The sequence below is a fragment of the Bidens hawaiensis genome, unplaced genomic scaffold, assembly GCF_021521415.1.
Source record: "Bidens hawaiensis isolate Kalapana, Puna unplaced genomic scaffold, B.hawaiensis_p1.1 tig00000820_1, whole genome shotgun sequence".
Taxonomy (NCBI): Eukaryota; Viridiplantae; Streptophyta; class Magnoliopsida; order Asterales; family Asteraceae; genus Bidens; species Bidens hawaiensis.
Genome location: NW_027491048.1, coordinates 4,905,173 through 5,037,281, shown reverse-complemented (window position 1 = coordinate 5,037,281; position 132,109 = coordinate 4,905,173). Strand labels below are relative to the sequence as shown.

At 36.0% G+C, this 132,109-nt stretch overlaps 8 protein-coding genes and 3 pseudogenes across 8 annotated transcripts; 6 read left to right on the top strand and 5 right to left on the bottom strand.

The window, feature by feature from the left end:
- Positions 1–15,196: 15,196 nt before the first annotated feature.
- Positions 15,197–15,700, top strand: LOC143540756 (uncharacterized). The gene has a single exon (XM_077033736.1). It carries the CDS (start codon positions 15,214–15,216, stop codon positions 15,682–15,684), a length of 471 nt encoding a protein of 156 aa, XP_076889851.1. The 5' UTR covers positions 15,197–15,213; the 3' UTR covers positions 15,685–15,700.
- Positions 15,701–16,030: 330 nt separating this feature from the next.
- LOC143542920 (phospholipase D gamma 1-like) lies at positions 16,031–23,850 on the bottom strand. The gene is made up of 10 exons (XM_077035381.1): positions 22,543–23,850; positions 21,289–21,405; positions 21,005–21,199; positions 20,228–20,476; positions 20,076–20,144; positions 18,112–18,259; positions 17,881–18,029; positions 17,614–17,793; positions 17,325–17,522; positions 16,031–16,410 (listed from the first exon to the last, which is right to left on the bottom strand). Exons 1-10 carry the CDS (start codon positions 23,458–23,460, stop codon positions 16,117–16,119), a joined length of 2,517 nt encoding a protein of 838 aa, XP_076891496.1. The 5' UTR covers positions 23,461–23,850; the 3' UTR covers positions 16,031–16,116.
- Positions 23,851–29,168: 5,318 nt separating this feature from the next.
- Positions 29,169–31,327, top strand: LOC143542905 (UDP-sulfoquinovose synthase, chloroplastic-like). Its single transcript, XM_077035379.1, has 3 exons — positions 29,169–29,355; positions 29,624–30,681; positions 30,766–31,327. Exons 2-3 carry the CDS (start codon positions 29,650–29,652, stop codon positions 31,165–31,167), a joined length of 1,434 nt encoding a protein of 477 aa, XP_076891494.1. The 5' UTR covers positions 29,169–29,355; positions 29,624–29,649; the 3' UTR covers positions 31,168–31,327.
- Positions 31,328–61,788: 30,461 nt separating this feature from the next.
- On the top strand, positions 61,789–62,175 carry LOC143541685 (glutaredoxin-C6 pseudogene; annotated as a pseudogene).
- Positions 62,176–68,297: 6,122 nt separating this feature from the next.
- LOC143540745 (uncharacterized) lies at positions 68,298–69,193 on the top strand. The gene has a single exon (XM_077033728.1). The coding sequence runs from the start codon at positions 68,340–68,342 to the stop codon at positions 69,009–69,011; it is 672 nt and encodes a 223-aa protein (XP_076889843.1). The 5' UTR covers positions 68,298–68,339; the 3' UTR covers positions 69,012–69,193.
- Positions 69,194–82,485: 13,292 nt separating this feature from the next.
- On the top strand, positions 82,486–83,661 carry LOC143541652 (uncharacterized). The gene has a single exon (XM_077034420.1). The coding sequence runs from the start codon at positions 82,486–82,488 to the stop codon at positions 83,659–83,661; it is 1,176 nt and encodes a 391-aa protein (XP_076890535.1).
- Positions 83,662–86,652: 2,991 nt separating this feature from the next.
- Positions 86,653–87,674, bottom strand: LOC143541642 (CASP-like protein 1E2 pseudogene; annotated as a pseudogene).
- A 1,475-nt stretch (positions 87,675–89,149) lies between these two features.
- On the bottom strand, positions 89,150–90,575 carry LOC143540736 (divinyl chlorophyllide a 8-vinyl-reductase, chloroplastic pseudogene; annotated as a pseudogene).
- A 3,324-nt stretch (positions 90,576–93,899) lies between these two features.
- Positions 93,900–97,477, bottom strand: LOC143540726 (UDP-glucuronic acid decarboxylase 4-like). The gene is made up of 8 exons (XM_077033713.1): positions 97,176–97,477; positions 96,088–96,386; positions 95,666–95,813; positions 95,448–95,527; positions 95,006–95,089; positions 94,807–94,881; positions 94,631–94,723; positions 93,900–94,130 (listed from the first exon to the last, which is right to left on the bottom strand). The coding sequence occupies exons 1-8, from the start codon at positions 97,459–97,461 to the stop codon at positions 93,900–93,902; spliced, it is 1,296 nt and encodes a 431-aa protein (XP_076889828.1). The 5' UTR covers positions 97,462–97,477.
- A 1,349-nt stretch (positions 97,478–98,826) lies between these two features.
- Positions 98,827–100,835, top strand: LOC143540715 (NADH dehydrogenase [ubiquinone] iron-sulfur protein 5-B-like). Its single transcript, XM_077033703.1, has 2 exons — positions 98,827–98,997; positions 100,549–100,835. Exons 1-2 carry the CDS (start codon positions 98,848–98,850, stop codon positions 100,648–100,650), a joined length of 252 nt encoding a protein of 83 aa, XP_076889818.1. The 5' UTR covers positions 98,827–98,847; the 3' UTR covers positions 100,651–100,835.
- Positions 100,836–103,145: 2,310 nt separating this feature from the next.
- LOC143540706 (translationally-controlled tumor protein homolog) lies at positions 103,146–104,860 on the bottom strand. The gene is made up of 5 exons (XM_077033695.1): positions 104,723–104,860; positions 103,943–104,016; positions 103,711–103,839; positions 103,466–103,623; positions 103,146–103,375 (listed from the first exon to the last, which is right to left on the bottom strand). The coding sequence occupies exons 1-5, from the start codon at positions 104,748–104,750 to the stop codon at positions 103,258–103,260; spliced, it is 507 nt and encodes a 168-aa protein (XP_076889810.1). The 5' UTR covers positions 104,751–104,860; the 3' UTR covers positions 103,146–103,257.
- Positions 104,861–132,109: the final 27,249 nt, after the last annotated feature.

Here is a 132,109-nt window from a genome sequence, read left to right as displayed (position 1 = left end):
CCAACCTATATGTTTGGCGTGTGGCCGTTTGGGTCATTATCATGTTCCCCCCTTTATGTTTGGCGCGTGGCCGTTTGGGTCATTATCATGCCCCCCCCCCCCCCTTTATGTTTGGCGCATGGCCGTTTTGATCGGAACGTGTTCGACGCGGTGGACCGGAGCATGTCCGTTTAGATCGGAACGTGCCCGACGCGGTGGACCGGAGCATGTACAACGCGGTGGAACCGGAATATATCCGGCGCGCGTTAAATAAGTATCATTTAATTAACGCCAATTTAGATTGCCAACAATGGAGTATCGTTTTTATTAATATCGCGGCTTCCTGCCTGCCTTTATATAAAATGAAATCGGTTTACGTATAACACTTCGCAGCTACGCTGTGTTATAAACAGGCGTGCCATCGAGTTTGTTCAACGCATACACGTTGTACGTCTCGTTGCGAATGTCGTAATCTCCTTGTCAATCTTAACTTTGGCGTTATGGGCGGGTCGTGTCCGTTTTGAGCGGATCTTGCCCGTCCTTAAATTTGGTGGGCAGCCGCATATTTATGCATTAATATATGTTAACTGTTTAATGCAAATTTTATATACTTAACTTTTATTTTGTTCGTCTGCAGGTACGTGGTGGCTTAAATCGATGTGGGAATTATTAATATAACGGCTTCCTTTCCTTTCCTTTCCAAACTTATACATTTATATATATTCCGTTGCAACTAAATATCCAAATGTAATTAATAATAATATCCAATAAGAATAAAATAGGAGGCTAATTAATTAAGTCTTAACTAATTAAGAATTAATATATATCTAAATATCCAAATATGAAGAAGAAATCTGTATACCTCTATTTTTATTTATTTATTTTTTAACGGTCAATGAATACTTTAAATAATCTACTAGTTACATTCACTGCATCGGGATACAATCGTCTTTTGAAACGTGTATACCTTTTCTCTGAATATATAGCTTGTTAATTTAGCTTACATCTCCATCTTCGTACATTAGTTTCGACTCATTCGGCCATATATTGCCGCCTATATATACAACGGCAAGCTTTAAACAACCAAAATCAAGACCCTAATTAAATTGTTACAAATTAAGAAATTAAAGTCCGCAAATAACAATCATAGCCTTTTTTTTAAATAATTCCGTTCAACATTTTTTCTTCTCTTCTTTCTTTTCCTTGATGCTTGATAACCATGTTTAACTTTTCGATCCACAAAACAACCAATGTATTTTCAATCTACAAAAGAGCCAATGTATAGATGTCAAATAAATCAATGGTCAAGTCACGCTTTTTATTATATTCAAGGTACTCATTCATATCATTAGCGGTGATCAAACGGGTGGTCTTACCCGCTAAAACCAACCCAGACCCGATTAATGGAAAGATTAGAACCGAGAACCGACCATAATGCTTATAATAATAATAAAGTGGTCTATGGGTGCAAACGCGGCGAGCTACTCGCGAATTGTTCGAGATCGGCTCGTGAAAAAGCTTGATCGATCCGAGCATAAACGAAGCCCGAGCTTCAGTTGTCGACCTCGAGCCTATCATTATTATAATTTTCATAATAAATATATTATTAACAAATAAATATAATGTTATGTTATATAAATTATAATTGAAATATATATATATATAATTATAAATACGTAAAAAGTTAATTATATATATCATATAATTTAGAAGTTTTGTGTCACAAAAGGTTTTTTTTGAATATTATATTAGTGGTGTTTTGTTTTTATGTAAATTATTTTGATGATTAATCAATTATAATATCTTGGTGTGTTAGTTGATGTTAAATTTGTTAAGACTTGGCATTGATAAATTAGGAAACAAGTTACTCAAGTTCAAGAGCAACATTTAACATTTGTTGATGTTTATTTTTGTACTCCTTTCTATGAATAGAATTTTTTTTTTGTTTCTTCTTTTTTTTAAATATTTTATTTGTGTTTTTTATTTAAATATGTTAATATAAATAAGAGTTTTGGTGTCATAGTATCCCACTGGGCCACTTGGCGGAAGACATTTTTTTGTTACGAATTTGTTCAGGTTCGTAACGTATGTGACAGAAACCGATCAAATTCATGTAAACTCACCACGTTTTGTTTTAGCTACAGTAAGTAGCGATCGTAACCAAAACCGACCGAATGCCTAGTTTTTGAGTTCCAGTACCGTAACACACTAACACGAATATGCGTAGACTCACCACCTTATGCCCGGGATCAACAACGGCCGGGTTTTACCGACACTTGAGTTTTGCCAACCGACTCCACCTTATTGTTCCACCTAAATTTTTAGAATTTTTTTATTTATATTTGGTTTTAGTTCCAGTATAATAACGTATGTAATTGAAACCGAATGAATTCGCGTTGATTTACCGCGTCAATGCTTAGGTCCGACAATGCTTGAATTTACCACTGCACGGGTTCTACCAATCTGCCCGGCGCAACGCGCCGGGTAAAACTCTAGTTAATAATAAATAGAAAACGAGCTAAGCTCAAACTTTAGAAATAAAGATCGAAACAAGGCGAGCTAGAGCTTAGTTGTCATTCAAAATGATTATGAATGTAGAAGTATATTTTAAACTAGTTTAAAAATGATTAATAAAATCCTAAAGAAACAATGAGTTTATCATTCTTACCTCTAGAAATTCATGTGATTGATAGTGTTAATTTCATTCAATAAGAATCCTTGCTAGCTATGCTCTACAAGTGCAACACAATACAAGATCGAGTAAAGAACAAACCAACATGCAAAAATACACATCTATTCAATTCATGTTTTGAAATTAATCAAATTATCAAATTGTAAAGTGGCTACCATAATCAAAATGTATTTGACATGTTGAACCTCAAACATAAACGAAAGAGATTTTGATCCAATTCCAACTCCCAACCTCAAATTGTGAGAGCAAACAAAACACAATACATCTAAAGCCCAATAACTAAAACTTGAAACATTTTATCGAACACCTGATGTGTTGAAACCATAACAAAACATTTTATGAAACACCTGATGTGCATAAGTCAAAACAACTTCCAATTGAATGCCTATTTGTTTGGGCTAATTCGTTATCAAGGAATAATTGCAAGACCTTACATGATTAATCCTACAAGAATGCAAAAAATAGTATCCTTACACGTTTCTTCCTGCCAATTCGTCGGCTACGTGAGGAAACCGTAGTCGGTTTTTAAACGTGATTTGGGAGAGATGAAACTAATGGTTTTAGGTAGTGATGTAAACAAGCCAAGTTGCTCGGAAGCTACTTGAGCTTAGACCGATAAAATATTCAAAACAAACCGAGATTTTCTGAACTCGAGCCCGAGCTTAAAATAAAACTCGTTTAGTTATCGAGCCCACGCTCTAGCTTTGTTGAACTTGGTCTTGGCTTATTTACAAACCTAGTTTTATGACAAGTTGCGTGGTGAGAAATACTAAAAAAAAGTCGAAGTTAATAAAAAATACTCACTAAAAAAAGGGAAAGGCACATGGTAAATGATCAAAATCGATGTAAAAAAGTCGTAAAGATGTGAAAAAAAAACACAAAATATGTTTACATAAATAATAAATAAATATTTAAAAATAGGTTTATTGGATTTTAATAATCCATATTTATTTTATAGTCACTAGTAGTCTCAAATTTTAAAAAGTTGGTCTCCAATGGTTCCCGTTAAAAAGGAATTAACGACGTTATATTTTTATTTGAATTTCAAACTAATGTTTTATGGTTTTATCAGAATGTGGATACAAGTCAATTGGTGTAAAACATAGATTGAATACCCGAATTGAATCATTGTTTCGTCTTTTTGGAACGCCGTTTCGAACTAAGTTTTACATTAGTCGACTCGTATTCTCGTTCCGTTCAAAAAGTTTAAAACATTAGCTTGAAATTAGGAAAAAATATAACAATGTTAAGTCCTTTTTAAAGGGACCATTGGGGGCCAAATTTTTTTAATTTGGGACCGCTGGTGGCGATAAATTGAATAGAGATTATTATCATACAGATAGTGATTATTAAATCCAATAAAACTTAAAAATATTGATAATTATAATTAGTTTTAATTAATGAGAATTACAGTGGATAGTTTACGATGATATTCCTTTTACTACATGTGATTATAAATCACAAAATCGTCTATAAGGAGTCTTAATGGCTTGAACATCCCCAATGATTAACCGTTTATTAATACGTGTGACCTTGATTAAACACTAATAAATACCACTATCTTCGACTATGATTCACCATGACTGAATAAGGGTTTATTTGAATTGTATATGTTCAACATAATGTAGCATATTGTGGGTCATATTGAATGTAAGGAGTCATTATAAGTACTTCATAATGGTTCAAGGGGCTTTATGGGTCATATACGAATATACGATCATGATTGTATATGTATCACTATGTGTAATCCATAAGTTGCCACTAGTAGCCAATATTCGACCTACACCTGGTTCGTGGGACACCTCGTCAAGACAGGTTATTATCCGCACAACCTTAGACACTAATTAAATCGAAAACATTCATGTTAAGCTTAAGAGAAATCTGCATTTTGTCTCCCTAGTATATGGACCAATTCGACAGGTTTGATACTGAAAATGATTTTACGAACTTTGGACCATCGTGAAATTTCGACGGGTCAATCCGTCAGTTGACCGTGAGTTGACTGACAAAAAACGGTGAAATTACCCTTTTACCCCTGAGTCTATAATTAAACCTAAAACTAAATATCCAAATTTCGTGTATTGGGTGGGGTTCGAACCCCCGACCCCCGATTTAACAACAAACAACACAAACCAGTTGAACTGAGATACCATTCAATAAAATTACACAATATGTAATATATATTAAGCACTTGAAATAGTTTCTTGTATATACAGAATGTGCTGTATATGTATGTTGTATATATGTTATGTATATATGCTGCATATATATATTGTGTATATATACTATGTATATATATATACATATTGTATATATATGTGTATATATACTGTGTATATTGTATGTATGTATGCTGTATATATATATACTCTGTATATATATATTGTATGTATGTTGTATATATTGTGTATATATATGTATAGATACTGTGTATATTGTATGTATGTATGTTGTATATATTGTGTATATATATGTAAACTTTTTTAATAACGACGAAACGGGTCGTTTTTTAACAAACTTTTGGTTTAAAAACGACGAAACGGGTCGTTTTTTAACAAACTTTTGGTTTAAAACGACTAAACGGCCCATTTTTTAACAAACTTTTGATTCAAAACGACGAAACGGGTCGTTTTTTAGTAAACTTTTCGTCCGAATACGAAGAAACGGCTCGTTTTTTAGTGTAATTTTGGTTCAAAAACGACGAAACGGGTCGTTTTTTAACAAACTTTTGGTTTAAAAACAACGAAACGGCTCGTTTTTTAACAAACTTTTGGTTTAAAAACGAAGAAACGGCCCGTCTTTTAACAAACTTTTGGTTCAAAAACGACGAAACGGGTCGTTTTTTAGTAAACTTTTCGTCCGAATACGACGAAACGGCTCGTTTTTTAGTGTAATTTTGGTTCAAAAACGACGAAACAGGTCGTTTTTTAACAAACTTTTGGTTTAAAAACGACGAAACGGCTCGTTTTTTAACAAACTTTTGGTTCAAAAACGACGAAACGGATCGTTTTTTAGTAAACTTTTGGTTTAAAAACGACGAAACGGGTCGTTTTTAACAAACTTTTGGTTTAAAAACGACGAAACGGCCCGTTTTTTAACAAACTTTTGGTTTAAAAACGACGAAACGGGTCGTTTTTTAGTAAACTTTTCGTCCAAATACGACGAAACAGCTCGTTTTTTAGTGTAATTTTAGCTCGGAAACGACGAAACGGGCCGTTTTTTAGTAAACTTTTCATCCGAACCCAACCACCCGAACCCAACCATCCGAACCCAACCACCCGAACTCAACCCGAACACAATTAACACAAACATTTTTTTATATATATAACACGAACACAAAATACATATATCAAAACACCCGAATTATAAACTTCGGGATTTCACATACATAACATACCTAATAATTAAATTAATTATTCACCCGAAATATAAGCTTCAGGATTTTATAAGGGTAGCATCAGGAGACGCGACCCAAAATTCCACGTACGGTGGAAGTTAATTTGGTTGTGGCCGGCTAAGTCGACCACAAACCAACCCGTGATCTCTCGGATACGAAACTAAATCCGGAGATTGAGTTCGATTGGGACTCCAAAAAGAGCCCTATTGAAGTTCACGTTCAATATTAAAACCATCTTGTGGTGAGCCGGAGACGGGGAGCGGGTGCCGGAGACGGGGAGCCGGAGACGGTAGGAGCCGGAGACGGTGGGAGCCGGAGACGGTGGGATCCGGAGACGGTGGGATCCGGAGACGGTGGGATCCGGAGATGGTGGTGAGCCGGAGACGGTGGGCTACGGGTCTTGGAGGAAGATGTGAAGTGTTGTGTTGAGGATGGAAGATGGCGATGGGGAGTTGGTATATATATATGAAGAAGAAGGAGTGTTGAGGAAGAAGGAGAAGTTGATGTGGGTAAGGAAGAAGATGTGGGTAAGGAAGAAAGGAAAAGAAGGGGAAGGTGGGTAGTGGGTAATCTTACGGTGGAAGCAGGGGAAGAAAAAAATACCCGGTGGTCGGACTGCCATTTTTAGCGTCAACCTGGTTTTCCAAGCTTTCAAAAAAGATTAAAAACAGAATGACACATTTTTATCGCCAAATTTTCATTTGTAAAAAGACCAAAACACCCTCCATCTTAACAACCTTTAACGAAAATATTTAACGGTTGGGTACAGACTGACCCGCCCAAATATCATAATGGTCCAAAGTTCGCAAAATCATTTTCAGTGTCAAACCTGTCGAATTGGTCCATATACCAGGGAAACAAAATGCAGATTTCTCTAAGCTTAATTATGAGTAATTAAGTTATCATGTGCATCTAAAGTTCTCATTGTTCTTATATACATCTTGTATCATTAATCAATGGAGGATTACCAGGTTACACATCAATCAGTCCAAATCACACACACAAACGCTAGCGACGATGACGACGTCAGCAACAATAACAACAACATCAATAAGATGAATATCATAAAAGTATTAAACAAAAGCTTAAACCATCCAAACCCCATTATTATTATTATTATTATTATTATTATTATTATTATTATTATTATGTCATTGTGCCTTGAACCTAACAAACTAAAAAGAATTGTATCTCTTAACCGATTATCAACAAAGCAAAACAATGTTTGTAATACTTATTAAAAGATTGAGTTATAAACTTATAATCCGTAAAAGTGTAAACCTAGAGGCTAGAGCTAATGATTGTGGCCAATATATCAATAAGTCACGCCTCCTTCGCCCTCCTTCTCAGGTTCCGAATCTGACCCGAAACACTCCTCGAGCACTTTCGGTAAATCAAACACCACGAACCAGTGCCCGGTTTAAAAACCAAAGCAAGGATTAAAGTGTTATAGTTGTTGAACCAAGCATCACGAAGTGGAGACTAGCACGAGCTCAAGTTCTTCTTCCTTTCATTCTAGACGTCATCTTTCCTTTTTTTTTCTTTTTTTAAAGCCAATCTATCTATCTATAATATATATAAAAGAAAACATAAAAATCATACGTGTCGCGATGTGGTCGCTCCCCCTTTTCTTGGAGTCACCAGATTTGCTTGATTTTTAAGAAGAGGTTTCTCATGCATTTGACCCGAATTCACGGGTATGAGTCTTATCAAACCCAGATATTTCTTAAACGGGGTATAACATCTCATTAAATTAAAAACTAATCTCACCAAATATTTGATATAAAAATCCTATAAAGTATGGATATACTAAAAATTAATATTATGATTTATTTAAAAAAAAGATATATATAATTTATAATTAATAAACCGATTTTATAGTTAAAAAATAAACGGGTCTTGGGTCTCATCAAACTCATATAGCTTTTAAACCGGGTTATAACATCTCATTTATTTGTGAAACAATTTATCATCAAACCATAAATATATTATTAACTTTCATACAATAAAAAAATTCAAAAAATAAATAAATATTAAAAACAAATAATATAAAACAACCCCGTAATACGGGGGATAAAAACTAGTATTATATAAAACATAAATAATAAAGGGTGGAGAGGTAAGACTATAAATTTAGAATAATAATGTTGTAGAAAACTAGAAATGATTCCTTGTTTTAGAGAAGCTGACCTTAGCTGCCCCGTATACATACATATAAAGGTTAGAGGTGCACAAAATAATACCCAACTCGATTTTGACTTTTGCTGACTAAACACTGAACCGGTTCCGGTTCCCAAAAATATTCGGTTTGCAGTTGCACACCTATATAATTGTCATAAAGGCCCACATAATATAGGTTGTGGGCTCACAAACTAAAAATGCAACACAAACATATCAAGGTTACAGGTTGTTTCTTCTAGCTTAGCTTGTTTAATTAAATTAGTCATATAATTCATTTACATAAACAAGCTAGGCCACTAATCTTCATGTTAAATATTTAAATAAAAAATATATTGTCAGATTAATCTGACAATCCATTTACATCCTGTTAAACAACCTTAACATCATATCTCCACCAATTTTGTTATTTGTGTATATGCAATATTTTGTCCAATTTTGTGTTTTGGTTGAGTAACATTGAACTTATTTATATCTATACTATATATAAAGCATGACTGAGGGACCTCTTAAATTTTTAGAGGTACCAAACTCAATGCTTTATGTACAAAACACAATGCATCAAAAATATAAAAATTAAGGGTAATTAAGTCTTTTCATTTCTTTAAAATATACTTATAACTTTGGTCCTTCAACTTCACTACCTTTTTTGTAAATTTAGATAATAATTACACATATGCCCCCTAATTCAAAACCAACTACATCTCGACTTTTTAACGGCCATATCTTTTCACACGTTAATATTTTTCTTAAAATAACTACATCATAAAAACGAGTATTTTATTCTCTTTAATTTGAGAATAGTATTGCTATAGTTTTTTTGTTTTAAAAAGTTAACATGTTACGCGATTACCTGTGTAGAACTGGTAACAGGTCGAGTGGGGTGAGCTTGGGTCATTTGTAAAAGTGGATTAGGGTCAGAAAAATCGATACAAGAAAAATGGTTAATTTGGTTCGGGTTCGAGTAGATAGGGGCCAGGTCAGACCGATGTCGGGTCGGAACGAGTTTAGGGCCAGAACGGGTTGGTTTACAAAAGTGATTTATTTAAAATTACTGTGTATTTCGGGTTTGCTTCTTGATTTTCGTCACCGGTTACGCAGATGTCCTTTTTTAGATGTACTGGGGCCGATAAACCCGTGTTCAGCACCACGTAACGCACATAACCAAATCTTGGTAAGCGCTCAACATAGCGCCCTGCACCGACAATCGTTATGAATTACACGCGTGGTGTTGGTTAAACATGTTTTAATGTTAGCAACGTGCATTCCGGGCCGGTTACGCATGTTCAATCTTCGATTACATGCAACTGGCTTTGCACGAGTTACGTATCAAATTTCGGGTTACGTGCACACTGTTATCAAATGACGTATGTACTGACACATACTATACGTTCAATGTCGAGTTACGTGCACACCCCGCTGCATTGCGCGAACACTCAGCTAGTGTTTATATATGTATGTATGTATGGGGTTGTCTTGGTTACACAGAAAATAAGTTTGTAAGTTCACAATTTGTTACAATGATTTAAAATATACGTAAAGTTATTATAATCTTTTGTGACCAAATGTTGTGCAATTAATATTTTCTGACCAATATGTCCAATAAAGGTCTTTTATATGTAACATTAAAAGACTAAACCCAATATTCATTACTAAATATGAAATCCATATACGTGTTGAACTTAGCAATACAAAACTAAATCATGTATAAAAAGAAATGTTAAGTAATTAATATAATTACAAACGTTCGTTGTATACAAAAAAATGTATCTTCACAATTGTAAGGAAAAGATCATCACACATTTCATGATATAGAGGTAGGGTGACAAAAAGACCCAAATACCCATAAGTAATGCCTGCGGGTCAATCAAAAGTCCCTCATAAGACACCTGCGGGACATATAAACCATCTGTATAGTCATCCGAGGAAGAAACACCCCACAAGGCATGCGGAAGCATCCTGACACCCTCAAAAGTTGTTCGCAGGACAGAACACCCGTCCGCGTAAACAGCTACGAGGTAATGCCCCGGGACAGCTGTCAGTGTGTAACAACGCTTTAGAAGATTTACCAAGATGCTCTCTTAAGTAATACGTGATGTATCAGCCAATTATTGAAGGACACTTGTCTAGGTTGTTATAACCGTGCACATGGCCAGGGTTGATCGTCCTATCATAAGAGGACACGTGTCCAGGTTGTTATACATGCACATGCAACGTATGAGCTAGACTAGTAAAAGGAGGACACGTGTTCAGACGGTTATGAAGGCATCTTCTAAAAGGACAGTTGGCCCAATCACTTCCCCACACCCTTCGGCTATAAATACCCTCTCAATCATCATGAGGTATTCATTCGCCATCACTGTACTCTCTCAATTTACTTAAGTACTTTATCTCTTCATAAGAACGGTACTTATTCTCACGCCGGAGGGTGGTTACGGGAAGACCCCCCCCCCCCCCTCTTGTCCTTCCCGTAACGAGCTCACGGTGTTCTGTTTTGCAGGATTCACGTCACTGGACTTTAGGAATTGTATTCATATCGTGTTGACAGTAACCGTATCCTACCTTGTGGACTCGTTGGATTTATGACCCATTAGTGGGGAATAGATCCGTGTTTCTTCACATGAGCTCCTTGCTTAACATAAACATGAGAAAAAGAATTAAAACGGTTAATGAAGTAAACCTTTCTTTTATGATTAATTGTATATGTTATTGCGAAGCAACCAGACCTTACATTCTATAAGAGAGTGTTGTATAATATGAATTACTGGGCAAATCTCCCTTGGCGGTAGAAGTCAAGCAATCTACTGCCGAATGAGTAATTGCCCTATAATACATTTATACATTGAAAGACCTTCGTTGGTAGTTTATTGACAATACGTATTCTTTGAAAACTATTTATAGACCAAGACATCAATGTAAATATTCTTATGCAAATAGGATATCCTTCACATATTTATCATTGTACGACACTTACGAATATTACAAGTGAAGATTTGCCACAAGATTAATTAATGACAATCGATGTCAACATCGGGTGCACGGAAACCAACTTCAAGACCAAATTTTGACCGACCTTTTGTTTTTCAAAGAGACAATGAAGCGTAGAGGTAAGATGCGCATTGATACTACATTGCCTTGGCTCAAGAATTGGATCAAACAAAATGAGATAAAAGCATATATTCTTACACTTTAACGGGTGTCATAAAGATGAGGAAAATTGACAAAGTGTCTTCACAATGGCTTCATGTGAAAAAGAGTACTCATATTCTGTTTCAGATATGAAATTTTAACGCAATAACTTGTAACTGATATGAATAATTCACGTAGATGTAAAAAGATCATTATCAGTGACACCCACCAACAAACGTCTATCATTTGTCTTGAGGTAAATGGAGTTAACTTGAAAAGCATCTAAAAAGGTTGAAATCTTGATCTAGTAAGACTCCATGGTCCTAACAAGAATTGTATGTTGGCATATCCAACATAAAAGCCCACACTATTTATTATTAAATATATTATTATTCGTATGTTAACTTTTTGATATATATCATTTACAATAATTCACAAGACAGCAATCAAACACATGGGTCCAGTTCGATCAGGTACACCAATTAACTTCTAGTTCTAAGATGTAACGAGTTGAAAGCAAGTAAAGCTTAATACATATATAAAATTTGGATTATTGTGGGTTAACAACGTTTAAAACTAACTATTTATCTTGATAAAAAGTTTGAACAGTGTAATTTAACTGAAAAAACATTTTACTATCCCGCACATACCACGTAAGGTAATTAACACCCCCTCCATCATTTTTTAACATATGATTTAACTAAAAATCATATTTTTAAAAAAAATTTATCTCTCATTTAGTAAATCTTATCACATCTCATCCGACTCAGAAACACTTATTTTATTATATACTCACAATAATTTGATGGAGGATGGATAGTACTTTTTCATATTTGAAAAACTACCGTAGCAACTTTTATAGTTTAACACTTATACAAATGAAATGGTGAAAAGAACGGAGTGTTTTTTTAGAAAAGAGTTAAGTGTCATTTTGGTACCTGTGGTTTGTCTAATTACGCAACTTTAGTACCGATTTTGAATTTTTTGCAAATGGCTACCTGACGTTTCTAAAACTTGCAATTTTAGTACTTTTTTTAACCCCGTCTAGTTTATCCGTTAAGTTAAGTTAAGATTACCTTTGTAATTTCATTATTTTCTCTTTTTTTTCTTTTTTCTTTTCTCTTTTCATTCCCTGCGTTCTACACCATCTTCTTCCCCCTTTTCTCTTTTAAAACCCATTTTCGCAAATCCAAGCAAACCCTAAATCCTCAAAGCATCCAATGAACTTGTTTGCAAGTCACTCAGCATTTTATTTAAATAATCTGACCTCGTCATCAAGCTATCCAAATATCTACAAACCCTTACCCTAACTGTTTCAGAAGCCTCCAAAAATCCTCAACTCCTTACGCATAAATCGCACTCCATTTCATGGTTACTGATTGCTTATCACCGTTAGCAGCAACAAAAACCCTAAATTATTACCTAATTTGTTCTTGAGGTTGCAGATTGCGAGTACACCTAAGATGTTATTGGTGGCCGCAGGCCTGGTCGTTGGTTAGTAGCGGTGGTCCGGCAGTGGCTATGGTAGTGGTGGACGAATTGCAAGAGAAAGGAGGGGTTCCGGTGGTGGGCGACTGTGAATTTGACCATAGATGTGGTGGTGGGGGTTCCAAAATTAGATTTTCAAAGGGGTGGTTGTGGATTTAAATGGAGATGTAGTGTTATCTCGTCGAAAATGGTGACCGGAGCAAAAGAGAAGAGATAGGGAGGGGGTGGTGGTGGATGAGAGAAAAAGATGTGAGAAGGAAGAAGATGGGGTAGAACACGGGGAGAGAAAAAGAAAAAGAAAGAGAAAATATAAAATAATATAAAATTACAAATATACCTCTGATTTAACGGATAAAATAGACGGGGTTAATAAAGTACTAAAATTGCAAGTTTTAGAAACGTCAGGTAGCCATTTGCAAAAAATTCAAAATCAGTACTAAAGTTGCGTAATTAGACAAACCATAGGTACTAAAATGACACTTAACTCTTTAGAAAAAAATTATTTTAAAATCGGGGTTGATTCACCGATCCAAGTTCAACAGGAACCCACGCAATTCTTCTTCAACAAGACAAGAGCCGATATAACTATTATGGGTGAAGAATAGGAAGAAAGTGGTCCATCTAGATAGAGAGGCGTGGTGTTATACCTCGATGATTGGTTACTTGCTAGTCTCTTTTTGATTTGTGTTAATAAATTTTTTTGTTAAAAAAAACACGTATCACATGGTATATTATACCCTATGAATAGACATTGTAAAACAAATACTCCATCCGTCCTTTTGAAAGTATCCACATTTCCTTTTTAGTTTGTCCCACTACAAATGTCCACTTCCAAACTTTATTAATTAATTTACAAATTTACCCTTAAAATGCAATCATTCAAAGTTTCTTAAATTTTGTCTTTTTTATATATGTTAAGGGCGTTATAGTTATTTGTTAAGAAAAAAATGCAATCAATCAAACTTCTTAAATTATGTGTTTTTCAAACCATGACAGTTGTAGAAGGACGGGGGAGTAATATAAAGATTTACTTTCAAGAACAAACACACATCACATAATGCAATCTTTTAATATAAACAAGTTGGGTGACGAAGAGGGTGGTGGTAAAACACGTCGTCAGCAAACGGCGGCCACAGGGGCTAAGTTTAATGAGCGGCGTTAGTTCTTGCAGTGGCGACAATTGCATTCGACAACAACCGTTAGTGTGCCGGTTTAACTTGGAGAAGAAGGACGAGGACTAATCGGTGAAAATTGGAGGCTTTATAGGCCAATCAAAGGGTGTGTAACAAAAGGATTAACATCCCATTCAATATGTAACTTTGTTGCATGTGATTTCTTAAAGAAGGAGATTAATGTTAGGGGTTAATATTATCATGACTTAAAATTTCAAACTTAATAATATTATCCATTGATATTTTCAAACGAAACATATTTTCATTTTGTTGATATTCATTTAAATAAAAATATAAGTATTATAATAATAATATTTAAAAAAACAATTCGAATATCCGATATTTTTCAAAATCACTTTCTGAATTTGAATCCAGGGATCTATCATATGTTTTTTGAAAGTACGTATACATATTTGGATTTTTTTTAAAATTACTTTTGTTATCATAAATAAAATAATAATAAATTATTTTTTTATCCTATTTTAACTTAGAAGCACAACTTTCACTTCAGTTTTGATGTAAATTGCAATTTTAGATAGAAAGTTCATCCATGTTAACATAGTTATTTTATATATAATTTACTATTAAACGATTACAATAAAGTGGCAGGCAAACGGGTAACAAGCTGCATCGCAACCCCCTTTTAAATAGCAAAACCAATCCTACTAAAAACGAAGCTTTGGGACATAGGAGCTGAAGAGGTTTCGTGTACGACACGCTGAACGCTACTAAAAAAATTCACAGCCTCTGGGGCCAGAAAACCAAATGTATCAAAGGCAAATGATAGAAAGACATGTTGATTATCTAAACAAGCTTTCTCGTGTTTAACAATTTTGCCTGATTCAGCCTTCAACGCAGCCTGACCCACAACAAACCCACGGTCCCTGAGCCCAACAAGAGAAGACACTCCTGTAAGATCCACACAGACGTATTTCCCTCCTGCCCACCCGAACATAAGGATATCAGCTGGTCGTAAAGTAGACATCATTTCAAGAGAATCCATGTTTGTTAGATATAAAAATTGGTAAATTTATTTATCATGGAAACAAAAACTCAATTTCCATATTTATATTTGATTATTACATGTCACACACTCCAACCGTTCATCACATATCCTTGTTCACAAACCAACCACCTTAATTATTATTATTATTATTATCTCTTTCTTTTCCACAAACATGTTACTCCGATCACCTTGTTCCACACCCTACATCTCCCAATGCCTTCCTCACAACTACTCCCGCCGCCGTGTCGCCGTCATATCCATGGCAAAGCAATCTGACACCACCGGACTTACTCCTGAAACACTCGCTATAGCCGGCGGCTTAATCTCCACACCGGTAATCGCATGGTCTCTGTACACCCTCAAGACCACCGGCTGCGGCCTTCCGCCAGGGCCCGGTGGATCCATTGGAGCATTGGAAGGGGTTAGTTACCTGGTGGTGCTCGGGATTGTCGGCTGGTCTTTGTACACTAAGTCCAAAACCGGATCGGGTTTGCCAAATGGGCCGTTTGGGTTGTTGGGTGCGGTGGAAGGGCTGTCGTACTTGGCCTTGGTGGGGATCTTCGTGGTCTTTGGGTTGCAGTTTTATCAGCAGGGCTTTATTCCTGGCCCGGTGCCGGTTCCCGGAGACCAGTGCTTCGGTTGACATGATTATCTTTTGTTTGTTTTATGCGAGGTATTAAACGTTGAAACACAGCCATGTGACGACGGGATATTTTTAAATCATCAATAAAGTTTCAATAATCGTAAAGACGAACTAAAAAAAATATGAAAACAAAGTTTAAGAAAATCGTTTAATCGACAAATAAAAAATGCAAAGCCAACTTTTGTCCAACTTTAGTGTTTAAAAATAATATAGTTTGTTAAATATTTTAATTAGTTGAAAAAAGAAGTAGAACAAAGAAAACAAAAACCATTATTTTAGTTTATGAATTTATGGCTATAAATTTAATAATTATAATAGTTAATAAAGTATTAAAAAATTAAATAGTATCAAACATGATTTTTCTACAGAGCAATCATGGGTTACAAATAACAAAACATAAAAAATGTGGGTTTTTCAAATTTAAAATTTAAATCAAATGGTGAGGTTTTCTTGAATGGCCACAAAAGTGCCCACAATGTTGCCACCCATATCTGGGAAATTTGGGCAGCCAGGAAGAGGCTTCACCTGACCGGTTCGGTCAACTTCAACCGGATACTTGAGAAGGTGAGCCTTCATGTCGGTCACTTCATCGGCTGCATACTGGTTCCAGTTTTGTTCACTCAGTGATCTGACCCGTCTCAGACACTCGAGGCTCTCGGGTACCTCAAAACTGCTTTCAAGTCCTCCAATATGCTCGGCCCATAGGGACATCCTGTACCCGAATATCTGGAAAAAAGTTATGTTTTTATGAGAATGAAATTAGTAGTGACAATTTCCACACGTGTACTAATGAACGATTCGGTTCGCTGATTAGGCTATGGTTTTATCTCCGAGTAAAATAAAAAAATAAAAAGAGCTATAATGCAAACTGGGGCTGCTAAATGGGTCGTGTTTGCAGGTTGGAGGATCAAACACAAACACGACACACGTATTCGCGTGTTGATATGTACACGACTCATTTAACTAAAACATAAAATAAATAATTTAACTCGTTTAACTTTAAAACTCTAAAATTACATATGATTTTTATCTTTTTGAAGCAATTATGTTTAAGCTATGGCACTTTGTTTTTGTAAAATGTAAAGTTTGGCAAAAAAATCGCTCAAATAGTTTAATGTATTATATAACACATTTTAAAAAACTAAAAAACAAACAAATGGGTTAAACATGTCAACCCACAAACCGGTTGGGCTGACACGTACACGACACATTTAGCTTAGCATGTTCGTGGGTTTGACCCAAAACTATATACCCATTTTGGCCAAAAACATGCTGAATGCCGAAAATGCCCTAAAAGTCTTGCAAATGCAATATATCTTTGGTGACATGTCAGCATGTTATAATTAAAACTTTTAATTTTAACTAAAAATTTGAGGGCATTTTCGTCATCCGGCATGTATTTGGTCAAAATTGGTATAAATGGAACACGAAACATATTTGGGTGGCCATCATAATAAAAAAAACTGAATACTTGGATGACCTCCACATACTTTATCACTAACCAACATATTTTTTCTAGTCACACTAGATGCTGCAATCATGTTTTCAAGTCAACACAACATGACTTGTTTAACCTGTTACCCAACCCGCCCGAATTGTCTATTTTGGCCTCTAATTAAGATAAGAGAAACCAACAATACCTGACCGTGTGGACTACGATGCCTGTGAGCCCATGTATGATACGGCTGATATGCACCCATTGCGATTTCAGTGTCTCTAGAACCTTCTAATGAACGCTGGTTGATATTTGCAGATCCCATTATTACAAACTCGTCATCCACTATCATTCCTTTCGAGTGTACATATATCATAAACCGTCGATTCTTCTTACTAAGCATCTTTGTAAAAGAAAAAACAAGTGTGTTAGTTATACAAAATCAAGAAAACAGTAATACATAAAACAAATGGTGAAAACATAATATATCTTACTTGAGGGGCATTTGCAGCATTAGACCCTTGTTCATCTGAAGTTGGTTCCGCACCATGAGACGACTCACGAGTTCCAAGACAAAAGAAAACCAAATAATCTTGAGGCTCGTACACGTTTTCAAGCCCAACCTCTTGTAACGCCTTGTAAATCACTTCATACATCATTTGCATTGTCTTATTCTGTCCAAAATTATCATTTTGTTAATTATTAAATTTGCATTTTAATAAATACGAGTCTCAAAATGACGGTTATAAAACTTAAATTACCTGCCAAAACAGAATCCTTTGAGTTGCAATACTTGTAGGACTACCCTCGGGCCACATTGGAATCACAATATACGCAGCAAACCTCTCATTCTCTCTTATTTTATTTGCAATTTTTAAAGCAATTTCCATTGGTATTAAATTGTTTGCACCTGCAGTAGCACATTCATTTTTGCTTCATATATGCATATATAGTTTAAGTATGGTTAATAATAAATTGATTATATTTCTTACCCAAAGTTTTGTGGTTACTCCAATTAAACGAAGAACCGAGGAAATATTGATTTTCAATATATATGAAATGTTGAGCCGCACGAATTGCCTTCACATACGCGGTATGTATGCTCATGTCTATTAGCACATTCTTCCCGCATACCAAATTCTGTTGCATTATAGAAAAATGTTAATACGGGTCCTGCTGAAAAACTAAAGGTGGCAAAGTTGACTTATGTATTTAAGATTTGACTTATGTATTTAAGATTTGCTTGAAAGAAAAATGTCAAGCAGGCTGAAAGTCAACCAAAGTGTACTTTTAATGCATAAAATTTTTAAAAAGTAAAAAAATAATATTATTGTATTAATATATTTTGTAATCATATATGGTACCCAAAGTGTACTTTTTCTTATTCAACATTTCGTTAAGGGATAATTCCCATAATGATCCAAAACAAGAGAGAGAAAAAAAATGATCATAAATGGGTCCACATTCCCAAACTAACCACCCATGAAATATGTACTGACCAGACGCTTTGGGAAAATAAACGACTGGATTTTTAATCCAATCAAAATGTGACATGTGTAAAGGATCTGACACACCAGACAAGATTTTTAAAAATCTCGTCTGTTCCGACCATATTTTAAAGTTAACTAACTTTTTAAAAATAGTTTATCCAGACGGTTTTTTTATGTTTCTTGTCTGGTCCGTTTAAATTATTATTAATCCTAACTTCTTCATCTTCATCTTCTTCATGTGTCATCTTCATCTTCACATCTTCATCTTCTTCTTCATCTTCATCTTCTCCGGCACCCTCAACCTCACCACCGTCTGACACCACCTCACCGCCACCCGCTGCCGCCGCATCACCACCGCCAACCGCCAATTCCCCACCTTCGGCAGCCATTTTTATGGTGTTTGTTTCAGGTAGGATATCTTTAACCATTTTTATTGTTATTGTTATTATGGTGTTTGTTTCAGGTAGGATATCTTTATAAGTTTTTTGGTTGGCGGTGGTGATGCGGTGAGGTGGTGTTAGAAGGTGGGGAACTGGTGGTTGGCGGTGGTGATGCGGCGGCGGGGGGTGGCGGTGAGGTGGTGTCGGGTGGCAGTGAGGTGGTGTTAGACGGTGATGAGGTTGTGGGGTGCCGGAGAAGATGAAGATGAAGAAGAAGATGATGATGATGAAGATGAAGATGAAGAACATGAAGAAGATAAAGAAGATGAAAATAATAATAATTTGAACGGACCAAACAAGAAACATAAAAAAACCGTCTGGATAGACTGTTTTTTAAAAAGTGAGTTAACTTTAAAATATGGTCGGAACAGACGAGATTTTTAAAAATCACGTCTGGTGTGTCAGATCCTTTACACATGTCACATTTTGATTGGATTAAAAATCCAGTCGTTTATTTTTCCAAAGCGTCTGGTCAGTACAGATTTCATGGGTTAGTTTGGGAATGTGGACCCATTTAGGATCATTTATTTTTCTCTCTCTTGTTTTGGATCATTTTGGGAATTATCCCTTTCGTTAAACATGTAATTTGCCTTTTCTATAATACTTAGTCTCTTCAAAAAATTCTAATTATGTAGTTTTGTTTATTTATTTTTGTAGGTTACGTTCCAATGTAACTTTTATTGAAAACCGAGTTGTATTCAAAATAAAGTATTGTTTGGTCTCTCAAATATAAAAGAGTTCATTTATTTTGAATACAATTCGGTTTTCAATAATATGTACACGGGAACATAGACAATACAACTGAACAAAACAGTGAATTCAGTTTTATTATTTTTTACATAGATATTAAAAAAAGTTACTTTTACAAATATAAAAGTCGCACATCCCCACGGGAAATTAGCTTAAAGTCGTTTCCGCCCCTGCGACTTACCTAGTTTTATAAACAGGCTTATAAATTACCTATAAATCTATAAATACATTTAAAAACTCATCTTTCCAGCTCAAAAAAGTTCATAATTGCCATACCTTGTTTGTGGCCTCCTTCGGGTCTTTGGGAAAACCTTTAACAGAATTGGAGTCAATCGAGCGAAACACCTACACATTGTTCAAAGAATTAATAAAATAAAAAATTTAATTAAACGTTATAACTTTTTAAAAATGTTTAACTACAAACACACCTGAACATGCCAACCCTCGGGATCTTGTTCACTTGTACAGTGAGCATCATCTATTCCTATAATTTCGGTAATCCTTTCTATTATGAGCAACGAATCATCAACCGTTTTCTTCATTTTATGAATTCCTTGTGGCTTTGAAGCCCTCCGCCATCTTTCTTCAAAGTTTTTAAGCACATCGTATGCAGCGGGACCCTCGATTCGACTATGCAAATCATGCCATGGTTGTCTAGGACAACCAGTGGTGGGCCCCTGTAACCGAGTAAGATGTAAGTGAAACTAAATGAATGTAAACGAACACAAACGGAGCATGTTCGTGTTCGTTCATTTAACTTTAACCTAACAATCGTTCTGAAAAGAACAGCGAAGCGAACATGGTTTTATTTGTTCGTTCGTTAAGAAAACGTATTCGTGTTCACTAATGTTCGTTCGTTAACAGTATAAACGAACGCACATAACTGAACATTGATGAACAAACATAACTGAGCTAAAACTAGTTAAAAGTAATGTGAAAAACAACGTGTTGGGCCACATAAAAGAACATAAACAAACGAATTTAAATGAAAGAACGTAAGCGAACATTGATTAACAAATGCGAAATGTGTTCATGTTTGTTCGATTACAAAATGAACAAAACTTTTTGTTCATGTTCGTTCAATTATTAAATAAACGAACTTCCCACTTAACGGTTCATGACCTGTTCACTGATAGTTTAGTTCATTTACAGACCTAAAACTAATTACAAGTTATCCACATATACTAACTGTATGAAGTGCTTACTGTGTAATTAGGTTGGTGATAATCATCTCTATGCAAAGTTTGTAATGTGCTAAAAATGGGATGTGACGGAGTATCATAACGGCCCACGCATAAATCAAGGCCTCCAACAAACGCCATTATCCGTCTTCTGTAATTACCCGCATCGGCGTCCACTATAACCGTTTTCTGATGATGTGTATAGATCTTTTCAGCCTCCTGCAACCCAAATTCATTCACTTGATTAAAACACAATATATTAAAGATAAATGGCATGTCTTCTTTTATATAAATTATTGACATCAGACCCTATTCTTTGCCCAACTATGCCCTTTTCCAGCAGAGCGAGGGCATAGTAGTACTTTCACAGAAGAATGCTTGAAAAAATGTCGAGTTTCTTCATCGCTGGTGTGCATGACTCCTTCCTGCATTAGTTCAACAAATTATGCAATTTACTATACGGAATGCAAAAGTAATCAACAAAAGAGGAATAATTTCAAACATATTCTTCTTAAAGTTCAAAACTTTATAAATAGAACAATTTAGTTACTTAATAGATGGAATGCATATATGACCAAACATGGCAGTATGACAAAAAAAGAATTATTTCATATATATTTTTCTAAAAGTTCAAAACTTAACATATCCCGTTAAATTTCATAATATCATTTTTGCATGTTTACAACACTAAAAGTAGCATATCTATCCATCTCATAATAATAACCTTAATAAACCAGTTAATAGACGGAATGCAAGAGTGATCAAATATGCAAGTATGACAAAAATAAATAAATCCATAAAAAAAAATTTGAAAGATAAATATTCTTCTAAAATTTCAAAACTTTATATATATCCCGTTAAATTTCATAACACCATTTTTGCGTATTTACAGCACTAAATGTAGCATATCTATCAATTTTAAGATAAATAAAATAAACTGGTTACTCGATTGATGGAATGCAAAATATCCCATTAAACTTTATATATATCCCATTAAATTTCATAATAATTTCATATATATACTAGTAAAAGTTCAAAACTTTATACATGTCCCGTCAATCTCGTAAACTCACTTGTGTTTTTGCAGCACAAAATGTAGCATATCTATCCATATTATGATAAAAAAAAATAAACCAGTTGCTTAATAGATGGAATGCAAACGTGACCAAAATATGCAACTATGCAATTATGAGAAAAAGGAATAATTTCATATATATCCTCCTAAAAGTTCAAAACTTTATACATATCCCGTTAGATTTCATAATATCATTTTTGCGTTTTTACAACACTAAAAGTAGTATATCTATCCATTTTACAATAAAAGTAGCAAATCTTACATTTTATAATAAAAGTAGCATATTTATCCATTTTATAATAAATAAAATAAATCAGTTACTTGTAAAAGTATGTACCTTAAACAAACGATTAAAAGAACAATGTTATTACTTTAATAATCTCAACAGAATGTTATAAAGTACCTAATATCTTAGTTCTCTGAAAGGATATATGCGAAATTTAAACCTTTTTTGGATAAAATTTAAATATAAATATACGACACTTACTATTGTTCTTCCCAAAATGTTACTAGAAGTAGGATCATCCCATACAAGAAGAAGCACTCTTACACCTTCTGAAGATTTAGCTTTCAAAAGATCACCTAAATAACTATCTTTTGCACCGTCGCCATTACGAACAAGCTGAACACTATGAAACACAGACCAACCTGTAATATAAATCAACCGTCTCGCCTGCTTTATAGCTTCACAGATATCATGCCAACAGTCTCCATTTTCATACTTCAATCCACCATCAAGATGCATACTTGGAAGGTGCCCCTCATCCACATGAGCATCTTGATAAAGTGTCACTTTACCCCCTCTCCTAAGCGGAAAATAAGTACCCGACACACCATTAAAGTTATGATCGAGTGGGACTTTAGCCACTGGTGTGTACTGAATCGATAAAGTTAACACCGCATCACGCTTACACGGTTTGCCACTTTCGTCTAAAAGCGGGAAAGTACCTTCAACAAGTGACCCGGAAGCCAACTGCTCAACCGGCACGCCAACCGCCCCCATGATTTGTGAACCGACAACATCACTATCTTTTACAACAAACTGCACCTCAGCAGAATAATGTGCAACAGGCACATAAAAATGCTGCATCCAAACAGGGTTTTCACTATTACTTATAACAAAGGTTCTTGCAATCACAGCATTCGCAATCGAAACCGTCACATAAGGATCACTTGTATCCTTTACAGGCTCCTCTGTCTTGTTCTTCCCAATACCCATTCTACCAAACACTTGACCTAATTTGTTGTGAAACATTTCCATGTTTGGTAGGTTTTTCGCCTCTTTCACCCAAATATCCAAACTCCCATGTAGTAACAGCAGTTTGAGAGACGAGTTCGAGGTCTTGAATGGAAGAATTAGCATACTTTGTCCATGTTGTGATCCATCATACCCCACTTGATCCATTGCAAAACAAGATCAAAGAACCCTGTCAAAATGGGTTAGAATCAAGTTTTTAAAAATCTTGACTTCATTGAGACATTTTATCAAACAGTTGGTGGGCAGTCAGATTAAAATCTTACAAAATAATAGCACCAGGAAAACAGAATCAAAAAACCCCTGATCAATATGAATACCCAATTCAATTCAGAACACAAGATTGTTTAAAATCAAGTGTTTAAAAATCTTGACTTCATTGAGACATTTTATCAAACAGTTGGTGGGCAGCTTACAAAACGGAACCTTTGAAGGGAAATGGAAATGGTGGTGAAGCATGCAACTTGGTTGCTTGCATTTACTGCTTATTGAAGACTGATTCATGTTACAGAGTCTTTCTGGGTCAGCAGAATTTAAAAATAAAAAGATATTTTGAAATTAAGCAAGTGGCTGAGAACAACGTGTATGACCGGATAACAAGACGGAAGTTGATATTTAGGCGGGCTTGATATGCGTCAAGTAGACTAAAATAGGTCGTTATGTGTTAGTGGAGAATTTTATACCGATAGACTATATTAGTTTTTAATAATCTCAATTATTACATTTTTTATCATTGTCGATCCAACTTTTTAATACGTTTGTTATCACTATAGTTGCCAGAAAACTCAACATTTTCGTCAAAACCTCTTTGAATCATTAGATAGGACCTTTTGAAACATTTTTCAAGTTTAAACCTCAATTATTGAAGTTGCTAGAAAAACGTGGTCGGTTGTAATACTCCTTTTGTAGGTGGAGGCCATCGGTGGTGGTGTTCAGATACTGTTGGTCACCGGTGGTCAACGATGGTGTTCAAGTGGCGATGGTGGTGTTCAGGTGGTGGTCAGCAATGGTGGTGGTGGTGTTCAGGTTGAGTTTTCCGGCAAAAAAATGTTTTTCGGACAGCCGGTGACTAACTGAGTTACACTTTCATTAGTTGTAGATTGTATGAGGCAAACATGTTAAAAGGTAAGACTGCCACCAGCTATTCATTAGATGGGAGCAACAACAACCAAAATGTGATAGTTTGAATTATTTAAAAACAATTCACCAAAATATATAAATGAAGAAAATACAACATGATGAAACCATATTTAGTTTTCAAATCCAAAATAATTAAAATTTTATGTTTTTTAAGTTTTATAAATTAACTCAGCAAATCTCAACCAACACATATCACATGGCAACAGTTTGTTCAAAAATTTCACACTTGATTGGAACAAATGGGTTTCGCTAAAGGCATACCTATTCGGATGATAGACGCAAATGAGCAATATAGCAGCATCAGATGCGTTATTTGAATAAAGGGTCCTCAATGAGACAAATTGGTGCCCGTTATGTGAAGATTCTTAGAGTCGATGAACCACATCCTTTTATCATATTATGCAACCCCAGTCATTTGACAATTCGTTAGTAGTTGGTGTGACATTTCCCGATCTATGCTTTCAAGGTGAAGGACTTGCTCATGTTACATCTTAATGTAAAGAACAAAAGGCAAACGAAAAGCAATACAACCGAACAATGGTAGAGGTGTAAAAAAAAGGGATATTGGTTTCAAATACTCTCAACTTTGATCCATTGGTAGATAGCACTCCCAACTTACGAAATGTTCTCCAACACTCCCAACTTTTAACATATTTTCTTCTGACACTTCCAGAGTAACGAGACACTAACTACGTTAGTGTTTGGGGTAAAAAATGTCATTTTTTAAAGTTCAAGGGATAAAATTAAAATTTTGTTTATTATATGTTTCACCATTCATCTCAAACTAACCAGCACCCTCCTTCCTTTACGACCACCACCGCCACTGACATCCACCAGCCACCACTTCCACTTACAACCATTAATCACCATATAGGAAATACTCCGATCGATCTCACCTCATCGATTTTTCCGGTTCATCAACATCAACCCATATACAACATTATTCCTTATTTTTTTCCTTGAAACCCACCTGCACCTCATCTCAAATTAGCAAATAAACGACATCAATTTACGAATCATTGTACCTCAAACAAGAAAAGGGGATTACAAATTGCAGATCGTTCGGTCAATTACAAATTACAAAGGTTAGAGTTTTAGGCGGGGTTGGGTAATAGACTGCTGTCAGTCGTTGCTTCCATGGTCGCAGTCGCCGGAGGTGTTTTGTATATTTCTAATCTGTTTCAAGGTCCTCCCTTGATGTTTGAAACGGAACTTGTGACCTTCATTGTCGTCTAATGAATTGTCGGGTATGACGGCGGTGATGTGGTGGACCCTAGTCGTCGCCACCCTCTTCTTCGCCTACATCCACCCTTGCTGTTGTACTTGTACAAATCACCACCGTCCAAACCTTGTGTTGTTATAGGATTTCGTTGAGGAACAGAGATGCAATATCAGGCCGTCGCAGATTGTCACCGAAAAATATGGTAGACCGCCTCTTTATCTCTCATCGACTTTCTCTCTCTATGATTGAAATCTCTCTCTCTCCCTTTCTCTCTCTAGTATGTTATATGGTTATTAGATTTAAGTTTAAACAAATTAAATTTCTATTTCACCCCTCAATTATTTTAATGACATTTTTTGTCCAAAACACTAACAAGGTTAGTGTTTCGTCAGACGGGGAGTGGTGCAGGAAAATAGGATGAAAGTTGGGAGTGGTAGGCAACAAATCGAAAGTTGGAAGTGTTATCTACCAATAGGTCAAAATTGAGAGTATTAAAAACCAATATCCCTAAAAAAAAAACTAGTTAGGAACTGGTTAACAGAAACCGAACCGGACCGGTTCACATCTAAAACCGGTTTCTGTCGAACCGGTTCTCAAACGGATCCGAACTGTCAGTTCATATATCAGTTCGGCCATTTCACAATCAAACTGGTTTTACAACCATTTTTCCCCTAAAACCAGTTATAAAGCGAACCGGTTTGGATCAGTTCGACTTGTTCTACGTTGAAACCGGTTTCTAAACCGAATTGGTTTGGGTCAATCCAATTTTGATCATGCAAAACCCAACCGGTTCAGTTTGAGAAAAAAACCGGTTTCATACCCCTCTAATTTGAGGTGGCAATAAGAGTGGGTTGGGTTGGATTTGGGTGATGGGTCAGGATGGGTATGGGTCAGGATGGATAAGGGGTCAGGATGGATTTTTAAAATAGAGGGTTATGATGGATATGGGTCAAGATGGGTAAAATTAACCCATCTTGACCCAAGTGAAGGTTGACATACAAAGGATTTAAAAGCCCCTCAAAAAATATTCAAAAAAACTATTAAAAAAAATAATAACTCAAAATATAAATAAAAAACGCAAAATGTGAAATAACTAAAATGTTTCGCCCATCATCCTCGTTCATAAAAAAAAACGTTTTGTACCGATTCAGGTTCGAGTTTTTCGGGGTTTTTTCGGTTCGGTTTTGTTTTTTCATTTCGGTCGGTTTCAATGATTTCGGTTTCGATTTATCGGTTTTTTTTGTTTCAGTGTTGTTTTGTTTTAGTCAGTTTTTCGGTTTCATTTCGTTTTTTTGTTTCGTTTCAATTCATTTGTTTTATTTTGGTCGACTACGTTTCAGTTTTTTTGTTTCGTTTTGGTAAGCTTTTTGATTGCATTTCGTTTTTTTTGTTTCGTTTTGGTCAGTTTTTCGGTATCATATCGGTTTTTTTGTATCGTTTTGGTCGTTTTTCTATTTCGGTTCAGTTATTTTGTTTCGTTTGATCGGTTCGGTGTTTTGATTCGTTTTGGTCCGGTTTTTAAATTGCATTTACTTTTTTTATGTTTCCTTTTGGTCAGTTTTTCAGTTTCAGTTCGGTTTTTTTTGTTTCGTTTCGGTCGTTTTTCTATTTCGTTTCGATTTTTTTGTTTTGCTTTGGTCAGTTCAGTGTTTTTGTTTTGTTTTGGTCAGGTTTCAGTTGCATTTCGCTTTTTTTTTGTTTTATTTTGGTCGTTTTTTATTTCGGTTAGTTTCGTTTTGTTTTTTTTTTATTTTGTTTCGGTCGATTCAGTGTTTTTGTTTTATATTGATTTCAGCTTTTCAGTTGCATTTCGTTTTTTTTTGTTCCGTTTCGTTTTGGTCAGCTTTTCGGTTTCATATCGGTTTTTTGTTTCTTTTTGGTCGTTTTTCTATTTCATTTCAGTTTCATTTCGGTTTTTTTTGTTTCGTTTTGGTCGGTTTGGTGTTTTTGTTTTGTTCTGGTCCGCTTTTCTGTTGCATTCCGCTTTTTTGTTTCGTTTTGGTCAACTTTTCGTTTTCATATCGGTTTTTTGTTTCGTTTTGGTCGTTTTTCTTTTTCTATTCAGTTTTGTTTCTGTTTGGTCGATTCGGTGTTTTGTTTAGTTTTGGTTAGCTTTTCGGTTGCATTTCGCTTTTTTTTTTGTTTCGTTTTGGTCAGTTTTTCGGTTGCATTCCCGTTTTTTTGTTTCGCTTTGGTCGTTTTTCTATTTCGGTTCAGTTTCGTTTTAGTCGGTTCGAAGTTATTGTTTCGTTTTTATCGTTTTTTGGGTTTCGGATGAGTTTTGTTTCGCACGTGATAGTTTGGGCATTTTGAAATAGATAAATTTTGGATAACTTGGATATTTTGTTTTGACCCATTTTAACCTATAAATGAAACTCACTTGTATATTTCCAACCCATCCTGACTCACATGAAGAATTTTTTTGATCCATCCTAACCCATTAACTTTTAAAGTTTATCCGTCTTGACCCAAAACAACCCTTTTGGGTTGGGTTTGCCACCCTTACCTCTAATAATAACCAATTAACTAGAGCCCATGTTTTAATTCTTCTGTTAATTTCAAGCCCAAAGCAAATTTGTTCTCTTATAGCGAGTAATTTAACCAGATTCATGCAATTGGATTTCAAGATATTTTAACATCCATTTCCACATCATATGTTTTGATTTTGTTATGATTTTTTACTTGACGCCAACAAGATATAAAAACGATAAAAGGTAATATATTTTATATTTACAACAATACTAACGCATTATGATTTTATAAATAATTTGTTATAAAATTGTGTTGTTGCCATGTTGTCTCGTTTAAATTATCATTTTTTTCATATTTCTTTACTTTTAAAAGTTGTTAGGATTTTTAATTTCTATAATATGTTGGTCTTTTCAAGTAAATAATGTACTTAGAAGCCAATAATAATTTATTTGACGTTTGTCCTTATTTTTTTCTCTCTCTAAACCCTAGCTAGAATTACAAATTAAGGATGTAAGAGAGTGTAAAGAGAATAAAATATCTGATTTGCATGAGGTCATATATACAAGATATTTTTACATGTCATTAACAAGTATAGTAGACCCTATGCCCTCACGCCATAAATTCATAATTGTTTTGATGGTCATCTTACATGAACTCCATACCTTTTGTCACCAAGGAAAGCAACATTGATAGATTCGTCATCCTCCAGATCCTTCTAGTTCGGACCTAGCGGGTTATATCCATCTCACACGGGTTAAATTAGTACCATATGTAAACCAATCCGAGTCATATATCTCTACATCTCTTTGTAATTGATTAAAAATTAAAACTATTTATGTTTTCCACCAACTAATTGTTCACGATCCGAGTATAATATTTTGGTTACCCCACTCTTCAACAAAAACAAAACAACTTGGTAACCAAACTCGTTTAAAAAAAACATTCATACCCGTTAATTCGTTAAAACATTCAGAAACTTAACACCAAAATTCCTATAAAACAAAGTTGAAGGATCATTCTTGAATCTTTACAAAAACAGGCAAGCATTGGGTAGAGAGGAATATCCGTTAATAATCCTCTACTCGATGCTCAATTTTTGAGCTATTACTAATCCGAACCAAACCAGAACAAGATAACAGAGTAACCAAATCCAAATTCAACCACTAATTGCCACAAATTCGTTGCTAATTTCATCACTAATCACTCAGCAGGTATATTTAACTCCTTAAGATATGTATATATATTGTTCGCTTTTATTATTATTCAATTTAAGTCTGTAATCTGCAATTAATAACGATCCTTTATGTTTATGTACAATTCACATAATTAGTTCTGTTAATTTCGTCGTATTTGTTTCGATTTGTTGAAGATGATTTAATTTCGTAACAATTTATGCTTCGTACTTGTTGAATTTAGGGTTTAGTTTAATTTTAGGGCTTTTTAACTATAAGTGTAATTTATAAGTTATAACATTTGTAGGTACTGATACAGCATTTGATGTGAAAATGGCACATTTAATATCCGCCTCTTGCCCGTTAAACATCTCGTCTTGTTCGAACGCCGGCCCTAAATCATTGACAAAATGTTTATCTTCGTTACCGACTTCACTCACTTTACAAACATCCGTTAAACCGATAAAAACGCGAAAAAACGCACACACACATAAACTGTTGTCGGTTCGTGCAACCACTCTTCAACAACCGACAGCCAAAACAGGCTCGGGCGCTGACCAAACCTCGGGTCAAGAATCAAGACCGACCCGTGTGATGGTCATTGGCGGTGATGGGTATTGCGGCTGGGCGACTTCGCTTCACTTATCGAACAAAAACTATGAAGTTGCAATTGTTGATAACCTTGTTCGTCGCCACTTTGACCACCAGCTCGGTCTCGACTCGCTCACGCCGATATCGTCAATCCACGACCGTATCCGACGGTGGAGATCGCTCACGCAAAAAGACATAGATCTTTACATCGGTGACGTTTGTGACTTTGAGTTTTTGTCGGAAGCGTTCACGTCTTTCAAACCTGACGCGGTGGTCCATTTTGGCGAGCAAAGGTCTGCTCCGTACTCCATGATTGACCGGTCAAGAGCTGTATACACTCAACAGAACAATGTACTAGGTACGCTTAATGTTTTATTCGCTATAAAGGAGTTTAGCGAAGACTGTCATTTGGTGAAACTTGGTACAATGGGCGAATACGGGACACCGAATATAGACATTGAAGAAGGGTATATAACCATTACTCATAATGGAAGAACCGACACGTTACCTTACCCGAAACAAGCTAGCTCGTTTTACCATTTGAGTAAAGTGCACGATTCGAATAATATCGCGTTTACTTGTAAAGCGTGGGGGATTAGAGCTACTGATTTGAACCAAGGTGTGGTGTATGGTGTGAGGACTGACGAGACTGAAATGCATGAAGAACTATATAACAGATTTGATTATGATGGCGTTTTTGGAACCGCGTTGAATCGGTTTTGTGTTCAAGCAGCGGTTGGTCATCCGCTTACTGTTTATGGCAAAGGAGGCCAGGTTAGTTTTCTCGAATAAAAGCTTCTGAAATCTTACAAAAGCTATATTATAGTATTATACATTGTAATTATATTGTTATTACAGACTAGAGGATACCTGGATATAAGAGACACGGTCCAATGTGTGGAGCTAGCGATTGCAAATCCAGCAAACCGTGGTGAGTTCCGGGTGTTTAATCAGTTTACAGAGCAGTTTTCTGTGAACCAGCTCGCATCACTTGTTACTAAAGCCGGTGAAAAGCTTGGAATCGAGGTGCAAACGATATCTGTGCCAAACCCGAGAGTTGAAGCAGAGGAACATTATTACAATGCCAAACATACCAAACTCATTGAGTTGGGACTCGAACCGCACCTGCTTTCGGACTCGCTTCTTGACTCACTGCTCAACGTTGCAATTCAGTTTAAGGACCGTGTGGATACTAAGCAGATCATGCCTAGTGTTTCTTGGAGAAAGATTGGTGCGAAGCCGAAGACTGTCTCTGCTTAGATATGTAATAGTGAAGTATGGTTTACTTGGTGAGCTAAATTTGTGTTATGGGATACTTTGGTAATGACTATGAGTCTACGATCTAGAAGAAGATTTAAAAGACTATAATGCAACATAAGTTGAAGTGTTTTTTGTTTAAGAAATATAAACATAACATATATACTTGTTAATATGTTATGTTAAAATATCAAATATAATACCCGTTCAAAAATTATTATAATAGTTTTTAAACTTTATTTATTTATACTATTGTTGCAAGTATATCACTATTAATTAGCATCCCATGATCATTATCAGGTTATGAACAATGATATTGCTAATATTATATTATTAATTATATTGTCTAGTGTACCTGATTTATTCTAATAAGAACTTCCCCCAACCAGTACTTAAATCACATGCCGGCTATCCAATCAAGACCCAATAAGTAGATGTTAAATTAGCAGTAGAAAGGAATTGGGAAATTGCGTCGTTATGCATGGGTTGTGAGGACTAAGGGCTATCAGCCACTTGGATAGTTCGATGTGCTAATCTTGCCACTTGGATAGTTCGATGTGCTAATCTGCGACCCATTTTTCAGGAAATTTTTTCATAAATGGTACTTTTATAAAAGTTGTTTTAAAAATGCTATGGTTACGAAAGATGGTTACAAAAATGATGTAACCGTGGTTTGAAACCACGATTTATGAATTTTCTATGAATGTGTCAGACGGGTATTTCAAAAAGTAATAATTTTGATTAAATAAGGCAAACCGTGGTTTCAAACTACGGATTGCATAAAAAAATAAAACCTAATGTCACTTCCAATTATGTGGTGGTTTTGCTATCAAGCCGTGGTTTGAAACCACGGTTTGATCTTGTTTTCAATGTTGATAACTATATGTTAACACGTTTTTTTTCCAGTCAATCCATGATTTCAAGCTTATTTTTCTTTTTTTTTCTTCAATATTTAGGATGTTCAAGCTTATTTTGTTTTCTCTTCTTTGAGATGACATTTAACTATTTTTAACTATTAGTCACTTGTAATTTTTTCTTCGAAATATTTTAGTCACTTGCATTACATACTCATATTTTCTATACCATCCATTCATGAACTATATTTTTAATTTGAAAGAATCTTTTGGATTTTAATTAGTAGTTATTAATACATGCAATATAATTGTATACATATATTGAGTTTGATATTCTCATCAAACCCTTCATAAAAATTACCAGCTTTGTATATACCAGTGTTGTGATATTAGAAAATGAATTCACGAGTATAACCCGGTCAAGTAATTCCGATTTGCTACTTTTAGGTGAAAATCATCAAGCCAAACATTTGTTCTATAATAACTGTTTTATTTAAGAACTCCTGATAGTTTGGCGTGACGATCAGAGATTCTGAAAATGCATTAGACGTAAACCTATATAGTAGAGCGTCATGCACCACATATGATAAAAAAAAGTGGAGTGTTACTCATATTAATCAACATTTAAAAAAAACTAATTAAAAAGATCAAACCATGGTTTCAAACCACGACTTGACTTACAAAACCACAACATTAACACGAAAAGTGGTATCAGGTTACTACTTTAATACAATCCTTAGTTTGAAACCACGACTTGTCTTATTTTAATCAAAAGTATTATTTTATGAAATTCCCTTCTGACACATTCTAAGAAAAATATCCAAACCGTGGTTTCAAACCACGGTTACACCATTTATGAAAAATTTCCATTTTTCAGCCACATGGATAGTTCAATGTGCCCATTTATCCGTTTTGCAAGTTCATCATCGTGATTTGGATTGGATCTCGATGAAGTCATCAATGAGAAGTTTGTTGGATAAGTTCGTTGAGTTTTCTAAGGATAGGGTTCACACAATGATTGAGATTAGTTCGAAGACAGCTATGTCACATTTATATTGTTCGAAGACAAATATTTAGAACGAGCTTAAGCTTCTACTTTTTTTTTAGAATTGTTCTATTGATGCTAAACGGGTCACTTGTTAGCAGGTTAAACCAAATATCGTGCCAAGAATACAAACTCGAAAACAAAATTTAGCAGTTTGACACAAATACGATTCATTTAACCCAAACATTCATATCAAATAACAGAATAGATTGCGGCTTTATCATGTCATGCCACAATTAATAGTTAATATAAACCGGACCAACCCGATTAAAAAGAACCAAAAATCTCAAATCTCATTTACTTCCATCTCCTCTAGCGTAGCATTTTATTGCACACTAATAAATTCTAACTAAGTTTTTAACTTTTCACTAAACCTACGAATAAACATCCGGCGTGACGTTGTCAGGGTCAGACGAAGACGAAGACGCGAATCTGCCTTTTCTTCACGATACCAACTGATTGATCTTAGAGCTGACGACATAATTTCCGAAAAGCCTGTTTTAAACAAGAAACGATCAAAACTAAAATAAAATAAAAACGATCAAAACACACCTCCGGAGACTGTTTGTTTGCTATGCTGAATATCGTGAATGGTGGCTGAGATTTTCCAGTAGACGGGACGACCAACGTAGAAGATGAATAACAAGAGCAAAACCGCAAGGATCACTCGGAATGTAACCTTGGAAATCAAAGACGCCATTGTTGTATGTGTATAGTAAATGATGGATGATATATAGGAGTTTATATACGTGTTGTGGTATGCTTTGTATTAGTTTTGTATTGTAATTATACTTCCGATTTATTATATTTAGGATAATGATAAATATATTTAAATTCTTTGGAGTAGTGAATCCTGATTAACATAGGACGTTTTGATTAGTTATAAGTTATAATAGTTTTGCTTTAAACAACCTTTGTAGGTGTTTGGATATCATCTAGTTATTATGTTCTAATACAATTGTAATTTGGATTATAACTTATCCAAACAAATTATTTCAAAATCTCAATAAACAACTTTAATTAATGAAAATCTCAAACACTGCTAATTACTGGTCTTAAGGAGGTGTTTAGGATTACTTTTGAAGACTTTGTAACTTTTGGAAAATTATATGGTTTTTGGTAGCTTGAAGACAAACAACTATGCCACATTTATATATTTTCCATCAAGTCTTTTATTGCCCCATATTCAAGTAATTAAGTGGCAGTTTTTAATGCATATTTGATTAGTGATAAAAGTGGATCATCATTAGTTCATTTGATTAGAAAACAATGGTTTTTCAGAAAAGTATTTTGACTACAAAACTATCGGCCGAGACAAATTTCACGGAAACTTTATCTTTAAGTTGACACGTGTCAGTCTGTGATACGTCAACCAAATCTCACATCACGAATCCCAATCTCACGTGGGATATAGATTTCGAATGACTATTTTAGAAATGTAAAAAGTTTTGGACTATTTTGAGAATTTCTCTCCTCAATAAGACTATTTTGGGAATTTGCCCTATTATATAACTTGATTAAAAATGTACTTGGTGTTTTTGAGTTTTCCATCCACATTCCACGGCCAAGGATTCCTTTTGGTGGTTATAACTTTTGGTTATTCATTTGAAGGAATCTCACCAAACATTTCATATTAAACCAAATTAACTATTGTGTATTTTTTTTTGGAAAAGAAAAGGTATAAATATCTTAAATATATATAAACGAAACTTTTAAAACATCTTTAGTTACTCTCTACATTCCCTCAAGTTACTAGAAAGCTTTATTTGTAAATGACGGTTTCTCATGCATTTGATCCGAATTCACGAGTTTAAGTCTCACCAACCCATTTCCCTTAAACGGGTTATAACATTTCATTAAATTAAAAACTAAGGTAAAGTTAAAATACAAAGGACAACAAAAATGAGAAGGGTGAGAATAAATCCAGTCCATTGATCTTAGATTTGAATGGCTCAGATTAATTCAATAAATAAAAATTGATGAAAATGGCATTAAGGTAATAACTCATATTTGTTGACTTTCTCTCTCCACATGCAAGGCACATGCCAATTCCCCCATCATTTTAAAATGTCCATAACTTTTTCATACGACATTAATTTTTTTTAAAAAATTCACCATAATAATAAGCGTATTATTATCTTTAATATGATTATCATATTGTTATATAAAAATAAAAAAAAATTAATGGGTTTTTAATTGTGTTTTTTTGTTGTTCATTGTGTCATTGTGTAATATGTTGTTTCCATTGTGTTTTACATGTCAAGTCATTGTGTTATATATATTCACCATTGTATGTTACATTTTAGGCCATTGTGTCTTACGTTTTAGGTCACTGTTTTATACGTATTTACTATTGTGTTTTACGTTTCAAGTTATTGTGTAGCATGTATTAATGGCGAAAAAAGACACAATGGTGTGCGAAAAGACACAGTGGCGAAAAAAGACACAATGGTGTGCGAAAAGACACAAAAACGAAAAAAGATACAATGATAAGCGAAAAGACACAATGGTGTGCGAAAAGACATAATGAAGAAAAAAGACACAATGACGAAAAAAGACACAATGATAAGCGAAAAGACACAATGGTGTGCGAAAAGACACAATGACGAAAAAATACACAATGATAAGTGAAAAGACACAATTGTGTGCGAAAAGACACAATGACGAAAAAAGACACAATTATAAGCGAAAAGACACAATGACGAAAAAAGATACAATTATAAGCGAAAAGACACAATTGTGTGCGAAAAGACACAATGACGAAAAAAGACACAATTATAAGCGAAAAGAAACAATGGTAAGCGAAAAGACACAATGACGAAAAAAGACACAATGATAAGCGAAAAGACACAATGGTGTGCGAAATGACACAATGACGAAAAATGATACAATGATAAGCGAAAAAACACAATGGTGTGCGAAAAGACACAATGGTGTGCGAAAAAGACACAATTATAGGCGAAAAGACACAATGGTGGAAAAGACACAATAACGAAAAAAGACACAATGATAAGCAAAAAGACACAATGGTGTGTGAAAAGACACAATGACGAAAAAACACACAATGATAAGCGAAAAGACACAATGGTGTGCGAAAAAAACACAATGATAAGCGAAAAAGACACAATAGTGTGCGAAAAGACACAATGACGAAAAAACACAATGATAAGCGAAAAAGACACAATAGTGTGCGAAAAAACACAATGACGTGAATTTTGTTTTAAATTTTATATAACAAAAATCATACTCATATTAAAGATAAAAAAACGCTTGTTATTATGATGATTTTTTTTTAAAAAAAATATCATACGAAAAAGTTATAAACATTCTAAAATGATAGTGGTATTAACATGTGCCTTGCATGTGAAGAGAGAAAATGTGTACAATTACCTCTATACCCTTTTTCTTTTGGTTCCCACTTGACACATGTCAATTATTTATGGTTTCTCACACTTCTCATTTTTGTTACCCTTTGTAGAATAACTTGACCCTTAAAAACTAATATTACCAAATATTTGATATGAAAATTCTATAAAATAGGGATATACTAAAACTTAATATTCGATTAAAAAATATTATTTATAATTAAAAAACATTTATAGTAAAAAAGATAAGCGAGCCATGAATCTCACCAAACCTAGATAACTTTTAAAACAGATTATAATATATTATTAATTTGTGTTAATCACCAAACCCTAAGTAAATTATTATCTTTCTAACAATAAATAAAATTAAAATCCAAAAACATATATAAATATATATATATATATTTTATTGTTGGATCTTTCCTATTTCAAATATTATAAACGTATAATGTAAGAAAATCTTCGTTTAGTATAAAATAAAGATATATGAATTGTCATTTTTTCAATCAAAAATGTTAACAACATTTTTCTTTCTTTAAGCAATAAATAATTAAATAAAAGGGTGGTTGATGTCGACCAAGAGAAGAGCCTTGTGCACCAAACAATCCCATTAAGGAACTTGGATCCATTTTTCTTTTATTAATATTTCTTCAATGCGCTTTAAAGATTCATTATGAGATTCCTTTGATCATGACCACCTCGTCTTTATATCTTTGCATTATTGCATTATTATTTTTCTTTTTGAATTCTTATTTTATGAATTAAATGTATAAATTTAAGAACAGTCGCTTATGAACATAACCCAAGTATATAATAATAATTTAAAAGGCTACAAACAAAAATCCTAATGAAATCAAGCCCTAACATTAATCAAAATGAAACTCAACAACCTTAAACTCAAACTTATTTTTGTTCATAATCAATAGTGTATAAAAGACGACGGGGGTTACATGCATTGATGACGCATAAAGCTATGTTCAAACGGGGGTTATGTTGGTGGTGGTGAAAGAGCGGTGGTGTGGTTCATGTGAAGGCTTGACAACCATGAATCCACGACACCAGACAAAAAAGAAAATAAAGTAGTTTGGTGATTTTAGGCTTACTTTTTTTCAATCTATGAATATAGTGTGATGATTCTAGGTATTGTGTTAGTCTGAATTATTGTTCTTGAATGTAACTAGCTAGTGGATCGGCCACTTCATATAGTGGAGTCATTAGTTAATTAAAAAGATTATTATTGTCTTGGTACCTTAATTAATAATAATAAAGGAAGATCATACAATATCATCATGTGTTACACTTCCACTTATCATTTTCGTTACATCAATCTAGTAACATAATATTAGACGGCAAGAGTCCTTCAACTTTCCAAAAATTCACACGTCAAAAACACTTTAAAGTGACTTGGTGTAAAATTCACTAGATCCGTCTTGTCAAAAAGTTCAAATCTTGAAAACACACAAAATGCTTCAAGTTCACCTAGTTTCTTCACACGTTGTCTGTTATTTCTTGCTTTACAACTCTTGGAAGATCTTTAGATCTCGTAGGTAGATTCAAGACTTCACAACATTTTTGCAAGTGCCCAATGTAACCGCATTATAATTGTCCCATTTGGCCGGAAAGAACTATCATCAGCTTACGGATTTAAAACGTTTCATGATAGGGAATGTATCTACCTCCTTACAAAGAAGGTTTAGTTTGCCTCTCCAACCGATGTGGAATATTACAATCTCCATAATCGAGTTACGAGGATGATAAAAATTTACGAATTCATTATATAAATAAACACCATGAGAAAATGATATATACATCTAGTAGCATGTAACCTTGTGTTAGACTCACTCTCTTTTCAACTATTATTATATATCAACCGTACATTATATACCAAATGCTATTATAGGACTATCATAGAAGCGGCTTATTAAAAGTAGAATATTATTTAACTAAGCCTAACATTAATAAATCTCACAGAAGTGTAGATGATGTCATGATTGAGGAAAAGGAAAAGGTGAAAAGCAAAAGAGAGAAAATAAAAAGGAGAATTTGACAAGAGGTGTGGTTTGAAGGCTTCCCCTCATATTGGCATCTCCCATCACATCGTATTTTCTTCATTTAGAAAACAACACGCAACTGCCTTTAACTTATTTAACTACATAATTAAAAAAAAACACTTTTGAACTCTATTTCTTAATGGTAGTATGGATCGCTAACCCACTCGATAATCTCTATTGCACCTACAGGTGAAACCGAAACCCGTCATAGATGAGAAAACTCTATGGCCTCACCTGGACCCTCAAATTTTTTTCTCGCATGTGAATATGAGCCCAAGATGTCTCCTTTTTACGAATAAAGTCTTTGCAATTTTGCATGTCTCCTCTCAACCACTTTAAATGAGAGATTATTCGCCTTGAATCATGATTACAGTGTAAATTACAGGTTATTGAACTATCTAGTTTTATATTGTATATTTGTATTCAACATAGTTGTAAAGCCAAGTTTATGAAACTATATCATCGTTTATTCTTTCTTTCTTTTTGCATTATTCTACAATATTAGAACGTTCCTGTTAGTAATATTTGCGATAAATAAATTTATGGAAATCGTTTACGTTTAACTCAAATATGAATCATATATAGTTAGCATATTTTTGAGTCATACTGATTATGATTATGGTCTCAGAGTTCATAAACATGTGATGTGATAACCAGACAGGAACATGAGAATTAGTCGATACAACCTTCCAACAATTATTCTGAAAGCAAGGAACCAGGGCGATGTAATATGATGTTTAATTTGTCCAATTATCTCCATGATATTAAACATCCTTTTACATATAATCTACTAGCAAATATATCAAACAAATTATGTAATCTTGTGTCGTATTAAACAATATTGCATGTATAGTAGAATAAAATTATATCTTGTGCAATATGGATCGTATGCCACCCATATGGTTTGTATAACTTATTGTGCAATACGAGCCATATGGGTCAGGCGACATGACATGATGTGACAAGGGCGGTGGTGTGTAGGATGTGTAAGAGGCTTTACAAATTGCGTTTGTTGACAAGTGGGTTAGGCTGAGGGGTGTGGGGAGCTTTAATGGGGGCTCCAACCAATAATATTATGACGTGTGGCAGAGAGAGAAACTGGATAAGGGGGTGTTGGAGCCCCCGTTGGAGCCCCTGGCCCTGGTGTGGAGGGGCTCCAGCGAATTTTTTTTTATTTTTTTATAAATATATTCAAACAACGTATTATTAAAAAAACTCATAAATTATTAAAAAAAACATACATTAATAAAAAAAAAAACACATTAATATCTAAAAATAAAATAAAAATTAAAGTAATAAAAAAAACGTTATTCTTATTCTTCGGCTTGGTCTTCTTCGATCAACCTCTTTTGGATACGTTCCTTTTGCTTTTCCATTAGCATTTGATCGACCAGATTTAAGTTACTGAAGTCTCTAGTAAGAAAGTCCAAATCTCTCATTCGACTTTTTTCCTTTTTTTCATAAGAGACCACCTCCATGGTTTTGTTGAATTTATTGAGGGATTCAACAAGATTGGCGATGTTTACGGCTTCCCCCTCAGCCGGTTTTTTCCCCTTGGCGTCCCTTCCCAATGGCCGCCTCCTCGGCGGTGAAGACGTTTCCTCCTCCGCAATGTTTGGGTCGAATCCAACGCGGCAATCCGACCCGGTTGAAGTGCTATACGCTCCAGACGAACTAGTTTTAGTCCGTTTCGGCCCTACTTCCGCATCAACGTCCGGCGCCACCAGCTCAACCCACTTGGAACACCTTTTCAACCTATCCCACAACTTTAAATCGTCCCACGTCTTCACCATCCAATACCTTCGCAAACACTCCTGCTTCCACTCTTTGACCGTGAAATTGTAAACCGCCAAATCATCACTGCCACTTGGTCTCATACGAACGCTGTTCCTGTTGAAAAGATTAGTAAACAAGCCGACAAATTTTCTGATTTCGGACCACGCTCTGTACTCCCAACGAGCATGTAGAACGTCTCCCTAACCTTTGTCCAAAAAATCTTGCTCTTTTAGTAGTCGGCTGCAAAATGAATAAATAAATTAGATTTCCATTTAACTTTTTTATTTAACTTTTTTATTAAAAATCATTTTTAAAAACGTTAAAACAATTACCGCAACGCCGATCCTCAGAAATGACTATCCAAGCCCGACACAAGGCTTTCTTCTCATCCGATGACCACGGAGTGGCTTTCCGTTTCGTCCTCGGAGTCGAAGCCGGTCCCGACCCGTCCGTTGCAAATTGTTTTTTCCGGTGGACGCGTCTTTTTGGTCCCGTAGCTTCACCGTGTGATTCTTGTGTCTCCGGAACAACAAAGTTAGGAGACGGTTGTGTGTTGGATGGTTAAAAGCCGGATGATTCTTGCGGCTCCGAATAAAACATCGGTTGGTGCGGTGACGACCATAAATCATCGTCAATATAATCTGAATCAAGGTTTGGGTACCAATTTCCAGCCATTTTTTTAAAAAAAGTTGAGAAGATGAATTGATTTTGGGTGAAGGTTTGAAATTGTGGTATAAAAATGGGTGAAATGGAGTATTATATAGGAATTTTTTTTTTTTAATTTAATAAGAGCCCAACGGCTCTTTTTCTAAAACCAAGACAAGCTTTTCTCTCTCTTCTCCCGCTAACAGGCTCACGCCTGCATGGTTTTTCGTGTTAGCGCCCCGTTAGCGCCCCGGTGGTGTGGTGTTAGCGCCTGGGGGCGCGAGCGGAGGGACTCTAGCGCCCCCGTTGAAGCCCCACACCCCTCAGCCTTAGTGTCTACTTTTGGAGTGGTGTACCTATAATATCACCCTTATGACAAAGTTTAATGATTATTAACATGTCGTGTAGAATGCGATGATTACAACCATGAACTAAAAGAAATATATGTGTTTCATATTTGTAATATATACAAATAATGAAAAGTATTTTCTCTATGTCCAAGTGATTTGTCAAAAGAAATACGTTTGGGTCTAATTTTAAAATTTTGTACATTTGATATTTGTAGTTTTGTTCATCATCTTCTTTGGTTCTAATTTAAAGTAGTCGGATTCCCGAATCGTTGGTCATCTTCTTAGTTAATTCTATGGTATAACGAAGGTTTCTGATTCCATTGACTATCGGGTTACATTGGCTTTGAATCTGGTTCTAAGGTCTTCTTATTCGAAGGTTTACACCGATAAGTCAGTTTGTGTGGGATAGGTGATTTGTTGGTTTCAAAGGTTGTTGGAAAACTAAGATGCCTTTAAGAGAACCACAATGGCTCGAAACTTGCACACAAAGTCTCTAGAGATACAAAAGACACATATGGTGTTTTAAATGTGGACAAGGATGCTAATTTGCTTGGGTTTGAAGTCACCGAAAAATTGTATGAAAACTAATAGAGTAAAGAGCAATTGGGTTATGTTGTAGTATTGTTGATGGAAGGTGGGAAACCCTCAAACAAAGGTCTTAAACATGAAAATTTTTAAAATTTATACATTACTAGTTTTTATCCCCGTATTACAGTGTTGTTTTATATTATTTGTTTTTAATATTTATTTATTTATTTTTTTTTTATTTTTTTATTGTATGAAAGTTAATAATATACTTATGGTTTGATGATAAATTGTTTCACAAATAAATGAGATGCTATAACCCGGTTTAAAAGCTATATGGGTTTGATGAGACCCAAGACTCGTTTATTTTTTTACTATAAAATTGGTTTATTAATTATAAATAATATATATCTTTTTTGTAAATAGATAATATTAATTTTTAGTATATCTCTACTTTATAGGATTTTTATATCAAATATTTGGTGAGATTATTTTTTAATTTAATGAGATGTTATAACCTGTTTAAAAAATATAAGGGTTTGATGAGACCCATACCCGTGAATTCGGGTCAAATGCATGAGAAGTCTCCATTTAAAAATTAAGCCAATCTGGTGACTCCAAGAAAAGGGGGAGCGAACACATCGCGACACGTAGGATTTTTGAGTCTTCTTTAATATATATTATAGATAGATATGTTTTATTCAAGCATGAGTTGGACAAAGGATAATATGGAATATGGAATTGTTCACGTTTCTATGAAATATGGAATTGTTCACGTTCAGCTCTTTAAGGAATGTGTGATCGAACCATATTACAATTATCACCAAGACACGGGAGTTCTTTTGAGTTAGTTTGATCACACTCGGAATCAATTTTTTGCATGAAACTTGTGGTTGAATAAGATTATGACATCGGTGAATCTTAGGATCATAGGTGTAGTTCTAGATTCCAAAATATGCCCATTTTGTCACTTAAGGGGACAAAGAGGCTAACCATCTCTTGTTGGTGTGCACATTCGCTAAACAAATATGAACTTATGTCTCTTATTGGTGCGGATGGGATATACACGTCTGTTCGACAAATGGTGTTGGATTTGGAAACATCTCTATATTCTCATAAACAAAATAAACTCTTATTGGCTTTGGTTTACTCTAAACTTTTGTTTGTCAATAAAGAGAAACGACATGGTTTCTAGTAAACTCAAACCTTCACTCTTTAGGTGATCGGAGAGAACGAACCTAACCTTGATATGTTGATTATGCATATATTGAAAGTGTGAAAGTCTCATGGTCTACTTGGAATTGGTTGTTTGTATGGGTTCATAAAGTTTTTGTATTGTTCATAAATTGTTCATTGTGTTTTGTCTATGTTCCTATTGTTGTTACTCTCTCTTTGTATTTTTCAACCGCCCACTAGATACATGTGTGTTGTGTGTATATTTTTATATATTGTTAATTAAATGTGGTTGTTTTAAAAAAGTAAAAAACTATAATTTACCTTTTTATACTTTTGTAGTTAGTTTAGAATGATTCATGTAATGTATATTAGATACGTGAATATTTGGTTGTAAATCTATTTCTACTCGCCAGAACCTCAATGTTCCAATCAAATCACAAATAATAATACTTTCATGATACGGTGTCACTTATCATTGATTTAAAAAATTATTAATAAAACAATTCTAATGATAGTATTGGCAACTAGTAGTATAATTTGTATTTTTCTAACTCAACCTGCTTAAAATATTTATGATATATTCTATGCATGTCATCATTACTTTGTTTGATAGGATGATCACAAAATTTTTATTTAAGTTTTCTTCTAAGGGTTCCTGGTTTGATTTATGATTTATTTACGACTTCGAAATATAGGTTGCACTGTTGTAAGGGGTCAAACTCGGGTACCAAGGATAACAAGTGTTATAACAATTTAAAAAAAAAAAACATTGTTGTTATTGTGACATATGCCTTTCAAAAAAAAAATAAAAAAATCTTATGCATCATTTTTAATGGCAAGGCTTATCATTTATATAGAAAGAGAATAAAGCTTGGCCCGACCCAACAAGAACCAGAAGATGAGACTGACATAATACAACCAAATAAAAAAGAAGAAGAAAGCGCGACAAAATATGACATTAAGAAGCAACACCCAATTTAAAACTTGCCCATAACCTCCACTCCTCGATAGAGATCTTAGAGCGAGTTGAGAGCGAAAGGTATGTCAACTCTTTGATGTCGCCTAAAAGTCTAAAACTTCGTTGAAAAAGGTAACCCCAAATTCCATAACCTTGCTGTTGAATAGCTTGTTGCATTAAGCCACAATCTCCACAAGGTAGCATAAAAGATAGACAAAATCAATTTCCTTTTCACCTTACTCGGGTTCCAATCTTAACCATATTTGATAAGCAACTTAATGTCAATAAAATTAAACGGAATAGGGATTTTGATCAACTTGCAAACCTCTTCCTAAATAGCCACAATGCGAATGGACAATTTACCAAGGTATAACCCGCATCCTCAATATCATAAGCGCATATCGGAGAAGGCGTATCTGAAAAATTCATGCCTCTAAAAGAAAGAAGTAATGTGGTTAGAACTCGACCATTGATTGCTCTCCAAATAAAAATGTTTACCTTGGACGGGAACCAAGAGCTCCATTCAAATGAGAGGGCGAGATACACGTTCCCCTTTAAGCGATCCAAACCTTAATGAGCGGGCTTCACTTCAAACCCAACAACCGTCCCATCCTTCCAACCCCACCCATCTTCTTAATGAGACAGATTTGTGGGCTAAGGTCACCTAAAACTGCCGAGCTTGGGTCCCTTTCTTAGCTGAGGACGGCTCCCGTCTCAACCGCCTATTTGGTTGTATTTTTTCTTATTTCGAGAAGAAGATGCAAATATACAACACATTTTGTTTTAAGTACTTCTTTTAGAAATATGTAACACTATTAACTTTTAAGTTTTAAGTGTTGTTTGCATAGTAATAATATTGAGCCTTCTTACAAGCCTTCTAGTTTTCTCTTCAACCTTCTTAAAAGTCACTTGACCAACGTAAGTTACGCTTATTTTTGGCAGCATTGGTTAATAGAGTAATTTTAAGATCTTTTACCGATAATGGTTTGTCATGGTCACAAAAAAACTACTTATTATGATACATTGTTATCATGTTATGATCATTTGACACCTATGCTTTCAAATTTAACGTCTTCGGTTGTTATGTTTTTCTTTTACTAGATATGTTTATTACGTAAAAAGTAAAATATTGTAATGTTAAAATAAAAGTATACTACAACTATATAATAAACAACTTATTAAACCTGTATAAAAATTATACGATTAACATGATAAAACTAATATACCTTTTTATCTTATGCTAAAATATCCATCAAACCAGTTCTAATATCTTAAAGTACTTAACTTTTTAGATATACACAAATGTGTGAGATTTTTTATAAAATTTACACCATGGTAGAAGTTAGACATGAAGATATTCAATGTATGTAAAAAAATTACAAGCTCACATAACTTGTTTGACAAGATAAGGTTGTTCGAAGTTTTATTTAAAGTACTGCATTTATGACACGATCTTTCAGGATAACTAAAGACTTTATACAATAATAATATAATTCAATTAATTAAATTAGAAAACACATTCTTATCTAAACAATAAAGGTAAATTACAAATATTCATATGAAGGGGTAAGTGGATATTCTGATTTTCTTATATATGGTGGGTTTGTTTCTGGTAGTGGATTGGAAATGTTTGGGTGAGTAATGAATGTTAAATAAAAAAAGGTTAATAAGTTGGATATGGCTCGATGATAGAGCACTCACTATAGTAGTGAGAGGTAGGAGATCGTTCAAACCTCATTATCACTAATTTATATAGGAGATATGAGGGATGACCCTGCCTTGCCAGCGTTCGAGTCCTGATCTCACTTGGTTTTACCGGCTACTCGCTGTCGTGCCGTTTGACGGGCGTGAGGGTCGGGACTTACGCGGAGAATCCCTCAATAGGTGGACCGTTAGGGAGTAGGGACTACGTCCATCCGGACTCGTGACCGGCTCGGGCTACCTTTAGCCAATGAGAGTCATGTATGGAATACTCAGCGTTACTTAATTGGTCGTTCCAAAAAAAAAAAGGTTAGATTTTTCTTATTTTCATGCTTATGAAAAGCTACAAATTTACTCACTCGGCACTGTTTTTTTTCCCTTGGATGGAGTATAATTTTTATAAAAATACGTATAATATGATTTGTTTGTCTGATGGAATGGAAGGAGAAAACATGGGAGACGTAAGCAGAGATAGAGTGCTGTTGCTTTCGCTTTCATCTGCGGGAGTGTGACGTTAGCAAGGGGCTTACTGTTGCTGGCGTTTCCACGTTAGGGGTCAAGATGACGTCATCTAACATTACTAACTGGGTCCCACCATTACCATGTGATTCTGACCCCACCCCCAACATTAACGGTATCACGCGCCCGCCCTTCAACGCTCGATCTCCTTCTAAAACACCATGACGTCACCGTCCTAATACCATGGCCCCAAATACACATTTCTAAAGTTACAATTATTTCTTCAAATTATTATTTATTCTTAGTGACAACAAACATATGCATATAGAAAATCATTTGTTGACATTTCGTATGGCGTGCATGTGAGGCTTCTAGGTTATAGTTGCATTCCTTTAGTTATAAATAAAATCATTTTTGCGTTAACAAAGAATTAAATAGGGTGCTAAATGTTGAGTGCTTAAGGTCTGTTTGGTGTGGATAATAGAATGAATGAAAAAATGAAATAGATGAGGGAATGAATTAAATCATTATTAATCTATTGTTATGTTTGGTTATCAAATAAGTCACTAGGTTGTGTTGTTTGATTGACCTGAAAAGATGTAGAAATGAATTACAAATGACAGAATTACATATGCCTCGGAATTAAAAAAAAAAACTAAAATAAAAAAGATGGTAATGGTGGTGCTGGCAACGGTGGTGATGGCGGGCGGTTGTCATGGCGAAGCTCGTGACATTGGTGGTGATGGTGCATGGTGGCGGTGGCTAGTAGCAGTGGAGGTGGTCAAGTTGCAGTGACGATGGTGGTGGCAGTGGTGGTGATTGTTGTGGTCAGGTGGTGATGCTCAAATGATGGTGGAGGTGATAACCATTTGCTGGTGCTTATGTGGTGGTGTCTAAAGCAGGGTGAAAAGGGGAATGAAATACGAAAGCACAAGGTGCGAAAAGCAGTGTTTTGATGGAATTAGGTTTTATGTGTGATCGTTGATTTTGTTTCATTGACCAACCATATACCACTTTTATAACCACCTTACAATGGTCCATTCTATTCCACTTGTTTGTATGTACCAGTTAACACTATCTTAGTCTATTTAACAACATAAGGAGTAATTATAGGATATCGTGTTGGTCGTTTATTGGTAAAGACAAAGACTTAAAAACATCAAAATTGAGGGTTCAACTGTTCAAGTCCTACAAATATCATAACTTCACCGTTTAAAAAGAAATTTAATTATAGGATGTTTTTAACACATTACATTGGTGTCTTAAGTTCGTATATGTTGTCAACACCATGTGTGTTGTAAAACAGACGTATCAATCTATTTAAATTCATATGTTGGCACATGTTATGTTCTTAAGCTTTCGTACACTTTGTTGGAAAATTTGTTACGTGTGCATTAGTAGGTTGTTATGACACAACAAATGCACACTAATAGATATTGATGAATGAGATATCGATGTGTGATTGTGTGTATTTGAAAGAAAATACTATAGTGGTGTATCCCACATTGGTGGGATGAAAAACTTGTGCCTTGTTTTTCCTCTATAAATAGAGAGGTAAACTAAGTTGCAACACACACCAAACCTTACACACAACACAAGCATTGTTGCAAGGTTTTTCCAACTTCTTCTTCTTCTTCTTCTACATTTCTGGTTTCTTTTATTCGAACCTTTTTCAGGTTTACGGTTAACTCCGGCAGTACTACTGCTCCGGCTGTTGTACCCTGGGAAACAACGAGTTCTCTTGGGAGACTCGAAATATTGTTTTAAGGGCCCCGTGTTCAACACGATCCTCAGCCAAATCGTTTATTTTTTTTCCGTATTGTATTTGGTTTATTTCTTTGATTCCGTATTGTATTTTAGATTCTTGTATTGTATTGTATGAGTAATAAAACTGTTTGTTAATTTTTTGTTTGTTTACTCAATTCATGAATTCGGTTCCTACAATATTAAAACAATATTTTTAAAAGCGTTTCGTGAAAACTTTGTTTAAATTTTCAGAAACTATTCTATTTTTATCCAAACCAATTTTGTTTCAAAATAGTATATGTTTTAAAAACAGTTTTTTCTTTTCTGTTTTGGTCTCAGAATCAAGAATTTGTTCTTCAAAGTTGGACTTAGACAGATTCGTTCTTGGTTTAACATTCTGAAATCAGAAAAGGCTCCTTTTTGGGCTGTTTTTGGCTATCTAGCATGAGATAGCTTGTCGTGAAAACTTTGGTTAAATTTTCAGAAACTATTCTATTTTGATCCAAACCAGTTTTGTTAATAGTATATGTTTTAAAAACAGTTTTTCTTTTCTGTTTTGGTCTCAGAATCAAGAATTGGATCTTCAAAGTTGGACTTAGACAGATTCGTTCTTGGTTTAGCATTCTGAAATCAGAAAAGGCTCCTTTTTTGGGCTGGTTTTGTTATCTCGCACGAGATAAAGCTATCTCGCACGGGATAAATTTATCTGGCAAATTACAGAATTTTCTGAATTTTTTTCTAAGTTACTAACTTGGTCTGTTTTCTGTTGCAAGAATGACATGACCAACCCCAAACACTTCTAATGCTATCCCTGCTGTCCATTTGACCACCCCAGCCAATGTGGGAGCGACCACAATGGCTAACCATGCTGAAAAACCCGAAAAGTTCACGGGTGTCCACTTTAAGAGGTGGCAGCAGAAAATGTTTTTCTACTTGATAACCTTGAACTTAGCACAGTTCTTGGAGAAAACAGCCCCCATACCCACTGTCCAAGATGATGCCCAAAGTGTGAGTGCTTTGGACGCTTGGAAACATTCTGAATTTATATGTCGCAATTACGTGCTCAATGGTTTGGCGGATCCATTGTATAACGTCTATTGTGGGATAAAGACTGCCAAATAACTATGGGAGTCTTTAGACAAGAAGTATAAAACCGAAGATGCGGGAACAAAGAAATTTGTTGTGGCCCGTTTTTTGGACTTTAAAATGGTTGACTCCAAGACTGTGATCACCCAAGTCCAAGAACTACAAGTTATACTTCATGAAATTCATGTCGAGGGTATGACACTTAGTGAAACGTTCCAAGTTGCAGCCATAATTGAAAAGTTGCCTCCTAGTTGGGTTGAGTTTAAGAATTATCTTAAGCACAAACGAAAGGAGATGACTATTGATGAATTAATTGTACGTCTTCGAATTGAGGAAGACAATAAAACTGCTCAAAAATCAGCTCGTGTGGAGCCAATGGCTAAGGCTAACATGGTTGAACTTGGACAATATTATGGGGTGGCATAAGGGTAAGGGTAAAATGAATAAGGGAAAGGGAAATGTGAACCTTGGACCGAAGAAGGAGGTTGTGAAAAGAAACCTCAATCTTCAAACTTCCAAGGTGTTTGTTACAATTGTAATGAGAATGGCCATCGTGCGAACCAATGCAATAAGCCTAAGCGTTAGCGTGCGTATATGGTGGATGAAAATGGTGAACCGTTGGTGGCAATGATCACCGAGCTCTCGGCAATGATTGAAGAAATCAATCTTGTGGGGGACAAACCGCAAAGATGGTTCATTGATACGGGTGCGACCCGTCATGTGTGTGGTGACAAGACCCTCTTTAGCACCTTTGAGGAGGCTGCTAGTGATGCTAAGTTGTTTATGGGGAATCAAGCAACGGCCGACATCAAGGGTGAAGTGTAAGGCCCCGTCACCGGTAACCCTACTTTCGTGTTGGATTTACTCATAAACACAGTTCTAAATATCAGAGTTAATTAAAAACTTTACGCGGAATATAAAACTTTCATAAAACATTACATATCAATTCATAATCATGTCTTAAAACATTCCTCTTGTCTTTCAAAATCAAAACATAACTTATAAAAGCATATCAGATCTTCAGATGCCAGGCTTTAGTCTTCTGCCATGTGTCCTCCACTCAAGCCAGCTGTCTCATCCTACTCACCTGCGTGCATACTAAAAGTCAGCTACGCTGAGTGAGTTCTAGTTAATCATACAATACCATACAATACCTTATTACATACATACGTACTTAACCTCATAACTTTCTTTCATACACACATAAGTACTCATATCTTCATTCTTACTTACATACTTTCTTTCTTACTTACATACTTTCTTTACATTCATAATCATACGTTTTAAAGAGCCTTTCGCCCTATAACCTCACAGATATTATAAGGGTCTGGTCCCTAACATCACAGATATTATAAGGGTCTGGTCCCTAACATCACAGATATTATGAGGGTCTGGTCCCTATCCTCACAGATATTGTAAGGGTCTGGTCCCTAACATCACAGATATTATAAGGGTCTGGTCCCTAGCATCACAGATATTATAAGGGTCTGGTCCCTAACATCACAGATATTATGAGGGTCTGGTCCCTAACATCACAGATATTATAAGGGTCTGGTCCCTAACATCACAGATATTATAAGGGTCTGGTCCCTTGGTTTTCGAATATTAGTAGGGTTCGATTCCCTCTTCGTTACCATACAACCATACATCATACCTCGAGTATTATTAGGGCTCGATACCCTTTTCGTAACCATACAACCGTCATTTCCTTCTTTTATTAACTTTATTACGTTCATACACATAAACATACATATCATACTTACCATATTTATAACGTTACAACCTGACAGTACGTGCAATATCCGAAGATCGTTCACGCCCCGACAAGTATTCATTTGAAATATTCATACATCTACGATATATAATATTCGTACCTTTATTTTTAACCTGACGGTACGCGCAATATCCGAAGATCGTTCGCGTACCGACAAACAATCATTCAAATCTATCACACATATCACATATGACATACACTTATCACTTAGGATAAATGTATTAACAACACATCGAGTATGCACACAGCCCCGAAAACATAACAAGGAATGGGGCTAGAAACTCACCTGAATTCTGCTTCTTTCTCTGGTAGCTGTAAATCCCCTCTTTAACTGAGCTCGGCTAACTGTACAAGTTACACGTATCAATACTCGCCTGACCTAATCTGGTGGCCTAGTATTAGCTTACTTTAACTTATCGCTTTATAATTTATTTTCTAATCAAACTTGGCTTTAGGCGAAGTTAACCCTCGGGAGAACTTAGCTTCAGGCGAAGTTAAACCTTAGGCGAACTTGGCTTCAGGCGAAGTTAAACCTTAGGCGAACTTGGCTTCAGGCGAAGTTAAACCTTAGGCGAACTTGGCTTCAGGCGAAGTTATCCTTAGGCGAACTTGGCTTCAGTCGAAGTTATCCTTAGGCGAACTTGGCCGTAGGCGAAGTTATCCTTAGGCGAACTTGGCTTGAAGGCGAAATTACGCTTGAAGGCGAAGTTCATCAGGCGAACTTAATCTTGCAGGCGAAGTTATCGCGCTGCAGATCTGTTTGCCCATAACTCCTTCGTTTCTTAGCCAAATAACTCGATTTTGGTACCCACGGAATCGTATGATCGGCGCCTACAAATCCCAACCATCAAATCGGCCTAAAATCGACGTTTTAGGGGTCCAATTTGGGCAGTTTGGGTTTCGGGTCCGGTTAACCCATCCAATCCTAACCATTTTCAGTAATATTAGCTTTGGAGGATATGTTCTTACCTTACCAACTCAGATCTATCAACAAAATCTCGGGTCTCGGCTTCGAATCTTGATCGGTTAGAATGTGTGTTTTGAGTGTGCGAAGAAAGAAGGTGGAAATGAAAGATTGGGTTTGGGATGGGATATTTATATCCCTCTAAGCCCACGGACCCGAGGCCCATTCTCATTTAACCCATCTCAATTAATCCAACACTAGCCCGACTCATGCCAACTCCTACTCTATTATTTATTTCCTAATAACCCGGGTAAACTTTCTCTCTAATATTAAGTAATATAATTAATATTACCTGGAAATTTCGGGATGTTACAAGTCTTCCCTCCTTAAAGAGGTTTCGTCCCCGAAACCTAACTTATTCCCCATAAAAGGAAAACTTCTTATATTTACACGCTTTATTGAATCGCCTTCGCTTTCTGAGTTACCCTTCTTACTTCCGGCTTTGCAGTCATCGAATGGTGGTCATGTGTATTAGCTATTTAAGGTAACTTGTCCATGAGGCCCTCGATGTACCAAGTCTCGTTTCGATCTTTAAGAGGCTTTGTCTTATATCATATTAATGCTAAAGCCTAAGTCGACACTCTATCACAACACGTCAATTTATCATGACTAACATGCATTCAGACAATTCGTACCATAATTAATAAACACCAGTCTAAATTTCAACATAAAACAACACGCATCGAGTCATCAATAAGTTACACATAGATTTAATACTTATGGCTAGCATCTAGCCTTCTTGAATGTCTTCTCTAAGCATACGGAGGAATCTATTAAACCTCAAGCACTCTTTTCTCCTTCATGTCCTCCCTTTGGCTTCTTGCAATCCCTTGCTAGGTGCCCACGTCCTCCACAGTTGTGACACCTATGGTAATCATCACATTCCCAAGAGGAATGTCCTGCTCTTCCACACCTGTAGCAAACACCTAATCCCTTTCTGCACTCTCCGGGGTGTCTCTTCTCACATTTTTCACAAGCAGTGAACCCCTCTCGCCTTGCCTTCTTTTTGCGTGGATCCATCTCATTGGCTTCCTCTGGTTCTGGGGTTGGGTTCTTTTTCTTCTTTTCCCCCACCGTTCTTGCTCCCCCACAATCCCTAGCTAAGTGACCCGACTTACCACACTTATAACATTTCTGGTCCTCGGTGCAATCACGAGTTATGTGTCCCTTCTTCCCACATCGGTAGCACTGATTTGGACCAGCCTTGCATTCTCCTAGGTGCATCTTCCCGCACACTTTGCATGTTTCCCTTCTCGCGACCTTTGGTATCTTCTTCCCCGCATACTCCACGACATCTACAGATCCTTTGGTTCCTTTCGCTCCTCCCTTTTCATCATCACCCTTCTTTCCGTCTCCTCCTGCCTTCTCAGTGGCCCTTGCATGGTTTTCGGCAGACTTGTCAGTACGAAATTTCTTCTCTGCAGCAGCTACAGCGTAAGAAATGGCAAATTGAGTAACAGGATCCAGCTGATACCCTTCATTGCTGCTTGGTCCTTGCAAAGTTTCACTTTTATCCTTTTTTGTGGTAGTAACTAGTTCTTCAGAAGGTTCTCGGACAACGCGTATTCCAAGAGGACGTCCAGTGTGACCTCCCTTACCAACAAACCTTTTTGCTCCAGCCATTAGTATTCTAAAAGGGAAAACACAAACATCCTCACTCAAGGAACTATTTAGTACAAGGATAGCAAGGCTAACAGGTAATAACAGTGGCCAGCTGTGACTAGCTGATCACGTTGCTTTCCGTGTCCTATACACTTCCCTTTATGAGTCTATTTGTGCTGGTTCTACTTAAGCAGTTAGTCAAATCAAACAATCAATTATTCCTATCCCTATCGCTCACATATATTTTCTTTCTCATTAACATATATCATTTAATCATACAATTTACCTTTACTGATCTTGCTTGAGCGACACATGGCATTCTTGAACTGACATCTTCTTTCCTTTCTTACTTAAATCCCATTTTCTGTTCGAGTCTAAGCATGTAGGATGCTTAAATCTCTCGAACTTATGCTCTGATACCAACTTGTAAGGCCCCGTCACCGGTAACCCTACTTTCGTGTTGGATTTACTCATAAACACAGTTCTAAATATCAGAGTTAATTAAAAACTTTACGCGGAATATAAAACTTTCATAAAACATTACATATCAATTCATAATCATGTCTTAAAACATTCCTCTTGTCTTTCAAAATCAAAACATAACTTATAAAAGCATATCAGATCTTCAGATGCCAGGCTTTAGTCTTCTGCCATGTGTCCTCCACTCAAGCCAGCTGTCTCATCCTACTCACCTGCGTGCATACTAAAAGTCAGCTACGCTGAGTGAGTTCTAGTTAATCATACAATACCATACAATACCTTATTACATACATACGTACTTAACCTCATAACTTTCTTTCATACACACATAAGTACTCATATCTTCATTCTTACTTACATACTTTCTTTCTTACTTACATACTTTCTTTACATTCATAATCATACGTTTTAAAGAGCCTTTCGCCCTATAACCTCACAGATATTATAAGGGTCTGGTCCCTAACATCACAGATATTATAAGGGTCTGGTTCCTAACATCACAGATATTATGAGGGTCTGGTCCCTATCCTCACAGATATTGTAAGGGTCTGGTCCCTAACATCACAGATATTATAAGGGTCTGGTCCCTAGCATCACAGATATTATAAGGGTCTGGTCCCTAACATCACAGATATTATGAGGGTCTGGTCCCTAACATCACAGATATTATAAGGGTCTGGTCCCTAACATCACAGATATTATAAGGGTCTGGTCCCTTGGTTTTTAATATTAGTAGGGTTCGATTCCCTCTTCGTTACCATACAACCATACATCATACCTCGAGTATTATTAGGGCTCGGTACCCTTTTCGTAACCATACAACCATACAACCGTCATTTCCTTCTTTTATTAACTTTATTACGTTCATACACATAAACATACATATCATACTTACCATATTTATAACGTTACAACCTGACAGTACGTGCAATATCCGAAGATCGTTCACGCCCCGACAAGTATTCATTTGAAATATTCATACATCTACGATATATAATATTCGTACCTTTATTTTTAACCTGACGGTACGCGCAATATCCGAAGATCGTTCGCGTACCGACAAACAATCATTCAAATCTATCACACATATCACATATGACATACACTTATCACTTAGGATAAATGTATTAACAACACATCGAGTATGCACACAGCCCCGAAAACATAACAAGGAATGGGGCTAGAAACTCACCTGAATTCTGCTTCTTTCTCTGGTAGCTGTAAATCCCCTCTTTAACTGAGCTCGGCTAACTGTACAAGTTACACGTATCAATACTCGCCTGACCTAATCTGGTGGCCTAGTATTAGCTTACTTTAACTTATCGCTTTATAATTTATTTTCTAATCAAACTTGGCTTTAGGCGAAGTTAACCCTCGGGCGAACTTAGCTTCAGGCGAAGTTAAACCTTAGGCGAACTTGGCTTCAGGCGAAGTTAAACCTTAGGCGAACTTGGCTTCAGGCGAAGTTAAACCTTAGGCGAACTTGGCTTCAGGCGAAGTTATCCTTAGGCGAACTTGGCTTCAGGCGAAGTTATCCTTAGGCGAACTTGGCCGTAGGCGAAGTTATCCTTAGGCGAACTTGGCTTGAAGGCGAAGTTACGCTTGAAGGCGAAGTTCATCAGGCGAACTTAATCTTGCAGGCGAAGTTATCGCGCTGCAGATCTGTTTGCCCATAACTCCTTCGTTTCTTAGCCAAATAACTCGATTTTGGTACCCACGGAATCGTATGATCGGCGCCTACAAATCCCAACCATCAAATCGGCCTAAAATCGACGTTTTAGGGGTCCGATTTGGGCGGTTTGGGTTTCGGGTCCGGTTAACCCATCCAATCCTAACCATTTTCAGTAATATTAGATTTGGAGGATATGTTCTTACCTTACCAACTCAGATCTATCAACAAAATCTCGGGTCTCGGCTTCGAATCTTGATCGGTTAGAATGTGTGTTTTGAGTGTGCGAAGAAAGAAGGTGGAAATGAAAGATTGGGTTTGGGATGGGATATTTATATCCCTCTAAGCCCACGGACCCGAGGCCCATTCTCATTTAACCCATCTCAATTAATCCAACACTAGCCCGACTCATACCAACTCCTACTCTATTATTTATTTCCTAATAACCCGGGTAAACTTTCTCTCTAATATTAAGTAATATAATTAATATTACCTGGAAATTTCGGGATGTTACATGAAGGGAATGTGATCTTGAAGATGACTTCGGAAAAAGATCTTACTTTGAGCAACACTTTGTATGTGCCCGAAATTCATAAGAATTTGGTTTCGGGTTGGTTGCTTAATAAGTTTGGTTTTCGTTTAGTGTTTGAGTCAGACAAGTTTGTCTTGACTAAGCTTGGAATGTATGTTGGTAAGGGCTATGCCCTCAATGGTATGTTTAAACTTGATGTAACCGTGATTGGAAATGAAATGAATAGGGCATCTACTTCTGCTTATATTATTGAGTCTTTAAATTCAAATGTTTGGCATGGTAAATTAGGACATGTAAATTTCAATCCACTTCGTCGTTTAATTAAATTAAAAAGCATACCAACATTCCACATTGATACAAACTCGAAATGCGAATCATGTGTTGAATCCAAACTTACAAGATCATCCTTCAAATCGGTTGAAAGAATAACCGAAATACTTGATTTAATTCACACCGATGTGTGCAATTTAAAAATGTGCCCAACAAGAGGGGAAACAAATATTTCATCACGTTTATTGATGATTGCTCAAAATATTGCTATGTATATTTACTTAAAAGTAAAGATGAAGCAATAGAAAATTTTATCTTGTTTAAAAATGAAGTTGAGTTACAACTTAACAAAAAAATTAAACGTGTGAGAAGCGATCGAGGAGATGAATACATTTCACCATGCGGATTTATGCGCACAAAGTGACATAATACATAAATTAACCCCTCCTTATTCTCCACAATCAAATGGCATGGCGGAACGAAAGAACCGTACATTGAAAGAGATGATGAATGCCATGTTGGTTAGTTCTGGGGTGAGCCATGACATGTGGGGGGATGCCATTTTAACGGCAAATTATCTTTTAAATAAGATACCTCTCAAGAATAGGGACGAGACTCCTTATAAGTTATGGAATGGAAGAGAACCTTCGTACAAATACATGAAAGTGTGGGGGTGCCTAGCTAAAGTCACCGTACCACCTCCTAAAGCTCTTAGGATTGGTCCCAAAACTGTTGATTGCATTTTCATTGGATATGCTCAAAATAGTAATGCACATCGGTTTTTGGTACATGAATCCCAAAATCCAAATGTACACGTAAACACTTTCATGGAGGCGAGCCCCAATACTGTCTCGTATTTTGAGCACGTGTTTCCTAAGTTAGGACACACACATGAGGCCTCATCATCACGAGCGAATGATGTAGGTGCAAGCTCGTCAACACAAAATGACGACTTGGTTCATGAAGGAACACATGAACGGCCCGAGACTGAGGATGGTGATTTAAGACGAAGCAAAAGACAAAAGGTTGCAAAATCCTTTGGTCCTGACTTCGTAAGCTTTATGGTTGAAGGTGAACTTAATACCTACTATGAAGCGGTGACCTCACCTGAAGGACCTCAATGGAAAGAAGCAATCAAGAATGAAATTGATTCGATCTTACAAAATCATACTTGGGAATTGGTAGATCTTCCAGTTGGTTGCAAACCACTTGAATATCGTTGGATATTCAAAAAGAAGATGAAAGCCGATGGAAGTATTGATAAATACAAGGCGAGGCTAGTGATCAAAGGTTTTAGACAAAAGGAAGGTCTAGACTATTTTGATACTTACTCACCTGTAACACGTATAACCTCTATAAGGTTGGTACTTGCAATCGCGTCTTTACGAAGTTTGGAAGTGCACCAAATGGATATAAAAACGGCTTTTCTAAATTGTGATTTGGAAGAAGAGATATACATGGAGCAACCTGAGGGTTTCTCCGCCCCTGGTCAAAAGGGCAAAGTATGCAAACTCATCAAGTCTTTGTATGGCTTGAAGCAAGCTCCAAACAATGACACCAAAAGTTTGACCAAGTCATGATTAGCAATGGTTTCAAAATTAATGAGTGTGATAAATGTGTTTATGTTAAAAACACAAATGAAGGTTATGTTATTTTATGCCTTTATGTAGATGACATGCTTATCATTGGGAGTAATGATAAAGTGGTTCAATCTACAAAAGACATGTTAAAGGCACGATTTGACATGAAAGACATGGGTTTAGTTGATACTATTCTTGGAATAAAAATCATTAAAACCAAAGAAGGTCTTACTTTGAGTCAAGCACACTATGTCGACAAGATTCTTGAAAAATTCAACAAGGAAGACAAGCGAGTGGCTCGTTCTCCTGTTGACACTACTCTACATCTATGTAAAAATAGAGCTGAGCCGGTTGCTCAATTAGAGTATTCAAGAATCATTGGAAGTCTAATGTATCTCATGACATGTACGAGACCCGATTTAGCATACGCGGTGAGTAGGCTAAGTAGATATGCTAGCAATCCAAGTGTTCAACATTGGAAAGCTATTATAAGGGTGCTTAGATACATAAGATACACAAGAGACTATGGTTTGCATTATACCAGCCATCCAGCTGTGATCGAAGGGTATACTGATGCGAACTGGATTTCGGATATGAAAGGTTCCAAATCAACAAGTGGGTACGTGTTCCTACTTGGTGGGGCAGCAATATCTTGGAAATCATCCAAACAAACTGTAATTGCTAGATCCACAATGGAGTTTGAATTTATTGCCTTAGACAAATCTGGGGAAGAGGCAGAATGGTTACGTCAATTCGTGGAAGACATTCCACAATGGCCAAAGCCGTTGTCGACAATTTGCATACACTGTGACAGTGAGTCTGCAATTGGTAGATCTCAACGTTCAATGTATAATGGCAAATCAAGGCATATGAGACGTAGACATAACACGATACGGCAACTACTGTCAACGGGTGTTATCACGATTGACCATGTGAGGTCAGAAGATAACATTGCAGACCCGTTAACAAAAGGCTTAAGCACGGATAAATTTTATAAGTTGTCGAGAGGAATGGGACTAAAGCCCGCGATAAAGGAAGTATGAGGGAAACCTAACTTAGAAGACTGGAGATCCCAAGAGCTAAGTTCAATAGGCAAACTTAATCATATGACCATGCAGTCACTGTGGGGGAGTACCCCAAAACCAAAGGGAGTCTTGAACTTCCTAGTCCTTTCTCCTAGGGGAGTACCCTAAAACCAGTGACATTTGGGAGAGGTTAAGCATATTAAGGTTAAGTGAAATAACCATGATGCTTTTAATGATTATTGGGAATCACCTATGTTAGAGAGAAGTGTGGTCGCTTCGAATGGAATTGTGGGGAGGCGCAATTTCCTTGAGCTCTCGCAGAACCAGGACCGTGATCCATGACCATAACGGACACAAGAATGAGGGGTTGACCAAACCAGGGAGAGTATTGTGTGAAGGCATATTGTCGTCTACACAAATGGGGGTATGTTCAAAGTCATCGCGACTACAAACCGCTAGGAGGCTAAGTATGCTTCACAACGGAAGGTTCAAAGGGTAACACCTACCTATCCGGCAATACTCAACTGCTGAAACTTACTTCGAAGAATCGATTTCCATTCATATGAGGGATTGTTGGAAAATTTGTTACGTGTGCATTAGTAGGTTGTTATGACACAACAAATGCACACTAATAGACATTGATGAATGAGATATCGATGTGTGATTGAGTGTATTTGAAAGAAAATACTATAGTGGTGTATCCCATATTGGTGGGATGAAAAACTTGTGCCTTGTTTTTCCTCTATAAATAGAGAGGTAAACTAAGTTGCAACACACTCCAAACCTTACACACAACACAAGCATTGTTGCAAGGTTTTTCCAACTTCTTATTCTTCTACATTTCTGTTTTCTTTTATTCGAACCTTTTCAGGTTTACGGTTAATTCCGGCAGTACTACTGCTCCGGCTGTTGTACCCTGGGAAACAACGAGTTCTCTTGGGAGACTCGAAATATTGTTTTAAGGGCCCCGTGTTCAACACGATCCTCAGCCAAACCGTTTATATTTTTTTCCGTATTGTATTTGGTTTATTTCTTTGATTCCGTATTGTATTTCATATGTTGGCACATGTTATGTTCTTAAGCTTTCGTACACTTTTTATAAAATGAACTAGAAATTTATAATAATTATATAATACATTGATTTATTATGGAAATTGGATTTTAATAGTTCAAGCTATTAACCATTTGTCAAAAAATATTCTTCAAACTATTTAATCAATTACATTCATAACGTTTACTTTTATTGTTAAGGACAATACAACTTTGAAAGAAAAATAACATAAGGAATCCCTAAATTTCATTTATGTCATTTCATAATTGTTTATAACTCTTTGATTGAGAATTTGAGATAAAAATAAGTTGATTGTTCATTTGGGGTGTACGAATTAAGTTCCTCTTTTGTTAATATTGTCTTTGTTTACAAAGTGAAACTTTTGACCATTACTAGTCGCATTGTTATTATCAATTATTATAGACATAATATGATACTTTAAATTATTAAAATCCAATTAGTCTATATATTAAAAGAAGACTATGCTATTACAAAAATAGAACAAGGTTATTTAAATAATTTTACTTTAATCAAAACATGAATCAAACATATTTATTTGAATTGAAAGCCAAATAAATTATAAGTAAAAAACTATACTCTAGGCTGGGAAAAACTGAAACACATGTATGAACAAAAACTGCAACATCAAAGCCAAATATATATATATATATATATATATATATATATATACTTTTATGAACTTGAAAAAAAACACAGAACCTTAAATCAGAAAGATACAACATCAAAAACTAAACACCAAGAACTTGAATGAATATATAAGGGTCAGGCTAAACGTGTTCCCCTGGTTGATTGTCATACCCCCCTTGGAAAACTAACTTTCATATTACCCCTTAAAATTATATAATTACCAAATTAGCACAAAAATAAGAATTTTATATTATTTTTTTACAAGTTGCGTTTTTTTTATGATTCGAGTTTAGGGTTTAGGGCCTAGGATTCGGGTTTAGGGTTTAGGTTTTTGCTTTTTTTTTGGGTAAATGGGCATTCTCGAAAAATATATAAGGTTTTCGGGTTTAGGGTTTCGGGTTTAGGGTTTAGGGTTTTAGGTTTTCGAGTTTTTGGTTTATTTTGTAAAGATGAAGAGGTAAAATAAAGATGTTATAAATATATATATACTATTAAAATTAAAAAATAGATATTATAAATATTTACAATATTAATACTAAAAAAATAAATTAATAGTAATACTTAATAGTTTTTAATTTGATATATGTAGTGGAGATTATTATGTGAAAAAATGTTGTAGGGACTAATATGTATATAAATAATGTTAAGAGGTAATAGTAATTTATCTAATAAGTTAAGGGGGTGTATATTTAGTAAAAATTGTGTAAAGGGAGGGTACGTTTAGCAGCACTCATATATAATTTTGGGGTTTTACCGTAAAAGTTATATCGAGTCATTTTTATTGTGGCGTAATGGTATAAAGCTTTGGTTTCTTAATTGATGCTCATATTTGATCCTCACACACAACATTTTTGGAAGGGCAAGGTTGGCGCAATGAAGTAAAACCGAGATCTTTGTGATCTCCGGTTTGATCTTGAGTGTGTCTGGGTTTACCACCAATGAGTTTTCTCCAGAATTAGAGATAACTTAGAGGCGCTTAAAAGTTCCGTATAACTAATTTAAACAAGTTATCTTTTTGGCTTCAGGTCACTCTATACAAAGTATATAGAGAGTTTATCATTCGATAAAGTAAAGTCAAATGAACATAAGAAATCTCGGAGCGTGTGAAACAAACAGCCCAGATAGAAAGTAGGCCAAAGCATATGGTCTCTGTACGTTTACTTTTTATGATGTAATGAAAATGAATCACCTCACACCTTCATTTATTCATTTATAACCAACACCTCTCTTCTCTTCTCTTCTCTTCTCATTCACCACAACCACACACACTCTCTCAAACCCTAACCCTTCCGATGCAAGGCGTCCACGGCTACCGTCTCGAACTCACCACCACCACCAACTCACCTCTCGCCATCGACATCTCCGAGTCCACCGAAATGAGAATCCAACGCCTGATTACCGAGAATCCGGTCATCATATTCAGCCGATCCGCCTGCTGTATGTGCCACGTCATGAAACGACTGCTGACGTCACTCGGCGTTCATCCTACTGTTATTGAACTGGAAGAGGACGAGATCGGAGCACTGGCCGAGTCGCAGCACGACGACGGTGGAGAGACGGTGGCTCCGGCGGTGTTCGTCGGCGGAGAACGGATCGGAGGACTGGAGAGTCTCGTCGGACTTCACTTGAGTGGTCACCTGGTTCCAAAGCTTGTGGAAGTTGGTGTGCTCGTGTTGTAATCACAGGGGTAGTTTCGTAATTTCATGTTTTATATAGCTGTGAACTTTTTTTTAGTTTTAGTTTTATTTTTATTTTTAATTCTCATTTTCTAATTGTAAAAAAGATGTAAAAAAAATGCAAGATTAAGTTGGATTATCATTATCTGTGGTACAATTATGTATGCAGAAAGTACATGTTATGAAATATTGAAAAATACATATGAGCTTACCAGGGTTCGAAGCCTGATCTGGCTCCTCGTTGTCGTGTCATTTGACGGGCGTGGGGGTCGGGTTTTATCCGGTGAATCCCTCAATAGGTGGACCGCTAACTAGTGGCCGGCTTGGGCTACCTTTAGCCAATGGGGGCCGTGTACGGAGTACCCGGCGTTACTTAGTTGGTCGTTAAAAAAAAAAAGAATCAGCGATGAAATCTAAGTGTAAAGTGTAAATGCGACTTTTAGGTGAAGGATACTTGTGTCAAGTTAAACAAAATAACCTTTATGAACACATGTAAAGGTTACAGTGCATAGTTTTAACATTGACTTGAATAGCACGTATACACTGTTAGTAAAAACTTTAATTAACAGTGTGACGTACATTAATACATAGTACAGACTCCTAGTGAAAATAGTAGTATGATATACACGTGCATCTCGTCTGAAATAGTGTGTCGTTGATGGTCTCTTTATGGTTAAACGTTGTAGAGTTACGTATGGGACGTCACCGCCATCCACATTGGCCATCACACCTAACGCCCACCCCTTCACCGCTTCCAGCGTTAAACCTTTATTACAAACCCCCCCCCCCCCCCCCCCCCTCCTCTTTTACTGGCCTCAAATCAACCCATTAATCCACTGACATGGTGTTTAATACCCCTTAGCTTGCAAAAGTGATGCCACGTCGACGGTTTATCGCTCACAACTCTTGGCCTTACTAGTATTCTCACAGTAATTTATATATTTGATGTTATAATTTTCACCATGCTTAAAAAAAAAAAAATCAAAACCCGGCTTCTCTTTTGCAATAAAGCTCATGGACAACAATTTTTTGTTAATGAGATTGTTGTTCTTTTTTAAACAAGTCTCGTCTATATGTGTAAGTCATAGCCTCTGTCTCCCTCATATTACTACAAATAGGTCAGCAAGCGAATCGAACAAACACAAATACAGTATGTTCATGTTTGTTCGATTAAATTTAACCCAACAAACGATCAAACACGAACCATTAACCCAACAGGTTTTCATGTCCTTGTTCGTTAAGAAAATGCATGTGTTCAAAAATAGTGTAAACGACCGGTTCACGAATATAAACGAACAAACATAACTAAACATAAATAAACGGATAAAACTGAGCAAGCACCAATTGGCTAAACTATTTGTTAAAAATAAAACTAATTTGTAATGACAATTACAAAACTAAGAATGCATTCTGATGGTCTTAAAAGTTGTATGTATGTACATTGGCGAACTTAAACAAATACAAACTAGTAAACCTAAATGAATGTAATCGAATGGATATAAATGAAAGAACTAAACGAACCTTCAAGAACACAAATGATCGAAGGTGACACGTGTTTATGTTCTTTGATTAGTTTCTAAACGAATAAAAAATAGTCTTCATCTTTGTTCGTATGGTATATAAACAAATTTTCACCCAAAGACTTCACTAACAATTCACTAGAAGTTTGGTTTATTTACAAACCTAAATATAAACTGGTTGTACATAACTAGATAAGAATTAGAGATGTATAAGTTAAGAGCTTTTATGACAAACTAAAAAAGAATGATAACTTTTATAAAATTTAGAAAATCAAATTTCACTCTCGTCCTCCAAAATATGAGCCCCATTATATGTAGTTTTTCACAAAAATTTCTTTTAGCATATAAATTCCACATTTACCTTGTCTTCTCTTGCAAACATGGTTGTACTAAAACAAACTTTGCTTTAGACTAAATAATTTGACGGGCTACATTTTTTCACTCTCATCTCTTTGTTACACTTTTTGGGTGCTAGAATCCACGGATCAAGTAGGAGGAACTGAAATAGAACGAAAGTGATTCACAAGTCTGCACATAGGACACCGCAACCAACATTTGGCTAGAGAATAAGTATTTTTGTCGAAGCACTAAGAATGAGCAATTAAAGTCTAGTATAAGATGTAGGTTTCTAAGAACTGAATGTGATTATCTATCGAAAAGAACTGTTTATATACCTCCTTTTATCATGATTCCGCAGATGCAATAAATGTTGCTCCTCATATTATCTAACCGTCGGTAGCTTTAGGTATACATCATAGCTTATCATCCAAATGTTACAACGAATGTCTGTTGATAATCGTTTTATCCATTTGTCCAACATTTATTTTGCAAGATCTTCTTTCTGGCAATATTTTTTGCATTCAATGCCCTAACAAGTAATCTTTGTGAATACCTTTCCTGAGAGTTCACTTTCTTGTTCTTCTTTCCACAGCGTTCTTCTTTCTTAGAGTATCTTGATCTTTCTCTTAGCACAATTTATAACAAACCACAAATAAAAGATAAAAGAGATAAGTGAAGGAAATTCCATCCCACATTGGTGGAGGAAAGAAATGGAGAATGTACCACCATAATATAAATAGGTTTGTAAGTTCTTGTCCCACATCGTTAGATTAACAAACTAGTGAGCTCTTTATAAAAAAGAAAATTTATATGTTAATGTTCTTATAAGACATATCACACCTAGTGGTCCTGGCGAAGGGTGCGACGCACCCGAACGCGCACGGGCGACGGGCCACCTTAGTATTTTTGTCCCCCATCGTGATACGCGACAAGTTTGGGTTAGCCTCATCGCGTACCACGATGACATGTAACCTTATCCAAATATATGGCGGCGTAGCGATACGCGATGAGCTATGATATAGCTACCCATCGTGATACGCGACAGGTTTGGGTTAGCCTAATCGCGTACCACGATGACATGTAACCTTATCCAAATATATGGCGGCGTAGCGATACGCGATGAGCTATGATATAGCTACCCATCGCCTACCGTGACGTGGAGGTTACGCAGACGAGACACGTGGCAGACCTAGGGCTGACTCGACATAGCTACAAGATTTTTCGCGATACGCGACGGCTTTCTATTTATGGCCGATGGGGTCCGAAACTTACTATAAATAGAAAGGAAATGGGACATTCACAAATCGCTCAAAATTTCTTTCCCTTTCTGAATTTACACACACATATATTAATATATATATATTAAGAGTATAATACCGAGTTGTCGTAACGATATCCTATCCGATCGAAAGAAATATACACGAATCCGAAAGCTCTGCCTGTTAAGGTATGACATTGTGCCATCGTGTAAAGTTTCTACTCTCGTGATTATCATTATGATTATTGGTTTTATACTAATCTAGTTATAATACTACATTGTGTTTATCCTAGGTGCTTAATACTAGGAGGTGTTCTTTAATTGTAAACTTGCAAGGTGAGACATTCGAGTTTTTATACCACTTACATTTGTGTGAGACAACTGTTTTTCCGACACTGTTATGATGATTTCAAAACCTATAAAACTCATGGCGGATGGTCTAAATGTTTTCAAATATATATTTAAAAGTATTTTAAATACATTACAGTGATTAAGTCTATGTATTGTGGGGTTTGGTTACTACTGGTATTGTGGGGTTTTGTATACAAGGCATGCCTACTGGGCTATTACACGTTACTTATTGGACAAGTGTTAGCCAATAAGTAATATGACCACAGTCATAGATACGGTCGAGTGACAAGTACCTTTCGGTAATTTGTAAGCAGACAGATGTAAAACATCTTAATGCTGTAACTGTAAAATGTGTCATTTACAAATGAATGTACTCACCAGTATTTCTTGCTGATCAAATATTTTAAACATGTTTCAGATGACTTATTAGAGACAAAGGAATGATGCATGCGGGCTTCCAACTTAAATAAGTGGCTTGTCACCAGAATAAAGAAACTTGTTTTTGTAAATTAGGGTTTAACCCTATAAAACTTATGTTTGTATCAAAAGGGATTAAATTCCCGGTTTATCATAATAATAATCATGGTGTTTTTATAACTATGATCATTTTTCATAACTACGGTTCTGATGAAATTTTCTGCTGCAAAATAATTTAATAAACACCGATACCACCAATCAATGTTCACGACTCCCCTCCAGAGGTATAGAGGTCGGGGGCTGTGACACAATTCCTTTCCTCTCGGAGAAATTCTCAGTTACTGTGTGCTATCATGGTGAGGTTTTGCCATAGTTTCCAAGCTTTTCTCCATGTATTTCTTTATCTTTCTCCTTATTAGTTTACTAGTTTACTAATTTATTTATTTCTTCAATCTAAAAAATAGTGATTACATTAAAATAGAAGACAAACGAGTAACAAACTGGTCGCTACCCATTTTAAATTGCAAAATCTATTATTCTTTTAAAAACTATATTGGTTGATCATTGAGTTATAACATTACTAATTTACTATGCATAATCTGTTGACCTCGGTTAAATAACTCCATAACTTTAGACGCGGGAAACTGAAAGTGTAAAAAACAAACCTATTATGTCCAGATCCAAGAACCCGACCCGTTATTTCTGGATCCAATCCCGGATGAGAGTGATCTCATCACAGTTATGAAAATTGAAAAGACACCAAGCTCTATTGATTTTTTTATCCCAACTTCTTCCCATATATAATATGATTCAATGATTCTTCTTTTTAACATTAGATTATTAAAAGAACTTTTGAATGAAATGACATGCTATAATGGTCCATTCCATTAAATCTTTATTAATTATTTAATAATTTTGTTAGTATCTTGTTAATTGTTTGTTTTATATAAGTTGGTTATGGTTTAATGGTAGAGCACTCACTTTATAAGTGAGGGGTATGAGGATCAAACCTCACTACCATCAATTTATATGGGAGATATGAAGGATGACCCTGGCTTGCCAGGGTTCGAGTCCTGATCTCACCCGGTTTTACCGGCTCCTCGCTGTCGTGCCGTTTGGCAGGCGTGGGGGTCGGGTTTTATCCGGTGAATCTCTCAACAGGTGGACCGCTAGGGGCTCCGTCCGTCCGGACTAGTGGCCGGCTCGGGCTACCTTTAGCCAATGGGGGCTGCGTACGGAGTACCCGGCGTTACTTAGTTGGCCGTTCAAAAAAAATTGTTTGTTTTATATTCTACATATTCTCTTTTTCGTATTGCCTTAATCGTCGGTCATATAATTCTCATCGCCTAAAACGGTAAATATAATAATACTTGAAACATCATTTGAATCTCGTTACTAAGATTCGTTAATAGCCAGCTACCAATAACAACAAATAAAATATATTATATGATGATGGTATGCTATGCTAGTTATATTAAATCAAGTAAATAAATTTACAAGAGGGACAACTCACTATCATACCGATTACCGATCATGATTTTCTTAATAGCATTGGTACTAGTATTTGCACAAAAAATAATCGGTCTGGTATCAGTATTATAGGAAAAAAATTGGTAGATATTGATAACAAACCATACCTTACTGATCCCAAAACATCAAATAGTTGGTTCGAAACGATACTGACGATACTCATTTCGGTACTGGGTAAAACGAACATTTCGTTACCGAGACCGGCGCTGATACCAAGTTTTTATGAAAACTGAAATCAGTACCGTCGGTACCAAGATATTCAGGATTAGCACTGGCCTATACATATTTTATCTTCTTATCTTTTCTTTTGACATCTCTTCTTTCTCTTCGATTTTCTTTCTTCAAAATCTTTCCAAAGTTCTCTTATTTTGTTCTTCATTTTTTGTCTCCCCTTTTCTCCTTTTCTTTTCTTTAGTGAAACTCAATAAGAGCATTCTTAATCCAATCCCTACCGTATATCTATATATATCATAAAATTACATTAAAAATCACTGCATTTTCTCTCTCATGTTTAATTAAATAACACATTTTATACCTTTATTATTAAATTTTCTCTCTCTTTACTCACAACCACTTTTAAAAAATATTAAAAAGTTATACGAAATGTACAGTGAATCCCCAAATTTAGTGATATTAATAATAATTATAATAATAATGATAATAATAATGTCAATAATAATAATATAACGGGTGATGTTATTAGTAAGCCTTATAGTAGACTTGATGCACAAATTAGAATGGTTTAGAGTGATATGAATACCTATTTGAAGGATCCGGAGGATGTGGAGTATGATGAGTGGAAGTTAGGGTTTCGGTTTGACGAGAAATTGGGGGAGATTGATGAGGTGATGAGTGAGAAGGATGGGGTGGTTGGGGAGATATATCGAGAGATTGTGCCGTCTCGAGTTGACGAGAGTTTGTTTTGGGTAAGGTATTTTTATAGGGTTTATAAGATTAAGATGGCGGAGGAGGCGAGGGTGAAGCTTGTGAAGAGAGCGATTTCGGGCGAGGAGGGTGAGGAGTTGAGTTGGGATGTGGATGAAGATGAGTATGAAGAGAATGCGGTGTCTGGTTTGAAAGGTGAAGTGAAGGAATCTGTTGTGGAAGATAAGAGTTTGGAGAAGAAAGATGTTGATTCTCGAACAGAAAATGAGAAGCCGAGTGAAGTAGAAGCTAAATCGGATTTGAAAACGGATAAAGATAGTGATATTACGGTTATTTCTACTCAACCGTCGACTGAGGTAGACGGGTGGGATGAGATTGAAGATATTGGAAGTGGTGATGAGAATAAGGATAAGGATAAGGTGGTCTCTCTTGGCAGCCATGGAAGTGCTGACAGAGCAGAGTTGCAGAAACAGTTGAAACGGTTGAGTGTTGCTGAGGAAGAAGATCTTACATGGGATATTGAAGATGATGAGGATTGAGGAGACGGTTAATCTGAAGTTGCGAAAGTGTTTTGTTTGTCGATTATTTGGTAAGTAATTTGACATGTTCTTTAGTTTCCGACTTTCGATACATGCATTTTACTGGATGCTTCTTTTGTATATAATGTGACTATCTTTTAAAGAAACAAGTTGAAATATACCTTCGTCGTACTTTTAGATAATATGCTAGTTTAGTAGTTTCTTGTAGCTTAACATTGGTTCATTTGCAAAACACAGGTAAATTTCTTACAAAGTTATAATATGTCATAAAACTACCTCTGTCATGTATTTGCATTTTTGGTTTTTGTATATTTATCTTGGGAATCAAGATTCTTTACAGAAATTTATATTGGATTCGGCAAGTTTCATAATGAGTTTCGTTTAATCTGTGTGTTATCAACAACCTAGGATAATTAGGCTGCAGTAAGAAAGTGTGACTTGTGTAGTATGAGTGGCGTCTGGTTTTCCCGCATTCACGATATCTTTCTTTCACTCGCTTTATAGTAAAATTTTAACGTTGTTTTAACATTGATTACAAAGAAACTACCACGTGGACAATAGAAGGATGCGGTTTTTATATATATAGGCAACCCCCAAGTGTTTTGAACTTGGTACAAGTGAATATTGATTAAAGTAGCCGTGGTTGTACTTGTACGTACCTTAGGAAGATGATCCGGCCCATATAGGTGGGGTTGTGGGGCGGTTCGATGTGCACCCAGTATTAGTGTATACATGTATTTCAGTTTAGTTAGTTGCCAACAGTTGGTTATGGCTGTTATCGATATTTAGTTAGCTACCTGCATTTCTGTTATTTTCTTTTTCACGTCTTTCCATCTATGCAGGGAGAGATTATGTACTTGTATCAATACATTACATTACATTGAGCTAGATCACGTACCTTTGATATGGTGAGTTAATGACTTGATGTTATAAATAATTATGGTTGGATAAAAGTAAGGGCATCCCAAGCTGGTGTTTTGTTGTGAATTTTTAACAGGTTAAGTTAATATGTTAGAATCAGAGATGATGTGATTGGGGGTTGAATAAATATAAGTTGCAGTTTTTTAGCAAGAAATATGGTTGTAAACAAGTTAAGTTAGTATCTTAGAATCAGATGATGAGTTCGGTGTTAGATCAATATAAATAGCATTTTTTTAGCAAGAATTGTGGTGGTGATTGTGTTTCATGGTGATTCACAGTGACGATCCTTTGAAGGTTTGCTTTCTGCAGTGTCATTGGTGTATGAAATTAAGTTTGGTGTCATTTTATCAATCTGTATAGAAAGGGAGAATGTATTGAAAGCTTCTTTTCCACTTAATAAACCTTCTGTTATCTGCATTTGTCTACCGAGATTGTGCATTATAGTATCTTTCTATTTGAAATCACCGGTAAATGACGTTTGTTGCAAGACCCTGCAGTGGAGTCGATCGTTAATGGATTAATTTTGGTTATCCTTAAGTGGGTCAAAAGGGTGATGCAGGCTGAAAGTCTGGATTAAAAGCTGAAAAGGGATAAATGCAAACTGAAATCAGTTTTCAATCGAAACCAAACTGTGCTGAATTCAGTTTGGTCAAACAATTGCGAATTCAGTTTCGGTTTGAATAATGGTAAGGGACAAAAATTTTAAATCCGAATAAATCAGTTCGAAATACCCGAATGATCTATATCTGAATCGATGGTTAGACCTATAAAAGCATACAATTTCATTGCTCAATTCCTTTTGGAGTTGTCCAACCTAAAGACTAAAACACATTTGTGCTCATTCTGTGAAATTTCGGTAGGGCCATTTACTTTTAGCTACTTGCTAGCCTTGCTTGTGTTTAACTTAAGTAAATCAGGCCTAACCCCCGAGCTTAATCATATGTTTAGAAAACATAAATCTATAACAATTTCAACCGATCTTTAAGTCTTCAATCACCCCCACACCCACTTCCACCGCCGTCACAAAAACCAAAATATTCGACTACATACACATCATGATGTTCTTGAGCTTTATCTTTCTCCTTCCGATTCTGCTTATTTTGGTCATCTTTCTCGACTTGATTGTTTTGACCTTCTACTGACTCCTTGTCACCATGTTTATCTTTCTCATTAGATAGATGAACGTTTGGATTTTTACGATTATTCTTCAACAAGAGTTGATGAATATCAAAAGTCTCATCTTCTTGTTTGCGGTGGCATACAATAACTGTAACGATGGCCACCAAAATGAATATCGCAAGCACTATAAAAGCAATAGCCAAACCCGCAGGCATGATTAGTTAACTATCCAGTAGGCCTTTAACCATGTCTTTCTTGTAGTATTCCTCGATGTCCTTATTTATAGTGTACGTTTTATCCACATAGGTTAGATCGTAAGAATATTTTTTTAATAATTAGTAATCTCCGCGGACATTCTCTCCACATTGTTCACAGACACGGCATCGATAAATACAAAGAATCAATCTATAAATATTATATTAATATGGCGAATGTCCTGTCCGGCCGTAAATCAAAGAAATTATAAAATGACTTTTATTACAATGATATGTATAAAGGTTGTGTGACTGTGTCAATCTCTCAAATACTATTATGATCCATGTTGATGTTCCAGACACTACAAGAAAACTGGGGTCCCACCGACGGCATATTTTTGTCGAAAACATTTGTCGGGCAATGTTATTGATGGATGCCATCAAATCACCTTTAATCAAATTGTGTTCAAAATATTTATGCTGGCAGTGATCCAACAGGAAGCTGTGGTGGTTTTATTGTATCTTCTCATTTGAAATCACTAGTTAATGATATTTGTTGCAAAACCCGGCGGTGGAATTGATCATTAACGGATTGATTTTGGTTCTTTATCTCAAATGGGTCAAAAGGGAGATACGGATTGAAAGTCTCGTTTAAAAGCTGAAAAGGGAAAAATGCAAATTGAATTCCGTTCGGTTAAACAATTACAAATTCGATTTCACTTTGGATAGCGGTTAGGGATAAAAAAATTTCATTTTTGAATATAATGGTCCAAAATACTCGGAAATGGATATCCGAGTCGATGAACACCCCTACGTGAGCATATTTAAACTAGTGTTTAAAGTCAAATATGTCGTTCATTGAAGTTTTACGGTTGTATAGAATGTTATACATCCATATCGCTTTTTAGTGGAAAACAATGGAGTGTTGTCGATTTTTTATTTAAAGTATATATTTATCTTTTTCATTATTTTGATAATACAAAGCTGCACCAATTATTTGATATGAAAAAAGATTATGTCAAAGACTACTATTTATATTTCCTGTTAACATGAATTACGTTCATCCCATTTTGACAGGCAAGATCACTTTTAGGTGGCACGACCTATAAAAATATACGTTTCTCTAACTCGATTTCCTATTTAGCATTTTTCAAAACTTATTACAGTATTACAAAACCGAAGAATTCATAGCTCATTTCTTTTTGGTAGGGGGCCATTTGCTTCTAGCGTCCGCCAGTTAATACTTGTGTTTAATCCAAGTAAATCATGCCGAAAACATGAGCTTAAAAGGAGGGTCAGAAAACATAAATCTACAATAATATTACCAATTGATCATTAGTAATATATAGTAGCGAAATTCGGGATGGTGGTCTCCCATAGAATTAAGAGAAGGATACTTAAGGGAAGAAATTAAACTTAAAAGAATTCAAGCAAACTTAAGGGAAGATTAAATCATGCGAAACTTAATGAATTGAACTTAAAAGAATTTAGAGATAGACGGATTTCTACATAAATGCAATTACATCTAATGAAGACACAGTTGTTACACAGATGGTGTTTGAGGTTTGAGTAAAGTAACACCTTTAGGTACTAAGGTCTGGGTTTTAAGTTTTAAATTAATTTTGTTACGAGTTTGGGTATTAACATTAAAACCCAAACTTGTTACTTTAAAAAACTTAGTACCCAAAGATGTTACTTTACTCAAATCTCAGGCAATACTGTAACGTGTCCTTGAATATCAGTTAAGCCTTCAATCGCCACCACAGCCACCGCCACACCTGCTTCCACCACCACCATCACATAAACCAAAACAAACGACTACATCCACTTCATGCTCTCGAGTATTATCTTTCTCTCTCTGATTTTGCTTCTTTCGGCCATCTTTCTCGTCTTGATTGTTTGACCTGGTTTAACTTTCTCAGACTCCTTTACTTGTTCACACCCGCAAGCATGAACTGCAACAATGACAACCAAAATGAATGTCCCAATCACTGCAATAGCAATAGCCAAATATGCAGACATGACAAGTTGATCACTATCAGTTGCCTTTAATCTATGTGTCTTTCTTGTAGTCCTTGGCGTCCTTATTTATCATGTACTTTTGATCCGCGTTTGTTTGATCGCAATAATATTTTTCTTAATATATAGTTAGTAACCTTCGCAAACATTCCTCCAACGTCCATCAGAAACACGGTATCAGCAAAATACAAAAAATCAGTCTACAACAATATAACAATATTAATATGTATTAATATTATACAAGAATTTGGGATATTCAAAGAGCATGTTTGACTTGTATCTTTTTTGGTAGCATCCGAAACCGATTACAGCTTACGTGCCATAATTTTATACAATTTGGGGAGGGTGTTGGAGGCAGATACCGATATCCCTTAAAAAAACACCTAAAAGGGGAAAAGACATTTTGTTTGAAAGATGCGTTGTTTAGTTTGCTAAAAAAACAAATGTTCATCTTTTCATATTACATTGACATTTTTCTTTAAACCAAGAAAACTGCTATTCTAATTGTTTTGATAATTAAGGTAGGGCAAAGTCACTTAACCGAGGGTTTGGTTAATCAAAAAGTGTTAGACCATAACTGAAGAAACACTAGTTTAACTCTCGGCCTAACTGCTTGGTCCTTGGGTTAAGGTTAGTCTTTCCCACGGGAGTTAAGGTACGATCCGGTTGAAGAGAGTTAAATCACCTATAATACAGCACAACGTCAGCTCGCTACGAGAAGGAGAGGAGAGGGGATGGGTCTTCTCGTAATCACCTTCCGGCGTGAGAATCAATATGAAAGATTGAATATAAGTAACACAAAGTTATCGCAGACCACTAATGAGCATTATCGTTGTGGAGTTGAGATCCCTTAGACTATACGCTATGGGGCGCCCATGGCTGAGGTGGCGGCGCCGATGGGCGCCGAACACTGCAGTGGGGCGCGGTTCTTCGTTGGGCGCCGAAGATTTGGTGGTTTAAACGGCAGGCGCAGATGAGGCTTGGATGGTGGGGCCCTCTCTCTCTATCTCTCAAACACACATACATACATATGTATATATGTATTAAAGGGGCTTCGAAGCCTCCCGCACCATAGAGGGGCATCTTTCGGGTGGGGCTTCGAAGCCCCTAATGCCCATGTGGCCCTGACGTGGCACTGGGGAGGGGCTTCGAAGCCCCTCACCATAGCGACCAGTCTTATAGTCGGATGGGAGGAGAGAAGATGTGGGTCGCATGCCATGTCAGAAAATCCACCAATTAGGGGCTTGCACGTGCCCAAGGAGTGTTGGTGAATTAAGTAGCTGACTGATGGCGACATTTGTATTATGTAGTAGGACTAATGACGATGTGTTCTCAGCAACTTATTGGCCGGAAGTCCCTTTCGGCGAGATACTTCCTTTTTGCAAAATACCTAGGAAGATCTTCGAGGCAAATCTTTCCAAAATGTTAGAAAATGTTTGGCGCGATGTTGAACATTTGTCAGCGCCATGTACTTTTGTATTTGGTGTTTATGACTGTTAGTTAATCATCGACCCTGTTAAGTTTATTAGAAAATACCGTTAGTATAGTTTAGTGCCAAAATTGTAATTAGATGATAGTGTGTGTAGAAACTGTAAATATGTAAAATAGAACAGATGTGACGTTTTATGAAACGTCACGACCCTTGCCGGAGTAACCGTCGAATAACCGTCTCCGGCAATAACCGTCACCGGAGGGTATAAATACCCCTCCCTGGTTGATTGTAATCATCAACCCTGAACACTAAATTAGGGTTACGGTTTGTTGATTACACCATCAAAGGCGTGTGTAGGAATCGCAAGAGGTGCGATTACGACGAGGGTAGATATCGCCAGAGGAGCGATTATAGGAGACGAAGAGAACGGCTCCATTTTGATTCAAGAAGGAACTTGAATCTCCGGTTGCGGCAGCGTGGATCTAGAGGAAAGAAATAACCAGGAACTTGGTTTTATTGAATGTGAATGGAAGTAAGGTCAAAAGGACCTTTTCATTAATATTTTGTTTGGAAAAGAAGTTAACAAAAAAAAGTAAAGAAAAATCAACGGAAGGTTTTTCTAAAAAAAAACAATTTTTAATTTTCAAATTAAATTTAGAAAATTATAAATCTTGTTTAATTTTCTTCATTATAACATTCAAGAAGGAACTAGTACCAGAAGGTGAAAATTTTATCTTGTTTAAATTTTGCATCGAAGAATCGATAGCAAGTCGACCCGTTTATAGCGATTAAAGAAAATATCGCACGATGTCAGACGGACAAGAAACCTCGACAAGTCAGAATAGCCAACCCAACCACCCAAGGGATAACCCGTCGTTATCCTTTCAATGTCCCATATTAAATTCCACTAACTATACAATATGGGCAGTAAAAATTAAAGCAATTTTTAACGTTCATGGATTATGGTAAGCCATTGAACCAGAAGAAGGAAAAGTTGTTGACCCAAAAAGGAACAACATGGCAATAGCCTACCTTTATCAAGCACTGTCAGAAGACGTGATACTACAAGTAGCTCAATATACGAAAGCTACAGAAATATGGGAAGCAATCAAAGTAAGAAATATGGGTGTCGAAAGAGTAAAAAAGGCACGACTCTCAACTCTAAGGGCTGAGTTTGAGTCATTAAAGATGAAAGATGGAGAAACCATCGATGATTTCTCGGAAAAATTAAACGGGCTAGTCTCCAAAGCCGTAACGCTTGGCGCAACAATTGATGAATCTGACATGGTCAGGAAACTCCTTGACTCCATGCCAGATCGTTTTATTCATATCGTTGCAACAATCGAACAATGCTACGATGTTGACAACATGAAGTTGGAAGAAGCCATAGGTAGACTTAAAGCATATGAAGAACGAATCAAAGGAAAAGAAGATTCGAGTATGAAGGGTAGTAAACTGTTGTTTACTCGCTCAGGAAAGTATAAACAACAAGCTGGTCATCGTCCTAAGCAAGGACAAAATCGTAATAATTACAATGGCCGTGGAAAGAGTCGTGGGTATGGAAAGCCATTTAGACAAGACCGTGGAGGTCAAGGATCATCGTCAAATGATCGGAAGGACCAGTCAAAGTATAAAGACAAAAGTCAAATAAAGTGTTACCAATGTAATGAACTTTGTCATTACGCATCTGAGTGTCAAAAGTCCAAGAATAAAGAAGAAGCCAATATTGTTCAAACCGAACAAGTAATAAAAACTCTCTTGTTAGCTAGCTGTAGCTCCAAACAGGAAGATGCAATTTTCCTCAATGAAGAAAAGATAACACCAAGAAGATCCGAAGTCGAGCTAAGTAATAAAGATATATGGTATTTAGACAACGGAGCAAGCAACCATATGACAGGGATTAAATCTCATTTCTCTGAATTAAATGAAGACATCAATGGAGAAGTAAAATTCGGAGACGGTTCGCATGTGAAGATAAGAGGAAAAGGCTCAATACGAGTAAATTGCAATAACGGTGAAGAAAAGATGATCACTGACGTATATTACATACCCGATCTTCGAAATAACATTTTGAGCTTAGGACAAGCTACCGAAAATGGGTGTGATATACGAATAAAGAACGAGTTTTTATGGATATATGATGACTCTGGTGATCTCCTGATGAAGGTGGAAAGATCACAAAATCGTCTCTACAAAGTAAAACTTGATATGGGAAAATCAATGTGTTTTCTTACAAAAGAAAATGAGACGTCAATGTTGTGGCATGCAAGACTCGGACACATTGGATTCGAGTTCGTTAAAATGATTGTTAAGAAAAATATGGCCAAGGGTGTGCCAGGTTTTACCCATCAGCCACAAGTATGTGATATATGTCTAGCTGGAAAACAAACACGACACTCATTTCCAGCTCAAACACAATTTCGAGCAAAGCGACCGCTCGAATTAGTCTACGGCGACCTATGTGGCCCAATCTCACCAACAACACAATTCTGTAACAAATATATGTTTTTATTGGTGAATGATTACTCTCGATATATGTGGGCATATATTATAAAGTCTAAGGATGAAGCATTGAACTTTTTCGTTAAGTTCAAAGAAGTAGTTGAAGTTGAAACAGGTCATAAGATTAAGACCTTGAGAACTGACAGAGGAGGAGAGTTTACCTCGAAAGAGTTCAAGACATTTTGTGAAAGAAATGGTATACTACGACAACTCACAGCCCCTTACACTCCACAGCAGAATGAAGTAGTAGAACGCAAGAACAGAACCGTGATTGGAACTACACGGTGCCTACTAAAAGGTATGAATGCCCCACAAAACTTTTGGGGGTGAAGGAGTGAGACATGCGGTGTATGTGCTAAATCACGCACCAACAAAGGCCCTCGATAACATAACACCATATGAAGCAATGTCAGGGAAAAAGCCGAATTTGAAACACTTGAGAGTGTTCGGCTGTGTGGCTCACGCGAAGATTCCTGCAGTAAATTTAAGGAAACTTGATGATCGAAGTGAAAGAACCATTTATTTGGGTACTGAACCAGGAAGTAAAGCATATCAGTTATATAACCCAAATACAAATAAAGTAATGGTGAGCCGCGATGTGAAATTTGAAGAAAACAAGGCATGGGATTGGAAGAATCATCACACGAACGCCGATGAAGGACCCGAATGGGTAGACTGTGTGGTTGAAGGAGAATTAACCACAACCAATGATAATCAAGATGAGACCTACGGGGAAGATCCCGATGAACCAGAAACCCCAAGTACCCCACCAAGCCAAGGATCACAGTCAATAGGGCAAAATACACCCTCAACAGACTCTAACTCATCCAGTCCAGGTCAATCTCCTGTGTTTTCGTAAAATGAATCAGTAAATGAAAACACTGAAAGTGAAGAGATAGACCCTAACGTAGATGACACACCAATTCAAGGTCTACGTAATTTGTCCGAAATATATGAAATAGCTACAGCCATGGACGAGCATGGAGATTTTGTAATTCAAGGAGTTGACATGTATGGAAATGAACTCCTGTTGATGCACGAAGAACCAATGAATTACAAATAAGCAAATGGAAATAATGCATGGGAAAAGGCAATGAAAGACGAGTTAGATTCGATAGAAAAGAATAAAACATAGACACTGACCAACCTACCTACTGGACACAAGCCCATTGGTTTGAAATGGGTATTTAAGCTGAAGAAAGATGCGAAAGGTGAAGTAACAAAATATAAAGCACGCCTTGTCGCAAAAGGATACGTACAAAGACATGGTATTGACTATGAAGAAGTATTCGCACCAGTAGCTAGAATCGAAACCGTTCGATTACTACTCGCACTGGCTGCACATGAAGGATGGACTATTCATCACCTCAACGTCAAGACAACATTCTTGCATGGTGAATTAAACGAAGAAGTATATGTAGAACAACCTGAAGGTTTCGTGAAACCAGGAGCTGAAAACAAGGTCTACAAGCTAATAAAAGCATTATATGGACTACGTCAAGCACCACGAGCTTGGAATATTAAATTAAATAATACTTTAAAGGACCTTGGTTTCAAGAAATGTCCAAGAGAAGCAGCAGTGTATACACGTGAAAAGGGAAAAAGAAAATTAATAGTAGGCGTCTATGTTGATGACTTAATAGTAACACGAAACGATGAAGAAGATATCTCAAAATTCAAACAGCAAATGAAGAAATCATTTGAAATGAGTGATCTTGGAGAACCAAAGTACTATCTAGGGATCGAAGTACTACAAAATGAAGAAGGGGTGACGTTAAAGCAGTCGGGTTATGCAAAGAAGCTATTAAAGGACGCTGGGATGTTAGAATGTAATCCTACGCGATACCCGATGGAAGCAGGTCTAAAATTATCAAAGATGAAGAAGGAGCTGAAGCAAATGCAACGGAATACCGAAAGCTGATAGGATGTCTTAGGTATCTAACTCATACAAGACCAGACATCAACTTTGCAGTAGGATATGCAAGTCGGTTTATGCACTCGCCAAAAGTAGCTCACATGAAAGCCGTGAAACACTTACTACGATATGTAAGAGGTACAATCGAGTATAGAATTTAGTACAAGAAAGGAGGCAGAAAAGTATTGAAGGGTTATAGTGATAGCAGCTATAACATGGACATTGATATGGAAAGAGCACAACTGGAACTGTATTTTATTTCTGTGATGCTCCAATTGCATGGAATACTCAGAAACAATCTACAGTTGCTCTATCATCTTGTGAAGCAGAATTCATGGCAGCCGCCTCAGCTGCATGTCAAGCCTTATGGTTACAAGGATTGTTTGAATACTTGACTAGTTGGAAGCAAGAGAAAGTGACACTGTTCGTGGATAACAGGTCAGCAATAGCATTGATGAAAAATCCAGTGTTTCACGGGCGAAGCAAACATATAAGTACAAAATACCACTTCATACGAGAATGTGTGGAGAAGCAACAAATTGAAGTAGAGCACATTAGTGGCGAGGAACAGAAGGCAGATATACTAACGAAGGTATTACCAAGAATCAAGTTCATGGAGATGCGCGAACTACTCGGTGTCAAGGACCTTGCAATACAAGATCGAGATTAAGGGGGTGATTGTTAGTTAATCATCGACCCTGTTAAGTTTATCAGAAAATACCGTTAGTATAGTTTAGTGCCAAAATTGTAATTAGATGATAGTTTGTGTAGAAACTGTAAATATGTAAAATAGAACAGATGTGACGTTTTATGAAACGTCACGACCCTTGCCGGAGTAACCGTCGAATAACCGTCTCCGGAGGGTATAAATACCCCTCCCTGGTTGATTGTAATCATCACAAACACATTCAATTTATAATAAAGAAATCGTTTCCATATTATTGTGTGTTCATATTATTGTTAATCGATCCAATTTGTTATCAATGACTGTTCCGCGGAGGATGTAGGTCTGCCCGCAGAAGCTTTTGTTGTCTTTAGTTGGGTGTAGGACCCTACCTCTTCAATAACCACAATCATTGGTTGGGCCTCAACTTAAAACTTAAACCCTAAAATTAAACAATCAGGTGGCTAACTTCTTCTTCCTCACCTGGTCTCCATTTTCTTCTTCTTTACAATTTACAAGTTGTCTTTATCTTCTTCCTATATTGTTGTTTTAGTAAAAATCAACAAAAAATAGGGTTGAATAATTGTGCAAAGAAGGATTTGAGCGGGGATTTGGACGGTGAAATATCCATGATTTCCTTGCCGTTGGGCGGCACCAACACGCCTGGGGTGTTGTTCGCCGCCGGCACCGCTCGCCAGGTCACCATTTCAGCGGGATTCCGGCATCCATACCTTACAGCCTTATGATTATTTTCATTATTTTTTTTCCTGCCGTGCTTTGAGTTTATGATTCGTATTATACCTAAAAATCACACTCCTGTTTATCATAGTTAGAAATATATTTTAGTTTTAAGGGTGATTCGATTCAAAGCGGTCGTGTAATTCAGAAGAATGTGTTTTTTTACTGTGATAACAACTTTCATCATACAATAATAAACATCGTTTGACGTGTTTATGAATGTATGGAAAATAAATATCAAAGTAGAAATTTATAAGGTATGGACACTTTAGGAATACAGGAAATTTGAACTTTGACATTAGACTACATAATTTCATAAAGTTTGATTTAATTTACTGGCGGGATTAAAATTAATATATGAACAATTTTGTAATTTCTTTTTATTTTCATTATATATAAATTTCCGGGTTTTGCTCATCAGGATTAAGTCATCATTCAAAGTTGAAATAGTCTTTTTGCAATAAGTTGTAAAAGTAGTTTTTTGTTTTTTGTTTTTGGTTTTTCTTTGTTAATAAAGGATGTTGAACTGACCGTTTTGTCATGGTATTTTAAACGTTTCTTCACAAGGTTTGTGTAATCAAGTCAACATTTTAAATTTTGGTTAATCGTTCTCATAAAAAGTTGTGAATTTTTTTAGAAATAGTGAAAAACTGTTTTCCTCTTGTACGGTTTTTTTATCTCTTCACCAGGTCTATGCGATTAGTCAAAATTTCACTTCTGGTTAAACGTTCGCATGCAACCCAACTATTGTTAGTTTATATAAATGGTCCCTTAGCCATATTTATTGCAAAAAATGCAGTCAAAAGGACTGTTTTATCCATGTCAAGCTGAAGTCTTGGTGCATAAAAATTGAATTTTGAGTTAGTTTCAATTATAAATCTAAGTTATAATTTTTTGCAAGTGTTAAGGCCCTTAAATTATGGTTTCTTGATGGTTGGAGAACTAAGAGCATATACATCTAATGTATTCATTTGATTAACTATTCATAATCTTTAAAAGTTAAAACAATCCGAATTACACGTTGATATAAAAGACATTTGACTTAAGAGCCGTAGACTAGTCAATAAGGTAGAGAAGATGGCAAACAACAACGAAATTACATGTTAATATAAAAGACTTGGACTTTTAATTAGTTGTTTATATTTGATATATTGTATATTTACATGTATTAATTTGATTTACTATTCATAATCTTTTAAATGATAGGTTAGAAAACTGTTAATATCGTTCCAAATTACACATTAAACATTATTTCCAAATCACACGATAAAGACTTTCAATCCCAAATTACACGTTGATATAAAATAGTTTCGATTTAACGGACAAAATAAAACAAGTGGAGCCAGGGACTAGTCATTAAAGCAAAGAAGATAGCAGGCCGGCAGCAACCAAGTCGTCCATTAAGTTATTAAAATCAAGTTTTCCATATTAAATGTTGCTTGACCGGGTAGTGCACTCTATTCAATAAGGGTATGCGTAGTGGGCTACAATATTGGGCGAAATGGGGCGCGAACACCGCCCCCGTGGGCGACAAAAGGGGCTGGGCGATAATTATTTGTTGCCCATGTCTACTTTGTTTATATTATTATTTTAATGGTATGTGTGCGTGATATATATACATATTTATATGAGGCTACAATACCATTACACCCCTAAAACAAAAACCATTTTTTGCTGACTGGGCGCCACATGACGCAATTTGACTCATTTTGTAGCCCCTCCACTACAAATAACCTAATGAGAATGGCTATCCCTTCCCTTTACTATTTGGAATGCACATGTAAACTGAATATAAAAGGGCAGCACGTATACTTAATCGAGACAATGAATTCATTTCCAAAATAAACTCAAAGCAACTAATAATTTACTTACCATCTTCCTTTCATATGACTTTCCTATTTTCTTGGTTTATGCTACTTTTAACTATTGCCACCGTCTCGGTTTCCTTTGGTGGAAATGAGACCAATCACATGGCTTTATTGTCATTTAAAAAGATGATCACTCAAGATCCATATGGAGCTCTAAGCTCGTGGAACGCCTCTTTCCATTTTTGTGATTGGAGTGGTGTTTCATGTGGGAAGCGTCACAGAAGAGTGACTCGTGTACGGCTGATCTCACAAGGCCTGAAAGGCTCATTGTCTCCTCATGTAGGGAACCTTAGCTTCCTTCGTGAGTTTTGGCTCATTAACAACAGCTTTGAAGGAAGTGTCCCTCATGAACTTGGACGTTTGTCCAAGTTACGTCTCCTTCATATCGCCTATAACAAATTCAATGGACTCATTCCAGCTAACTTGTCTGGTTGTTCTAACCTTGAAGAACTTGGACTATATTCCAACATGCTAGTTGGAAGCATACCAAAAGAGATCAGTTTCCTCTCGAAACTAACTATACTTGCACTACAAGATAATAGCTTAACAGGTGGAATCCCACCTTTCCTGGGGAATATTTCAATGGAAGTCTTCTCTGTTCCTCAAAATCCATTGGGTGGAAGCATTCCAGAAGCCTTGGGTAATTGGAAAAACTTAGAAGAATTTTACTTGGGAGAGTGTAACTTACATGGATTCATCCCTTATTCCATTTATAACCTCTCACTCCTTGCTAAGTTTTCCGCAGCTGTGAACCAGCTTACTGGTATTCTTCCTCAATCCATAGGTGCAATGCTCCCTCATCTTCAAGGCCTTCAATTGAAGAATAACAATCTGACGGGACCTCTTCCACCCTTCCCATCTAACTGTTCAAGATTACAAGATCTTGAAATGAGTGGAAACAAATTTAGTGGAAAGTTGACAATCAACTTTTCAAAACTAAGAGATCTTCATATGCTAAACCTCGCTTATAACAACCTCAATGGACATGGAGAACCTGATGAAATGGAGTTTATTGATTCTCTGAGTAACTGCAGCCAGTTAACGAAGTTGGGTCTTTCAATTGGTAATCTGTCTAATCAGCTCTATTTCTTAGATTTATTAGAAAACCAGTTATATGGAAACCTCCCCTCAAGTATAGGTAATCTAGTTGGCTTGAATGTTTTACGCCTAGGAGGTAACCAATTCATTGGAAACATCCCCTCAACTATTGGTATGCTTCGAAAGCTACGTATTGCGGCTCTACACATTTACAGGGCCCATCCCAGACACCGTCGGTAACTTATCATTGTTAATTAATCTTGATTTAAGGGCCAACAAATTGGAAGGGTATATACCATTAAGTCTAGGGAATTGTCATTATCTGTCTGAGTTGCACCTTAATGACAATAAACTTAGTGGAACAATACCTAAACAACTTCTTCAACTTCCATCTCTTTCAATAGCATTAGTTCTTTCCAACAACATGTTGTTTGGTTCCCTTCCAACAGAGGTTGGAGAACTTAGGATGTTGAGTTTTCTGGATTTATCATATAATAATTTATCAGGTAGCATTCCTACTAGCCTTGGTGGTTGCACTAGCCTTTCGATCTTATATCTAAATGACAACTTATTTCAAGGCATAATACCGCCATCACAAAGTTCCTTGAGAGGAGTGGTCCAACTCGATCTTTCTCGTAATAACTTATATGATCAAATACCCCGATTCTTGGAACGTCTTTCGTTAGAATATCTGAACCTGTCTTTTAATGATTTTGTTGGTGAAGTACCGGTCTTAGGAGTGTTCGCCAATGCAAGTGCATTCTCGGTTTCAGGGAATATAAGGCTTTGTGGTGGGTTGGTGGAACTAGGGTTACCAAAATGCAGAGAGACAAAGAAACATAAAAAATGGTTTACACCATTGGTGATAGTTATTTTGATTGCATTAGCACTTTTCACCATATTATGTTTAGTGTATTTTTGGCGTAAGAAGAAAAGCAAGAGCCAGCTATCTCAATCACTAACCATGAATGAACGATTCTTGAAAGTTACATACAATCAGCTTGCTAGGGCTACTAACGGATTCTCCGAGGCCAATTTAATTGGTGGGGGGGGGGGGCGGATTTAGCTCTGTATATAAAGGATTCCTTGATAATGATTTTGGATTTGTTGCAATCAAAGTTTTACATCTTCAAATTCAAGGAGCTAACAGAAGCTTTGATGCGGAGTGTGAAGCATGGCGGAGTATTCAACACCGAAATCTATTAAAGATAATAACTTCATGTTCAAGTATTGATTTTCAAGGAAATGATTTCAAAGCTTTGGTTTATGAGTACATGCCCAACGGGAGTTTAAATGACTGGGTGCATTCAAGTACGCATACACATAAACTAGGCCTTATTCAAAGAATAAATATTCTTATCGATGTCACATGTGCACTTGATTATCTTCATAATAGCTGCCTAACAACTATTGTTCATGGCGACTTGAAGCCTAGCAATATTTTACTTGATGAAGACATGGTAGCCCATGTTGGGGACTTAGGTATATCCAAATTTCTTGAACACCCAATCGCCCATTTTAGAACCCTAATCGGAAACTTACAACCCTAATTGGCACCAAAAGGAACACCAATGCGACACAGAATGATTAATATGAATTTATGCTCATAAATACGAAATACATTAATCTAAATAGAACCTAGATGTCGTCTTCTTCACTAACACACTCGCCGGAGTATGAAAGGACTTGCCGGAAAACAGTTTCAGCTTTATGAGGGAGTTCTTCACGTTGAGCTTTATACCAGAAGGTGTTTAAGAAGTGGAGACAAATACGCGGGTTATTTGTTTGGTGATCTGAGTTGGTTTTGTTTTGCTTTTGACTCTTCGGAATAGAAGAATCCTATCGGAAAATTTTGGGTTTGAGTGTCATAGGTCGAGAGGTTTCTAAGAAATGAGATGGTGATGTCGAAAGGAACACAGTTCGGCTTTATAACCGAGTTTTATGAGCCACAAGGGTGAAATCGATCGGAACTGCGGAATAGAGTTGGTGGTTCCCGGTAAGCAATGGTGGATGACAGAAGGTCATGGAGTTGATTTTGATTCACCATGGAGAAGAAGATATAAATTAAAATAAAGGGGCAAATAGGTCATTTAGTAAGAAAAGGGGAAATATGTAATTTGATTTTAAGGTTTGGGGAAATATGTAATTAATTGGCTTAATAAGGGGATATATGTAAATCTTCCTTTATTATAATGAGTGTTGGTTGACGTTTTCTTTTACTCCTACGGTCCTACCTTTAGAACATGTCGTTCTTTCTTTAACTCCTCACGTGATCTTTTTATTTATCTTACGAAGTTCTAAAATTCAAAGTTTAAAGAAGAGTGTTCAAGAAATTAAATGCGTGGTTAAGAAAGAGCTTCAAGCCAAGTGAAGCCCAAGAAACATTGCAAGAGATCAAGAATAGCCTCGGAAGAATGAAGAAAAGGATGACAAACGTGAAGTTATAGACCCGCCCATTTCAAGTAGGAAATTTGGGGGTGAGTCGGATACAACAATTGGGGGGGGGGGGGGTGATTGTTGGCCCAATTGTTGTTTGGACCAAGCGTAAGGCCTAGCCCAAGAATTAAAAAGAGGTTATTAGTTTTCTTGCTAACTAAGTTGAGTTAACATTATAAAAATGGACAACCAAGTTAGGAATTGTTATGAAGTAGATGCAACCGAACCGAGGTAAGGTTCATCAAGGTCAAACCGAGTTAGGGTTTGAGAGTTGTAATCAGTTTTTTGAGTTATATTTTCTGAGTAATATACACGAAAGTATAATTATTCGTTAATTCATGTTTGATTATCAATCCGGGACTTGATAGCTCCTTGCCTATAAACAAACCCAAATGATTAGTTATTTTGTTGTCTTTTTTAAGTCAGAACTCAAATTCTTTCTTCTTGTCCATTATCACCTCTCGCGACCACTTCTCACCTAAAAAAAACAATAAAAATATCAAAGTAGACTCCACTCCGCAAAACAAATATCTCACAAAATAACATGATATGTATACGATGAATGCATTTTATATGGCAAAAATTGAGTTTTTAAAGTGTTATAAAACATAACAAGAAATGCAACTAACAATTATTCACTTGTATATTAAGCCTGGACTTTATAACAAGTTCTCAAATTTTATATATAGATTTAAACAAAATGTCATTATAAATACAACATACAGAGCTTAATTTACAGTTGAATGTTGAATCGATAGGTTGTCAAAGAAAGTATTATTAACATATCAGTGATACTTAAAACTTCTTGCAAACACCAAAGATGACAAGTAGAAGATACGCTATGGATCCAATGAACGACAACACCATCGCCACTGCTACCTGGTTGCAAAATTTATCAAGCACGTTACATACTTTTGGCCACCGTACATGTGAGTTGCCGGTGTAACCAATAATACCAACACCACCGCTGGCACCAATGGCTGAAAAGAGGAGCGCCACCATTACTAGATCTAAAATGGTTACAATCACTAATACGTTCTTCTTTCGACCTTTCGTTGCCAATGTAAGGATCAAAGAGACCGTCGAATAAGTACATGCTATTGCATTTATGATCACAAAGTACCTATAGCATCAAAAAAATTGAATAAAACTAGATAAAGTGAAGATAATTCACCCATTATACATGGTGCTCATAGAAATAAATCAATAATTCATAGTAAAGAAAAAATATTATTGAATGATATATTTTTTTATTGAATAACTGAAAACCAGACGTTGTGTTAGGATAATGAGATTACCATGAAAAAGATGATGATAAAGCTAACCAACGAATGATATTAATGATATATTAATAATATCTATCCTTATTTTCATTCTAAAAATAGAATAATAACCAACAAACAAATTCAATAATAATAAAATATAATAGATGATAAACTTGGTTAAAGGAGTACATACACAAAAGCAGACATGTGAAGCCATTTTGCAGTGACCGGTAACTTGACCGGTGGCATAGAAGGGGCGATTGTCACGGTTATAGTTGTTGTTTGCTTATTTACTCCGAGAACAACAGCTGCCGCTAGAGTTAGCAGTAACGCTGAAAACCTCACAGCCAGATCCGTACGCCTCAGCCCTCCTCCGATTGTCACCTCCTCACTGATCATGATCCCCTCTTTGTGCTGCATCTCCATATTTTTAAATCTAGTAATTGAAGTGAAAATGTGAGTAATTGAAAGTCCACATATACATGTTTATATAGGGGATATTAGGTGTCAAAACAAAATACAGTTCTAATATTTTTGTTTCAAATTCAAATATTTTTTGTTTAATATCTTATATCGGATATGATGAAACTAGAATATGGTATTCACGTGTACTTGTTATAAAAATGAAGAGTATTTTGTAACATGTTTAGATGTAATTATTAATTTAGTTGATCTAAAGTCTAAACAATTTAAAGTATGCTTAGAGAGATACCATTTTAAAACTTTAGTGAGAAAATATGATTTCTTGTTTTCAGTTTTTGTGCTAATCCTTCACACCACCTTCTTCTTTAATTCCACATTTTGTTTGGAATGTTTGAGATAAAATGATTTAAATAAAATAAAAAATAAATTCTTATTTTTATTGTTTAACAATGTGAGAAAACATGTTTTTTCTTTAAATATATAAAACTAAAAAAAAAGCCCTTTGACTTGGTGTTAAGTCATAGATATCTTAATAACTACTTTGGTTCATAATTTTATAAAAACAATTGAAATTTGAGATAATTAGAAATTAGAATTCACATGTGTGACATTGTGAGGAGAATGCAGTATCTTATCTTCTTGTGGAATGAATTATTGTATTTTGATTCACCTAAATCGGCTTCAAACGCCACCATCCACTTCTAGTTTAACTCTACTATCCGCTTGTCACTAAAGACCGCCGTTAACTCACATTTATAGGAGTGCAACATACCACTAGACCAATAATTAATCATGAGTACACATCACTAATCAATACACAAATTTAAACGTTCACAACATGTAAGAGCACACGTTAATACACTCATAAATCGAGTGGATTGAATGTGTGCTAAACATAAGTCAAACAAGAGTTTTGTGTATTAAACTCAAGAACTCAAAAGAAGTTATGAATCTGATATGAAAAGAAGTTAATGATTTGACTTATGAATTTATGAGGGTTAAGACTTAAGGGTTGAGAGGAGAAATTATTATATTTGATTTCGATGTGGGTAAACGAGTAAGAGATCGGTTTTGAACAATCAGACAAACATCACCCGTTACCATTCATGTCCCGAACCTGAAATTTCTTTTCCCACATAGGGGGTGTTTGGGAGATCGGTTTTGAACAATCAGACAAACATCACCTGTTACCATTCATGTCCCGAACCTGAAATATCTTTTCCCACATAGGGGGTGTTTGGGATTGCTTATTTTCACCAACTTATAACTTATAAACTTTTTGAAAAGTAATAAGGTGTTTGGGATTGCTTATATTGGGAGGGGGAAAAGTTCCATAAGTTACACTTTTGTAACTTATTAACTTAATGAAAAGTTATAAGGAGGCAAAATAAGGAATCCCAAACACCCCTATAATCTCATTGCTAGTCACGTACTTAAATCAAATCTTGGCGAATTCAAGAAACTCTACCCATTGGCATAACAGCTATAAAATGTATATATATGTTGTTAAATAGTAGATTTCAATAAAGTGGTTAACAAGATTTACAAATAGCAAAAGCCCATAATAACATTGAGACTGAGAATTAGAACCATACTAACATAAGCACAAGAAACTGCTCAAATTTCTAGTCACAAACTGGTAAGCAAGTGTAGCAATATAATACAATTGACATCATATATCCAAAAATGGCATATAATTCACAACATATTGCAAAATACACACCTTTACCACACTCAAAACTTTCAGAAAATTGTTTGTTCTCCTAGTTCTTGCCCTGCCATCCCTTCTTCAAGCACCTTTTTAAAGAAATCTTCCAATGTATCCTTCCCATAACTCGGCGTCCCCTCATCGCTATACTGCTTTGTTTCCGGATCATAGATAAGCATACTTTCGGCCGCATAATACCTCCCAATTTTCCCAAACTCCGCCGCATCCTCCAACGAAGGAAATATGTTTACAAGAAAATCAAGAACACCGATCGCAAAATCCATAATTTCAATCGGAACTTTAATAAAATTCGGTTTGTTTCCCGCAAGTTTAAACAGCATTTCCCCTTGTTCCAACGGTGTCAACGCCTTCCCGGGCCCACCAATCGGTAAAATCTTATTAATCTTGTCTGGTTTCAGCACACAGTCCGCAATAAACGAAGCCAAATCCGGCTCGCTTATCGGCTTACAAGCACACAACTTCCCATCACCAAACATCACATATGGCTTCCCATCTTTCACAAGCTCAACTTGCCCCCCTAAACTTTTAAAAAACGCCGTCGGCCGAACAATGCTATAACTAAAACCATCATCTTTCTCCGCTTCTTCGACCAATTCCGCTTCGAATTTCAGTTTCGCTCGTTGGAATTCAAGAAGGGGCTTTTGCACACAAATCGCAGACAGCAAAACAAAATGCTTCGCCCCAAAATTCTTACCGGCTACAAGACTGTTCTTTGTAGCTTCATAATCAATCTTCCAAGAATCCTTAACACCACCAGACCTACTAGCTAAACAAGACACCACAACATCAATAGAAACCCCTAAATTTTTTAAACTTTCTTGTAACACATCCAATTGGGTGACATCTGAAAAACAAACATTAGCTCCATTAAGCTTACTCAATGTATCTTCTTTACTGTTTTTACCTCTAATCCCACTTCTTTCTCTGCACACTGCAATCACATTAAACCCTCTGTTGACCAATTCTTTGACCACAAAATTACCGATGTATCCGGTTGAACCCACTACTAAAACGTTGATATCTTTTGTGGGTTTGTCTCGGAATGATGATTTAGGGGGTGAATTGAGAGTTGCTGGGGTTGAAGTGGCTGAAAGATTGAATCTTTTTGGAATTTGGATGTGGGTTTTGGATGTGTTGAGTGAGAATGGAGATGGGTTTAGTTGGATTTTGTGTGGTGAGATGAGATTGTTGAAGGTTGAGGTTGAATAAGTGGGTGTGATGGTGTGGAAGAAGGATGAAGTGGACATGGTTTAAGCTTGAAGATGATGAGTGAAAGATGTAGGAGATGATGATGATGATGATGATGATGAAGATGAAGGAAGCATTTGTTGTTATTTTTTTATCTGATTTGATAGACGAATCCAAATGATTGGTTGGTGTTTCATACTTTCATAAATCATAACCCACCCCCACCCAAACCCTCTTATAGTAAGTCCTCATATATCTTAGGTCAGTGATGAGCGTTTTCGGTATTGGTTGGTACTGTCGGTAGTGAACTGGTATCAAGTTTGGTGTTTTCGATACCGGTACTGATACCAGTATGGTTCAGTTCGGTATCGGATCCAAATATTTTAAATTTTCGGGATCGGTACCGGTATCATCCCAAGCTCATCCCTATTGTGGACATTAGCTTTCTTGCATTGAAAATCTAACCGAACCGAAATCAAAATTAATAAAACTAAACTGAAAATCGAGTTCTAATTAGGTATCAGATCAGAAAATTTGAATTCTAATAAGATGAGTATTTATTGGTTTGGATTTCAAGTACTCGGTTTTGTAATAGGCTAGATGTCTAATGGGGTTTACAAATAAAACCATAGCCCAATATATGTAATGTGGGTTTCTCGGTTTTGACATGATTTAATTTTCGTAGAACCGAAAACTGTTTACCTTATTGGTTTTGGTTTAAAACCGAACCAGAAACCGTATACATAATTCCTACGTCGTCTTAAAGGGTTTCGATTTGATTTTAGGTTTAATTGGTTTGAAGTCAAGTATCGAACACCTATGTTTTAGACACTATCATTAATTAAATTATATGGTTAAATACTTTATTATTATAAAAATGGGTTTTACCATTCCAATCTCGAGTAGCTCACATATCAATTTCATCCCTATAAACTACCCATGTTCACAAATTTTGAATTTACATGTTGTAGCTTCCAAATAGACGTAGAGGTTTCAATCCAACATTAGTCACGTATGTTAGTCATGTCTTAGAAAAAGTAGATCGCTGATACCAATACTTAATATAAACGCAATCAAACCTCAGACCGCTGCTTAATTAAGTAGATTATGCATGACTCGTTAGTTGTCATTTTGGCCAAACCCTTGCGTGATTTTGTAAACAAACAAACGTACATAGTAAAATCTTAGTAAAATCTTATTTAACATGTGCTTGAAACAAATTAAAAACGTCTAGAAACTGCTTGAAAACATGAGCATGCATTGGCTAGGTTTCATCAACACGTGTTGTTATGTCATAGGTGATCAACCAAGAATATGGAGCTGAATATAAAACAATACTGTATATGTTAGCAAACACTTGATGACAATAAAAGTTATTAAATTCATTTCATCTAGTCTTCCAAATCATAGATACTTTCATAAGTGGAGACAGAATAAAGCGTTTATATAAAAGACGCTTACTGTCTGCCGCTGATTCAATACACTTCTACTGTGGTGTCCGATTAGATACTGTTATTTTCTCCCAAACCGTAATAATATTATTTGATCTGATCATTGAACCATTTATTTCTCTTGTTTCTTTTGTCATTGAAATCTCTTCAATTTCTACACACGTCTTTTTTTCGGGGGCCTACAACCATTATGTGGCATAGGGGTTACATCCCGTACGAAAGTTAATAATAATCTTTGGTCTCTACCCGGACCTGATGAAAATAATGGGATCACTCCTTATGGACTCGTTGAGAATGATTCTGGTCTAGTTCGTGGCCTATTAGAAGTGGAAGGCACTCTGGTGGGATCCTCACGGACTTGCAGCCAGTTTGATAAGGATCGAGTGACATTGCTTCTTTGACCCGAATCAAAGAATCCCTTAGATATGATGCAAAAAGGATCTTGTTCTATCCTTGATCAGAGATTTCTCTATGAAAAGACGAATCGGAGTTTGAAGAGGGGGGAGGAGAAGGAGCCCTCGACCGGCAACAGATCACATGTCCTTAACTGACTTGGAGCATACAGGACAGGAAAATCTATTAAAAAAAATTAAAATTATACAAGATACATAAAAGAACCCGAAGAATATTAGAAATGCTTAATTCTTACGGTGTATCATCTCGTTAAAACATTCTGAATGTAATTGTGTGTCCACATTTCATGACACTATGGCAGCAGCCTTTTTAAGTGAGTCGATTAAGTACTGTAAATAAAGTCCAACGATTTTTAAAGAACTAAAGAGTGATCTTGGATTCGAATAAATTAAAAGGGAAAAAACTCAAAAAACATATGTGACGATGGTGCATAGAGTTTTCAACACATGAATGATTGTTTTGTAGTTTTTGAGGATAGCAACATCCTGAGCATTGAACATGCAAATAGCATAAACAGAAATATTAAGCATATAGAAACGAACTCTTTTAAGTGATGTCGTTTAATGAAAAAATGGCACTCGGTTTGACTAGCAAAAGTCAAAGGTATCAACGCATACCACACTTCTTGCAGTGGAAAAAATTCTCATGGCCACCAACTCTGAAGAAAATAAATGATTTGAAACTCGTATGTACATACACCACAGTTTGTGCAGACGAGCAATCTGGATAATAACAGAAACACTCATAAATTAAGTGAAATAGTGAAGAAGACTCAGGCAATTGGTTATACTTTGAGTCACAGCAACATGCTTGCTGCTCAGTGGGAGAAACTAAACATATTAAGAGAATGTTATATGAAAAATCATTATTTAAATTCTACTTATATGTCGGCGCAATTTGAAATACATTTCTGCCTATAGAATGATGATATAGGTTACATTATTTCATTGTCTATATTTATATCACTGAATCAGTTGAAACTCTCTGAAATGTACAAATCTGTCAAAACTATAAACGAGACTTTGTAATTCATTTTAATATTTACGAAAATAAATTCAAACATACAGAATCATGGAACGGCCAAAGGAGCTTCGCTCGGTTGGCCTTCCTACGCTGACGAATGCCTCACATCTTCTATTAACTTTTTCAGTAGTGACTTTATATTCTTACACAAGGTTAATTAGACTAAATTGTTCCATATAAAACTTGAAATTAGGATAAAAGACCACATATCCTATCAGTACTATTTGCTGCAGTGGTTAAACAGAAACAAAGAACAAACTCATTTGTAAAACTGTAAACTATGTAAAATATCACATGGATTTTTAATCAAATACATTAGGAGTTAGGACACCCACTCAAACCTGCTGAGATACATATACAAATACATTAACTTGGATGATCTTTTGGTAGTTGGTTTTGGACTTCTCTCTGTTATTATATATCCTCTATATAATACACAATATACTTCTTCATATGTTTTCCTTTGGTTGATCAACTTACTTTCTGTTGCCTTTAGTTATACATAGGTCTCTCTTTAGTCTTTAGTCTCTACTAACCCAAACACATGCATTACACTTCCGGAAATGTGTTTGTACTCCTATCGCCTTCTTTCAGGTTGCCGAAGACGCGTTGCCGAAAATCTGATACCATCATTGGAAGTCCTTCCTGGAGTGGCACCATTGGCTGCCATCCTAGAAGCTCTTTAGCTCTTGAAATGTCTGGCTTCCTCTTGTGCGGATCGTCTTCTGTGTTTGGCCTGAATTCTATCCTTGCATTCGGATCAATCGTGTCTTGCACCACCTGCAGTATATAACAGTTTTAATAATTTCTTAAATCTAAATGAACCACCTTATAAGTTTTAGGCAATTCGGATTTTAATAGTTGACTTTGCTATTCAAAAGGGGGTTGCGGCGCAGCTTGTTGCCTGTTTGCATGCCACTTTATTGTAATCGTTTTGTAGTAACTAATAAAAATCTTGGACTTTCATAGTTCAAACTATGATCCATGGAGTGTTAATTATCCATACTGACAATGTGACACATGACAATAGTAACTTTCACAATTGTTGCCAAGGGTACCCATACTTACCTGAATTGTAATTATCTTTACCCTGATAAACAATTTAATAGCTTGGGATTTTCCTATAAAAGTGGGACTGCTTTGACAACGAATGTGAAAGTTAGAGGTGTCATTGATCACATTGTTAGTGTAATTTATTAGCGGCCAATGAGTTTTGGCTTGAATTATTAAAATTCAATTTTGCTTAAGGTAATAAATCAAATGATGGTGAAAAGGGTAACCTTTGCGAGTTCGAGCATGGTGAATTCACTGGGGTTGCCTAGATTAAACGGCCCAACATGATCTCCTTCCATCAGCCTCATTAAACCTTCTACCTATTCTTCATCCGGTACACATTATATTTCATAATTTATTGTGATATAAAGCCATAAGTTATACGAAAACTAGCTTTAATTACCAAGTCGGAAACATATTGGAAGCTTCTAGTTTGCTTCCCGTCACCATAAACAGTCATCGGTTCCTTCCTCAAGACCTAGTTCATGCATACAACATCACAACAAGTTTATTGAATATGGATACTTTTGTTTAATGTTTTCACATTCTATGTAAAATTATAAAGTTTATCAGTTGCTGATCTTGAGTTTCTAAATACACACCTGAGCCAAAAAATTGCTAACAACATGTCCGTCATCAAGGCACATTCGTGGTCCATATGTGTTGAAAATCCGAGCAATTCTCACCTGCAAACAATATCATCAAAAACATGTTATGTGATGAAGTCAAGAAGTGGTTGACAATGTAGTCATACAACGATGACATTATCTAGACATCACTGACATATCATATGCCCATATGGTCATATGGGTCATTTTGTATGCGAAAAGTGGTCAAATGGACCGTTTTGGATAGTAATATAGCCCATATGGTAGGGAGAAAAGGTCACTTGGGTCGTATGAAGATCATAAAATATCCGATTTCACACTTATTAAAGACCCATGTAGTCATCACCCATTTTCAAAACAACCCAATTCTAAAAATAATTATAGGATTTTCTAGATTTGCTATTTTGGCTGAGTATTGGAAGAAGATCATAAGAACCTCAAGGTTAAGTCCCCTATGGTAGTCCATGGTAAGTGTCTCCGCAACTCGCTTGCCTTCATCATAACAACTTCTAACACCTGTCCATAAATGTACCCAAAACCGATTAACCATCAACCTAAAGGCTAAAACAATGTATTTCATGATATATACAAAACTAAAAAAGGGTGTGAAAACACTTGTATACTTAAAACATAATTTATACAAGATAGACTCACCGATAGGGTTAACGTTGCCCCAATAGGTCTCAACTTGTGGGTGTTCAAGGGGATCACCATAGACCTCACTAGTACTCGTTAACAAGAATCGGGCATTGATCCTCTTTGCGAGTCCTAGCATGTTCAACGTTCCAACCACATTTGTCTTGTGATCTCTCTCTTAGTTAAGGATTCTTAAGATAAACCCAAATCAACATGCTAACTACACTCTACACATAAATTTTGAATCAGCAATTTCTTTATTCTAGGGGACTCGTTTAAAAGTATCAGAAGACTCATAAAGAAATTATTTTTACTGAAAATTAGTGAATCTTTAATATGTATGATTCAATGATTGTGTGCGTTTTAGGAATCGTATAAAATTGTGTGTCATCATATTCACGTGTATTAAGATCCTAAGCAAACCGCTTATACAAGGATATAATGGTCTTGATGGGATTGTACTTGTAATGAACCGGGGAAGCAGGACAAGCAAGATGATAGATTTGATCAACCTCTAACAAAATGGGTTCAACCACATCATGTCTAATGAGCTCAAACCTAGGGTTCCTAAGATGGTGTAGTATGTTATCTTTCCGACCAGTAAAGAGATTATCGACTACAATTACACTGTCGCCACGAGCCATCAAACGATCCACCAGATGGCTTCCAACAAACCCGGATCCACCCGTCACTAACACCCTCAAACGCTTCGACTTTAACCCAAGAGGGATCTTGCCACCTGCATCAAATCAAACATAAACTCAACAAGTTTGATATTCTCAAAGAAGAAACAAATATGTTAGAATTCTTAATCTTAAACATGGATTGATCCATCTTTTGTTTTGATAATGTCTTTGTAAATTCATAATGCCACATAATACTAGGGGGTGTGCATGAGTCGATTTCTAGGCTAAAACCAAACAAAAAACCAAAGTTATTGTTTTCAGTTTTAGCAAATCGTTCAGTTTTGGTCTTTCGTATTGATTCGGTTCAATTATGCTTATCAGTTATAAATTTGGGCTAAAAATGTTAAATTAATGAATTTGTGTCCTTATGCTCGCGTCTTAGTGTTAAGGAAGTGGAAATCTATTGTGGAGGTTTAGGGATCAAACTCTGGCACCACTCGATTTACTTTGGGAGACTTGATTTACATCCCTCATTTAGGTTGTGGGAGCGGTCGATGAGAGACACCCTTTTTAAATGAATGAATTTGTGCCTAAAACTTTTGGCTTTTATTTTTGTTAACCACTTGTTAATGAATTTAGAGCATGCAACTTTTGGACCAAAATAATGAACTTTGATCATAAATCCAATCATTCGGTGTGGTTCGGTTTGGAATGAAGCATAACCGAAACCTAACCATTACATTTAGTTTTCAAGGAAAACAAAAACTGAATCGTCTGTTATTGGTTTCGATAACTTATTTCGGTCCAATTAATTAATACTCATCCCTACCACAAATCATAACATAAACCCTATACATGAAATAATTTTAAAAAACAATACGGAAAAGGATATACGTACTTACCGGCATTCACATGGCTGGAATGAAGCTCGTAGGCTATCCTACGAGGTAAGGAAGTCAGCTCGGCAACATAAAATGAACCGGAAATCTGTTCATATTGCAGCGGAGTCATGGACGGCAAGGCGACGACAATGTTGGAAACAAGAGCTGCAATGGCGATTCCAATGAAAACAAAAAGCAAGCGGTGTCCTTGAAACATGTACCGGATGGACTCTTTGATTGAGAATGAGAATATTTTATTAGGGTTCATGATCTGTGCTTCATTTTGATTAATGGTTTCTGGCGCCATTTTGATCAAAATCTATGCATGCATGGATGTGATCGATGATTATTAGGAGATCAATTGATTGCTAGCTGTTGAGAAAGGATGATAATAATATTTATATATATGGGGATTGATTCATGGGATTGTAGATCTTATTATTGCATGCTTTATGTGAAACGAAAGGAAGGTCGAAATAGACGGTGATTTATATATCTATCTATGATATTTTATTATATGTTGTGCATGATCCATCAATAGTGTGTAGGTGTCGTTAGTTTATGTAAGCAACTTAAGTTTTAACAAAACTTATGCTTTACTAAAAGTTGTGACACACACACACACTCGTACACAGTTGCTGACATAGTTTTGAAGCTTGTAGCCAAGAGATAAATATTTTTGGAACTAATTACAATAAAAAAATGTGTTCAAATAAGTTTAAGGGTGACTAGAATCTGATTCAATAGATGGTTTTTACATGTGAAGAAAAGACAAACGACGAATCCTGTTAGATTCGTAGAAAATATTACCATACAGGGGAGGAGGGGTAGAAATATCAAGCTTGATAAGTGAATTATAGCATGGGTTTAGGTTTAAGTTTAAGTTATAAATTAAGTTGTTGAGTTAAATATGCAATCATGAGACATAAGTTAAGGGTTCATGTCTCCGTTAGCTTAAATACATGTTTCAAATAATTTCATTTTTGTTGTATTTGACTCATAAACCCATAACTTATCAATAGGCGTCCATGAGAATAGTGTAGGATGGTGAACCAATGTTGAGCTAGTAAGGGCGAAGGTGTGAGATTTTGCGACAACTATATACTTGATTTCACAATATGCATTTCACTAATTAATGCATGTTAACCCACTTAATAATAATAATAATAATAATAATAATAATAATAATAAGTATATAGGTTTGGAGACAAAAAAAATTAACGTACTAATTGTGAGAATTAAGTAGAGTATGTATATACATATAGTGTAATTATGTAACTACATTGTAGAATAATTATATGGAATTACATAATTACCCTACTTGATTTTCGCAATTCGCATGTTAATTTCTTTTGTAGGTTAACTTTCCCCGTAAGTAGAGGTGCACAAACCGGTTTAAAACTTAAAACCGGTTTGGGTTGAAACCGTTTCGGTTTGGTCAACAAAATTCAAAACCGGTTTATAATTGGTTTCAGTTCGGGTTGAAACCAGTTTCTCGACCAAGTTGCAATCGGTTTGGATTTTGACCTTTGATCGGCTTGGGGTTTGGAAGCGGATCATGAAAACAGTTATAAAAAAAGGCCTAAGGCCCAAGAGACCCAAAAACAAAGTTGGGCAACCAGAGCAGCATCAACCATAATTACTGATTAGGTTGAGAAGGAGATCAATCGTAAGGTCAAATCGTGCAGGATCCATGGCGTCCGGTTGGGGGATTACAGGCAACAAAGGACGATGTTACGACTTCTGGATGGATTTCAGCGAGTGTATGTCTCGTTGCAGAGAGCCTAAAGACTGCTCTCTTCTCCGTGAAGACTATCTCGAATGCCTTCACCACTCCAAAGAGGTACATTCGAATTGATATTATCGTGTGATTTGTTTATTAATTTAACTTCATTTCCAAATTGAACATCGCTATATGATTGATTGATGCTGTAATAGAACTATTGTATTTAGCTTATTTCAAACCCTAATTGATGTATGTTGGAATTAGTATTTTGAAGCTGATTAGTAAGTAATAAATCTAGCTATAACTTGCTATGGGAAAATAGTGTGTGATAGTTTTGATGATTTTAGATGATTCATTTCTTCATACCTTTTCGTTGTTTTGACATATCAGTCTCTTACAAACCCTAGATTTGACCAATTTTGACCAAGACGTACATCTGGCGCTGAGCATATTTGGGATTGAGTTTGGAAAATGCTTATTGGCTTATTGGTATTTTTAAAAAGCCAATAACTTAAATTGTGTGTGGCAATCTCGAAAATCCTTTTTATTTTAGCTTTTTGAAAGGGTTAAAAAGCAGTTTTTTAAAAGCTCCAAATCCTGGCTTTTCAAACTCTATCCCAAACATGATTGCTTTGTTCGTCTTGCGCATCAGGTGCTTTTTTTTAAAAAAAAACAAGCATTAAGCTTGGTTGTGCAGCTGTTTTTGTTTATGTGGCATTGCATAAAATAGTTTTGCTGGATTTGATGTTTTATTGAATATTTGCATTATTTTGTAGTGTTGAATATAGTTGTAACCGTGTAAGGTGTTTGTTAATATTGTAGGAGCATTATGGTTTTGTTTGAGATGATGTCGGATTGTCAGTTGAAACTCTATATACAATAATTTAGACCAATCAGTTTTTTTTCCTTCATATTACGTGGTTTTTGTCTATGTCACTGGTTTATTTTTAGTATACTCTTTCACTGAAGAAGTAAAGTTGATCAAATGTCTAATTGCTTAAGAATATTAGTATATATATGCTTGATAGATTATTGTGAAAATTCAAAAGAAAAGGTAATAGACATTTATGCACATACTTAAGTGTAATCAATTTTATTTTAAATCTCAAGTTGTACAATGGAGAAGAAAATGGAAGTTCTTAAAAGTTGGAATAATGGAATCCAACACTAGAGTTGTTGATTTTGACAATCCTGCACACTCACAGTACACACTATGCAAGTCATGTAGTGGTGGTATGTTGATTATGCAGTTTAGGATGGCTTCACATAAATGGATGTGTATCTCACTGGAATTCTATATAATTATATCTTAACATGTTGTCACAGTTAGTCATCTCTATAAGGTATAATGTATATTTTAATAGTATTAATCAATCATTTAGTTTTGTAACTTTTACATGTTATGAGAGAGAATAAAATTAGAAGGAACCTAGTCCCCACTAGATAGCAGATACCGTTTCATTTGACGGATGTCTTCAGCTACCCTTTATATTGTTGGCGACATGTATTATTCATCATATGTGTTATTTACTTATTTACAGATACTATGTTATGTACAAAAAAATCAGAGACTAGAATATGTACTTTACTACTTGAAACTCGATTAAAAACCATTTTGAGAATTCTCTCTTCACTAGTATATTAATCTGATTTTGGAATTTGATACAGTTTCAAAGGCGAAACCGGATTTACAAAGAGGAGCAGCGCCAGATAAGAGCTGCTTCACAGAAACCAAATAGTGGAGATGGGGATGGAGTTCCTCATCATTAGTGTAAAACTCTCAAAATTCATGGTTTTTAATAATGATTGAAGTGTGCAATCTATTTTATTTCTGGAAATTTGGTGCACCCCTTTGTTGTTCTAAGCGATTTGAGTACCTGTTTCATCAGCAGCATGCTATGTTTGAGCACATTTTGTTTTAATGTTAATCATAGACCCTTTTTTGTTGTGTGTAATGCATACTCACATATGCGCGTTATGTGATTATATAGTATTTTCAAATCGAAGATATCACTACCACAGGTATAGAAAAATAAGTGCCACCCATGTCAGTTTCTCTCTCCAGCACCACTGTCTGTCTTCAAATGCTACATGTCCCGGCCCTCCCTACAACCATAGCCACCCTCACATCCTAATTCGACCGTCACCAATTGCAATACTTGGAGCCAAAGTTTTCATAAATAACCTGCAAATATAAGCCGAAATCCTAAATCTCAAAACCCTGAAAATATCTCATAATATGCAAACAAAGCTATGGACAATACTCCAAATAACTGAATGTCCATTCATGTTTATTAGTTATGGCATTATGCTTATTTTAAAACAGTGGGGCTGAGGCAATGGTCTTACGCTTTGAACTGCATAAGACAACACATGTACATGACGCATCTCACACCCATATACCTGAGGAGTGCCTCTTGTGCAAATGAAGATTTTGTGCATCTGAGAGGTTACACGTATAGGTTTTTTTATGTTGTGCATAGGTATTTACATCTAAATTTCGGCTACATGATAAAATTTTATCTTTTTTCTAAACATTGTATAAATACTTTGCGTCTTGCATGTGTTGCACTGTTGCGTGCATATTGCCTCACTTCGGTTTCAGTAACTCACCTTGGTGTGGGTTGCACTTGTTTAAACCAAGGGATTATGTTGTGTAGATCACAATATGTAAGATGGACAGAGTGTGAGATCTATGAACGAAGGGTTTTGCTCGAAAAGATGGACAGAGTGTGTGAGATCTATGGACGAAGGGTTTTGCTCGAAAAGATGGTTCCTTTTATTCAAGTGGAAGACAAATGAAATCTAATATTTAATTGTCATGTTAACTAAAGGCACATAGACGCCTTCGGTAATCGGTATCGGTACCGAACCTAGATCTTCAGTATCGATACCAAGATTTTTGGGAAAATTGTTTTGGTACCGATATCGGTTAGGCACCGAGCTCATCCCTATATCTTACCAACAAAAAACACATTCGATCACAAAAAGCCAATGTATACGTAAATATGATCAATAAAATAGCGCCTGTATCATTTGAAGACAAAAGCGAAAGTATGCTCAATAAATACTAACATAGTAACATTAGTTGCATAATAATATCATCAAAGATCTCTTAAAATACTAATAATCAATAAATACATAACATATTATCATTTTCTCCAATTAAAATATTTTTTATAACTACAAATAGTAACAAAAAAAAGCATATAGGTATGGTCTTTTTTGCATGCACTTTTAGATAGCGTTTGGTATGCAGTAAATCAGTAATGACAAGAAAATTGTAGTGGCCTTTTTGCATGAACTTTTAGATAGCGTTTGGTATGCAATCAATAATGACAAGAAAATGGAATGATTCATTGCGGTTTCTATGAAAAGTTATGTCGTTTAGAATTTTCTTTGAAACTGAAGAGATTATCAAACAAATATTTTTGAATTAAACTCCAGGTCTCTGATCCACAATCTATTTGTAATCTTTAACAGAAAACTATTGACTAGCATCAGGTGAATCAAAGATCAAACTTACTTAAAACAAACACCAACTGAGGTCCAAAAACACAACCAAACTTGCAAAAAGTTTCAATCAATCAATCAATCATGCCCAGTAAAATCCCACCGACAGCAAAGCTATAAGTAGGGTCTGGGGAGGGTGGGATGTAGGCACACCGTACCTCTATCCAAAGGAATAAAGAGGTGGCTTCCAGAGAGTCCCTCGGCTCTAAGTACATGTGTATGAAGCAAAATAAAGGAAATCAAAGTTTAACAGTTATATAAAAACTACTACTAATTATAATAATATTAATAATAAGATCACAGTTTAACAGATATATAAAAGCTAATAATAATTATAATAATAATAATAATATATCTAAGGGAAATACCATTATGGTATGTGACCTAAATAAGTTAAGTCTAAGCCCTAAGGTAATCAATTCTCTCTAAAAATCCTTAACTTTAATTCTACTTCTCCACGAATTCCTATCCTCAACCATGTCCTCGGAGAGGTTTAGGTCTATCAAATCATGCCTAATCCTCTCATCCCAAGTCAATTTCGGTCGTCCTCTACCCATCCTCCCCTCTATAGTAATGTTTTCTACGGATCTAACAGGATTCGTCGTATGTCTTCTCTTTACATGTCCAAACCATCTAAATCTCCACTCTCTTATCTTGTCTGCTATGTTCGCCACCCCTAATCTCTCGCGAAACACAACGTTTCTTATTCGGTCTAGCCTTGTGTGCCCACACATCCAATATGGATATGCAAAAAGTTTGCATATCCATATTTAATAAGCAACAAAAACCATACTTAAAAGCAACAACTACAGCAAGTGCCTCAACTCTTTGCAGGCTTGGGTCACTGGCTAGAGATGATGATCCTTAACATTCAACCTCCTTCAACCCCACACCAAAATACAAAAATGTCGGGTCAGTAGCACCTTCTTTGTAGTAAGCAAACACTATTGTCGAATCATCATGCATACTCTCCCCAACAAAACTGCAAAAACAAGTCATAATCAGTTAATCACACACATGAATACAAGATCTTTGTATTTCAAAAAAAAAAAAAAGATAGCTCGAGACTTACAACTGAAGGTCACTGAGCTTTGAGAGAAGAAACTTCGTTGCAGCCTCAATGTTCTTCTTAAATAAATCTTGCTTCTCTTCATCAAGCTTGGGGGTAATAAGTTTGATGTACTTCTTGATATATGCAACAAACTGCTTCTTGTCAAAAGGAGGTTGTTCCTAAATGTGCATCATAGTTTTATAAATACGTATAAACATTTAAAACCTTAATAACATATAATATCATAACCAGATTAAACTATGTACCTGGAGTCTGAAGGTATCGACAATGTCGACCACCTTCACTGCTTGATCATCAACGCCTTCATCTTCATCACCTCCTTCTGCAGAAGGGTTTGCGCCAATGTCAACAGCCACTTCTCCTTGTACCACCCACTGCACATATACTATTAAACATACCCGTGATTAATTTTCCGTTCACCGACAACTTCCAACATCAATTTTTTTTTTAAAAAAAAAAACAAGTGCAAGATTATACCTTTCCTTCAACTTCCCACAAGATCCCATTCAAGATCTCCTTATAAGGAAAGGAGTTCGAAAGAAGCTCATCACCTGAATTTATAAATACAGTTGGATTTAAAAATAAAATTAAACAATCAAAAAAATTTATTAGGTAGAAAAACAATTAAAAAACATTGATTTAATCAATTAATCACGGAATCAATTATACTCAAAATTGTCACTTCAGATAAGATTAATTTTATTTCTCAATTTTAGCTCATCAATATCAACTTCAATTCTTTTCTTGAATAGTATTATCAATAGAAAATATTAAGTCAATTAAATTTAAAACATAATAAAATCTGGAAACAGTTAAATCAAATAACATCACCATCTAAATATAGTATTCTAGCTAATAATTTTTTGAGTAATATTATCAATAAAACAACAACAACAACAATAATAATAATAATAAGTCCATTAAAATTAAAACACAATTAAACATAATAAAATCTGATCCCAGATAAATATTTAAACATCAGAAGCTGAAAAAGATATAAAATTTTACAGATTCCAACAAACCATTAAAGCTTCAAACATAAGAAACCCTAAAACCAGCTAACAAAAACCACAACACAAATTAAACCCAAAAATTAATCATCAGATCTAATAAAACTTCAATCGGATAATCAAACAAGAAACTATATCTACACGATTACCTCAAAACTAAGGCTAATCGATTACTAAAACTAAAAACCCTAACTTTATTTATAATCAGGAAAGTAAAAAACCCATGAAATTGAAACAAAAAGATTACCAGAAATCAAATCTTGATAGACCAACATGTTGATTCTGGATCGGTGGTAAAAAAGAGAGCACAAAGTAGGCAACTTGCGATGATGATTGGTACAAAACAAGAGGGTTTGTGGAGTATAGATATAGCGGGTATATATAGGCCAATGGGGGTTTTGGGGATGATGAGTTTGGTGTGAAATTACGAGTATAGGTTTTTGGCTCTTTGGTTGTTTACGTTTTTGCCCTTGTTAATGGAGTATTTGGTTTAGTGGTTGGGTTCAAATTCAAATCTAACTATACTATTAATAACCAATCATTAAGTTTTACTAAAATTACGGATGTTGACCCATTGACCCACTGACTTAATTACGGTCATTATTTTTTAACAATTATAATACAAATCCATTGACTTATTATTGTTTAACAATAACAATTGACTTACGATTTACTAATTAACATTTGAGTTACATATATATAACAAAATTAGTAACTTTTTATTTTCACATCTTATATGAATTACATTACATAATATATGGTGTTATAATTGATGATTAATTGTATTATTGTAAATAATAATATAATTAGTAACTTATATTTTTACATTATGTAACATTGGATTTTAGAAAATTAGGCATTTTAGAAAATTCAAAAATTTGAAAATATATTATTTGTATTTCTAATCTAATTATGTAAAATTGCATATTATTTGAAAATCCATTAATTACGATTTCCCTTATATTCGTTCTTACTATAACTTTTTTGAAAATGTTTGAAATTTCCTAAATTTATGTTTCTAATCAATTACCTGTATACCTTCCTTCTATAATTTAGTCCACCCTAATTCATTTCGTATAAATACGTACATTTGATAGGCTAATTCTTACACCATCAAAGCCTCATTAGTAAAAACGATTAGATTTGTGCCAAGGTTTTTACTTTTTGTTGTTTATGTATCTTCCATTTTCATCTTTCATTTTTTTGCTTAAAAGTGTTATTGTTCCTAAATGATTTTTTTTGTTTTTTAAAATTTTTCACCACTAGCAAGATGGAGCCAACAAATATCACCATGTTGAACCAATTGAATGTTCTTCACAATGAGTGTATCCTAAAGGTGCGTATTTTGAAACTTTGGCGGCTGAAGGACAACTCAAAGCCCGGGCAAGATTGGTTCATCGAAATGATTGTTCAAGACGAAATGGTATTGTTAACACATTCATTAATTTACTATATTATTCATACAACTTTTTACTAATCTTAATAATAATTTGCAGGGCAACAGAATGCAAGCCTATGTAAGAAAGCCTTGCATTCCTAAGCATGATGTTTGGCTTGCCGAGAGTAAATCTTTTATTGCTTGGAAGGCCTCACTCGGTACAAATATGTCTACTTACAATTACATCGACTGCCCACACAAGCTTTGTTTCATTCATTGATAATTCTTACTAATTTGTTTTTTAATAGTTCAGTATATCTAACATTAATTTATTTTAAATAATTTCAGTTTATGGCGGCCCAAATTGGTAGATTGGCTAATTCCATGGAAAAAGTATTTGATGGAGAGTAGTTTGATTATGTTTGTTTTGGTCATTACTAATGTATTTTAGTTATTTATTTTCTATCATTTTTTATTTTATGTAGCTTAGACAATTCATGTAAATTATTTCATTTTTATATTGATGTACATACAAATATACATCTTTTCGGCATCAAATAATCTCTAAAAACTGCAATTTCCATCCAATAACATAGCATAAAAGACTACTTATCATGATAAAACATAATTTCAGGTGAAACCAAGCCTCAAACGAAGAAACAAGCAAAAAGACGAAGAAAAACAGAAGAAGACACAAGAAAACAAAGGAACACGCCCCCATGCCTCAAGAAACACGCCCCCTGCTTCTGAAACAAGAAAAGACAAAATCAGGAAGCAAAAGAACGGGGTCGTGCTCATCATGCACGGGGCCGTGGACGGGAACACAGAAAAGACAAAGAAGAATTGAGCACATGTCACTAAAAATCACGGGGGCGTGCCTTCCAACCACGGGGCCGTTGCCAGCTCACACAAAAGACAAAACAAATCTGGCACATGTCATAAAAATGCACGGGGCCGTGCTCATCAAGCACGGGGCCGTGCTTCACACTCCAGATTGCCTATAAATAGTGGCTCTTGTGCCATTTGAAGAGTGTGCCTTGAAAAGAATTCTCTCCGGTTTTCACTTATAAAAACATACACTAACACTCACTTTGAAGATCTAGTGAAGAGTTTGAAGGTTTGGAGGTCATCACCACTAATCATCATCATCAACCATCATTACCATCATTAAGAAGAAGGATTCATCTACATTTGGTTAGATTGTTCTAAGTTTAATCATGTATTTGTTATTATCAATCATCTTAATGTTCATCATTATGCTCATTATGAGCTAAACTCCTTTTACCATCTAAAATTTATGAAGAAGCTTTGTTTTATTTGATAATCAATCAAGACATGTGATGTAGTCTAGTAAAGTACATGGTTATATTACAATTATCTTTTGATGAGAAATGTTTCACCATCTTAAATCACTAAATCAAAGTTGATGGTTGTCAATATCTTTGGCAATCGTTCATGATCGATTCATGTTCTTGAAAGATAGAAATACTTTGATACATTATCGAAACATGGATCCTTATATTGTACTTATAAATGATGAGATATAAGTTATGGTGTATTTTTCTAAACCTTGGTAATCCGAAAATGGCTTTGCTTAGGATATCAAATTAGTTAAAGAAACCATATGTTAACGGAATGTGTAATTATAACCTACATAAATCAACCAAGGGGAGGTTGTGTGATGAACTACAACCATCCGAAGTTGTTAGAATTGGTATTTGAGAAATCGAAGTCAATCCTAATCTTTCTACTTTACGAAACTACTTGTCAACTCAAATCGACATCATTGAGATGGTATGACATTAGGAAAGGGTGGACTTTAAAATGCGCATACCATCTCCTTAGTGCCGAAGATGCTCACTTAAGGTTTAAGGAGTTATCTATCATATATTGCTACGGCAAGTTTATCACATGTCTATATATTAATTATCAATGCTAAAATGGAGTGGATTCTTGATCTTAGATGGTAAGCTTCGCATAATTGAACAACTCGTTTAAAATCTCTTTTCTCGGTCACCTATATATTATAAATATAAGTATTTATATCTTATAAAAAAGTTTAAAAATCAACCCCAAAATGATTAAAACCTCCGATTGAAGTTAAACAACGATTCATTATTAGAAACCTGTGTGTCCACGGATCGATACTTGGTTCTTACCATTACTATTCTACATATACGATAGGTACACTTGCCTATTTTGTGTGTGTTTAGTCTTTGTAGAAATCACTTTTATAAATTTAAAACACGATCTTGTGCAAAAGCTAAATATCCAATCTATCATAATTTTACAAGCCGCGCACACACGCATCAAAGTTTTTGGCGCCGTTGCCGGGATACACGGTACGTTTCTAAGAACGATCTAAGTTTTAATTTAATCATTGTCTATAATTGTACAAATCTTTAATTTCTATTTTATTTTATCTTTAATTTTTACTAAATATTAAACTATATAATTTTACGGCTAGCCTACTTTTTACCTTTAGTTACCTTACTTTACTTTAGCTCAATTAACTTAGACCTTAGTATAGTTTAAAATAGCTTAGCCTAACTCATAGTTTAACTTAGATTAACTTTAGCTAACTTTTACTTTAGTGTAATTTTGATTTAGCCTCATGTATGTCCTCTACTTTTGAGCGTGAGCTTGTTTCTCCAATTTCTGAACCGGAACGACTCTTTCGTCGACGAACTCGTAAACGGACTACAGAAACCGCAGAAGCAATCAAAGACGAATCAGTAGACGCCACCGCATCAGGAGAAAATCAAACCGAAGAAATGATGACAGCCCAGAATAATGAGCCGAACATGAGCTAGTATGCCAAGCCAACTCTCGAAGGCTACGGCAATGGAGTGGCTCCACCCGAAATCACTGAAAATTTCGAAATCAAATCAAGCATCATTCATATGGTGGAAAATTCAGTTCAATTTCATGGTCTCCTCGACGAAGACCCTCTTTCTCACATATCTCGATTTCTACGAATCTGCGGAACCTTTAAAATTCAAAAGTGTTCAGACGATCAAATCAAACTTAAACTCTTTCCTTTCTCTCTAAGGGGCCAAGCCTTAGAATGGATAGAATCTATTTCCTCTGGTTCCATCACCACTTGGGACCAGATGGTTGAACCGTTTCTCCTCAAATACTTTCCGCTTGACAAAACTGCTAAATACCGAGCCAGCATTACCGAATTCCGGACCGATAATGATGAGTCGTTACACGCAGCATGGGAAAGATACAAAAATCTTCTGAGAAGGTGCCCACATCATGGACTGAGCGTGTGGTTACAAGTCCAAACTTTCTTTGACGCACAATCCAGTCAAAACAAACAGGCCATCGACCAGATCGCTGGTGGAGACCTGGGATCCAAATCACCTAACGAAGCATTTGAAGTCCTGGAGAAAGCCGCAAAGAGGAGTTTCGCTTACAACCCACCAAGATCTACACCTACCCATAAAGGAATACACCACGTTGATTCCAACACTCTTGTCACGGCACAGCTTGAAGCTCTTTCTAAAAAATTCGAACAACTTCAAGCCGAACTATCAAAAACCAAACTCACCTGTGACACTTGTGGAGGAAGTCATAAGACGAGTGACTGTAAACAAGTCATTATGGCCATGGAAGAAGTCGATTTCATCGCACGACAGAACAACGCCTTCAGCAATAACTACAATCCAGGATGGAGAAACCACCCGAATTTATGCTGGAAAGACGGAGGTAACCCTCAACCTTTATCCGGATTCGAGTCTCTATGAATCAACCCTTCCAGCTTAAACCTCAATTTCAAGATCAAAGTTCTAGTAGCCATCAAAACCCAAGCTACTCGAAGATCGAAGAAATGCTAATTCAATTGATGACCAAAACAAATGAAGCAGAAAAGAAAGCCGACTCAAGAGCTGTTGATATCAGTGGAGTATTATTAAAACATGAAGCCGATCTCAAAAGTCAACAAGCATCGCTTCAGAACCTAGAAACCCAAATCGGACAAATTGCCCGACAATTATCCGAAAGACCACCTGGCACTCTTCCAAGCAATACAATCACCAACCCAAATGGGACAGCTAACGCCGTCACACTCAGGAGTGGTACAACCACTGTTGTCCCATCAACTTTGGAGAAAAAGTCTCCTGATGAAACATAGGAAAGACTGACCCCAACAAGCACAGAACAGCCTAAGGAACCAGTTCGAACCTATGTTCCGCCTATTCCATACCCTGGAAGACTGAAGCAGGAGCGATTGGAAGCCCAATACGGGAAGTTTCTAGAACTCTTTAAGCAACTCCATATCAACATCCCTTTTGTCGAAGCTATCATTCAAATGCCAAAATACGCCAAGTTTCTCAAAGAAGTGCTAACAAACAAAAGGAAGCTGGAGGAAGTCTCGCATGTCACCCTAAGTGAAGAATGTTCAACTGTCCTCTAAAGCAAGCTACCGACAAAGATGACCGATCCAGGGAGCTTTACTATCCCTTGTCTCATAGGAAATTTATCTGTTAGCAATGCCCTGGCTGACCTAGGAGCTAGTATTAATTTAATGCCTTATGCGGTTTTTGCAAAACTAGGGATAGGAGAACCAAAGCCCGCCCGCATGAGCATTCAGTTAGCTAACTGATCCGTTAAATACCCTCGGGGCATTGTTGAAAACATGCTTGTCAAAATTGACAAGTTCGTCTTCCCAGTAGATTTTGTGATTCTAGACATGGAGGAAGACAAAAGTGTACCTCTGATTTTAGGAAGACCTTTTTTAGCCACCGCAAAGGCTATCATTGATGTTTGCACCGGCAAACTCACTCTTAGGGTCAATGACTAGGCAATCACTTTTGACATAGGAAAATCTATGCAATATCCGCAACAACACGATGACACCTTATACTGTGTTGACATCATAGACTCCATCGTAAGTTGCTATATGCGAGATTCCTCCATCAATACTCCCCTAGAAACACAAGTCTTAGACAAAACACTAAACAAACCAATTTTAGAAAATGAAAATTTCAATAACAACTACCACGAAGAATCAGAAAAGATATACGAAATCATTGAAAACAATGAAAAATCAAAACCATCAATCGAAGAACCACCAGCCTTAGAGTTAAAAGAACTACCAAAACATCTCGAATACGCCTTTCTAGAGAAGGATTCTCAACTCCCAGTAATTATTTCATCTCACCTTTCTAAAGAAGAGAAAGACGAACTTCTTAAGTGTTGGTGCATGATGTTAGTAGTTCAGTGTTGAGTGTCTGTAATCGTGTTAGTTAGATTTGAGTTTTGTATGTAAGCGAAGTTATCACAAGTTCGCTGATTATAGGCGAACTTGTGGAACAAGCGAAGTTAGGAACAACTTCGCCTGAACTTACCAGGCGAAGTTGTCGCCTATATATTCAGCTAGGTTACGGCTGAGTTAGAGGGAATTCAGTTTTGTTATTCGTGTATTCGAGTCAGAGAGTTTGTATTCAGTGATCATAGTATCACGTGTTTACGGTTGAAATACAACGTGTGTTTGATTATCGTATTGTGTGTTAGCTCGTATCGTTTTCTATACTCGTAACGTCTTACGTAGGGATTCCGCACCTACGTAGAACGCGATATCTCGTGTAGATCCGGCTGGGAACCTACAATTGGTATCAGAGCTTTTGCTCGATTGTGTGGTTCGGGATTATCACGCGGGTGTAGAAATCGTTCCGTTCGACTATTCGCGGGACGAGTTTTCTGAGTTTTTGTGTCCTACTCACCTCCTACAATCATAAACAACCCATAACACCTTCACAAACCTCGTAAAATCCAGAAATCAAACCTGCATATTCATCGTGTTCATCAGGCGAAGTTGCCGTCACTGTTCGTAGGGTTTCAGCGAAGATATAAGGTTAAGCGAAGTTATCCACAACTTCGCCTACCTTCTCAAGTTCGCTTATCTCAAGCGAAGTTACCCATAACTTCGCCTACCTCTCAAGTTCGCTTACCTCAAGCGAAGTTATTCACAACTTCGCCGAATCAGGCAAATTTAAAAAGGAAGCGAAGTTCATAATCAGCGAAGTTCAGACTTAAGCGAAGTTATCCACAACTTCACCTACAGTACTGTTTAAAAATAAAATTTTTTATTTTTCGAGTTTCTTTGGGTTTCGTGAAAGATGTCTTCAATAAACATTACGGAACTAGTTAAGATGGAAGTGGAAGCGGGTTCGGCTACAAAGGCACCGAAGATGCTTAAGAAAACCGATTATGTAGCGTGGAAAGATCGTTTTGAACAATATGTCAAGTACCAAGATGCTAAGATGTGGGTGTGCATACAAGATGGTTACATTCCACCTACTACTGAGTATGAGGGTCTTGATCAGATCAAGAAATACAAAGAGATGGAAGAAGAAGAGAAGAAAATGTATGAGGCCGAAAGCAAAGCTCATGCAGCAATTACAATGGCTCTTCCACAAGAGATTCTGCACACTTTCAGAAAGTATAAAACTGCCAGAGAGCTTTGGGAAGCGCTTGAAAACCGGTTTGAGGGCAATGTGGGAATTCGTGCATCGAAGATTAAACTTCTAAACACCCAATTCTCGGTCTTCAAGTATCTGAAGAATGAATCACTTGATGATATCATCACTAGATATTATCATCTGATGACTGAACTCAGCAATTATTCAATTGTTTACAAAGAAGATGTGATTGTTGAAAAGCTTCTTGATGCTCTCCCACCGAAATGGGAGATGTATACTGTGTTGATGAGAGAAGACAAAGACTTTGCTGACTATGACCTGGAGATAGCAGTTAACAAGCTAAGAACGTTTGAACTGAACATGGTACGAAAGGAGACACCTACCGATCAGGTTCAAGATGCGGGTATGTATGGTGCAAAGGTTAACTTAGGATCAAGTTCGAAAACTGAATCATCTGCTTATTACTCTAAGGGAGAGTCAGGCGCTAGCTCAACACATGAAGGACATGTATCTCTCAACATGAACGGTGATGTGTGCTTTGTAGCTGGAGGATCAAATGCTTCTCAACCTCAAGCGACCAAGAGTAGTTTTTCCCCAAGTGTTTCAAACAACAACTACTCGAAGATGCCCATGAGTGTTAAATCTGCTGAACAGCAGTTTGCTCTCTATGCATCTTTTATTGCTTCGTATGAGAATTACATTCAGGGTAAGATTGTTGATCCTGCAATTTTGGATGAAGACTATGATCAGATCGATGCTGATGATCTGGAGGAGATGGATCTGCAGTGGCAGATGGCTATGATTGTGAGAAGGGTTAAGAGGTTCATGAAGAAGACTGGCAGGAAGTTTGTCGGTGAGAGGCCAGGGTTTGATAAGTCGAAGGTTCGCTGTTACAACTGTCAGCAGAATGGCCACTTTGCAAAAGAGTGCAAAAATGAACGTGTAGAACGCAGTCAAAACAGATCTACACAGCAGAGTGGTAGTGGTAATGACTATAGAGCCATGATTTCCAGACAGAATGAGGAGTACAACTGGAATCTGCATGTTGAAGAAGTATTTGAACAGGCCAATTTGGCAAACATCGAAACTGCAGATAGTGAGAAGGGAACTGGCGAAAATGAAGCTTACATGGCGGATGTGACAGACCAGCTCTCCGAGGTAGGTACCGAACTCCCTTGTACTAAGTGTGAACATCTGTCTGAACAACTGACAACTATAACTGATCAGTTTGTTAGTTTGGATGCGCAATTTAAAACTTTAAAAGAAGATCATCATTTCACTAAAGCTAGAGAAAATAGTTACAAAGTAAAAATTAAAGCTAGTGAGAAAGATATTAAAAGTCTTAAAGCAAAGCTTGCTGAAAAAATTCAAGTGATTGATCTTAGCTATGAAGTACTAGAAGAGAAAACCAAACTAATAGCTGAAAGGGATAAACAGATAGCTGATCACCAGGTGAAAGTGGTGGAACTTAACAGGAAACTTGAGCAATTCAGAAATTCCTCCGTTATACTTGATCACCTAGTTAGTGATCAAGGTTCCCAAAAAAGGGGAGGAATTGGTTATCACGCCTACCTTCTCAAGTTCGCTTATCTCAAGCGAAGTTACCCATAACTTCGCCTACCTCTCAAGTTCGCTTACCTCAAGCGAAGTTATTCACAACTTCGCCGAATCAGGCAAATTTAAAAAGGAAGCGAAGTTCATAATCAGCGAAGTTCAGACTTAAGCGAAGTTATCCACAACTTCACATACAGTACTGTTTAAAAATAAAATTTTTTATTTTTCGAGTTTCTTTGGGTTTCGTGAAAGATGTCTTCAATAAACATTACGGAACTAGTTAAGATGGAAGTGGAAGCGGGTTCGGCTACAAAGGCACCGAAGATGCTTAAGAAAACCGATTATGTAGCGTGGAAAGATCGTTTTGAACAATATGTCAAGTACCAAGATGCTAAGATGTGGGTGTGCATACAAGATGGTTACATTCCACCTACTACTGAGTATGAGGGTCTTGATCAGATCAAGAAATACAAAGAGATGGAAGAAGAAGAGAAGAAAATGTATGAGGCCGAAAGCAAAGCTCATGCAGCAATTACAATGGCTCTTCCACAAGAGATTCTGCACACTTTCAGAAAGTATAAAACTGCCAGAGAGCTTTGGGAAGCGCTTGAAAACCGGTTTGAGGGCAATGTGGGAATTCGTGCATCGAAGATTAAACTTCTAAACACCCAATTCTCGGTCTTCAAGTATCTGAAGAATGAATCACTTGATGATATCATCACTAGATATTATCATCTGATGACTGAACTCAGCAATTATTCAATTGTTTACAAAGAAGATGAGATTGTTGAAAAGCTTCTTGATGCTCTCCCACCGAAATGGGAGATGTATACTGTGTTGATGAGAGAAGACAAAGACTTTGCTGACTATGACCTGGAGATAGCAGTTAACAAGCTAAGAACGTTTGAACTGAACATGGTACGAAAGGAGACACCTACCGATCAGGTTCAAGATGCGGGTATGTATGGTGCAAAGGTTAACTTAGGATCAAGTTCGAAAACTGAATCATCTGCTTATTACTCTAAGGGAGAGTCAGGCGCTAGCTCAACACATGAAGGACATGTATCTCTCAACATGAACGGTGATGTGTGCTTTGTAGCTGGAGGATCAAATGCTTCTCAACCTCAAGCGACCAAGAGTAGTTTTTCCCCAAGTGTTTCAAACAACAACTACTCGAAGATGCCCATGAGTGTTAAATCTGCTGAGCAGCAGTTTGCTCTCTATGCATCTTTTATTGCTTCGTATGAGAATTACATTCAGGGTAAGATTGTTGATCCTGCAATTTTGGATGAAGACTATGATCAGATCGATGCTGATGATCTGGAGGAGATGGATCTGCAGTGGCAGATGGCTATGATTGTGAGAAGGGTTAAGAGGTTCATGAAGAAGACTGGCAGGAAGTTTGTCGGTGAGAGGCCAGGGTTTGATAAGTCGAAGGTTCGCTGTTACAACTGTCAGCAGAATGGCCACTTTGCAAAAGAGTGCAAAAATGAACGTGTAGAACGCAGTCAAAACAGATCTACACAACAGAGTGGTAGTGGTAATGACTATAGAGCCATGATTTCCAGACAGAATGAGGAGTACAACTGGAATCTGCATGTTGAAGAAGTATTTGAACAGGCCAATTTGGCAAACATCGAAACTGCAGATAGTGAGAAGGGAACTGGCGAAAATGAAGCTTACATGGCGGATGTGACAGACCAGCTCTCCGAGGTAGGTACCGAACTCCCTTGTACTAAGTGTGAACATCTGTCTGAACAACTGACAACTATAACTGATCAGTTTGTTAGTTTGGATGCGCAATTTAAAACTTTAAAAGAAGATCATCATTTCACTAAAGCTAGAGAAAATAGTTACAAAGTAAAAATTAAAGCTAGTGAGAAAGATATTAAAAGTCTTAAAGCAAAGCTTGCTGAAAAAATTCAAGTGATTGATCTTAGCTATGAAGTACTAGAAGAGAAAACCAAACTAATAGCTGAAAGGGATAAACAGATAGCTGATCACCAGGTGAAAGTGGTGGAACTTAACAGGAAACTTGAGCAATTCAGAAATTCCTCCGTTATACTTGATCACCTAGTTAGTGATCAAGGTTCCCAAAAAAGGGGAGGAATTGGTTATCATGAAGTTCCACCACCTTTCAATCATAATTACACTTATGACCCTAGTAATCAGAAATCTGTCGATGTTGACTATGGTCAGACAGTTTCGGTTAAAGTAACGATTAAAGAACCAGAAGTTAGTAAAGGCAAAACAAGTAAGCCTGTTACTAGTGTTAAGATTTCTGCTCCGAGTCCTGTCTCATCAAACTCGGACAAGTCATCTGAGTCGAGTGAGACAAAACAAAAGGAAGTGTTACCAAAAAGTGGAGAGAAAAATAAAACACCTGAAAAGAAGTCTCCACTAAACCCGTATGTCCCACCTTATGTGAGACAAACGGGCGGTAATACAGCCTCAACATCTAAAACAACTATGGAGAAGAAAGTTGAACACAGGAGTTGTTTCAGATGTAATCAATTGGGATACCTAGTTGCTGATTGCCCTCTGAAGCAGAGATTCAGAGATGTGAGGCCTTCGAGAACTGAGAATAGAACTAACGAAAATGTTAAAACTGAAAACCCATCAAAATTCAGAAATTGTTCTAATTCAGGTTTTCAAAGAAAAAGATCTCAGTTTTTCACTACTAACAACCAAACCATAAGTAATAATTCTTTTAATTCACGAAGGTTTGAATGGCCTCATAGACAATCCACAAGAAGGTATCCTGTTAGGACTCACAGAAATTATTATGATACAAACTTTGGACAGCCAAGGTACGGGATGTATCGACCCAAGACCAATCGGTCTTGGGTCCCCAGATTTTAATCATCTGCTTTAATCGTGCAGGAACAGTTGAACAGGGCTGCCAACAATCAATGGGTTGTGGATAGCGGCTGTTCCCGGCACATGACAGGTAACAAGAAATTGTTACACGACTGGAAACCTGTTCAAGGAGGAAGAGTGAGTTTTGCAGGAGAGAGCGGTGGAAGGATTACAGGAATAGGGACGGTGTCGAATGGAAAGATGACTTTGGAGAAAGTAAATTTTGTTGAAGATTACAAGACACGTGTTTGAAGCTAAAGAGATGAAGCTACTGCCAAGGGGGAGTCTGTTGGTGCATGATGTCAGTAGTTCAGTGTCGAGTGTCTGTAATCGTGTTAGTTAGATTTGAGTTTTGTATGTAAGCGAAGTTATCACAAGTTCGCTGATTATAGGCGAACTTGTGGAACAAGCGAAGTTAGGAACAACTTCGCCTGAACTTACCAGGCGAAGTTGTCGCCTATATATTCAGCTAGGTTACGGCTGAGTTAGAGGGAATTCAGTTTTGTTATTCGTGTATTCGAGTCAGAGAGTTTGTATTCAGTGATCATAGTATCACGTGTTTACGGTTGAAATACAACGTGTGTTTGATTATCGTATCGTGTGTTAGCTCGTATCGTTTTCTATACTCGTAACGTCTTACGTAGGGATTCCGCACCTACGTAGAACGCGATATCTCGTGTAGATCCGGCTGGGAACCTACATTAAGGTTCTCAAAAACCATAAGCAGGCTATCGCATGGAAGATCATGGATATCAAGGGCATTAGTCCTTCGTTTTGTACCCACAAAATCCTCATGGAGGAAGAATACAAACCCGTGGTCCAACATCAAAGACGTCTCAACCCTAACATGCAAGATGTGGTGAAGAAGGAAGTAATCAAACTGCTTGACGCCAGATTAATCTACCCGATCTCAGATTCACCTTGGGTAAGTCCCGTTCAGGTAGTACCCAAGAAGGGAGGAATGACAGTCGTAATGAACGAGAAGGACGAACTAATACCAATGAGGACCATCACAGGCTGGCGAGTTTGCATCGATTACCGGAAGCTTAATGATGCCACAAGAAAAGATCATTTTCCACTTCCTTTCATAGATCAAATGCTCGAAAGATTATCTAGAAAGATGTTCTACTGTTATCTTGATGGATTTTCCGGATATTTTCAGATCCCCATTGCTCCTGAAGATCAAGAGAAAACCACTTTTACATGTCCATACGGAACCTTCGCTTACCGAAGAATGCCATTTGGATTATGTAATGCTCCAGCCACCTTCCAACGCTGCATGGTGGCCATATTTCATGAAATGATCGAAAACTCTATGGAAGTTTTCATGGATGACTTCTCAGTCTTTGGAGATTCCTTCGATCATTGTCTGAAAAACCAAGACAAAATGCTAGCTAGGTGTGAAGAAGTAAATCTAGTGCTCAACTGGGAAAAATGCCACTTTATGGTAAAGGAAGGCATTGTTCTAGGTCAAAATAGAAACAATATCCAAACTCCCACCACCAACTTCAGTCAAAGCCATTAGAAGTTTTCTAGGTCACGCCGGTTTCTACCGCCGCTTCATAAAAGACTTCTCAAAAATCTCAAGACCTATGACCAAACTTCTAGAGAAAGACACACCGTTCGTCTTCTCTAAGGAATGTGTTGAGTCATTCAATACACTGAAAGACAAACTTGTCAACGCACCAATCATGACTACACCCGATTGGACCCTTCCATTCGAGATCATGTGCGATGAAAGTGACTTTGCAGTTGGAGCCGTACTCGGACAACGCAAGGAAAAACACTTTCACCCAATTTACTATGCTAGTAAGACTCTTAATGATGCACAAGAAAACTACACCACAACAGAAAAAGAGTTACTAGCAGTAGTCTTTGCCTTTGAAAAATTTAGATCATACCTCGTTCTTTCCAAAACCATAGTTTACGCCGATCATGCCGCAATACGATACCTATTCAACAAACAAGATGCCAAACCTAGACTCATCCGATGGATCCTACTACTCCAAGAATTTGACATCGAAGTTAAAGACAAGAAGGGAGCAGAAAATGTAGCCGCAGACCATCTTTCACGATTAGAATGTTCAACTCCCGAAGTGCTTCAAGAAGAAATTATCAACGATAATTTCCCACATGAGGTTCTCATGCACATTCAAGGAGTGATAGAAGAAACGGACAAAAGTCCCTGGTATGCCGACTTCACCAATTACTTAGCTTGTAGGATCCTCAGAAAAGGACTTACTCATCAACAGCGGAAGAAATTCTTTTCCGATCTTAAGTTTTACTTGTGGGAAGATCCATACGTGTTTAGGATAGGTGCGGATCAAATCACTCGTAGGTGCGTAGCAGGAAAAGAGGCCTTAGATATTCTCAAACACTGCCATGAAGGACCAACAGGCGGACACCACGGTACCGCCGCCATAGTCAGGAAAGTGTTTGATGTAGGATTTTTCTGGCCCACTATATACAAAGATACACATACTTTGATACAAGCATGCGATGCTTGTCAAAGATCCAGGAACATCTCATCGAAAAATGAGATGGCTCAAAAAGGCATTCAAATTTGTGAAATCTTTGATGTATGGGGGATAGATTTCATGGGGCCATTTCCTAACTCATTCGGAAATAAATACATCCTTGTAGCAGTCGATTACGTGTCTAAATGGGTAGAAGCACAAGCTCTTCCCACCAACGATGCTCGAGTAGTTGTACGATTCTGAAAAAGTTATTCTCAAGATTCGGTACTCCGAAAGCTCTCATCAGTGACAGAGGTACTCACTTCTGTAACACCCTGATGGACAAGGTCTTAGCACGATATGGGGTTAACCACCGACTGGCAACACCATATCACCCGCAGACCAGTGGGCAAGTAGAGGTCTCGAATCGAGGAATTAAAAGGATTTTAGAAAGAACTATAGGAATGAATCGCAAAAATTGGGCAGAAAAGTTAGACGACGCATTGTGGGGCCTCAGGACAGCCTACAAAACTCCCATAGGAACGACACCCTTCAAGCTCGTTTACGGAAAGGCATGTCATCTACCAGTGGAATTAAAATACAAAGCTTATTGGGCTCTCAGAGCGGTGAACTTTGATCTACGCCGCCGGAGCAAACCGGGAAGATCAAATTCGTGAGCTCGAGGAGCTGAGAACAATGGCCTAAGAAAATTCCTGGTCCTACAAGGAGAAGACTAAACGAATACACGACGCTCAGTTAAAAGGAAACAAGAAATTTCAAGTTGGCGATCGTGTACTGTTATACAACGCTCGTTTACGTCTTTTTCCAGGAAAACTGAAATCCCGATGGACAAGTTCATGCGTAGTTGAAACAGTTTTTGGCTATGGAACCATCGAAATTTCAAGTTCAAACGGTCAAAAGTTCAAGGTCAATGGACATCGATTAAAACCATACATCGACGGTCCACTTAAAGAAGTTTTGGAGGTACTAACCCTCCAAACTTTTTAAATAAGAGATTAAGGAAACAAGGTCTGGCCAAGACCTTCGCAAAAATAGGCCTTGTAAATATTGTTTTAGCTAAACTCAAAAAAAAAAATCAGAAAAACCACGGGGGCGTGCTCCTTAAAGCACGGTCCCGTGCCTCAAAATACGGGCCGGCATCTACGCTGCAAAAATCTCAGTCAGACTGGTTTGTAACAGAATTGTCAGAGTTAAAACATGGGGGCGTGCTTCCATAAGCACGGTGCCGTGCTCGGTTTCCTGTTTGGTTATAAAAGGCACCTTGTGTCATTGCATTCCTTGCACAAACCAAAACCAAAACCAAAAACCTCTGATAATTTAGCATGCCAACTGAGATGAATAAAACAATTCCCGTTTCCCGACATCCGAGAAACGATGCCCGCCATGTTTCCAAAACCGAGCTTCTCTTGAAACTTCAAGAACTCGTGAGAGAACCTACAGAAATGAATGTACTCGCGGAAATGCGTCTCATACAACTCACTGAATCGGTGGAGAACATGAAAATGGAACTCCGAGACATCAACGAGCAACTCCAGTTCCAAGTTCTCGGTTTCACGTATTTTCCACCACCAGGACCGTTCGGAGGAGGAGCGCCTTTCGGAGAACTCTAGGAAACTTAATTTTATGCTTTTTATATGTTAAAAAAGTGCATTAAGCACAATGTGTTAGGACTTCGGGCTTAACCCGATTATTTTCTTTTCTTAGGAAACCCGGGCTTATCCCATAACTGTTCTAGGATCTTTATTTAATGTAAAGTAATCTTTAGATGACCAAACTTTCAAATTATTACAATAAACGTCATTCTAAAAATTCCGGATCGTGAATCATGTTGAAAACTAAATATATATATATATATACACTGTGACAAAAAGCACGGGCCGTGCTTTCCTAAGCACGAGGCCGTGGTCACCCAGAATCTTCAGCATGATACGCGCTGACTCCGTACAATTCTCTGACTCAGAAACATTTATTCTTCTAGCAGCACGGGGCCGTGCTCCAGTAAACACGGTGCCGTGTTCAACTTTCCAGTCTCTATATAATGCATGCATAAATTCACTATTCCATTCACACCAAACAAAAACTACCCAAATGGAAGGAAAACGGGTTGAATGGAAACAAGTGAAGAAGGGGAAACAACATGAATCTTCCTTCCTTGAGGAACAAATCATGAGACTCCAATGCATCGTAAGAGACCAAGTTGATTAACAAAGTGGACCTGCTTAGGTTCGAGAACTTCCATGTTGTGGATGGTCACCACAAAGATGTGACTTCCAAACTTAACTTTCTCAACCGAGAACTCGTCACGCTCAACAAAAAGCTTGACGAACTTTTGGAAGCCAAACGAGCACCACCACACATCCAGGACTTGTTCGGGGGTGGTGGCCGTTGAAGTTCTGACTTTGTTTCGTGTTTAAGTTGTTTCCGCTAGTACTATGTGTTAGGACCCGAGAATTTTTGTTGTACTTTTCATTTCATCTATCTTTAATTATGTCTTTAATTTTATGTTTTAATGAATCTTAGGATTCTTAATTACCATGTTAAAATAACCAGAAAATAAAAAACCAGTAAAAACAAACCAATCTCGACAAACAAAATACACAAAACAGTATTGTCTGCTCTAAGCAGCACGGTACCGTGCTTCCAAAAGCACGGGGCCATGTTTTTGGTGTCAAGGCAGTTACGAGTTTTAACTTAACAAAATAACTTTCTCCAACCACCAACCTTATTTTTCACTGTGTTCTGAACCAAGAAACCGCCGACCTTCAACTATTTTGCTAATTTCTTCATCTAATCTTCGATCCTAAACCTAAGATGGCCGAGTATGGGGAAGAGTTTCATGCATTCCTAGTCTTCGGAAACCGGAGGACTAAGGACCAATCGGCAAACGAAAGATTAGCCTATCTCAATAATAGATATCCTGAAGCTCACTTCCGTGCATGCGAAGAAACCCTCAGACAAGTTAACAAATGGGAGCGCTATCAGAACATCGTCACAGGGCCGTGGAGACGAGTTTTTAACCAAACAGGGGATTCAGTAACCGAACTTACAAAGGAGTTCCTAGCCTCATTCAACATAAAGAAGAAAAAGTTCGACATGTGGGATGCCAAGGCAATAGAGTTCCGATGTGGGGGTATTTGGCATACAACCTCTGTCACTCAACTGGGAATCGATTTGGGTATCTACACAACCGAGGAAACTGACACATATATCTGGTTCGAGGCCAAAACGACTTTTACAGATGAGGGTGACGATGACGAGGCTGAAGCAGGTGCCATTAGGGACGAAGCTTGGGAACAGTTGAGTTATGGAACAGCAAGCTATAGGCCAAGCATTTCAAAGAGCACAACACTGCGTGACCCACTCATGAGGTACATCCACCGTTTGCTGAGTCATACCGTCACAGCTAGAGGTCAGAGCGAAAGGGTTGTCAACCTAAGGGATTTTTGGGCATTGTACTGCATGAAAAACGAAATACCATGCAATATCACTATGCTATTCTGCAAGCTTTTCATGACAAATGCCACTGCCCGAGGAAATACCCAGATCTTTGGTGGTCCCTGGATCTACAACCTCTACAGGGCCTATGGTGTAGACACAGAAGGAACCCCGAGCCCAGACTCGATAGCTCTTAACCTTGATTACTGTGAGAGCATGCAGATGGTTCAGCAGATCAGCCCGGGTGTGTGGAGATTTTGTGACAAGTACAATCAGGTTTGGGACCCAGAAGACTCGTCAGATATGATGATACAGGATGTGCATGAGAGACGACAATCACCGCCCAGACAACACCGCCGCCGAACCTACCATCAGACAGGAGGCCCATCTTCATCAGGGGCCGGCCCCAGTTCATCACATGATAGCCGATACTCTTTGGAGGGTATATATGGACTAATCGATCAATTCTCAGCTAACACTACCGCCTCATTTAACAGGATCAACGAGAAAATGGCTGCCTCCGATGCACAGCGAGCAGCCGAGTATGAAGAAACGAGGCGAGAGATTGAGCGATTGGGCTATCGCATGGACAGGCAATGGGGACCATTTGACCCAGACACGGGTAACTGATGACTGACGGCACAGGTAGTTGGGCATGGGCACGGGCATGGGTTGGTAGTACTTTATGAACTTATTATTAATTGTGTTGAACAATTTACTTTTCGTCGCACTTGTTTATTTATGTTTGTGTTGGTTTGGATACTATTATGGCCATGAGTGCCAAAGACAGTTTATTAGATACTAATTTAGCCCGATAGGGCAAGGGATGGATGATTCCATACCCAATTTTCAGAAGTTATGCTTGGTTGTTTGTGGATGTTTGCAGTTTTATATTATACAGGTACAAAAACAGGAAAACGGACGAAAAACAGGGGACGCTCTGTCGAAATTTCGTTAACCCGTAGGGAAGTAACTCTCATTTCACCCATAAAGTAGAATTTTTATATTTTCATGAATATTGTCACATTGAGGACAATGTGAGATTCAAGTGCGGGGAGGGGAATTACTTGACCAATTTTTTGTCCAACTAATTATAAAAATTCTCTAAAACAAATATTCTTACAGCAGACAAAGATTATTCTAAACATAAAAAGAAATCCAAGAAAATTTTTTGCAAATAACCAATCATTTAAAAGTGAAAAAGTAAGAAAAAATTTTGTAATATTGAGAATAAATTTATGCAAAATATGGCGTTAATACCCAATTCCTCCGTTACTGTGAGATAAACCTCATGCCGTATAAATATTTTTTCGGAAGATTTGAGTGAGTCATATGTTTCATATGATTTAGAACTTGTCGCAATTATTCATTTCAAGACCGAACGAAGAGTTGTATAAGGAAGAAGGTAATATCTACACCATCCCACCAAACCCGTTATCAAATTACAAAACCCAAAAAAACCCGATCACTTTATCCATTTTCACCGGTAAAATACAACAATGGTCTTTTACCAGCAGACCCTAAAGAACTGGAAATGCATTCTTTCGATTTCAATTTCCTTTGCTGCATACATTTCGCAAAACCTAGGTTGCCTCCAGAACTTAGGGAGAGAATCTTTCTCTTTAGCAATGGAGTAAGGAAAAAGGGGAGCCAAGACGAACAAAGGCCACCATTATATGGAATTTCCAAAAATGCAATGAAGAGAAGAGCAAAAAGATATGAACGATGTTTAGGTTGCGGAAACTGGTCCCACGAAGGAAGATGTAGAAAAAGTTAAACTCAGTCTCAGCATGAATATACCGAACTAATGAGGGTGGGGCTATTAGGCTCAAAGCCGAACGATCCATTAGAGTTGGAAGTTATATTCAGAACAGGATTGAGGAAGAATTGATCCACATCCTCGATAAAACTGGTCTTGACGATCTGACCTTTAAAGAGTCATTAGATATATATTAAAAAAAAAAAAACTCTCGAAGAAAAAGGAGCTAACCATTGAAGACACCTCAAAACTCCCAAACAAGTGGAAGTTGTATTTACCATTAACCTTGAACCACTGCAAAATACCAATTCTGACTCACACCAAACCAAAACCCCTTTTTACCTTCTAAGTTATGCAACCCTTCAAAAAGGTGGAGATTTGAACTTGTTACAAGCTTATTTATCACAGGTTGCATTTTGGCTAAGAGTATTCACATACTTACATCACAGGTATGATCAGATACAAAACCGAGTGTGAGTGAACATTGTCAGAACATGACGTTTTGCATAAAACAGAAACTCATAAAAACAAAAGTTCTCTTTCTTATCACTAACATAAAGATTGGTTATTTTGTTTCGTCTTCTTGAAGCTCACTTAAGGGGTAGCTATGATCTAAGTTTGCTGTTTTTAGAGGATATTTATAAGAGGATTGCTTGAGGACAAGCAATGTTCAAGTGTGGGGTTGTTTGATGTACATATAAATATACATCTTTTTGGCATCAAATAATCTCTAAAAACTGCAATTTCCATCCAATAACATAGCATAAAATACTAGTTATCATGATAAAACATAATTTCAGGTGAAACCAAGCCTCAAATGAAGAAACAAGCAAAAAGACGAAGAAAAACAGAAGAAAATAGAAGAAAACAAAGGAACACGCCCCCATGCCTCAAGAAACACGCCCCCATGCTTCTGAAACAAGAAAAGACAAAATCACAAAGCAAAAGCACGGGGCCGTGCTCATTATGCACGGGGCCGTGGACGGGAACACAGAAAAGACAAAGAAGAATTGAGCACATGTCACTAAAAATCACGGGGGCGTGCCTTCCAACCACGGGGCCGTTGCCAGCTCACATAAAAGACAAAACAAATCTGGCACATGTCATAAAAATGCACGGGGCCGTGCTCATCAAGCACGGGGCCATGCTTCACATTCCGGATTGCTTATAAATAGTGGCTCTTGTGCCATTTGAAGAGTGTGCCTTGAAAAGAATTCTCTCCGGTTTTCACTTATAAAAACACACACTAACACTCACTTTGAAGATCTAGTGAAGAGTTTGAAGGTTTGGAGGTCATCACCACTAATCATCATCATCAACCATCATTACCATCATTAAGAAGAAGGATTCATCTACATTTGGTTAGATTGTTCTAAGTTTAATCATGTATTTGTTATTATCAATCATCTTAATGTTCATCATTATGCTCATTATGAGCTAAACTCCTTTTACCATCTAAAATTTATGAAGAAGCTTTGTTTTATTTGATAATCAATCAAGACATGTGATGTAGTCTAGTAAAGTACATGGTTATATTACAATTATCTTTTGATGAGAAATGTTTCACCATCTTAAATCACTAAATCAAAGTTGGTGGTTGTCAATATCTTTGGCAATCGTTCATGATCGATTCATGTTCTTGAAAGATAGAAATACTTTGATACATTATCGAAACATGGATCCTTATATTGTACTTATAAATGATGAGATATAAGTTATGGTGTATTTTTCTAAACCTTGGTAATCCGAAAATGGCTTTGCTTAGGATATCAAATTAGTTAAAGAAACCATATGTTAACGGAATGTGTAATTATAACCTACATAAATCAACCAAGGGGAGGTTGTGTGATGAACTACAACCATCCGAAGTTGTTAGAATTGGTATTTGAGAAATCGAAGTCAATCCTAATCTTTCTACTTTACGAAACTACTTGTTAACTCAAATCGACATCATTGAGATGGTATGACATTAGGAAAGGGTGGACTTTAAAATGCGCATACCATCTCCTTAGTGCCGAAGATGCTCACTTAAGGTTTAAGGAGCTATCTATCATATATTGCTACGGCAAGTTTATCACATGTCTACATATTAATTATCAATGCTAAAATGGAGTGGATTCTTGATCTTAGATGGTAACCTTCGCATAATTGAACAACTCATTTAGAATCTCTTTTCTCGGTCACCTATATATTATAAATATAAGTATTCATATCTTATAAAAAAAGTTTAAAAATCAACCCCCAAAATGATTAAAACCTCCGATTGAAGTAAAACAACGATTCATTATTAGAAACCTGTGTGTCCACGGATCGATACTTGGTTCTTACCATTACTATTCTACATATACGATATGTACACTTGCCTATTTTGTGTGTGTTTAGTCTTTGTAGAAATCACTTTTATAAATTAAAAACACGATCTTGTGCAAAAGCTAAATATCCAATCTATCATAATTTTACAAGCTGCGCACGCACGCATCATATATGAATAACAATCTTTATTTTCTCTATGTTAAAGTTTTTGAATCTTATCTTGAAAGTTTTAACAATTATTTATTGAACTTCCAAAAAATCGAACGTTTTTTATAATAATATTTAAAATTATTTATTTTTGTTTTCAAAATTCAAAATTGACCATTATTGCAACAATCTTTTTTTAGTTTTTAGTAGTATTCAATCTCAGCAAACTTTCCATCTTTTATATTTTACCAAATTTTAATTAGCATAAACGACATATTTAATATATACCGGAAATTTTAAATAATTTACTTTTGATAATACTTGAAAGTTAATAAGTTTTGGATTAAAAACACATTAATTTATTTGACCAATTTAATGTGTGGTGTATTACTTATTTCAAATGTATATTTAGAAAATCTTAGATATTTACTATAATTGCTTATTTATTTTAAAAATATTCATCATCTTTAATTTAATGATACATTCTAATCATTTATACATTAATTTATTTCTATTTTTAAGAACCGAATTCTTTTTTAGTTTTAATATTCTTCAATCTCAATAAACTTTACATCTTTTATGATTGACCAATTTTTAATTAGGCATAAATGTCAAGAATTATCGATTCGTCTAAATTATTCTGGTGAAATTAAAAAATAAACTAATAAACTAAATAGAAAATAAAAACTTTCCATCTTTTATATTTTACTAATTTTTCATTAGGCATAAATGTTAAGATTAATGTATAAAATTGAAAAAATAATTATTTAATGAATTTATTGTTAAATAAGTTAATGATGCTAGAGTCTTGACAATAATTTCGTGATAATTTAAAAAAGTTAATAGTATATTGTTTAGTTAGTAAACTTATAAAAAAATGGAAAGTTTTTTATAATAATATTTACATTTATTTATTTTTGTTTTTCAAAACCTAAATTGACCACTCTTGCAACAATCTTTTGAAGTTTTTAATAGTTTTCAATGTCAGATAACTTTCCATCTTTTATATTTGACCAATTTTTAATTAGCATAATTGACAAATTTAATGAGTACAGGAAATTTAAATAATTTACTTTTGATTATACTGAAAAGTTAATATGTGTTATCTATACTATTTAATAAATAAAGCTTTCTAATGCCACATGTCATCACTATGTTGATCCTTGCAAAATTCTCCCTCATCTCTCTCATATTAATTACACTTCTCTTTTTAATATTTTATTTTCAATTTTTAATAATTCCATCCTAATTTAAAAGAATTAATACCATCATAAATATGTTAATTTGTTTAATATAAAATATATTGCATTAGTTATTAATATTATATTTTTATAAGTAACCAATACGAAACGGGTGGGTTTCTTTAACCGGTTAAAGTATCAAACATTGTTCGTGTCAACACAATTTAAGATTATAATGAGTTTTGGTCCACGAGTTGGTTTAAAAAAGTAGTCATTCACAACTAAGTTTTGATATAGAAAATAACAAAATAAATAATTTATGATTTATGAATTACTAACAACTTTTTATTTCCAAATTGCGTAATGTGTAATTATTTTATCGTATAATATATCTTTATATACGTGATACATTTTTTTTTGTATTTCACATTATGTTATTATTTAAAAGAAATTACTTATTCCAACCTGTGTGCTACATGGGAAAGTAACCTAGTATTAAATACACATAATTTTTTTGACAAAATGACAAAAGACGTCCTTTATGTTTTCACGGTTTTTCAATAGTCATCCTTTAGCAAACTTAATAACAGAAAACAACCTTTATGTTTAAAAAACGTTGCACGGTTCGTCCTTTTCACTAACGAGGGTTAGTTTTTCTCGTTAAATCCAGTCATGTGCACCTCATGTGAGGGCAATTTTGTCTTTTTATCCTCTCAGGGGTTTTATGTGTATTTGACTTAAATTTGGCTTTAAAAAAATAAAAGTTTTTTTTTACCCCCTCATCTTCTTCCCCAAGTAACCATAACCCACAACAACCAAACACCACCCATCATCATCATCCCATCCAACCTCCCACCACCACCGACAAAACCCACCTCTCTTTCACTTTATCTCCCGTCTCTCTCTCTCTCTACTTTCTCTCTCCGTCCCCTCTCTCTAGTCTCTGCTGTATCCATCCGCCGCCAACTCCACCAGTTACCCACCGCCGCCACCGCTCACCACCTGTCGTTAGGTAAGTAAAAACCGATAATGATTGGCCAAAGACACACACGTATTTCTTCCATATACCCTAGATTTCGAAATCCTAGAAGTGCGGGTTGGAGACAAACAGAAGACTTGCACATTTGAGGCATTTCTATAGAGAGGGAGAAAGACGACGGGAATAGCGCTGAACTGAATATCGCTATTTGTGGTCGCCGGAATAGCGAACTGATTCGAAACCCTAGCCGCCGCTAAGGGTATGACCTACTAAAGTCATCAGCCAGATTGTCTTCCTCGTGTTCACTCATATTTCTAACAATGGCGGCTGAAGACGACACTCACTGTTATGGTTGCCATCATATGGTGGTGGAGTTGTTGTATTTGGTGGTCGTCGGTTCTGAGCTGTTGGCCGGAACGGGTGTTCGTTAACGTTAGGGATAGGGTGAGGAGTGTGTGTGAGAGAGAGAGAGGGAGAGAGAGAAAGAGATTGTTTTATTATAAATTTCTAAGAATTAAATTAATATGTAGATTTACAAAATTACCCTCATGTGTCTTGCACATGACTGGATTTAACGAGAAAAGTTAACTGAGTTAGGGCCAAAGGACGTAACATGATATAGTTTTTGAATATAAAGGATGTTTTCTGTTATTAATTTGCTAAAGGACGACTATTGAAAAAACGTGAAAACATAAATGACTAGTTTTGCCATTTTGTCTAATTTTTTTTGGTTAGTTAATTAAAGAAGAATTATTATTTTCAATTGCATTCAAGGTAATCAGTTTCATATAAATTTGAATTTTGACATATGCAATAAAAAAAGCAAAGTTCAAACCTATAATTTATCTAATTAATATTGTTATTAGTAGTCAAATGGTTTTAATGTAATAATGATATCATATTGATTTAATTAAAAATATATATCTACTTATTTAAAATTCAAATTATTGAATGAAATTAAAGAATATACCATTTACAATACTTAAGATAGCTATATAAATCTAATAAATAGTTTAATAATTAAATTAACATTTTGAATTAAAGAAAAATATATTTTTTAAGGTGTATAGTAAGTTTATAACATGTTCGTATCTTCATTTGGTTTTTTAATTTAGGTGTATAGTAAGTTTGTGTAAGTATTAACTTTTTAAGTATACAGTCTAAATGTTTAATATTTTGGTTACAAACTTATGTTAAATATTTTTGTTGGTTTAATATGTTAGTTATGAAATTTTATGGTTGTCTATATGTATATGGTTGTTTATATGTTTTCAACCCATGTGTAACATGGGCTACTATTCTAGAAATATATTGGTGGGTTAGATACTTTTACATAAATGAATTTCTGATCATCTATGTGGATTCAAGTTAGCTGAGAGTCTTCAAATCAGTAGAGTAAGTTGTGTTATTGTTGTTTCCTGTGTAATATTTCTAATTTTCATGTCTTAAATATATTTATGAACACTAAATATAAATAACCTACAATTGTCACTAAAGTTAATAGTATTTGGTTTCCTGGTTTTCTAATTTTTTTGTTTTATGTTTTAAAATCATTCATTATGTAAGAAAAATTGTAACATCGTGCTCTATAAAATACTATTTTTATATTTATGTTGTTCATCTTTTTCACATGCTAACCATTATATTCTATTACAGATGTCTTCAAAATTAAAGAAAATGTAATTTTTGGTGAATCAACACTTTCCAATAAGAAGATTTCAAATGGTTAGTTACCCTTTATAATTATTAAGTATGCATTTTTTTTGTAAACGTGCAGCTTCAGCGCCAAGAGTAAATTTTTATTTTAAACGCGTTAATACACTATATTGTATTAAAGAATAAATTTTTTATTAATAAAATATAGTAAATAAAAATTAATATGTTATTATTTAAAAATTAGGCACTTGTAACAGAAAATTATAAACGATTTTTAATATTTTTATTATTAACTACATTATACCTCTTTGATAAACAAATCTTTAATAACATTGAATGTATGTTTACATATTTTTTTTTCTATTTTCTTTTTAGAATTGATACGAAACATAATTTTCAGTTATCCATACTATTTTATTTTCTTAAAACCAATTAAAATATATGTTTTAATTAAAATGTGTATACGAATAAATTATGTTAATTAGAGGCGCAAAGATATTTCTCCTTATTTTTTACTTATATATGGTTTACTCAATTTATATTGTTTCCATACTTGGCAACAAAATTAACAAATTTAGTTGTGCTCCATATAAAAAAAATCAATTTTTTGGTTTTTAATTAAGATCATACCAATTATTTTTTTAGATTTTAATTTGAACTAAAATTTTCAAAAACACATTATGCTAAATAAAATCAAAAAGACAAAAATTATTTTGACTCAAAGATTGGTTCTAAAAGTCGATGTGATAATAATGTTACTAAGGAATATAAATCAGAAGAACGGTTTGTGTAATGGAACTAGATTGCGAGTAATTAAGTTGGGAAATGTGTTTTGTTGAAGTAAAAATTATTTCAGATACTAATACTGGTTATTGCACTTATAAAATTTGTTGTGGTGTAACACTTTCAGATATGAAACTTTCGTTTAAATTGAAGAGAATGTAGTTTTTTTTCCAGTTGTAGTCTGTTTTGCAATGACCATTAATAGAAGTCAAGGTCAATCTCTAGCAAAAGTTGACATATATCTCAGAGACCCAGTGTTTACACATGAACAACTCTATGTAGCTTTATCAAAACCAAAGAGTGGTGTTAAAATTCTTTTTAAAAAGGAAGATAAAGTTACAAATAAAGAATCAACATGGTTCATAAGGAATTCTTTTTATTAGCTTATGTATTTTACATTTTTAACTTTTGATTATGTTTTCAAAGACTGTAATTTGAATGTTATTTGGGTTTATCTTTGTATTTCACAATCATTTGTTTTCGTACAAATATTATTTACAACTTAAAGTATGTTGTTGTCATAAATAACATATAACAACTTATGCTGTCCTTTCAAATGACATGTGTTTGTTCGAAAATTTCAATATTTTCACCCGTGTCATACACGGTTTAATAACCTAGTACCATATAGAATTATAGATTATAATGTTTTTTTGGAATTACAAAATAAATGTTTAAGAAGTTT

Coding starts and splice junctions, on each gene's coding strand:
- LOC143542905 (XM_077035379.1), top strand. CDS start 29,650: ATGGCACATTTAATATCCGCCTCTTGCCCGTTAAACATCTCGTCTTGT. Junction 30,682..30,765: donor TTTATGGCAAAGGAGGCCAG/GTTAGTTTTCTC, acceptor TTGTTATTACAG/ACTAGAGGATACCTGGATAT.
- LOC143542920 (XM_077035381.1), bottom strand. CDS start 23,460: ATGGATCAAGTGGGGTATGATGGATCACAACATGGACAAAGTATGCTA. Junction 20,477..21,004: donor ATCACCAACCTAATTACACA/GTAAGCACTTCA, acceptor ACTCGGTTACAG/GGGCCCACCACTGGTTGTCC. Junction 17,523..17,613: donor ATGCTGCAAATGCCCCTCAA/GTAAGATATATT, acceptor TCTTTTACAAAG/ATGCTTAGTAAGAAGAATCG.
- LOC143540745 (XM_077033728.1), top strand. CDS start 68,340: ATGAATACCTATTTGAAGGATCCGGAGGATGTGGAGTATGATGAGTGG.
- LOC143541652 (XM_077034420.1), top strand. CDS start 82,486: ATGGCTTTATTGTCATTTAAAAAGATGATCACTCAAGATCCATATGGA.
- LOC143540726 (XM_077033713.1), bottom strand. CDS start 97,461: ATGGCGCCAGAAACCATTAATCAAAATGAAGCACAGATCATGAACCCT. Junction 96,387..97,175: donor TTCCAGCCATGTGAATGCCG/GTAAGTACGTAT, acceptor GATTTGATGCAG/GTGGCAAGATCCCTCTTGGG. Junction 94,131..94,630: donor CCATGCTCGAACTCGCAAAG/GTTACCCTTTTC, acceptor TATATACTGCAG/GTGGTGCAAGACACGATTGA.
- LOC143540706 (XM_077033695.1), bottom strand. CDS start 104,750: ATGTTGGTCTATCAAGATTTGATTTCTG. Junction 104,017..104,722: donor CTATCAAGATTTGATTTCTG/GTAATCTTTTTG, acceptor TTATAAATTCAG/GTGATGAGCTTCTTTCGAAC. Junction 103,624..103,710: donor TCGATACCTTCAGACTCCAG/GTACATAGTTTA, acceptor ATGCACATTTAG/GAACAACCTCCTTTTGACAA.
- LOC143540756 (XM_077033736.1), top strand. CDS start 15,214: ATGTTACTCCGATCACCTTGTTCCACACCCTACATCTCCCAATGCCTT.
- LOC143540715 (XM_077033703.1), top strand. CDS start 98,848: ATGGCGTCCGGTTGGGGGATTACAGGCAACAAAGGACGATGTTACGAC. Junction 98,998..100,548: donor GCCTTCACCACTCCAAAGAG/GTACATTCGAAT, acceptor AATTTGATACAG/TTTCAAAGGCGAAACCGGAT.